This window comes from Medicago sativa, chromosome 5 (genome assembly GCF_051527215.1).
Source record: "Medicago sativa cultivar Bolivia chromosome 5, Bolivia_mono, whole genome shotgun sequence".
NCBI classification, from domain to species: domain Eukaryota; kingdom Viridiplantae; phylum Streptophyta; class Magnoliopsida; order Fabales; family Fabaceae; genus Medicago; species Medicago sativa.
In genome coordinates this window covers 29676879-29812286 of record NC_140753.1, presented here as the reverse complement: position 1 = coordinate 29812286, position 135408 = coordinate 29676879, and the positions used below count along the sequence as shown (strand labels likewise).

Below are 135408 nucleotides of genomic sequence, written 5' to 3'. Positions count from 1 at the left end.
AGGTGCAAACTTAATCAATGTTTGACACCCGAAAAACCAAGATAAAACACATGTATCTCAATTGAAGAAGTATATTCCAGATCCTTTCCAGCCAGTTGAACTAGACTCTATCGAGTTGAAATCGGATTTGACTTTTCAGCCGGAACCAGAGAGAATAGTGCACCGTGACGTCAAATCCCTCAGGAGCAAAGAGATTCCCATAGTGAAGGTAATATGGAAAGGTTCGCCAGATGGTGAAGCTACGTGGGAACTTGAATTAGAGATGATGAACCAGTACCCGCATTTGTTTTCAGGTATATTCTAAATTTTGAGGACGAAATTCTTTTAAGGGGGTAGGGTGTAATATTCCGCTCGTCATTTTTGGAATATTACCAGTCTAGCGAGACACAGGACTAAAGTTTATAGAAACATGTATGATGGAGATGTTTATCAAATGATATTAGTCAAGCTCGAGATAATTTTAAGTGTCGGAACAAACACGTTTAGGACAAGAGACAAATTGGTTAATAGCCACGAGGGCTATTTAGTGCCGTAACATATCATTTTCCTTTCATTTTTTCATGTTCTTTCTCTCTCTTGAAACAAAAATAAAGTTTTGCTCTTCCTTCTCTCTAAGGAAATGTGGCTCACTCTTCCTCTCTTCAATCAACTTCCAAAACTTCTTTCCTTCATGAATTGAGCTTAGGTTTTGGCACCCACATGAACTAAGATTAAGAAGGAGCTTGATTTCCAACTCTAGATTATCATAGAAAGAATCAAGAAGCTAGGTTTTGGTACTTGCTGTTACAAAATTGTTAGGTGAGTTCTTAGATAGCTAAATCTCCCTTTGGATCGAGTAGTCCTAGTGAGAAAATTGTGAATTATGCTAAGATTGTTAGTTATATTTTTTAGTACCCAAAGTCAACTCTTGATGATTATATGCTAAAATTGCCATGAAATATGTTTATTATTGTTTCTATATGTTGTTGGATGTTTTGGTGCATTGCAGGATCAATTTGGACGAGTTTTGGGTCAAAAATTGAAAATCTGCACCACAAACATGAAGAAACTCGATATTAGCGAAATAATTTCGCTAATAGCGAAATTCAACAGAACGATGCCCAGAAAAAGTCGTTATTAGTGAACTTCTCTGCTTAGCCAACTTGCTTTTGGCTTGTTGGCTCAACGTAGGGTCGGTGGTGCATTTCGAAGCATTTCTTTCATCGTTTTACAACTTTATAACCACAAAACAACATCTAGGCAATGCACATAACATCAAATGATTCTTGAAATGAAAATCATGGCAATCTTAGCTTAACTAACAAGAATGGCTTATGAGAGAATTATGCGAAATGTAAAGGGGTAGAAGTCAATTTAAGAAAAAGGGAATGAAACTAGAGCCTCGATATAGTTTATCGAGAACTAGAACGTTTATCATGAATTATATGTATGCTAAGATGAGAAGCGACTAGTTAATCTTTTTCTAAGAATAATAAGTAAGACGTAGGTGTTGTGTCTCTTGCGATCCACGTTAGGTTGGGATCTCAAGGGGTTCCCGCCAGGGGAATGAGATAAGCTTGTAAGGGGGCCCACTCGTTGCGGAGGGAGTCTAATATTCCTAATTTTTGGTTTCATCGGTTACGTATGGGATTGTGTTCGGGATTACTCCACCCGGGGCTTTCCGTAAAATGAATCTTGATAATATTGTTGTTCAACGCTAACTCTAATATAATGAATGTATATGATTTTATATGATACGCTGTTAGACATGAATGGATTATGCATAGAGCAAGCTATGAAATTATACTGGTGACGAACTAGGTTTCTCCAATCGTCCGGTTTAAGATCATGTCATGAATATTATATTATATGCTTCAGCCTCGGTGCGTTTAACGTATCTTGGTAATGCGGTCTTAGGTTCCCTTGATCGCCATGACATGTAGAAATCAATAAGACCTTTAACAAAATATACGAACCTATGACGGATTTAGTTTGCACTACCATCTAGGCAAGCATGTCCACACACGTATAATCAACCGCCAGGTTGTATTGTAGACACGTGGTAACCGTAGGTTTCCCCGAGGTTACCTATATCCTAGGATTAGGTACAACTCACTGAGACATTATGTCTCATCCCACTCCTTTTTGTTCAGGTTCACAGGTTTCTCGTGGAAAAGGTAAGGAGAAAGCTTTGGATTGATTGTGCTTTATTGGAACCAACCTTGTGTCTCACTTATGGATGCATATGTTATATTATGAGATATGTTGTAATGAATTTTGTAATCAAGTTTCGTTCGACTATCTTCACGAAAAAAATAATGTAACATAAGACTCAAGTTGGCTTTGTATCTGAATTCTCGACTGATGTCGTGTTTGTATTGTATAATTAATGTGTCCAATATCAGTATTTAACGTACTTATTGAAAATTCTAGACACTTTCAATTTGGGCGTTACATTGATATGGCAGTGGAATGATATGAAAACAATGTATCCATATTACCATTAGTCATTACAGAGAGATGAACAGTAAAGTAGAGTGTGGGTTGACAAATGAGAGATGTCAAAACATAAATATGAATTTATAGAAGAAGGGACGGATGCGTAATTCGTATACTTGGGAGGGAAAAAGTTAATTTTGAATCCAAATTTCATATCTAATTGAATCTCTTGTTATAAAAGTAATAAATTTCATTTATGTCAAAACTAATTATGACACGTTGTTAGATGTCACTTAATAGAAAGCAAAAATAAGGACAAATTTGGAACCTTAATAAGGACAAATTTGGAACCTTTGAGTTTAGACTGTGAATCTTTGAGTGGATATAATTCCGAATTTTTGTTATTTTATATTTTGTCTTTATTTTAGTGAAACCGTAACAGAGAACCCTAGTTATCTAGTTACCTCATCTTAGTTGAATAGTGGTAACTTATCACGCTGCTTGTAAAAAACAGCAAAAAGATATATAACTCTCAAACAAAAAACCCTACTACACGAACAAAACCATTGAATTGATTTTTTATGTTTTTTAGGAAACAATAACAATGCAAACCAAATTGAATGATATTTAATTCTTGTAACCGTTACACACGGATCCACAGAAACCTCATGTCACATACATCATCGGTTATAAAAAGATAACTAATGTAGTTTTTCTTTAACATATGGCGTGTAAATGTTCATCTTAAGAGTTTGATTTTAAATTTAGTAGTATTTAATATCATATTGGTGTACATAATGCATAAGTGAGATTAGAATCCCCATAATATAATAATAGTACTAATGAGAGAAAGAACTATTTACAAATTTGTTACTAATATTTCCACAAACAATGCAATATTGCAAATTGTTTTAATATTAATATTATTTTCTCAAGTCACGTATTCTTCGAATTGGAGGAGGTGTTTTCCGATTGGGGATACTTTATATAAATTTACCTATGAAAACCGTTTACCTTATGCCATTATACTTGATTGCACTCAAGATTATATTTTTAAACATTATCGTCCAGAAGAAGGCGTAAAGATCGAGAGATATTCAGTTAGGCGTAGCGAATTATGTGGTACATGGTTTGGGACAGAACCAGAGACTTGCAAAGTCACTATGATAAATCGAAATTGTAAGAGCGGCTACGAGCAAAAATACTTTGAGGGCTTCAATAGTGATTATGATTGTGCTAATAGTGAAGAGCATCATTGTCACTGGCAAATACATGAAGGATATCTTTCTCTTTATAATCCAAATAAAAAGAAAAATCAATATGAAAGACGTAATTATCATGTCATAAAGAATTGTCTGTCAACAAGACTTGTCTATAGGGATAACAATTGTACCTCCTTCTGGTGTAATTCATCATCAATTAATCAAAACTGGATGAACATCGACGGTAAAGATCCTCTCCATTTGGTATAATAAATGGAATATACAATTTGGAAAGAGATAGACACATAAAATAGATAGTGGGTCTTACTATTAAGTGGGTCTCACCATCATTAATTACTTTTTAGTTTTTCAATTTTTTTTTGTGTATATGTCTTTCTAAATGGATGAAATGGAGAGAATAATAAATGAAGGATCTTAACTCGAACACCGAACTGGTGTAAGTTCCCTAAAAGAAATTGAACCGGTGTAAGTAACATTTCATGATTTAAAGGATCAACTAGGGATGGATGCGGGTTGAACCGGTAATAATTAAACAAGAGGTTTTTTTTCTATACAAATTTGCATTTTTTTTTTTGACAAAAACAAAATTGCAGGGGACCAACAATATAATATTTATAAGGCATAATTTATAGAATAAAAAATAAAAATGAAAACTCACGAACATTCTAAAATAAAAAAAACTCTAATACATTCCAAGAAGCCAATCAATATTCTAGAATAATTTACAGATTTGCACTAAGAAGAAAAACTTTATTTTTAAAGGCCAAAGAGATAAATTTATTAGATAGCATAAGACATGCCATAACAAAATTACACCGCAACAATGAGAGTTCTCCAATATTAAAACACCTCCCTATACCTGAGCAAATGCAACAAGAAAAGACTACCAGCTAAACCTTAAAATAATTCCTGATCATCAAAAACTTAAAAGAAATGATCCCCTAGTAACCGAAAAGACAAGGCAAAATCCATACAAAATAAAAAATTGCTATTCTAACTAGATTTTACTCATTCACACCATAAAAATACACTAATATCCTCAACAACAATTAACTGCAGCCCATCGGCGGTTAACTGCCATTGAGTTCTGGTTTATTCCAAAACAGCTGCAACAGTTCTGTCATTCTTTCAAAAGATAATTGAAGCAAAATTTGTTGGAGCTTGTGTTTGGGGTCAACTACAATAATTTGACCAAGAAAATGATGAAGTGTGCACATAAATTCCGAAAATTGTTGTATATCTTGATTGTTGAGAAGAGGCTGCTGCACTTGAAACCTGAAAAGTTTAATAGTTATGCATGTAAACTCAAAGCGTATGGGGTTGCCATACTAACCTTTAGGTTCGATTCACCCCCACCAATAACTGTATATTGGATGCAATAAGGAATGACCGGTGAATCCCCTTCAGGATACTATGAGTTCCTTGACGTGTATTGCACAACCACACCAAGCGTATCTCCTAACAGTATTTTACAGATTTATGGTTCCAGCAATTCACTCATGCATTAGAGAATTGATGGATGATTTAGAGTAAGAGAATGATGGAGAATTATGTTGTTAATGTAACAAAATTCTGTCCAAAATTGTGTGTTGTTGTTATTGTTGTGTATCCAACTAATGCCCAAATGACAAGCATTTATAGTGCATTATATGACTCTTCACATGAGAGAAGACACCCCTTTGACTTGAATCAATGCTATGATTCATTAAGCACCCCTTTGCCAAAGGTTATGATCATATACACTTGAATCAATGTTATGGTTCATTAAGCACCCTTTTGCCAAATGTTATAACCATATACACTTGAATCAATGTCATGATTCATTATCTATCAATCAATAATAATGTTCCAATGTATATGAATGATTCCCATGGAGAGTTACAACTTTTGGTTCTAAAGTGATTACATTATTTTGGAAATCACCAACAATCCCCCACCATTTTCAAAATACTAAATCACATAAATCCGAAAATTCCATGCCTTCAGATAATGGTATCTCGCGATTTGAACCATTACTTAGTAAGTTAAGTTTTCGCTCATTCCCAAATAGTATGGTAGGCAAGCTTTGAACCAACTATTCATTAGAACAAGTGTGCATAACTTACACATAGAATCTCGGTACCATTGATAAAGAGACTTGTAAAATGACACATTAAAAAGGCCTTGTGTCATATATCCCTTTTCATGAGAATTTAAGAGTCAAACCCTTGAACTCCGTGAAGCGGCCAAACTTCATTCTCACATAGGTAGACTATATCGGGAATGCCCCATAAGTATGCATTCCAGCAAATATATGCTATATGTCCATTAAGAGTAAAACCTCATCCTACCTTTTTTCTTCTTATGGTCCAAGTACTTTTACCCCTTGGGATGTTATCTATCGTCAAGTACTTCAATCACTCTAATAGTGTACTTTCACCATTGAACCCAAGACTTGATACTACTCAAGTGTGGGTTGAGTTTCCACCATTGGTGATCAATTAGATTTGGGTTTGTACCACATCCCTAATAATGTCTTCAATGTATTCAACATCATTTTCCAAGACATCATTCCTTGTCAATCATTTCGTCAAATAATTGCAAGATTTTCTTTTAACTTTTATAAACTTTGAATATTCAATTCTTCACATAGATTTTTAATTCTCATAGCTATGTCTATGGATCAACTTATATACTCTTGATAGTATTCACCAACTATCATCCAACCATGACACTTTTGTCAATTGAGTATATTATCATAATACACAAACTTTTATGTCATTACACCTTTGCTATAAAAATATTTAACATGCATTTCAATTCCAACTTCAACTTTTCTTTTATATCTAGCCAAGATATATCATACATTAAATGCATTAAACATACATAGCAAAATAAAACTTGATCATAAAAGAATGTCATAACCAAACTTCATAAAATGGGATTAAACATGCAAGTTATATACTCCACATAAAATTAAATATAACACAAACATTTTGATTTTAGTTATCATATAACTAATACATATATCATAAATTCATTGTGTTAAATTCAAGTTTATGTTTAAATATGTTCAATACTAAATTTCAATAAACAATGACATAGAAGAATAAACAATGAACCAAAATCATTAATATTTTCTATGACTTTCTTCCTTGAACATATCAACTTACAATAATTCAAAACATACCCAAATTATTTTAATATCATGATAAACAAGAAATTAACCATTACTTTTCATATTATCATGTACATATAATATCAACACAATATTAATGATTATAATTTCTTACACAAAGTAAATAATATCATTAAAGCAACCACTTGATATTTTGACAATTTATCTACACTACTTTCATAAATAAAATAGTGTTTAAACATTCTTAACATATTACTATACTCATCAAAATTCATATACTTGAACAATTTCTAAATCATGTGTATATATATGTCACCACATGTTAAATCTAACATATTCATATTTACTTAGATACTATACACATGCATTTAGAACACTAAATATTTCATAATAGATAATCACTTATATGCACATTATCTCATGTTCAAATTCACATCAAACAGATTTCAAACGATAAATTTCATACATATCAAAATTTATCATGCATATATTATCTACAACCACATGTAAATTTAACATAAACACATCACATATGAAATATTTATCCATAAATTTCCATAACATATATTCATAAAAGGAATTTGTTTACCGTTCACCGTAGTTATGGGTGAAAATATAAGCTTTCATCTCTCCCAAAAATTGCAGCCTTTAATCACAAGTAAATCATAAATCGAACCTAAAGATTGTTGGAACTTGTGTTGGGGGTCTGCTGCAATAACTTGACCAAGAAGTTGACGAAGATGAATACGATGAAGTGTGCACATAAATTCCGAAGATTGTTGTATATCTTGATTGTTGAGAAGAGGCTGCTGCACTTGAAACCTGAAAAGTTTAATAGTTATGCATGTAAACTCAAAGCGTATGGGGTTGTCATACTAACCTTTAGGTTCGATTTGCCCCCACCAATAACTGTATATTGGATGCAATAAGGAATGACCGGCGAATCCCCTTCAGGATACTATGAGTTCCTTGACGTGTATTGCACAACCACACCAAGCGTATCTCCTAACAGTATTTTACAGATTTATGGTTCCAGCAATTCACTCATGCATTAGAGAATTCATGGATGATTTAGAGTAAGAGAATGATGGAGAATTATGTTGTCAATGTAACAAAATTCTGTCCAAAATTGTGTGTTGTTGTTATTGTTGTGTATCCAACTAATGCCCAAATGACAAGCATTTATAGTGCATTATATGACTCTTCACATGAGAGAAGACACCCCTTTGACTTGAATCAATGCTATGATTCATTAAGCACCCCTTTGCCAAAGGTTATGATCATATACACTTGAATCAATGTTATGATTCATTAAGCACCCTTTTGCCAAATGTTATAACCATATACACTTGAATCAATGTCATGATTCATTATCTATCAATCAATAATAATGTTCCAATGTATATGAATGATTCCCATGAAGAGTTACAACTTTTGGTTCTAAAGTGATTACATTATTTTGGAAATCACCAACAAACCTTAAAATAATTCCTGATCATCAAAAACTTAAAAGAAATGATCCCCTAGTAACCGAAAAGACAAGGCAAAATCCATACAAAATAGAAAATTGCTATTCTAACTAGATTTTACTCATTCACACCATAAAAATACACTAATATCCTCAACAACAATTAACTGCAGCCCACTTTTATCGGCGGTTAACTGCCATTGAGTTCTGGTTTATTCCAAAACAGCTGCAACAGTTCTGTCATTCTTTCAAAAGATAATTGAAGCAAAATTTGTTGGAGCTTGTATTTGGGGTCAACTACAATAATTTGACCAAGAAAATGATGAAGTGTGCACATAAATTCCAAAGATTATTGTATATCTTTATTGTTGGGAAGATGCTGCTTCACTTGAAACCTGAAAAGGTTAATGGTTATGCATGTAAAACTCAAAGTGCATGGAGTTGCCACACTGACCTTTAGGTTCGATTCGCCCCACCAATAACTGTATATTGGGTGCAATAGGAATGACCGGTGAATGCTCTTCAGGATACTATGAGTTCCTTGACGTGTATTGCGCAACCACACCAAGCGTATCTCCTAACAGTATTTTACAGATTTATGGTTCCAGCAATTCACTCATGCATTAGAGAATTGATGGATGATTTAGAGTAAGAGAATGATGGAGAATTGTGTTGTTAATGTAACAAAATTCTGTCCAAAATTGTGTTGTTATTGTTGTGTCCAACTAATGCCCAAATGTCAAACATTTATAGTACTTTATATGATCCTTCACATGAGAGAAAACACCCATTTAATTTGAATCAATGTTATGGTTCATTAAACACCTATTTGCCAAAGGTTATGATCATATACACTTGAATCAATGCTAAAGTTCATTAATCACCCTTTTGCCAAATGTCATGATCATATACACTTGAATCAATGCAAAAGTGCATTACCTATCAATAAATAATAATGTTCTAATGTATATGAATGGTTCCCATGAAGAGTTACAACTCTTGGTGAAGAGTTACAACTTTTGGTTCTAAAGTGACTCCATTATTTTGGAAATCACCAACAATCTCCCACCATTTTCAAAATACTAAATCTCATAAATTCGGAAATTCCATGCCTTCAGATAATGGTATCTCACGATTTGTACCATTATTTAGTAAGTTAAGTTTTCGGTCATTCCCAAATAGTTTGGTAGGCAAGCTTTGAACCAACTATTCATTAGAACAAGTGAGCATAATGCATAACTTACACATATAATCTTGGTATCATTGATAAGAGACTTGTAAAATGACACATTAAAAAGGTCTTGTGTCATATATCCCTTTTCATGATAATTTAAGAGTCAAACCCTTGAACTCTGTGAAGCGGCCAAACGTCATTCTCACGTAGGTAGATTATATCGGGAATGCCCCATAAGTATGCATTCCAGTAAATATATGCTATATGTCCATTAAGAGAAAAATCTCAACCTACCATTTTTCTTCTTATGGTCCAAGTACTTTTACCCCTTGGGATGTATCTATTGTCAAGTACTTCAATCACTCTAATAGTGTACTTTAACCATTGAACCCAAAACTTGATGCTACTCAAGTGTGGGCAGAGTTTCCACCATTGGTGATCAATTAGATTTGGGTTTGTACCACATCCTTGTCTTCACTGTATTTATCATCATTTCCAAAGACATCATATCCTTGTCAATCATTTCGTCAAATAATTGCAAATTTTTCTTTTAATTTTATCAACTTTGAATATTCAATTCTTCACATAGATTTTTTTAATTCTCATAGCTATGTCTATGGATCAACTTATATACTCTTGATAGTATTTACCAACTATCATCAAACCATGACACTTTTGTTAATTGAGTATAATGTAATAATAGACAAACTTTTATATCATTACACCTCTTCTATTAATTTATTTAACATGCATTTCAATCTGAACTTCAATTTTTCTTTTATATCTGACCAAGATATATCATACATTGAATGCATTTAACATACATAGCAAGATAAAACATGATCATAAAAGAATGTCACAATCAATTTTTACTTAATAACACATAAAATTAAACATAACACAAACATTTTGATCTTAGTTATCATGTAACTAATATATATCATAAATTCATTGTGTTAATTTCAAGTTTCATGTTTAAATATGTTCAATGCTAAATTTCAATAATCAGTCACATAGAAAAATAAACAATGAGCCAAAATCATTAATATTCTCTATAAGTTTCCTCAATGAACATATGTCAACTTACAATAATTCAAACATACCCAAATTATTTTAATAGCATGATAAACAAGAAATTAGCAATTACTTTTCATATTATCATGTATATATAATATGAGAACACCAATTAATTTCTTATACAGAAAACCAATATCTTTAAAACATGTCCATGATATTCTTATAATTATATGCTCTACTTTTATATTCAAATAAAATCATATGCATGCATATAATATATTTATTTAAACAAATTAGACATTTATCGATATAGTTTTTCCTTGACACACGTATGGTTCACCTAGTGTCATATTTATCATCCATCATTTTTAAACCATTTAAAACAGAGTCACATATTTATCCAAAATACTTATCTAATTCCGTACTTGAATTATTTCTAAATCATGCATGTATTGATCTAATACCATACGATAAATCTAACATAAAGAAATTACTTTTAGATAATACACATGCATTTAGAACACCAAATATTTCATAATACGTCATCATTTATATGCATATTATTTCATGTTCAAATTAACATCAAATAGATTTCAAACGATAAATTTCATACATATCAAAATTTACCATGCATATATTATCTAAAACCACATGCAAATATAACATAAGCATATCACATATGAATTATTTATCCATAAATTTCCATAACATATATTCATAAAAGGATTTTGTTTACCGTTCACCATGGTCATGGATAAGAATGTGAGCGTTCATCTCTCCCAAAAAATTGCAGCCAATTAATCACAAGTAAATCATAAATCGAACCTAAAGATTGTTGGAGCTTGTGTTGGGGGTCTAATGCAATAACTTAACCAAGAAGATGATGAAGATGAATATGATGAAGTGTGCACATAAATTCCAAAGATCATTGTATATTTTGATTGTTGGGGAGATGCTGCTTCACTTGAAACCTGAAAAGTTTAATGGTTATGCATGTAAAACTCAAAGTGCATGGGGTTGCCACACTAACCTTTAGGTTCGATTCTCCCCCACCAATAATTGTATATTGGATGCAATAGAAATGACCGGTGAAAAAATGATGACGTGTATGAGTTCCTTGACGTGTATTGCATAACCACACCAAGCGTATCTCCTAACAGTATTTTACAGATTTATGGTTCCAGCAACTCACTCATGCATTAGAGAATTGATGAATGCTTTAGAGTAAAAAAATGATGGAGAATTGTGTTGTTAATGTAACAAAATTTTATCCAAAATTGTATTGTTATTGTTGTGTCCAACTAATGCCCAAATGCCAAGCATTTTATAGTGCATTATATGACTCTTCACATGAGAGAAAACACCCCTTCGATTTGAATCAATGTTATGTTGGAACAAAATGTGTTTAACAATGAACCTTGAAGAGTTTTGATGATAACAATGTATTAAAAATTGTCAATTGGACAAGCTAATATTTGTTCAAGTGTACAGAACCATAGACAAAAATTTATATCTTAAATAGGTTCTGGATGAACAAAAGAGAGCTAAGAAATCAACAAAAAGAAAGCTTAAAGCATCTGAAGAGAAGTGCTCCTGGAGACAAAAGTGCTCCTGAAGACAAAGCGCTCATGAAGTGATGACGTCATCAGAAGCTGAAGTTCATTAGAAGCAAGTTCACCAGAAGCAACCTCATCAGAAGCTAAAGATCACCAGAAGCTGCAGTTCATCAGAAGATGCAAGACTTAAAGTTTCAAAAGTTGTTCAATGGATTTGAACTCGTCTAAGCATTGCAAAAGACTGGGAATATCAAGCAACGATCATTTTGAAGGGATTTTAAGGCATTGGATGCTTATCTTCAAAAACCGTTGACAAAGTACAATTGTACGAAGTGTACAACCACTACCACCACTACTCTACAGTGTCCCTACTACAAGACAAGAAAACAGCTCTGAAATACAGCTCTTCCTGCAACGATGTTCCTTCACAATGGGAATGGATTTGAAATTGATCTTTCATAGGACAACAACCATATCAGGCAAAAGATCATTGGTGATTGATCAAAGCTTCAAACGACTCTTTTGATGTGTTGGCAATTTCACAACGTCTCTTTCACACCTAGATATAAAGGAGTGAAGACTTAGAGTTTCATATTAGACTTAACAACAATTTACAAGTGCCAAAACTCTGTTGAAATTGTTCTGCATTCAAAGTTCACTTAAAATTTCTGCTTCAAAGTTCATATCTTAGAAATTCTAGAGTCTTAAGAGTCTGTATCTGATTTGTTTTGTGAACACCACTGATTGTATATCAAGTGTTCAACCTCAAACATTTTTCTTTGTAATTCTGTTTGATTAGAAGTCTCTTGCAGTTGTGCTTGATCAATAGAAGTCTCTTGGTTGTGTTCAGGAGCATAGAAAGTCTCTTACTTGTGTGCTTGAGCAGTTTGAAGTCTCTTGCTAGTTTTCGCAGTGAGCAATTGTAATCAGATATTACATTTTAGTGAACTCTCCTTGGAAGTGCAAGGGGGACATGACTACTTCCGGTTTGTGGAAGGAACCTGTATAATTGCTTTGTGTCTTCCTTCCTTCTCTCTCTCTCTCTCTCTCTCTCTCTCTCTCTCTCTCTCTCTCTCTGTTTTTATCCGCTGCATTTAGATCCTGAATACCACTTCAGAAGCAGTCTCTATTTGCTTCTGGCCAGTGTGTTTTAGTTTAGGAGAAACGAAGAAAAATCAAATACAATTCAACCCCCTTCTTGTGTTTTTCTCACCTTCAATTGGTATCAGAGCCTTGGTCTGTTATCTTAACACTTAACAGTATAACAGAAAAAGATCTGAGAAAAACATGTCTGGTGATTCCTCTAGTTCTGGTCATACGAACAACAATGTTGTTCCGTATGACTATGGTGATAAGAAATCTAACTTTGGAAAGATTCCTAAGTTCAATGGAGATCCTGAATAATTTTCTTGGTGGAAAACCAACTTCTACAACTATGTCATGGGTTTAGATGATGAACTATGGGATATACTTGAAGATGGTGTTGGTGACTTGGTCTTTGATGAAGAAGGAGCTGCTGTTGATAGAAAGAAGCATACTCCTGCTCTGAAGAAACTTTACAAGAAGCATCATATTATCAGAGGAGCACTTGTCACTGCTATACCTAAAGCAGAGTATATGAAGATGAGTGACAAATCCACTGCCAAAGCTATGTTTGCTTCTCTCTATTCTAACTATGAAGGCAACAAGAAGGTCAAAGAAGCAAAAGCTCTTATGCTTGTTCATCAGTATGAGTTGTTCAGGATGAAGGATGATGAAACTATTGAGGAAATGTACTCAAGGTTTCAAACCCTAGTCTCTGGACTACAAATACTAAAGAAGAGCTATGTTGCTTTTGATCATGTTAGCAAGATACTAAGAAGCTTGCCTGCTAGATGGAGACCTAAGGTTACTGCTATTGAGGAAGCTAAAGATTTAAACACTTTAAGTGTTGAAGATGTTGAAGATCTTGTCAGCTCTCTCAAAGTTCATGAGATTAGTCTTAATGAACATGAGCCTGCTAAGAAGAGTAAATCTATAACTCTACCATCTAAAGGGAAGTCATCAAAAGCTCTTAAAGTTATTGAATCTAAAGATGAGTCACCTGATGGAGACTCTGGTGAAGATCCTACTGAGAAGATGGTTATGCTTTCCAACAAGCTTGAGTATTTGGCAAGGAAGAACAGGAAGTTTCTAAGCAAGAGAGGCGGTTACAAGAACTCCAAGAAAGAAGATCAGAAGGGATGCTTCAACTGTATGAAGCCTGGACATTTCATTGTTGATTGCCTTGATCTTCAGAAGGAGAAGTTAAAGGATAAGTTAAAGAAATCAAGTTTCAACACAAGGAAATTCAGAAAGCAAATTAAGAAGAGTTTAATGGCAACCTGGGAAGATTTGGATAGTGAATCTAGGTCTGAAAAGGAAGAAGTTGAAGAAGATGCTAAGGAAGCTATGGGGTTAGTGGCTACTGAGACTTCAGAAGCAGATTCTGACTCAGACACTGAAGATGAAAATGATGTATATTCTAAAATTCCCAGAGAAGAACTTGTTGAGTCACTTAAAGAACTCCTTCCACATTTTGAACTGAGAACCAATGAGTTAAAAGATTTAAAAGAAAAATATGTTGATTTAATGAAACAACAAGAATCAACTCTATTGGATCTAAAAGCTTCTGAACAAGGACTTAGAGGCTTTGACTTCATTTGTAAAACTTATGAAGAGAAGCTCAAGTATCTTTGTCAGAAGCTACAAGAAAAGTGTAATGGAAAGTCTTTAAGCAAGCATGAAATTGCTCTTGAAGATTTCATTATATCTGGTATTGGTAGAAGCAAAGTTGCTTCAATAATTTACAGCATTTACAGAAACAATGACAAAGGGATTGGATTTTAAGGAGGGAAACCTAATGAAATCAGTCTCAAAGCATGTTGTGAATGCATCAAGGAAGGATTGAAAACCTTCTTTGTACCTGAAGGTGCTAAGTTGGAAACTGTTTTTCAATCAGAACCTGAAGCTTCTAGCTCTAAGGCTAAGATTACCTCAAAGCCAAAGAACTTTAAGCCAAAGAAAATGATAAACTCTGATTCTAAGACTTCAAAGATCAAGATTCTAAAGAGATCCGAACCTGTTCCTCAGAGTCTGTTGAAATCTGAATCTAAGGTCCTGAAGTCTAAGTTTCAGAAGAAGACAATTACTGCTCCTGGGAAATCAAAATGAAAGGGTGTTAAACCTAAGGTAATGGTTGACCAGAAGCTACCAAACTTATAACACAAGGTACAAGAAGTGAAGAGTAAAACTTCTAGTACTAACCTGAAAGGACCCATAAAACAATGGGTACCTAAACCTGAAAATGTCAATACTGTAGATATGTCTAAGAGCAAAGGAAAAGCAAAAATCATGGTACCTAGACAACGGTTGCTCAAGGCATATGATAGGAGAGAAGTCTATGTTCCTCACCCTCACAATGAAAGAAGGAGGAATTGTGAAGTTTGGAGGCAACCAGTCTGGCAAGATAATTGGTACGGGAACTATTGGTAACTCCTCTATCTCAATCAATAATGTGTGGTTGGTAGATGGTCTTGAACATAACCTTTTGAGCATTAGTCAATTTTGTGACAACGGTTATGATGTGATGTTTGGAAAGACCAAGTGCACTGTAATCAACAAAGAAAGCAAATCCATAGTATTCAAGGGAAAGAGAATGGAGAATGTCTACAAAATTAACTTCTCTGAACTGGTTGACCAGAAGGTAATTTGCCTTCTGTCAGTGAATGATAAGAAATGGATGTGGCATAGAAGGTTAGGGCATGCTAACTGGAGATTAATCTCTAAGCTTATTAAGTTACAACTTGTCAAAGGCCTACCAGACATTGACTATCATTCAGATGCACTTTGTGGTGCATGCCAGAAAGGGAAGATTGTGAAATCTTCTTTTAAAACAAAAGACATTGTCTCAACCTCCAGACCCTTAAAACTCTAGAGCAAGATGAAAGTTTTGCAGAGATACATGTTCTTTAAGATACTCCAGAACCTGATCAAATAGCTGAATCTGAAGACAGTCCAGAAGCTGAACCCACCTCAGAAGCACAAGATGAAGTTGCTTCGGATGAAGCTCAAGATGGCTCTCAACAAGCTGATCAATCCAAGAATACTTTCAAGTACAAGTCTTGACATCCTGAGGATCAAATCATTAGAAACAAAGAGAGTCTTAGAAGAATAAGATCATACTTCAGACAAGAAGAGTCTATGATAGGATTGTTATCAGTGATTGAACCTGCTATAGTTGATGAAGCACTTTCAGATGATGGATGGATACTAGCTATGTAGGAAGAGCTTAATCAGTTTCAAAGGAATGATGTGTGGGATCTGGTACCCAAACCTCAGCATAAGGACATTATTGGAACAAAATGGGTATTCAGAAACAAGCTGAATGAACAAGGTGAAGTAGTCAGAAACAAAGCAAGACTTGTTGCACAAGGTTACAGTCAACAAGAAGGCATTGATTATACTGAAACATTTGCTCCAGTTGCAAGATTGGAAGCAATCAGGTTACTTCTTTCCTATGCAGTTAATCATGGCATAATATTATATCAAATGGATGTCAAGAGTGCATTTCTTAATGGAGTCATTGAAGAAGAAGTGTTTGTCAAGCAACCTTCTGGTTTTGAGAATCTTAAGAATCCTGACCATGTTTATAAACTTAAGAAATCACTACATGGCTTGAAACAAGCTCCCAGAGCTTGGTATGATAGACTAAGTGATTTCTTAATCAAAAATGATTTCAAAAGAGGCCAAGTTGACACAACACTCTTCAGAAGAACTCTTGAGAAAGGTATTCTTGTTGTGCAAATATATGTTGATGATATAATATTTGGTTCTACTAATGCATCTCTTTGCAAGGAATTCTCTAAGTTAATGCAGGATGAATTTGAAATGAGTATGATGGGAGAGCTGAAGTTCTTCCTTGGAATTCAAATTAATCAAAGCAAAGATGGAGTCTATGTTCATCAAACAAAGTATACTAAGTAGCTTCTGAAGAAGTTCAAGCTAGAAGATTGTAAAGTGATGAACACTCCAATGCATCCAACCTGCACCTTAAGTAAAGAAGATACTGGATCAACAGTAGACCAGAAGCTGTACAGACGTATGATTGGTTCTCTGTTATACCTCACTGCATCTAGGCCATATATTTTATTCAGTGTATGCTTGTGTGCAAGATTCCAATCAGATCCTAGAGAATCTCATTTAACTGCTGTTAAGAGAATCTTCAGGTATCTGAAAGGAACAACTAATCTTGGACTCCTCTATAGGAAATCCTTAGATTATATGTTGGTTGGATTTTGTGATGCTGATTATGTTGGTGATAGGATTGAAAGAAAGTCAACCAGTGGCAATTGTCAATTTCTGGGTGATAATCTGATATCCTGGGCTAGCAAAAGGCAAGCAACTATTGCTATGTCTACAGCATAAGCAGAATACATTTCAGCTGCAAGCTGTTGTACACAACTACTTTGGATGAAACATCAGTTGGAAGACTATCAAATTAATGCTAACAGTATTCCCATTTATTGTGATAATACTGCTGCTATTTGTTTGTCTAAAAATCCAATTCTACATTCAAGAGCCAAGCATATTAAAATCAAACACCATTTTATCAGAGACTATGTTCAAAAAGGAATTGTAGATATACAATTCATTGATACTGAGAATCAATGGTCTGATATATTTACTAAGCCTTTAACTGTGGAAAGATTTGATTTTATAAAGAAAAATTTGAACATGCACTTTGTGTCTGATTAAAGTTTGCTTGCTCCTGAATAGGAATTTAGGTTCTGAAGTCTGTTCAGAAGCAATGATCCATCAGAAGCTCTTTATTGAGGTTCTGAGGAAAATGTGCTTCTGATGATGACGTCAGCATCTGAAGTCCAGAAGCTGGGTTTTGTGCTTCTGAATAGCAGAGTTAGTGGAAACGCTGAAAGTTATTTTTTGTGACACCTGGCTGATGAGTCTATATTTAGTCTATTTTTATGCATCATTTATTTTCGTTTTAATTAGATTTAGTTTTATTTTATTTAAATATTATTTCCTTTTTAAGCTAGTTTACTACAAATTGCATATTTTATATTTTAGGAACGAATATATGATGGAAGGTGTCTTGGAGCAAAAGAAAGGAGTCTGTAGCTGATTTGGAGCAAAAATACGAAAGATTCGGAACAAAAATATAAAGCCCCCAAGTCAGAAGCTTGGCACGGCCCGTGCCAATATGTGGCACGGTCGTGCCACCTCACAGAAGGCCTTTTGCTGCTTTTTCTTCGGGCCCAAGTTACTCTGTTGTAGTTTTACTGATTAGCCCTTATAGTTGCTTAGATTTTAAGTCAATTGTAAAGCTATAAATAGAGTAGCACTCCATCATAAACATTCATCTTTTGTTCTTGGAATAAAAGTTCACTTTTATATTATTGTTCTTTTACTTTATTGCTTTCTCTCTTCTTCCCCCATGTCTACAATGAACGTTAGTGAGTAGACCCTTCTTCGTCTTGGGATTGTTGGGGAGTCTAATGACATAATCCTAAACAAACCAAGCTTAAACCCTAGTTTCTATGTAACCCTAATTTCTAATTTAGATTCACCGTCTTAACGTCGATTAACAATTATCAAACTGTGGAAGCGAAAGCGGAGGGTTTGATAATCGTTAATCCATCATCCCAAACATCAATTCATAAAGCGAGAGCGGAGTTTTGATGTTGGAACAAGTGAATCTAGACAATAATTGCAAAACAGTGAAATAGTCTTTGCAATTATTGAGACAAGAGTAGTTTCAATCCTCTATGCATCTTCTAGTAATCAAGTCAGCGAAATAGACTTGGTTGCTAGAAGTAAACTCTCACCGGACTTTCATCGGAAAGGTGAGGGGCTAAGGGAAACCGGTCTTTAGAAATTAGTGTGTAAACCATGAAATTAGATGTTTAAGTCTTGTCTAGTGAAGGATTTGTTATTATGATGAACCGATAATCCCAAGGCTCTTTTATATTATTGTTATTTACTTTCAGCAATTAAACCCCCTTTTTATAAACTTTTCTCTCTTCTAATCATTCTCTAAAAGTTAATTGAATTCACAATTCCCTAGCGGAACGATACTCTTCTTACTACTATTACTTCGATAGGCCGTGCACTTGCGGTTTGGTCCTATCAAGTTTTTGGCGCCGTTGTCGGGAAGTTGTTGTAATTTGATTAACTTTTTAATAGTGATTAGACTAAAAAAAAAAAAAAAACTTTTTCGTTGTTTTATTTTAGTTTATTGTTTTTATATTTCTTTCTAAAAAAAAAATCTTTATTTTATTCTATTTTATTTTATTTTCGTTTTATATTTGTTTCAAAATATATATATATATATATATATATATATATATATATATATATATATATATTTATAAAAAGTAAAAAAAAAAATATCTCTCTCTCTCTCTCTCTCTCTCTTTCTCTTTTTCTATTCTATCTCTAACTGTTTTGATTTCAGGCATGGCTCAAAACCTTTATCAATGGACCTTTTCCCCCCTTTCACCACCTTGTAAAGCTTATGAAATTTTTGGTCACACTGGTGTTGAATGTCAACTAGGTAGTGTTGTTAGAAGTCCCGAGCAGGTAAACTATGGGTTTAGGAATAGTCAAATTTTTTATCAAACCCCTCAAAATCTTTTTGGACAACAAACATCACCACCCGGTTTTGCAAACAACCAAAGAGTCTCTCAAAAAACCGACTTGGAACTTTTGATAGAAAATTTTGAATTAGATAACATTAGGCATAACCAAGAGTTTAAAGTCAAAGCTGGAATTTTGAATGACTCTCTCAATAGGCTTTCCGCAAAAGTGGATTCTCTTTCTACTCACAACAAAATGCTTGAGACTCAAATCCCTCAAGTAGCCCAACAAGTAACCTCTTCCCCACAACCCTCCGGAGTCTTCCCGAGTCAAACTGAAACCATCCCCAAAAGCCTAATAAATGCTATTACACCTAGGGATGGTAAGCAATTAGAAGACCCCGTTGTGGAAACCAAGAAAATTGAGGTTGAGGTAGAGAGTGAAAAGCCACAAAGTGAGAAAGTTGTAGTAGAAAGTTGAGAGCCTCACATATCACCACCATATGATCCAAAAATTCATTTCCCACAAGGGTTTGATGAGTCCAAGTTAGATGAGCAGTTTAGGAAATCCATTGCAATCATTCAAAGCAAATTGTCATCTAAACTTAAGGATCCAGAGAGTTTTTCCATACCATATGTCATAGGATCCAAGACTATAGAAAGAACCACATGTGATTTGGGGGAGAATATTAGTTTGATGCCATTATCCCTTAGTGAGAGATTAGGTATCGGATAGAGAAACCTTTTGATCGTCAAGCTAATGACATTAAATGAGCGCTTCGTGGGAGGCAACCCACGCATTTAATTGCTTTCGTTTTGTTTGTTTTTCTTTGTTTTAAGTTGTTTTGTAGGTAATTGTCCAAGTATGATTCAAGAAAAACTGAAAATTTTGAAGCCCCCGTGACCAGAATGTTGGCACGGCCCGTGCTAAGGTTGGCACGGCCGTGCCAACCCAAAACCACCCAAAACTAAAAAACTGGCAGAATGTTGGCACTGCCTGTGCCAATGTTGGCACTGCCCGTGCCAAGCTTCTGCACCATATACCTTCAAAAAAAAATTCTTCTCCTTCCCCATTCACTCACTTCTCTCTAAAAACTCCATTAACCCCTAACCTCCAAACCTCCATAACTCCACCAAATCCAACAAATTCTTAACCAAATTATCCCAATTCATCATTCCAAACTTAACCACCAATCAAAACCAACCTTCATCCAACCAAACACCAAATTCATACTCCACTAACCCCCAACCCTTAACCAATCCTTTCCACCAAATATCTTCCCAAACCCTAAACCTTCAAAACCAATCCACACCCAAGGTCATACGGCTTCAAGAAGAAGTGGTAAGGAACCAACAAGCTCTTTCGGAGGTCCTCCCTCAAAGAAGCAAGCACAAGCAAAGAATCATGGAATCCAATTCCGAGACAACAAGCAACGGGACAGGTATAAAATTCTAATATCTAATTCCTTGCATCCTTCTCGATATCCCGATTCTCATACTTTGAATATGCTAGAGCTTAGTGCTGATGTTTATAGGCTTATAGGAAGGCTAGGTTGGACTGATTTGTTGAAACCTATGCGGGGTTATGAAAATTTCACTTATGAATTTTTAAGCTCAATTATTTTTTTTACTAAAGATAAGTTGGATTTTGATAACCCTAAGCATAGAGTTTCTTTCCGGTTAATGAATGAAAATTATGATATGTCTCTACAGCATTTTTGTGATACCTTAGGTTTTGCAAATGAGGGGTATATTCATGATTCTTGGGACCCTAGCCTAAAACCGGATAACTACCAACCAGCTGCCTTTTGGGAACGCATCACCGGTCTAACCCAATTTGTCTCTAGAGCCAACAAAGCTAGCAACATTCACAACCCCGTACTTAGGTACCTTCAAAGAGTAATGGCTTGCACTGTTTGGGGTAGAACCGAGCTTGGAAACACTAGAACCGATGAGTTGTTCATGTTATAGGCAATGCTCTACAACCACCCAGTCAACACTTGCTTTTATTTGATTGATTACCTAGACTTTCTCGGTACTAGACCGGCCGGTAAAGGAGATATAGTAGTGGGTGGCATCATTACATACATAGCTAGGCATTTTGGAATTGGTGAGGATGAGGGGATCAAACAAATTGAGGGAAACAATAGACTTAACATGGACACCCTCATTGCTATAAACTTCATCAAACCTCGTCCACCACTCCATCACCAACTCAAAGCTTAATGTGCCTATTATGCTTTTACTTCCTAACCCATCTCGGACTACCACCGAGGTGGAAGCAAATTTGTTGTATGTTGATGATGTGCAGGTTCTTAGTGAGAAAGATGATGTTGAGGGAGACGATGCTAACTTGCACTATGATGTGGGAGAAGGTGCTAACTTGCACCAAGAGGAAGAATATCATGGCCATGAAGCCGGTGAGTTTAATGAAAACCAAAGATGGGGATGGATGCATAATAGAGTAGGAAAGAGGTAGGAATGATGAGGATTAATGAGTTTTTTTATGTTGTGGACTATGCTTTATAACCATCATATTAACATTTGCTATTATTTGCTTGATTATCTTGTTTCAATTGTTAAAAAGAAACCGAATGATAAGGGTGATATAATGGTAGGTGGAATCATCACTTTTCTTGCTAGGAAGTTTGGGGTGGGTGTGAATCAAGGGATCAAGAGGATAGAGGGGAACTATTATCTAGACTTATATACTATTTTGTCCTTCCTTAGAACCCATGGCCCTACTCACAATTACCAATATGAATGGAGAATTTATTTGACTATTCTATCTAATTCGGAAATAACTAATCCGGAGGTGGTGGAAAATTTGTTTTATGTTGGTGCTAACCCACAGGTACATAATGATGGAGATGATGGTGGCAATGAAGAGGAGGTAGGTGCAAACTTGCATCATAAACAAGAAGCCGGTGGAAGCTATAATGATGAACGGCGGGCATAGATGCAAACCAAAGTTCAAAGAATAAGCACCGAGAAACAAGGACAAGGTGTTGAAAGGAACAATGTCCAAAGGAGCAATTGAATAAAAAAAATAAATAATCACATGCTCCGAAACATGACGCAACACCTTCACCCTCCAAAGTCCACCTTATGGACCTCAATGAACAAATGTGAGCTTTCCTCTTCCTCTCTTCCATTATCTCTTCTCTCTTTCTACTACTCTCTCTCTTATACTCCTTCTTCCTTCCTCTTCTTCTACTTCTTCTCTTTTAATTTCTTTTTCTTTGAATCATTGAGGACAATGCTTCCCCTAAGTGTGTGTGTGTGTGTGTGGGGGGGGGGGGGGGGCTAATAAAGTGTCTAGAGTCGTAGTGTTCCCAAACTCCCTTGAACTTTATTCTTTTGTTTTGTTTTTATAGCAAGAGGCATGATTAGTAGCTTGTTTTTAATGTAAAATATGGCATAAATTTTTTTGTTTTGTCTCTTCTTTAAAGGTTGTTTCTTGTACATGAAAGTAGTTTCTTGTGTTCTTGCTATACCCACATCTTGTTTTATTGTGAAAAATCTCCAATGAGAAAAGCACCGAGTTGCAATCTTTGAGCAAGTGTATGAATAGGTATTTTAAGGAGCACGTTCTATCTTTAGTGTTAACTTAGACCCTTTAAAGTCTTCAGAGTAAAAGTAATATAAGTTTGTGTGGGAAAATCAAATGTTCTTAATTGTTATATGCTTAATTGTTAAAGTTATAATGGGGCGGGAGAATGGCACCAACATGTGGGGGAAAGGATAATCCCTAACTTCCTAATTATGGTGGTGACTCCCTAATTTGAACTTAAAGTGAAACAAATTCATCAATGCTAGGTGGAAAGGACAATTACATCTGAGAAGACTTCCTACGCGGAGATGAAATAAATAAATAATTTTGCAGCACTGCTTAGGGTGATTTTGAATCTAGGGGGAAAGGACAATTACATCCGAGAAGACTTCCTACGAGGATAGATAGCCCCTAAGCATCTGCAGCCCCTTTGTGCTTAATTGTTAATTTAATTTAATATTAACTTAAATTCCCATCACTCTTATATGAAATGAAGAAATGACTTTTCTCGGTTACTTTAGCATTAAGGATAGAACCTGTTCCACATAATATCTGTCTTATACAGGAGCAAGAAAAGGGTTGAACTGCACACACACACTCACTTGAGACTTGATGTTGGGTTGAATAGGTTCACGAGGAATGTTTGAAATTGTGATTAGTGTACTTGAAACAAAATCTTCAAAGAGACTTGTGTTTTCAATTGCATTGCCATAATTAATCTTTTTATTGCTGCTATGTCCATTGCCTTTTGCTTGAGGACAAGCAAAGATTCAAGTGTGGGGGAGTTTGATGAGTCTATATTTAGTCTATTTTTATGCATTATTTAGTTTCGTTTTAATTAGATTTAGTTTTATTTTATTTAAATATTATTTCCTTTTTAAGCTAGTTTACTACAAATTGCATATTTTATATTTTAGGAACGAATATATGATGGAAGGTGTCTTGGAGCAAAAGAAAGGAGTCTGGAGCTGATTTGGAGCAAAAATACGAAAGATTCAGAACAAAAATATAAAGCCCCCAAGTCAGAAGCTTGGCACGGCCCGTGCCAATATGTGGCACGGTCGTGCCACCTCACAGAAGGCCTTTCGCTGCTTTTTATTCGGGCCCAAGTTACTCTGTTGTAGTTTTACTGATTAGCCCTTATAGTTGCTTAGATTTTAAGTCAATTGTAAAGCTATAAATAGAGTAGCACTCCATCATAAACATTCATCTTTTGTTCTTGGAATAAAAGTTCACTTTTATATTATTGTTCTTTTACTTTATTGCTTTCTCTCTTCTTCCCCCATGTCTACAATGAACGTTAGTGAGTAGACCCTTCTTCGTCTTGGGATTGTTGGGGAGTCTAATGACATAATCCTAAACAAACCAAGCTTAAACCCTAGTTTCTATGTAACCCTAATTTCTAATTTAGATTCACCGTCTTAACGTGGATTAACAATTATCAAACTGTGGAAGCGAAAGCGGAGGGTTTGATAATCGTTAATCCATCATCCCAAACATCAATTCATAAAGCGAGAGCGGAGTTTTGATGTTGGAACAAGTGAATCTAGACAATAATTGCAAAACAGTGAAATAGTCTTTGCAATTATTGAGACAAGAGTAGTTTCAATCCTCTATGCATCTTCTAGTAATCAAGTCAGCGAAATAGGCTTGGTTGCTAGAACTAAACTCTCACCGGACTTTCATCGGAAAGGTGAGGGGCTAAGGGAAACCGGTCTTTAGAAATTAGTGTGTAAACCATGAAATTAGATGTTTAAGTCTTGTCTAGTGAAGGATTTGTTATTATGATGAACCGATAATCCCAAGGCTCTTTTATATTATTGTTATTTACTTTCAGCAATTAAACCCCCTTTTTATAAACTTTTCTCTCTTCTAATCATTCTCTAAAAGTTAATTGAATTCACAACTCCCTAGCGGAACGATACTCTTCTTACTACTATTACTTCGATAGGCCGTGCACTTGCGGTTTGGTCCTATCACTGGCTCACTAACTTGGCAGTTACTCTAAGAACTTCTGACGTGGCTTATGTGTACGGTTGTATAACGTAAGATGGCAATGATGAATTTAGCTTTGAAAAATACTATCACGCGCCCCCTTAGTCATTAATGCTGCGTTTGTTTGTCCCCTTTCCTTGCGAAGTAAGCGCAATCTCTCAACTCAAAACCTAGAACCCTAAAACCTTCTTCAATCAACAATGGCATCTTCATCTAGTCCTATTCCATAATCATCTTCAAGCATGCAACCACAAGATATCTCAGAACCAACTATGCAAGACACTCCAGCATACGAAATTTCATGAAGAACCATGGCATTGGAAGAATGGGATTTGAACATTCAAACAGAGAATCCAGTGGATTTCGAATCTCTAGCTTTTCATGGCTGCGATATCAGAAGTTACTATGAGAAGCAGGACTTAATGGATTATTTTGATATGTTGAATGGACCAACATACACAACTCTCGTAAGGCACTTCTGGGTTAGAGCTTTAGTATACGACAAAGCTGCTTCTGAAGTTGAAGAAACACAGAAGATTCTCCTTGATCCTACTCTGGAAGGAAAAACAAGGGAGGAAATGGGTTTAGAACCTTTCAGATGTGTGGAAATGATGTCCAACATCATGGGCATCCCGATGTTTATCTCTAAAGAAGCCATTGCAGTAGTACTCATAAGAGATAACACTGGTAAGTATGCAGGAATAGAGATAGAAAACCCCAAGAAGAGTCCTTGGAAGGAAATTGTCAACAAAACTATGTTTGGCAGCAAAAAGAAGGGTAAATACAGTGAGCTAAGCATGGAGAAGAAGATGCTTCTAAAAATCCACAATGAGAACCTTCTTCCAAAAAGTGGTGGTAGTGATCAACCATCATTGGGGCACAGAGTGTTCCTTCATAATTTTATCAAGAAGGACAGAGTGAATGTGCCAAAGTACATCTTTAAGCACAATATCAAAGAACTCAAAGAGAGTCAGCAAAGCAACAGGTGCTGGGTTCCCTATGAGAGATTGATTTCAGAAATCCTGCATCAAGGAGGGACTCTGAAAGCTCTAAGCAGTGTCGACATCTTTACAGATGAGCAGTTGGGCACTGTAACATGAAAGTTCATCAATGGGAGCACACTCAAGCACATGAAGTTGATCAGTAAAGTCACTAAACTGGCTACTGACTTGACTGAATCCAGTGCAAGATCAAACTTGATGGAAGACTTCCCTCCCATATGCAAGAAAGATTCTCTTGAAGTGCAGATGAACTTCATCAAAGATCACTATGCAACATCTGGCAAAGTCATTAGACTTGAGGATGTTCCTGAGGAGATGTATGGAGGTGCTCTGCCTATAGCCAGAAGCAGGAAGTCCAAGAGGAAGGTGATCTCTAAAGAAGAGTATCTTGAAGCTGAACAACCTGCAAAAAGGGCTAAAAAGGAAAATGCTCCTAGAAAGCTGAAGATTGTTGGCTCTGTCTTGCTACCAATCCTAGAAGAAGTTCAGGGCTTGGATACAAGTGAGGTTCTGACCAAGAGAACAAGAAGTGGCAAAGCTGCTGCTTCCTCAACTCAAGTTGCTTCTGAACAGCCTCAAGTACCTAAGAAGAAGAAGAAGACTGTGATCAGGAAGATCAAGGAATCACCTTATGTCACACAAGAGGAAGTAGGTGTTGAAGCTGCTACTGGTCTGGTCACCAGAGAGATCAAGAGAAAGAAAGCTGAGGATGCTACTGCACTCCGGAAGGCTCTGGAGATTGCAAAAGAGGTTGAGATCCCTGCATCCAGCCTGGCTAGAGCTGATGTAGCTGCAGATGCTGAAGAAGTCGTGAAGACTACTGAAGATCTTTAAGAGATGGCAACTTCAGAAGCTGGTAACTTAATGATGGTTACAAGTGCTAATGAAGGTGTTCAAGAGGACAAAACTGCTGGTTCAGAAGCTGCTGCTCCAGAAGCTGTGATAGGTATTCCTGATTCTCCACACTCTAACTATGTGATAGAAATAGAATCTGAATCCAACCAATCATCATCCTCCCAATCCACCTCATCATCATCATAATCATCTACTGATTATGATGACGTACCTTTAGGGAAACTTTACCCGTCCACCCAAAAAGGCCATTCAACAACAACCAAGACCTACAAAAAGCCCTCTCAGACAATTCCTTTTGAGCCTATGGTTCCTAGTATCAATGAAAGGATAGGCGAAATGTCTGAGATGAGAAACAAAGTCTGTGAAAGACTATCTCTAAACCATCCTTTTCAACCACAAATCATTCAACCCCTCAACATGGTTGTACCTGATGAGGTAAATGTTGAACCCTCATCATCTCAACCACCCTCAACCAACCAAACACAAGACACAAATGTCCTATACAATCTGGTTAGTCACTACTCTGGTGAGCTACCATAGGTCAGACAAAGCTCAGGGAAAGCCTCTGAAGAAGTTTCTATGGATATTGCTTCAGAAATTCCCCAACAACAAGCACCCAACCGACATATAGCCTCAACAATTAGCTCTGACCATGTTACTAGCCCTGAACAAGTTTCTACAACTGTTCATAAACAAAACACACCTGAATATATTGTTCCTGAACAATATATTCCTGGACAAATCCTAACACCCTCTATTCCTGAAACCATCAGTGAACCTGACAAAATAATCACATTAGATGCTACTGATATGGAGATTGAGCAATCTGTCTCTACTGTGGTTATATAATTTGTTCCTGATCAACCCTCAACCAGTAACACTCAAACAAACACTACAAATATCCAATCATCATCCAACTTAGCCATTGCACCCATAGCTCCACCTAAACCAACAAAGATACCTTCACCACCAACCATATTCCTGGATTCTACTCTATTACAACATGTGTGTGAGGATATAGGTCAGAAGCTGGTCAAGCTCATTCAAGCTAGGAATGACTTGGTGCATAGAGAGAGCTATGAGAAACAATGGAGCAGACTGAAGGAAAGAGTTGACTATATCATGTCTGCACTCCAAACATCCTGCACAGATGCTCAGGACCTAGCTCAGCAGAAGCTCAAAGACTGGCTGAAGGGAGTAGACAGCAGTCTTCAAGAAGTCAAGATTCTGACTTCATTCCCACCTATGTGCATCCAAGGGAATTTTACTTATCATTCCTAAACAAGATCAACCTAAGAACAATTTCTCCTGATTTGGCTTTGATACAGAAGAATGCTCTTTTGAAAGAGAAGAATAAGAAGCTAGAAAAGGAACTTCTATAGCAGAAGCTACTTCTACTTGAGTATAAGACTTCAACTGAAGCTAAATTGGAAGAAGCTAGAATCAGAGAAGAGAATTTGATTAAAAGTAATGAAGACTTCAAGACTGAGATGAAGTTACAGCAAGAAGCAATGCAGAAGAAACAAGAAGAGACCAACTTAATGATCAAGCAGATGATGGATATGATGAACAAACAAGCCAACCCTTAGATGCACACATTATTTAGCTTGCTTAGTTTAAATTGTCTTGTTTAGCATCATCTTGAATATTTCTATGCTTCTGACTTCCATTGTACTTCTGTCTTCAATTATGCTTCTGATCTTATCTTGCGCTCTGATCAATATATGCTTCTGAACTTAACTGTTTTGTTTGTATCATATCTATGCTTTTATAAATTATGTATTTTATGCTATGATATATTTATCTTATGATTATGCTCTGATATATTTATCTTATGATTTTGCTCTAATATTTATTTGTTTAACACTCTATTTTTTTTCTCACTATCTTTTTACTATCTTTCTTTTTGTCTTGAGTTTTTAAACTTTTTGTTGATGACAAAAGGGGGAGTAGTATGTATAGTATTTATAGGCTCTGAGCCCCATTAATTTAAAATTCAAAATTAAATTAATAGGACCAACTTCTTATCTCTTAGTCTATTATAATGTGAGAATATTTTGAGAGTTATTACGTTTTTTAAAGATGAATTTAATTAACATGGATAGAACTCAGAGGGAGCTTACAAACCTCACCTTAAGAACTATTAGACTTAGGAGGAGCTTACAAACCTCATACCCTTATAGTCAACTTGTTAATTAGATTAACAACAATTGCACATTTTAAATACTTTTGTTTGTCATCATCAAAAAGGGAGAGATTATTGGAACAAAATGTGTTTAACAATGAACCTTGAAGAGTTTTGATGATAACAAGGTATTAAAAATTGTCAATTGGACTAGCTAATATTTGTTCAAGTGTACAGGACCATAGAGAAAAATTTATATCTTAAATAGGTTCTGGATGAACAAAAGAGAGCTAAGAAATCAACAAAAAGGAAGCTTAAACCATCTGAAGAGAAGTGCTCCTGGAGACAAAAGTGCTCCTGAAGACAAAGCGCTCTTGAAGTGATGGCGTCATCAGAAGCTGAAGTTCATCAGAAGCAAGTTCACCAGAAGCAACCTCATCAGAAGCTAAAGATCACCAGAAGCTGCAGCTCATCAAAAGATGCAAGACTTAAAGTTTCAAAAGCTGTTCAATGGATTTGAACTCGTCTAAGCATTGCAGAAGACTGGGAATATGAAGAAACGGCCATTTTGAAGGGATTGGAAGGCATTGGATGCTTATCTTCAAAAAGCGTTGACAAAGTACAATTGTACGAAGTGTACAACCACTACCTCCACTACTCTGCAGTGTCCCTGCTACAAGACAAGAAAACAACTCTGAAATACAGCTCTGCTTGCAACGATGTTCCTTCACAATGGGAATGGATTTGAAATTGATCCTTCATAGGACAACAACCATATCAGACAAAAGATCATTGGTGATTGATCAAAGGTTCAAACGACTCTTTTGATGTGCTAGTAATTTCACAACGTCTCTTTCACACCTCTATATAAAGGAGTGAAGACTTAGAGTTTCATATTAGACTTAACAACAATTTACAAGTGACAAAACTCTGTTGAAATTGTTCTGCATTCAAAGTTCACTTAGAATTTCTGCTTCAAAGTTCATATCTTAGAAATTCTAGAGTCTTACGAGTCTGTATCTGATTTGTATTGTGAACACCACTGATTGTATATCAAGTGTTCAACCTCAAACATTTTTCTTTGTAATTCTGTTTGATTAGAAGTCTCTTGCAGTTGTGCTTGAGCAATAGAATCTCTTGATTGTGTTCAGGAGCATAGGAAGTCTCTTGCTTGTGTGCTTGAGCAGTTTGAAGTCTCTTGCTAGTTTTAACATTGAGCAATTGTAATCAGATATTACATTTTAGTGAACTCTCCTTGGAAGTGCAAGGGGGACAGGACTACTTCCGGTTTGTGGAAGGAACCTGTATAATTGCTTTGTGTCTTTCTTCCTTCTTTCTCTCTCTCTCTCTCTCTCTCTCTCTCTCTCTCTCTCTCTCTCTCTCTCTCTGTTTTTATCCGCTGCATTTAGATCCTGAATACCATTTCAGAAGTAGTCTCTATTTGCTTCTGGCCAGTGTGTTTCAGTTTAGGAGAAACGAAGAAAAATCAAACACAATTCAACCCCCCCTTCTTGTGTTTTTCTCACCTTCATGTTATGGTTCGTTAAGCACCCCTTTTCCAAAGGTTATGATCATATACACTTGAATCAACGCTACGGTTCATTAATCACCCATTTTCCAAAGGTCATGATCATATACACTTGAATTAATGCAAAGGTTCAGTTATAAATAAATAATAATGTTTCAATGTATATGAATGGTTCCCATGAAGAATTACAACTCTTGGTGAAGAGTTATAACTTTTGGTTCTAGAGTGATTCCATTATTTTGGAAATCACCAATTTCTTCAACTTCAAGATAATCAAGTTCAAGTTCAACCTCAACTATAAGTAAGTGTTCATGATCCTTTTGCATTGGTCTTTTTGTTTTAAATATTAGATTTTTTTTGTGTTAGAAATTGTGAAATGTTACTTTTTTAGGGTTGATGAATTATTGTAGGCTTTTTTGGTAGTTAATGATAAAATACTTAGTGATCAGTCTGGTGACGATCGATGAATCTGAACAATTGTCCACCGTGCTACGGTGCGGCGGAGGCTGAGGCTTCCCCATGGAGGAGAAAGGTGTATGCATGCACATTAGCACTCCAAAGCTTAAGTCAGAATCTTAAAGAGGTAGTTAAGTGCTGAATGTGGTAAAAGTGAAGTGTACCTTAAGGGTGATGCAAAATCACCCTTATATAGGCGGACGAGTAACTGCCTTTGTGAGATGCAAGCGTGAATCAAGGAATCCATTGATGATGATTTGGACAGTCGAGATAGAATCAGGACGCGCGTCTATACGTGATCCACATAAGGCTTATCGTGTTCCCACATCATGTTCATTCTGGTTTTCTTGGGTGTGGGCCTTATAGACACTGCTTTTGTGGTCTTCTAGCATGTCAAGAATAGTTGCCCCCAAGTCCTTACTCTATTTATGACGTAATGGACTTATTATCCGGAGCGTGAAAAATCGATCTGTGGAAGGATGCCACCTTCGTAGGACTTTGTTTCTTGGCGTCAATATTTCAAATGTGCACAAATTAGAGACGAATTTGGGACGAAATCGAAAATCCGTCCAAAACTTTTCGACAAATTTTATTCCATCTGAAATTTCCATCCCAAAACTGAAGTAGCAATAAACGTCACAAGAAAGGGAGGTTTGAATTATGACCATTTTAAAAATTATTCCTGAAACTTAAATAAGTATATATGCTCAAGAAAATTCTTGGTTAGTGTTAAGTGAGTAATAATAAAATATTATAATATTAGGACCAGAGAACTCTGGATAATAAAATAAATTAAAGGACCAGAAAGTTATGGAATAAAAGACTGAAATAAATAAAGCAGTAAAGGACCAGAAAACTCTGGATAATTATTAAGTGGAAGGTTAATTATTTAATTTTATTTTAAGGACCAAATCAGTCGGATTACACTCTGTATTATCAACCTCAGCAGGCTTCTACGATTCTTGATCACAAAAGAAAAGTTCTATCTCAAACTATTAAGCCCAATAGACTTGAGATCTAGTTACACTTTGTTTGGTGGTGAGTGTTGGTTGAATATGGTATCTCACTTGGAGATTTTAAAAGTATCTCACATAGAGATTTCAAATGGTATCTCTCTTGGACATTTCAAAATAATATCTCAAAGAGATATTTTAAATAATATCCCAACTTGGAGATATTATCAATACAAACTTTCAGAGATATCTTAGCTACAAGAGAAGAAAGATATTTGGAGCTTGCTTTGTTGTTGTTGAAGACCTTTATGAATACTTCTTTGAATATTCACGTGAATGAGAGAATTGAATTCTTTGTGTGTAAGCTCTTGAAGAATTACCATTGAGGTAAGCTTGTATTTATAGAGGTTTGTGTCTTTGAAGCTCACTTGAAATGTACATGAACATACAGCTGTAAGCTTGTACGTAAAAAACATCTCATGTGCTCTTGCTTTGTTGCTTGATGCACAAGTGTTACAAAAAATGTGTTATTCCAAGTGAAGAATGTTCTGAAGAACATTCTCTTCTTTCTAGCCTTTTGAGACAGTCCACTTGAGGTTGTAATACAGCTGTGCTTGAGTTGTAATTGGCTGTGATTGAATGACATCATCCTTATCCATTTGTAGTTTCACCAGAATGTTCTCAAGAACATTCTTTCTTTGTAAAACAATTTTTTCTTCTTTCTTTAAGGCACGTGCTTTTCCAATTCCTTTTTAAATTGAAAGGCCTTTTTGTAATCATATGATATTCTTTCCATTTACGTCATATGTCCAAAGTATATTCTTTTGGTGGGACATAGAGAATATTTTGCTTCTTGATTTTGTACCAAAAAGTCCAATTATGTCCTTTTGCTTATTTGCTTTGATAAGGACGTTTTTAACTTGTCTTGTGAGTAAAGAACCTTCTTCTTATGTTAAGAACATTCTCATTCTCACAAAATTCATTAGTAGATAACAAGTTAAAAAACAAGTATTAAATGTTTGTAATCTTTAAAACATCAAATAAGGATTTTGTCCTCAACAAAAACATCATTTTTTTTTAGTAGTGGTCAGCTTGGAACTTTGTTGTTGATTGCCGTGTAGAAATGCTTCGCACACGAGCCTTTTGGCGGAAGATTCTTAGTGAGTGGGTTAATTGGCAATAAATGATGTAAACTGAGGGGACATCTATTCAGTTTCACTTTACACGCGTCAGCTACGTTTGAGGCACACACTGTAACTTTGCAGCCCACGCGTTCTAGCATTCGAGTATTTCTTAGGTCTCGAGTTAATTCCCAGTTGTTGGATCGTGAGTCTTAATTTTTGATTGATTTGGAACATTGGTTCGAATTTTCTGAAGTTTTTAAAAGGTGGGAAACTCTCCATTTCCACTCTTTCTATCTTCTTTGCTAAGTTTGCAGACTTAATCAACAAATTTCTCTCCCACTAACTTCTTTCTTTCCAGATTTTATCGACAAATTATGGATTTAGTGCCTTATTCTTTTTGGTTTTCTCAGATGAAATCACGGGATTCACAGTTTCTTCGTGACTCTAGATATTCAGTTGAAGTCTTGTGTTTTTCACTACATTCCTTCATCTTTCTATTCAGGTGCTATCTTCTCCCTTTAATTTCTTCTCGTCATTTTTTTTTTCTTACAACATTTCGATGGAGGGGAAAGTGACTATCCTTGATTCTGAGAGTTCCAGTGAGAGTTCATGTTATGAGGAAGTTGATGAAACATTGAGTGATAGAAATTATGTTCTAGGCGAGGAACCAAACCCAAATTTCAAAAAAATAGGGGAGTGAGTTTTTCATTCGGGTCAATTAAAGTGGAAAATCCCGTTATAATTACTGATTTTGAGAGTGATGAGAAATATCAATTCATGAGGAGGGCTTTAACATCATATCTGAATCATTCTCATTCTCACCAGGAAATTTTGTGGTGGGTTGAGGAGAGTTCCAGATGCCATATGATGGACAAATTTGGTAAGTGCGCCAAATTGTAACAAGTAATAAAGTAGTAAGTTTATCGTTCTCCACATGGATTGTCGTTCAAGTTAGTAATTAATAAAACTTATTTTAAACGGTAAAAGTTAATTAAATTTGAATAGGGTTGCAGGGTTGAACTACCATGTTGAGTGCAAGTTTAGGTCTCTGTGATTCAGATGATTAACAGTGACTAGGGAATTCTTCGAATCTCCCCTTCGCCTTTGCTTGAATTAAACCTAAAGAAATCAAACATTTATTTGTGCTACTTATGATTTAATGAAACAAGCGGATAACCTCACACAAAGCTTCGCTCACAACAACAATTTCAAGACCAACCTAAATTGAATACCACGTTGTCCAAAGAAGGGAGCAATTAACCTCACCATGTTGATATGGTGGTGGAATGATACGAAAACAATGTATCCATATTACAATTAGTCATTATGGAGAGAAGAACAACAAAGGAGAGTGGGTTGACAAATGAGATATGTCAAAAAGCTATCTGAATTTATAGAAGAATGAACAAATGCATAATTCGTAAATTTGGGAGGGAAAAAGTTAATTTTGAATTCGAATTTTATATCTCATTGAATCTCTTGTTATAAAAGCTTAATAAATTTTATTTATAAAAAAATTAATTATGATACGTTGTTAAACGACATCTAATATAAATCAACAAGGAATGACAAATTCGGAACTGACCGTGAATCTTTGAGTGGATATAATTCTGAATTTTCATATCCACTCAATTGTTATTTTATAGGAAAATGCTAGATATCAAGAATGATTTTATCAAGAAAAATTCAAGAATGACATGGCAGAATAATCACCATTAGATTTCAGTCCCACCACCCCATGATTTCCGCACCACCCCATGATTTCCGGTCAAGCTGAGATTTTATTGGCTAACATTAATTTCAGGACAATTTCTTGATAAAATCTAAGGGTGATTATTCTGCCATGTCATTCTTGAATCTTTCTTGATAAAATCTTTCTTGATATATAGCATTGCTCTATTTTATATTGTCTTTATTTAAGTGAAACCGTAACAGAGAACCCCAAAGTTATCTGGTTACCTCATCTTAGTTGAATAGTGGTAACTTATCACGCTGCTTGTAAAAAACAGCAAAAAGATATAACTCTCAAACAAAAAACCCTACAACACGAACAAAACCATTGAATTTCATGCAAACCAAATTGAATGATATTTAATTCTTGTAACTGTTCCACACAGATCCACAAAAACCTCATGTCACATACATAATCGGTTATAAAAAGATAACTAATGTAGTTTTTCTTTAACATATGGCGTGTAAATGTTCATCTTAAGAGTTTGATTTTAAATTTAGTAGTATTTAATATCATATTGGTGTACATAATGCATATTGGTGAGATTAGAATCCCCATAATATAATAATAGTACTAATGAGAGAAAGAACTATTAACAAATTTGTTGCTAATATTTCCACAAACAATGCAATATTGCAAATTGTTTTAATATTAATATTATTTTCTCAAGTCACGTTTTCTTGGGATTGGGAGTGTGTGCCGTATGGGAGTACTACTTTATATAAAAATACCTATGAAAACCGTTTACCTTATGCCATTCAACTTGATTTTAGTCCAGATTTTCAAGAAAGTTATTTTTTTAGAGATTTTACTAATGCGTGGATTAAAGCTCGTACCTTTAATCTCGATGCATATTCAAGTGTGCAAATAGAATTCTGTCCAATATATGAGAGATGGGTTTCCAAAGTCAGAATGTATAATGGAGGTTGTCGTGGCAGCGGCGTCGAGCAAAAATACTTTGAGGACTTCAATGTAGATTATGAGTGTGCTAAAAGTAAAGAGCATCATTGTCACTGGCAAATACATCAAGTATATCTTTCTCTTAATAATCCAAAGAATAATAATAAATTCGAAAGACGTGATTATTCTAAAAAGAAATGTGTACCCGGCTATATTCATCATCAAGTAATCAAAACTGGATGAACATTGAATCGATGTAAGGAAGAGTTCATGGTTTAAAGGGTCAACTAGAGTTGGATCCAGGTTGAACTTCAGATACAAGTTTGTATATGTTGAGAACTTCAAAATAGTATGATTTTAATATATTGTACCAAAAATGTAATATTTATAAGGCATAATTTATAAAATAAAAAATAAAACAAATGATATAATTAAATGATCCCAATCCCTGAGCAAATGCAACAAGAAAACACTACCAGCTAAAACTTAAAACAAATGATCCCAATCCCCCTGGTAACCGAAAAGCCAAGACAAAATCCATACAAAACAGATAATTGCTCTTCTAACTTTAGATTTTACTCATTCACACCATAAAAATACGCTAACACCCACAACAACAATTAACTGCCGCTCACTTCTATCGGCGGTTAACTGCCATTGAGTTTTGGTTTATTCCAAAACAGCGGCAATAGTTCTGTAATTCTTTCAAAAGATAATTGAAGCAAAATTCTCCCTCCAAACGCGAATTTCTTCAACTTCAAGCTAATCAAGTTCAACCTCAAGTGTTCATGATCCTTGTGCATTGGTCTTTTTGTTTTAAATACTAGATTTTTTTTTATAAAAAAAATTGTGAAATGTTACTTTTTTAGGGTTGATGAAGTTGCATGTTTTTTTTCTTAGTTAATGATAAAATACTTAGTGATCGGTCTGGTGACGAGCGATGAATCTGAACAGTTGTCCACGGTGCTTCGGTGCAGAGGAGGCTGAGTCTTCCATATGGAGGAGAAAGGTGTCTTCAGGCACGTTAGCACTCCAAAGCTCAACTCAGAATCTGAAAGAGGTAGTTAAGTGCTTAATGTGGTAAAAGTGAAGTGTACTTTGAAGGTGACAGGTAATCACCCTTATATAGGCGCGAAAATGAGTAACTGCCTTTGTGAGATGCGGCGTGAATCAAGGAAGCCATTGATGATGATTTGGACAATCGAGATGGAATCAGGATGCATGTCCAAACGTGATCCACATAAGGCTTAGTGTGTTCCCTCGTTATGTTCATTATGGTTTCCTTGGGTGTGGGCCTTATAGACATTGCTTTTGTGGGCTTCTAGCTTGTCCGGAACAGTTGCCCCAAGTCCTTACTCTCTTTATGACGTAATGGACTTATTATCCGAAGCATGAAAATTAATCGATTCGTGGAAGGATCCCGCCTTCGTGGGACTTTGTTTCTTGGCGCCAGCTTAGAACTTCGTTGCTGATTGCCATGTAGAAGTGCTTCGTGCACGAGCCTTTTGGCGGAAGATTCTTAGTGAGTGGGTTAGTTGGCGATAAATGATGTATACTGAGGGGACATCTGTTCAGTTTCACTTTATACGCGTCAGCAGTGTTTGAGGCATGCACTTTAACTTACGTAGCCCACATGTTCCAGCACTCGAGTATTTCTCAGGTCTCGAGGTTATTCCCAGTTGTTGGATCGCGAGTCTCTGTTTTTGATTGATCTAAAACGTTGGTTTGAATTTTTTGAAGTTTATAAAAGGTGGGAAACTATCTTTTTCCACTTTTTCTACCTTCTTTGCTCAGTTTGCACACTTAATCAACAAATTTCTCTCTCACTAACTTCTTCTGTCTTTCTAGATTTTATCAACAAATTCTGGATTTAGTGCCTCATCCTTTTTGGTTTGCTCGACTGATATCACTGGATTCGCAGTTTCTTCGTGACTCTACATTTGCGGTTGAAGTCTTGTGCTTTTCATTACATTCCTCCTTCTTCCTATTCAGTTACTATCTTCTCCCTTTAATTTCTCCATGTCATTTTTTTTTATTTTCTTACTGCATTGCGATGAAGGGGAAAGTGATTATCCTTGATTCTGAGAGTTCTAGTGAGAGTTCGTGTTATGAGGAAGTTGATGAAACGTTGAGTGATGGGGATTATGTTCTGGGCGAGGAACCAAACCCAAATCACCAGTGAATGTAGTTACTTTCTTGTTTATGGGTTGATGAATTTTTGTTGATTAGCTTAGGTGGTGTTGTTGTTGTTGATGATGGTGGAGGTGTAGTAATGAGATGATGATGATGAAGTTGTTGCTGGCTGTTGTCTCTTAAAAAAAAAACTTGATTTTTTTATGAATATTGATGAAGGTGATGTTGAAGATGATGAAGAAGTGGAAGGAAGAAGATGAAGAAAACAAAAAAAATAATAATAAAAGTCATTTACCCCTATGACGAGGCATAAGGTTCAACCCACGTGGAGGTGCCACATGTACAATTAACTGCCACTTCACAAGGTTTAACAGCTAAAACAAACAGAGGAGTAGTTAACTAACGTTTGACAATTTCATGAGGATTTTTGAATTTTCTTAAAAGTCATGTGGTTTTTGGCGAAAGTTACAATTTCGGAGAATTTTCTGCCTATTCACTCAAAGAATTGTATAACATGTTCATTCTACTCTTAAAATGTAAACTGAATATCTCATCACTTCTAAACATGGACCGTATGTTTAAGTACCTATTTCCAAACAAGGATGGATAACAACTAATTTCCAAACAATGATGGATAACAACTAAATATCCAAATAATTAGAACAAATACAAGATAATCTATGTATCAGACCTAAAAGGAGCAGAAATAATTCATTCCATGATCAGCCTAAATCTATAGAACATGTGTTGATTATGATTCATGAAAAGAATGACAAACCGATTCTAACACAACCGGAAAAAATGCTTGTTTTGTCCCAATCTGTATTTGTATTAGGTACACTCAATACCCAACCAACAACTAATAAAGACAAAATTTCATGCATCAAGACCAAATACAGTGGTAACTTTAACACTAAAAAAGGATCATACGTTTTAACGGCTCACATTATCTTTCTGTCATTACCTCATCCATCTTGTTCAAGGATTTTTCACTACATCAGCAAGGAATGTTGGCTGCTAGTTGATCAAAATTATGGAAAGAGCATATAGAAAAAAACAACATATGGAAAAAAAAGATCAAATCAGCATAAGGAGAAAACCAAGGAATGTTGACTGCTAGTTGATCAAAATTATGTAGAACTTGAAAGCTGTATCCAAACCTTTGAGTTGTGGACTAAATATAGCCATAGAGAAAGTGTTATATTCTCTTCTTGAGTTGTGGACTAAATATCTCATCACATCTAAACAAATTGCAGCTGCACAACATACACTTTGAGCACATGTATATTGTAGCACCTACTTCGGATCAATCAGGTAAAACAAGCCAAAAAAAAAAAAAAAATGCATCTATAGTCATGTATAAAGGATGTGCAATAAGATGACAAAATTCAACTTCATCATAACAGAATGAGAACAGTAGTAACTACAAAACATCCACAAATAATTCAAATTATTGGTCTACTCTATGACATAAGTTTAATCCTATCCTTAAAACCTCGCAGTTACATCATTAGTGAACATAATAAATTTCAAGGTTCTGTCTGAATTTTAGTTAATAAATCACTTTCAAAGCACATAAAGGCAAAGGTGAAATTTTTGAATAATTTATAGACTGTGATTTCTATATTTCCATCAGTTAAATTGATAAATATAACAGAAGTTTCTGTTTCATATAGTTCATTTAACCAAAGTACTTACTACTTAGGGAGGCAAGTGGATTTTAACCTGAAGTTTTGATCTGTATTTAGACTACGTGCCTTAGCTTCTATGCTTTGGACCATCTTAAAATTTCTCAATCTAGACTGACCATATTTATACTTCAAATGGTTCATGTGAGGGTACTTAGTGTAGGGTAGACCAAACTGACATAGACTACTTCAAATTAACACCAATATCCTCAATCACCCGCTTAGGTTGGCCTAGTGGTATTGGCTTGGGACCTGGGAGTGTGCTCCTCCTCAAGGTCTCAGGTTCGATTCTCATGCCAATTTGGGTGGGCTAATTTAGCTTCTTCAAAAAAAAAAAAAAAAACATAAGTTAGTTCTACCATTGAAAGATAGGAAAGCATTGAAATGAAATTGGTAAATCAAGACTAAATACTTGTACTTAATGGTAATACATATAATATGGGCAACTGACAAGCCGGTTCACAATAAGAAACTTCATATTGTTTAACTTGACAATGAAATATCAAATGCTAAGAACTAGATTCGGAAATCTTGAGGGTGAAAATTCCAAAGGCTACAAAACAATTTATTGTCTATAACTCCAAACTGAAGAAGGTACTTCTCCTTTAACACCAATCTCCTCAATTACTCCGCTAGTTAAATCAAAACAAGCTAGTTGATCATCTACTTATTTTAACGAGTATATTTCCCTTCTTCCATAATATGATAGGATACATAATTCAAGTCAAAGGTCCAGTATCGACAAGTCTGACCCATGATTCTTTGACACCGAGTTCACCCAAAACTGATATGTGTAAAGACCTTCCATGATTAATCATCAAAGCAACTGACCCATTTAACACATCAAGGTAAACATTATTAAAAGTAAAATTCATGTCTTCTAACGAGGGAAAAGGTGTAACAATGCACATCTCATTGCTCAAGTGAAATGACACGACAACTATAACGAAGTTATCACTGTCATGTGCTATCTCCAACCAATGACAGACCCCATTTGAGTATACATCCCTACGAGCATATATTTCACTACGAGCTGGCATATAAAAATCTAGTTTCCTCCAGGAATCACTCTTTAGACTATATATCTCCCAAAAAGACTCCCCACTCTCTGCAACTGCCACATGTTGAATGAGTTTATAGTCATCCCTTGCATGATCATAACCAAATCCATAAATCTGGCAGTCAGAAATAACCTCAGGTGGTAGAAGCTCAACAAGACTAGGAGGAATGACCTTAAATTTGTTGGTAGCAGGATTCCATAATATAGCCTTTCTAACGTGATTCTTAACACCATAGATACAAACAGTGTCTTTAACAGCACAATCAGAGCCTAAAATCTGAATAAAATCAAAATCAAGCAGTGGATTGATTAATGGAGGTTGACAACTGAATTTTTTTAGTTTCTTCTGAAACTTGTAATCCGAAAGAAAGTAAAAATTGAAACCATTAGAATATGGAGACTGGTTTAGAATGATGCAGGCATCGGAAACGAACATATTGATGAAACTAGGGTTTTCAAGCAAAAGAGACCATGACTTGCGAACGCAAGAGAAACGCTTGACAGACTTAATAGGAAGTTTGGAAAGAATAGAGATAGCAATGTCATCAACAATTTGGTTACCATTAGTAACCTCGTCTGTGTTCTTCTTCTCAATTGTTGTTGGAGCCATTGATAGAAAGTAACGGATGCTCGAATCAGAGGGTAGGGTGAATGAAGTATGAACTCGTGTGCACAGTAACAAAAACCCTAGTTTCGCAGGAGATTCTAGAGAGAGAGAGAGAGAGAGATATTTCAGGGAGAGAGAAGATTCGGAGTGTTTAGTTTGGTTTTTTTTATCTTCTTAAATCTATAGTATTCTATAGTATATATAAAGAAAATTACCTTCTTTCAAAAAAAAAAAAAAAATAATAAAGAAAATTACCTATTTCAGCACACTTTTGGGTTGAACTTTTCTTTCCAAAAATACCCTTAATTTTTAATTTTAATTTTAAATACAAATAACACATGTAACAAATAGATAATAATAAATTTAATTTAAGGAGAAAAGTGAAAACTGACACATAATTCCTTATGAGTGATTCTTACTGTAAACTAATTATAAAGTAACACGTGGATTACTAATCCATGTCATTAATCATCCCTGTTAACCCTCTTTTACATCCGTTAACCACATATCAAACTCACAAAAAACTAGCACAAAACAAAAACTCATGTTACTTTTTTATTAGCCGATTTTATGTTGTACATCTATGATGTTCCCCTCAATACAACCGACAAAGATTGCCAAGTATTTTCATATCCCTTCCACAAAAAACAGTATTTCCATATTATTTTATTACTTCCACAAAAAACAGTATTTCCATATTATTTTATTATTATATTAATATAAGTTACTCTTCCTTAGCTTTTGATCAATTGTAACAAATATGAGCAAAAAATAATGGTAAAGATTGGACTTTAAATCCTCTAAAAAAATATTAGTAACGAACGTGAGCAAAAAATAACGTTAAAGATTGAACTTTAAATCATCTAAAAAAAAATATTAGTAACAAATGTAAGCAAAAAATATTGTTAAAGATTGGACTTTAAATCCTCTAAAAAAAGATTAGTAACAAACGTGAGCAAAAAATAATAATGTTAAAGATTCGACTTTAAATACTCTAAAAAAAGATTAGTAACAAACGTGAGCAAAAAATAATAATGTTAAAGATTGAACTTTAAATACTCTAAAAAAAGATTAGTAACAAACGTGAGCAAAAAAAAATGTTAAAGATTGAACTTTAAATCTTCTGAAAAAAATATTATTAACAAACGTGAGCAAAATATAATGTTAAATATTGAACTTTAAGGCCCCGTTTGGATTGAATTATTTTGAGCTTATGTGGGCTTATCTACTCCCATAAGCCTTTTTAAAGGTGTTTGGGTAAATAAATAAAAATAGCTTATCATAGTTTCATAAGCTGCTTATGTCATATTTTAATAAGCTTAAATTTTCAGCTTACCCTCCGGCTTAACAAGGAGCTTATGAATTTATGTAACCTCCTTCGATTCTCTCTGGATCCACTTTTTCGAAACATATATTTTAATTATAATTTTAGTTATCTTTGGCGGTGCATGAGTAACAAAATTGCTATATACTTATTTTAAGTAACACAAGTAACTAAGATTTTTATTATTATTATTTTTTTAAGGAAGATTTTTATTATTTTTTGTTACATAACAAAATGAAACTGAATAAAAAAACAAACTTAACTTGTCTTTTTTTTTTGGTAACAAACTGTACACTAATATCTATATATATGGTAAGTTTATTTACACCTCTAATGTTAATTTTGTCTTATATGAATATTGATATTTTTTAAGGACGAATATTGATTATATAATTATAATTAATATATTATAATAATGTTTTTTACATCTTGATTAATTTTATAAAAAAAAATCTTGATAATTGTGGCTCGATTCTTTGATTTTTTTGTTAAATTAAAAATATTTAAAATTTCGATAATTACTTATGTAATGTCACATCCAAACACTTCAATTTATGTAAGTACTTTTTAGTGTACATATCCAAACATAAATTGCTTATCAAGTATAAGAGCTTATGATGTAAGCTCTAATGTTATAAGCCCTAATGTTATAAGCATCTATATAAGTTGTGTATCCAAACGCGACCTAAATCCTCTAAAAAAATATTAGTATCAAACGTGAGCAAAAAATAATGTTAAAGATTGGATTTTAAATCCTCTAAAATACGATTAGCACTATATTAAATATTAATTATCAATTAGTTTCCAGGAGAAGAATATAATTTGTTGTCATTTGACGAGGTTGAAGGGGATACTCATAACTTATATCAACATGAATTCCTAAACTCAATTGCTCAAGGAAGTATCCCACCACATATTTTAAAGGTAAAAAAAGGTGCACCTTTGATGTTGTTTTGAAACATAGACCCTAGATATGACCTGTGTAATTGGACACAATTGTTATGTCGAGGTTTAATTAAGAATATGTTGGATGTGGAAATCCTAACAGGAAGCAATGCTGGAAAATAACATTCTTGCACAAAATTAAATTAAAAATAAATGTGAGTTGAGGACTTCCCTTTGTGCTTAGTAGAAAACAGTTTCCCGTTAGACTAAGTTTTGCTTCTACCATAAATAAGTCACAAGGGCAGACCATTCCCAATGTCGGAATCTATCCACCGCGACATGTTTTCAGCCATGGTCAATTATATGTAGCTTTATCAAGAAGAGTTTCTCAAAATTCAACAAAATTTCTCATTAAAGAAGGGAAAATAGAAGAAGAAGATTGAGACATTACGAAAAATGTAATTTTTAAAGATATTCTTTTATCGTAATCATAAGAATGTTTCTTTTGTTTTTTTTTTGGTGGAAAAAGAGGGCTAAAAGCCCCAAGCGAAAAAAAACTACAAAGTTACATGAATATTCCTAGGCATACAAGCCCCAGAAATATCATCAAAAAGGAGACTCGAAACCTCACTAGGAGGAGTCTCCATGACATGAATGTCAAAAGAATTTAAAGAGAAGCTAAAATTAGCAAGCCAATCAGCACTTCTATTTCCTTCCCGCCAAGTATGGTTGAAATGCACCTGCCAGTTTAACTTTAAAAGCTCTTGAATACGGCACATCAAGGTGGGTGCTTTGCCATTAATTTTGACGTTCCCTTTGATCATGTCAACCAAAGTTTTTGAATCACTTTCTACTTGAAGGCGATGAAATCCTAGTCTCCAAGCAAGCTGCATTCCCAAGAACATTCCCCACATTTCAGCAGTGAGAGCATCACAAGTGCCTATTTTGCGACAGTACCCTTTAAGCCATCTACCATCTGAATTCCTTAAGAGACCACCACAACCGGCTAGACCCAAAGTATCTTTGTAGGATCCGTCACAGTTAAGTTTAATCCACCCCTCTTCAGGCCTTGTCCAACCAATGAAAATGGTGTCGTAATTGCGAAGGTTCAAAGGATGGTTGGTGTAGTTGTCTATATCTTCCACCATCTTGAAAATAGTGAAGGTAGGATTTGTCGGACGCTGAAAATCATCTTCAAAAATAGCTTTGTTCCTCCACATCCACATGTACCAACACGTGACCATAAAAATTGATGTCCACTTCTTACTTTGAGCGCCAAACAGCTTATGATTAATATTCTTGAAGATCCAGTCCCTGCAATTAAAAGAAAAAAAGTTAGTGATTTGATTTGAAGGTACTAACATATTCCATGTCTGGGTTGCAATGGGGCAATCCCGCAAAACATGAAGAATAGTTTCATTAATTGTCCCTCTGACACCCAGGGCATACAGGAGACACTCCTACACCCCATTTGCTTCTCCGAAAGTTAGTGAGCAAACGCTCATGGGCTGCCATCCACATAAAAGTTTGGATTCTGTGAGGGCCTTTCCAACTCCACAAGGCCTTCCAATCACCCTCTATTGGTTGAACTGTACTACTCTGAGCAATGTAGGCACTTTGAACTGTGAAGTCCCTAGTGTTTGTTCCTCCCCAACCAATGTTGTCTCTTCCGTCTGTGTCTTTTGGAGCAGGGATGGCAAGAACCTGAAAGACAGAGGTAGAAGGTAGATTAGAAATAAGGAAATTATAATCCCATTCTCCTGAGGGGGTTACCACATCCCTCACAGAGAGTGTCGTGTCTATATAAGATTGATTAGTGATAGAGATAAGAGAAGTTCCATTAGGAGCCCATTTATCCAACCAGAAATTGATATTATTCCCATCCCCCAACTGCCACACAACCTGCTGCTGAAATTGGTCCCAAATGCTTGTTAACGATTTCCACAATGAAGAATCATAGGGTTGAGATTTAATAGATACCCTAAGATCATTGTTCCTACCATACTTACTATAGAGCACCTTACACCAAAGGTCATTCGGATTAGTAATCAGATTCCAAAGTATTTTCATAAGAAAAGCTTCATTCATATGATGAGGTCTCTTGATGCCAAGGCCTCCATCAAATTTAGGAAGGCAACACACGTCCCATCCCACAAGATGAGGTTTGCGGGAATGGTCTGTATCCCCCCACAAAAATCTCCTTTGAATTTTTTCCATCTCATCGCAAATAGTCTTAGGGAGCTTAGCATATCATTTATACATCTTCATAAGAATGTTTCTTTTACATAACATGTCATTTATACATTTATGTTATGATGTTACTAATTACTATTAGAATAAACAATAAATGATCATTATTTTATCTTAATTTTATATGCACGCAAACTAAAATATGTTGAGTTCAAAAATAATTTTGTTATATGCCTTGACAATATTTTGTTTATAAATCAATATATCAATAATTTCCATTAATATTTTAAAATTTTAATCAAAACTATTCAAACAAATATAATAAAATAATCACATGCGTTAGTGCAGTAGAAAGAGCGGACAGACGGACGCGATAGTGCCCGTCTTTCCGCTAGTTAATAATAATAGCTATTTATAGAAAATAAAGGTTGAGAATGAAGCAGAGTTTGAAAGAAGAGAGGGAACGCACGGAACGGAATGAAGGAAACAAACACCTAATTGGATTTGATTTGACTAGGTAGGGATAAGAATAAGCCTTTTTTTTTCTACGACAAAAAAAAAAGAAGCCTTTTTTTTTCATAAATAGATAAGGTTTAGGTTTTTTTAAAAGTCTATTTAGTTTAAAAAGTTATATTACAGACTATTAAATTTTTTTATCAAGCCTATTAGATCGGAGTATTTAAATAAACACGAGTAATATTATTTATTATTATATTATATTTTATACTTTGAATTAAATTATAATTTTGTTAACTTTTACAGCAATTTAGATCGGAGTATTTAAATAAACACGAGTAATATTATTTATTATTATATTATATTATATACTTTGAATTAAATTATAATTTTGTTAGCTTTTACAACAATTTAAGTTTATTAATCTACATTAATTTTTTGCATATTTAAATGTATTATTATAAACTCTAATTGAAATGTGATATAATATATAGAAAAGTTCTATAAAAATCCATGTTAAGAGAATATTACCAGTCGATCGTGCCAGAGGATTAAATTTAAGGAAAGTAAGTATAGAGAATATTTATTACGCTATGTCAGTTTAATACGGACAAAGTATCAGTGCCGTGTCAAACACGCTTAAGGCAAGGGCAATTTGGCAATTGCGCACCAAAGAAGATATTTATTTGGATTGGCCCCAAAAGTATCTCATTTCACTCATTCTTTCTCTCTCTAGTTGTTGGCAAAGATTTTCTTCTCCCTCCCTCTCATCTCACACGCCCTATTCCTCTCTTTTCTCTACTAATCCTTTCCAAAGCTTCTTCCTTTCATGGCAAGCTTCTAGATTAGGTTCTCTCATGATCTTTTGAGTTTAAGGAAACTTGGCTCTTGTTTGATCTCTCTCTATTTATCCTCTCAAGAAAAGATTCAAAATCTAGGGTTTGGTTTTGATAAGAGGCTATGGTTATAGATTGTTGTCTTGGAGCTCATGTTGAGCATGCTTCATGGAGTTGGTGAACCAAGCAAGAAACAACAATGGATTTGAATGGAAGCTTGAATTTATTTTGGAAGAAATAGTTAGGGTTTGATTCTTGGTAAGGTCAAAGATGATTCAAGTATGGTTTCTTCATGGTTATGTGTAATATCCCGCCTGTCATTATCAGAATATTACCAGTCGATCGTGTCAGAGGATTGAATTTAAGGAAAGTAAGTATGGATAATATTTATTACGCTATGTCAGCAAAATACGGATAAAGTATCAGTGTTGCTTAAAACACGTTTATGGCGAGGGAAATTTGGTAATTGCGCGTCTATTGGATATTTAATTATGTTTGGACCCAAAATATCTCATTCCTCAATTCTCTTTCTCTCTCTAAGCTTGGCAAAAACTTTTCTCCTTCTTCTCTCTTCTTCCTCACGCCCCCATCTTTCTTTCTCACCACCAAATCTTCCAAATCTTCTTCCTTCCATGGCAAGTGAATTCATCTTGCTTCATCTTGATTCTTAAACTTCTAAAAGCTTGGATTTTTGTTAGATTCCTTTATTTCTCTTCTCATGGATGGATCCAACAAGTTAGGGTTTATGGTTTGGTGAAGTGGAAGCTTGAGTCTTGCTATGTTATGGTCTCAACATGATCAAGGAAGCAATATGAAGTTTGGGTTGAAGTGTTTTCACTACTTTTCCTCCTTGAAAGAAATTTATGAAGAATTAGGGTTATGTGGAAAGAAGCTTTGCTTTGGATTAGGGATGAGCTAGTAAGGAAGATGATGTTTTGGATTGCAAGGAAACATCAAGAGTGAGTTGGTTTGAACAAGAAAGCAAAAAGGGGCAAGAAGCTAGGGTTGGCTATGTAAAGTGAAGCTGGTGCTTGAAGCTTGTGAATCATGATAGGTGAGTTCCTTAGTTAGTTCCCACCCTTGGGATTATGTGATTTATGCTTGCAAGATAACATATAGTTAATTAAAGTTATACATAGAAAATATTACCCCAATTGTATGCCATGCTTGTTTGACTTGTGAACACTTGCTGAATTCATGTTCTAAAGATTTCTAATGATTCTAAGGGTCATATAACATTTATAGATGCTTGGGTTGAAGTTTTTGGGTCAAAAATGCCATTTTAGGGGTGCTAGATTGTCCTAACTCGCCACGGCGAGTAAATAGCTCGCTAGGCGAGCTAGAAGGCCGAACAGGGGGTTCTGCTCGCCTCCTACTCGCCATGGCGAGCAGTAGCTCGCCTCCCCAGTAAGTTCACTCGCCTAGGCGAGTAAGTAGTGCCATCTGGTGCTGCTTGCTCGTTTTAGGCAGATTCGGTGATTTTCGTTCCGGATCTTTTGTGCAGTCTTTTAATAAGATAAACCCCTCAATCCAAGTTCCTAAATGTTAATCTTTGAAAGAAAACTCCCTTATAAACGAAGCAAGTGTTTGACAAGTGTATTCAAGCATGGCACACGAGAGATGATACGATAAGAATCGGGTAGCAAGATATTCCTTAAGCAAGGGAAAAACTAGAGCCTCGACATAGTAGTCGAGAACTAGCACGTTAGCAAGAATCACTAGGGTGATTAGGAGCAAAATATGTTAACTTCGCACATGACCAAGATAGATGTAGCAAGCTTTAAGTTGTGGATAGGATAGATATTCCTCCACCATGTTTATGAATGAACAGGTATGAACACTTACCGTAAATCGGATCGATCAAGGTTCCGAGGTAAGCTTTAAGCATGATTAGGTACAACCTAAATAATGACAAGTATAAGTAGGTGGCATGTCTCTTGCTATCCACATCAGGGGGATACAAGGGGTTCTCTTTATGAGAACGATTCAAGCCGTAAGGGACCCGCATGTCACCGAAACCGCAAGACTATGTAATAACCGCATGGCGGTGTTCGTGTCTCTTGTTATCCACGTCAGGGGGATACGGGAGGTTCTCGACCTAAGGGGAATGGTTTAAGCCGCAAGGGACCCGCACGACACCGAGGGAGTCCGATGTACGTACATCGGTCATGTATGGGATTGTTCTCGGGGTTACTCCACCCGGGGCTCTCCATAAAATGAACCAAGATAATAATTTTTATTCAATGCTAACCTAATAAATGAACTTATGTACGACATGTATGTTATGAGCAGGTTTCTATGCACGGTTATGTTTATGCTCATGAAGAGCCCATGTATAATTATGTTTAAGAACAAGAACAAGAGCATGAGATGCTATTAGGCAAGAGTAAAATATGTATAGAGCAAGTAGAGAAAGCTATGTCTGTGACGACCTTAGGTTTCCCCTAAACGTCCGGTTTAGAATCATGTCATGATTATGCTATGTTTTTTTTATGTTTAGGCCTTGATACGTAAAGCGTATACTTGGCAATGCGGTCCTAGATTCCCCTTTGGCCGCCATGACATGTATAGATGAGAAACCCATAACAAGTAAGATAAGACTATGACGGTCTTAGTATGCACCACCGTCTAAGCATGCAAGTCCCCACACACGTATAATCAACCGTCAGGTTGTAAAATAGACACGTGGTGATCGTAGGTTTTTCTCAGTGGTTGCCTATAGCCTAGTATTAGGTGGAACTCACTGAGACATTATGTCTTATCCCAGTCCTATTTTGTTTCAGATAAACAGGTTGGACGTCAAGCTAGTTGCCGAATGGATGATTCTGCAAGTGTTCGTTCGTACCGGCGAAAGATGAGATGGACGTTCAAGGATGTACCTTTTATGTGTTGGACAAGTTGAGTTGTATTTTTATGTACGAACGAATTTAGTTGTATAATGTATTCATTACAAGTATTAATGTTGTAAATTTGAATGTATCCAGTACTAAATTAATGCACTTGCTAGACTTTCTAGATACGTCTAGTAAGGGTGTTACATTATGGATCAAGATGCTTAGGTTGCAAGAAAGAACAACAAGTTTGAGTGGTTTGGGCAAAGGAAACAAGAGACCAAGAGCTAGGGTTTTGGCATGCTTGAGCTTAGGACTTGGAGCTGCTATGAGAAACTAGATTAGGTGAGTTCCTTAGATAGTTTCCCACCCTTTGGGATTATGTGATTCTCTTGTAAGATTAATATGCATTCTAAGGTTTTAAAGTATAAGATTAGTTGCCCTTTTCTTACCATGCTTGCTATACTTGTGTATTCTTGTTCCATGATTGTTTTACAGGTTTCTAATGATCCTAAGGGTCGTATAGCACTTGGAGATGCTTGGTTTGAGGTTTTTAAGTCAAAAATATCAATTTTGAGGTTGCAGGACTGTCACAACTCGCCACGACGAGCAAATTGCTCGCTAGAAGGCAGAACAGGGGGTCCTGCTCGCCCCCAACTCGCCATGGCGAGTAATAGCTCGCCTCCCACACCAATTCACTCGCCTAGGCGAGCAACACAGTGGGGAAATCCATTGTTTTGTTCGCCTCAGGTCGTTTCGGCGTTTCGCGAGCGGTTTTTCTTGTGCAGTCTTTTTAAGAAAAATAAACCCCTCAACCCAAGATCCTAATTGTTAAAGTTGAAAAGGAGACTTTATTATAAATGAAACAAGTATTTGGCAAGTAGGGTAAAGCATGGTAAACGAGAGATAGTACGAAAGAATCGGGTGGCAAGATAAGCATTCGGGGAGGGAATGAAATAGAGCCTTGACATAGCTTGTCAAGAAATAGAATAGTTAGTAAAGAATAGAATGCTAGACATGAGAGGTATGCTTGATTAGTTGCGGTGTTATATAAGTATCATCTTCGCATAAGAGTTAAGTGTCATACGAGTATGGCAAGACGTGAATCGATTTCATATCCCTTCATGAAGTGAGTTATGCAAGCATATAAGTTTACCTCTAGTGGGATCGTTTAAGGATCTGAGGTATAAGAGTTACTATGTGTAGGTTTAACCTTCATACATGCATGAGACTAAGATTTTAAGAAGAGTGCCATGTCTCTTGAAATCCTTCCAAGGTTGGATTCAAGGGGTTCCCCAAGGGGAATGGTTAAGCCGAAAGGGAGCCGCATTTCACTAAGTTAAGGTGCCGTGTCTTTTGTATTCCTTCCAAGGTTGGATATAAAAGGTTCTCCAAGGGGAACGGGGTAAGCCGTAAGGGACCCGCATGTCACTAAGGGAGTCCGGTACGCCCTTGCTAGGCCTTTTACCAGTAGTAAGGGATTAACTTCTGGGGTTACTCCACCTGGGACTAATCCGTAAAATGAACTCAGATAAGTTGTTTGTTACACGCTAACATAATCAATGAAGCTGACTATGCATATTGTTCATACATTTATATGTTATGTCATAGAGCCTTGACGTAGATCGTCAACAACAAGTAGAGACTTGGCGTAGATCGTCAAGAAGTAGTAAGATAGCAAGAATCACTATTGTGATAAGAGATGATAGGTTGTTGATACAACATATTAAACAAGTAGAAGCAAGTATAGAAAGATATGCCGATGACGATCTTAGGTTTCCCCTAATCGTCCGGTTTAGAATCGTGTCATGATTATGATAAGCATAGGCCTCGATACATAGAGCGTATTCTTGGCATTGCGGTTTTAGTTTCCCCTTAACCGCCATGACACGTATAAGAAGATAAGCCTATAACAAGTTAAGAATATTATGACGGCCCTAGCAAGCACAGCCATCTAAGTAAGCAAGTCCCCACACACGTATAATCAACCGGCAGGTTGTATTGTAGACACGTGGTGACCGTAGGTTTTCCGCGTGGTTGCCTATAGCCTAGGGTTAGGTGGAACTCACTGAGACATTATGTCTCATCCCAATCCTTATTTGTTTCAGATATCAGGATGATTTAGCAAGCTATTAGCCAGATGGATGTTTCAGCAAGTGTTCGTTCGTACCAGCTGCAGCATGATATGGATGGTCAAGGATGCATTTATCATATTTTAGAAAAGTTGAGTTGTAATCTTATTGTACGAACGCATTTGTTGTATACGATATTCATTCAAAGTTTTTTTATGTTGTAAATTTTAATGTATCCAGTACTAAACTAATACACATGCTAGACTTTCTAGATACGTCTAGTATGGGTGTTACAAATCTCTTCCAAAAAAAAGAGAATTTAATCTCATTGATTTATTAGTTTTCTAGTCTATTTAACCTTAGAACACACTACTTATTTAAGAATGTGAATTTCATATTTCTACTGAATAAGACTGAGTTCACTCAGACTTAAAGAGAGACTTGTGTCCCATGTATTCTTGTTGGGAAATACGACACCACTGAAGGAATTGAAAAACTATTTCAATAAGAAAACAATAATCTCGTGGTGATATAAGCACATAATCCCCACATTTTTCATGAATTTTATTTAGAGTACAAATTTATTCATGAAACAACTGCATCTTATTATCCTTAAATGAACGGTAAAGCAGAAAAGAAAAAATTAGAATCTTTACCGAGGCAGTTGTTTAAATCATGCTTAATTTTGGTATTATATCTCATTGGTGAATGCACTTTTATTAATTGTTTGATATGTGCTAAATAGAATACTCAAGTCTAAGAACAAAATTTCTACTTATGAAGTTTTGACAAAAAGACAACTCAACTTGTCTTATTTTTTAACTTGGGATTGTCTAACACAAGTTCGGATTTTCAACCCCAAGAAAGTTAAACTCACTAGTAGAGCCTATGAATGTGTATTCATTTGGTATGTTATAATTAGTGACGCATATATGTTTTATGACCTAAATGCAAAAATGATCATAAAATTTAAAGATATATATTGATTTCTATGTAAATAATTATATATTGATATATATTTTATTATTTGGAAGTGATAAATTAAATAGTTAATTTATTCACAATTAGAAAGTTCTTGTGAGCTTAGGTAAAATGGTAAGGACAATACAATACATTATATATGCAAGGTCCGGGGTTCAAATCTCGACCACCACAAAAAAAAATCATTAATAGAAAGTGCTTTCTTAGTCCTCAAGTTTTGCTAAAATATTTTGAAACGTAATCTAGAATATTTTGGAACACAATCTGAAATATTTTGTTAGACAATCTAATATATTTTAGTGCATGATCTGAAATATATTTTGATGGTCAATAATATATTTCTGTACTGAAAAATATATTTTTGTACTTTTGTACTCAATATAATATATTTTGGCACTCAATTGAGATATTTTTATACTATATCTAATATGTGAATTACAGTTTATCTGCTTATTAGTTGTGAAATTTCTCTATAAATGGAGAACTTACATAATGCGTTTCATACACCAAAGAGTTATATTGAATTGTCGGTAACTCTTTCTCTCTTCTCCCTCCAGCTTGTGTTAATGAACTATTCTTCTCTTCATCTCCTTTTTTCCGTCTCTTCGGAATTAAGAGTGTTCTTAAGACCACGGTCCCTTTTCGGTATATTGTCCATTCGAAATTAAGAATATCTTAAGAGCATAGTCCATTTGATAATTAATGTCCCTTCAAAATAAGTAATATTTAAATTGATCATAGTCCTTTTTTTTGGTATAATAAGAATGATCTTAAACATATATATTCTTCTTCAATTCATGGAGAAGTTACAATACCATATTGGTTTCAGTATTAAAATAGTGGTCTTAGTACCATATTGAAAGTGTAATTCTCTAACGGCTTTCTACAGTGCAATAGTTAACCGCACAGTTGTAGATGAGCTTGTTTTATCTTAGAGGCGGCGTGATTGATGGTTTGCCTTGCACAATTTTCGGCAGTGTCACGAAACGTCTTAAAGAGAGCGACATGGTCGTGACTCAACCTAGTAACAACTTCGGTAGATATTCTCTATCAAAATAGAATTTGGGAAAATACAACAGTTTGGAAATCCAAAAACAACATAACATAACATGTTGTGCTTACAGTTTATGCCAAGAAGCGCCCAGTCATTTTGGTTTCATGAATCATTGTGTGTGCCACTTATATTTTAGAAAATGGGGCATCAAAAGTTAAAGATTAAAAATAGGGGGATCAAAATTATATTTAAGCTTTTTATTTTTTTGGTAGATGGATAAAAGGACAATCACCTGTGGAAACTCACACGCACAAGTGCAGGAGTCGGAGTATGAACCACAATATGTCACGCCTAACAATTTTTCGTTTTTTTTACCAATTATGTTAGGGTTTTTAGACATATATTGCAAAATTAAGGTAGCACTTAATGGTTTCAACATTGAAGTACAATAATTACTAAAGGAACATTGAAGTACTGAAAGTTAATTTTTTTTTTAATATTTGAAATTATTATACCTCAATTATAATTCAATAAAAAATAGTCTGCAAAATTAATGGACACATAAGCCAAAAAATTGTTTTGCTCCCTCCCTCCTCAATATCTTATAAAAACTTATGTATTGTATCCAAGAACCAAATACATCAACTTTTAATGACTCATATCATATGTCTTTCGCCAAAAGAATATAAGAAGATATGGTATTTAACATGTGTTTGTTTGTACGGTGAAACTATATTGAAATGGAGTGTGAATTCTCTATATTGTTATGAACAAAATAGTAAAAATTGAAACCATGGATAGCAAAAGGTGGGATGAGTTTGAATATCAAAAATCTTTATCCTGTAAGATCATGAATCGATCAATAAACGCAAATTAGAATATACAATATTACGATCAAATTTGTCTTACTATGTCCTTCAATTACACTTGACTATTATCAAATTTTACATTTTAGTTTTCAAAAACTAATCAATTAAAGAATGTTATTTTATATAGCATTGGCCATCTATTAAATGTGTCCTCTAGTGACATATTGAAATATCACATTAGTGGCTGTCTTCTTTCTCAAAATTCATAATCTAATCATGGTTCATCTTCTTTGATTCCACAACACTTGATAAGTTTATAGAAAATAATAGCATTGAATCCAAACAAAAATGGTCAAGATGAAATTAAATAATAGCATTGAATCCAAAACATAGAGTACTAGAGTAGAATCCTTTTTTGTTTTTTTACCAGTAAAAGCAAATTCATTCATAAGCAAAAGTGAAAACAATTACAACAAATGTTTTGGGTAGGACTCGTCCATTTAAAGCCTAACTAGATGTGAATAATAATACACATAGAATGACCAAAGACCAAATTAGCATGATTGAAAACGAAGATAAGAGAAACCAAAATCTTTTTATCCTACAAGTAGTCTCAAGAGTGTCAAAATTAACCCCTTAATAGAAAGAGGGTTGAAGAAATTGGTGTCACCACAAAGCGGCCATGTACACATCATGAGAAATAAATAATATCAGTACCTTTTATAAATCGGGAACAGATAGAAGATGAATATTGAATAGCAAACTATACTGAATTTTAATAATATTCTTAGAATGCAGACAGCAAATTGAAAAGGATCTCCCTAATAATATTATTATAAATACAGAATTTGCGGTCAATAAGGTAGGGATCATCAAAACACCAAACCATCCAATGTAAAGACGGATTTCAGTGCTGGTTATCTAGTTACCAAAGCGATCCCATAGGTTTTCATTGTCGCGTCTCTCTAAAATTGCAGTCATAGTAAAAACTTGGGTTTATTTAAATTTAAGGGTTAATAGTGTTTTACCCCCTGTAATACAGGTCATTTCCGATTTTCTCTTGTATTTTTTTTTTTTAATTTCATACTTGTAATTTGAAAGATTTTTTGGTTTCGGACCTTCACGGAAAATTTCACCCCCTGTAATTTGAGCAAATTTAGGTTTACCCCTCTTGTAATTTGAGCAAATTTCAATTTACCCCTTGTTAATTTGAGCAAATTTTGGTTTACCCCCTGTTAATTTGAGCAAATTTGGGTTTACCCTCTGCCATATCTTCGATTTTGTACAGTTAAAATTTATGAAGGTCCAAAACCAAAATCTTCAAATTACATGGACGAAATCCCAAAAAAATATTTTACAGGGGGTAAAATCGGAAATGACCTATATTACAGGGGGTAAAAATATTAACCCTAAATTTAATTATCAGGGACTCCCAAGCACACGAATTCTCTATAGGTACAGAATTAAGGGCTTGTTATACAACAGTATAACATGACTTATATACCGGTGTCAACCAATATCAATATCCATTGTAGCGTGTTATTCATCTAGATTAACACAAATTTGCTTTTTTTACCTCATTTCACCATTCATTAAAAAAAATGGTTTCTACAATTCTGTAGATATTACTTCGCTATGATATGTAATAGCTATATATATTTCACAATATTTACTTTATTTAAAAATTTTAAATAGGTTGCCTGGGACTCGAACCCGTAACTAGTCGGATGGAGTAGAAATTTCATTCTTTAATCAAATAAAAGAATAAAAAATCCCTCCCCAAGCCGTGCATGCATTATTCATTGCACACGGCTTTCCCTATGTATACATCTAAACCTGAGTTACTTCTCCAGAAGAGGAATCTTGAAACTCAACTCTTAACAACATGAACATTTCATAATCTTTTATATATATAAAATACAAATTTGATATCTAGAATATTTAAGTATCATAACATATCCAATCATTCATCATTGACCAGATCGTTGCTGAAAAGAATATCCAAATATCAAATCCGATTTCTATTTAACCTGTGCAAAGTAGAAGAATCTCTTGGAAAAATCAAAGAAAGAATATGTTCTTCCTATGTAAAGAATTCTTCCAAGAAGAACAACCTGATCTTTCAAAAAAGCACATACAGTACTTTTGTGTTTACAAGCATGGGTGGACCTCAACAAGGCACACTGTGGCAAGTGCCACAGTAGCCTAGGTCCATCTTTTTTTTTATTTTTTTCTATTGGTTCACAGTATAAATTTTACTCATATATATTAATACAGACACTTAATTATTTTATGTTTATACACATGTATATATATTTACTTGTATATTAATAAGAGGACCTATTTATTTATTTTTTATTTATACATGATGTGTCTATATCTTAACTTATATATTAATACGTGGACCATTTTTTTAATTTATACACATATCTATATTTTTACTCAAATTTAATACAAAAATATTTTTTTGTACCATTTGTACATATGTCTACATTTTTATTCATATATCAATACATATATCTATTTTTTTTATAATTACTATGCAATTATGACTTGCTTCCAAAAAAAAAAAAAAAAAAAAGAGCGCAACGCGCTCACCCGTCTGTATGCACGGGTATCCTACTAGAGCATTTGATTAATCTCTTGTAACCTATATCGAAATATATGTTCTTAGAACAATTAGGAATGATATAATTTTAGTTCATTTTCAACAAATGGAAAATATATTATTTTCATTGTAATTTTGATTGCTACAACTATTTTTAATATAACTTCTTATTAAATTTAGTATTATTTAATTATTTGACAAAAAATTGTGCCTCACTAATATCAAGAGTCCAGATCCGCCCCTGTTTACAAGCCAAAGTTTTAATACAAGAAAGCCGAAGTATATAACCTATGATCTTCTCTCCTCACTAGTATTCAACAAAGCCACTGTCAAGGGAGGCCTATTAATCTTCACAAGTTTACCTAATGTCAGAGCCTATGCAACAATATTAAAACAGAATCGGGGGAAATCACCTGGCAATCTAAACAGAATTGTGTTAATCCACATTTGCCGATTTAGGGGAACAAGTGAGGCTGCTATGGGTTTCTCTATAGGAAGTGTCTAAACAGAATTGTATAACATGTCCATTCTCCTCTTAAAATGTAAACTGAATGTCTCATCACTTCTAAATGAGGACTGTATATTTTAGCACCTATTTTCATTCAAAGATGGATAGAAAGCTAACAAAATAAACCTACACCGCATACAACTAAATATCCAAATAATTAGCATAAATATGAGATAATCCATGTATCAGACCTAAAAGGAGCATAAATAATTCATTCCATGTATCAGTCTTAATCTATTGAACAAGTGATGATTATGATTTATGAAAAGAATGAAAAACCGATTCTAATACATAACCATAAAAAAGCTTTGGTTTGTCACAATCTGCATTTGTTATAGGTAGAGTCAATACGCAAACAACAGCTCATAAAGACAAAGTTTCATGCATCAAGACCAAATACAGTAGTAATTTAACACAAAAAAGGAAAATGCTGTATGTCTCAACGGCTCACATATCTCTCTATCGTTACCTCATTCATCTTGTTAAAGGATTTTTCACTACTTCAGCAAGTGGTCCTCTCAGGAAGTAATCAATTTCAAAACAAAGAACTTCCTTATTGCATTTCTGTTTTCACATCAAATCCCAAGCATATGTTCATCCGAATACAAAACCTAAGCGATTAAAGTTACAAGAAATGCAACCACAAAGATAACAACATGCTGTTACACATCATACTCTTTAAACCTTCTAACAATCAATGAGAAATAACAAACACACAGCAAGCATCTTACCACAAAGCCCTATTCCTTTAAGATTAACACCTATATCAAGACAAGTTAGTACATCTTTTTTTCGTCTGAAGAATGAATTGATATTCTTACTTGATGAGTTTCAAACTGACTTTTTTCACATTAGATTACCACAAGTTTTCAAAATATCAGCTATTTATACAAATAAAATCTAGAACAGGCAATAAAATTAGAACATGCAACAAGTCAACTTGAAAATGATTTGAACTTCTGCCATATAGCTTATTCAATAACAACACATAGATGTGCAAATAATTATTTATTTCGATCAAACACAGCTAACTCAAACTTAATGAGTTTCATACAATACAAGATGTGCCAAATAATTGCTTTACAGGCCCTCAAAACATCCATCGGAAGATAACTTACGATCAGTTCTGAGAGCAAAAAAAAGCTTATGAAAAGATATGCTTCGATAGGTTGAGCAACTCGGGGGGCCTCTTCAACAATCTTCTTGGAACACTCAAGAATTCTTTGGAATCTCAAATGGATCACTGATTTTGGTTTTGTTTAGCATCGAATACCTGCACATTTGCATGAGCCTGCAAGCATTCTGTAATGCTGATTGGACCTTTAATTTTCAGTATAAGCCAAACTGGTGGGCCAAACACTTACAGTCAAGTCCAGTGCAACAGATGAATACCGGAGCCCTTGCACTTGCAGCCTCTAAAGTTTCTGGGTTAAATTCCTTCGATATGAGCAACAAATTCAAATTTCAACTCCTATTGCTTACTCTTCTGAGATAATCAAATCACATCTGCTTTGAATCACAATCTAGTCCTTGACTCTACAAAATACATGCAACCGAACATTTTCTTATTCTGAGAAAAAGTTATAAACAAGTCTCTAATTGTTGCCAATGTTCCATCTCAAGAGCAGGTGGCTGATACTCTAAGAAAACCACGAGTATGTGGGACGTATGATGAGTACAAGATATGATATGTACAAGATATGATATGTACTTTTGTATATCTCATACTTTTTTCGTAAGCTTGTTAACCTTATATTACTAAGGAGACTAAATTGTTATGATAGTTGTAGGCTAGATTTACTGTTCAGGTAGAAACAATAAGCAACTGAATTCTACCTCTGATCTGTATAAGTAAAGATCACTATATTCAGAATATGAACTTGTATTTTCTCTCTAAAATTATCTCTTTTAAACTTTACGTAAAAAAAAAAAAAAATGAATGCAATCACCCAAGGTAAACCCATAATAAACCTAGATCATATTGACTGCTATCGAAATTACGCAGAACTTCAGAGCAGTATCCAAACCTTGACAGTTGAACCAGGATCAATGCACATCTAAGATTTCACATTAGAATTGAAAGCATTTAAGAGTACAAATAAACTTAACCAACAAACATGCCAACAATATGGCCATAGAAAATGTGTTATATTCTTCACTAACACATACCGAGGCAAAGGCAAGAAAAATAGAAAAATGCCTCCATTAACTAAATATCTCACCACATCTAAACAAATTGCTGCTAACAACATACACTTTGAGCCCATGTTTACTGTTGCACCTACTTCTGATCAATCAGGTTAAACAAGCAAAAAAAAAAAAAAAATGCATCTATAGCCATGTGGAAAGGATGTGCAGTAAGATGACAAAGTTCAACTCCATGATAACAGAATGAGAACAGAAGTAATTAACAAAACATCAGCAAATAATTCATATTATTGGTCTACTCTATTGCACACGTATAAAGTGTTGATTGCGATTTGCGGTGTAATAGTCTTATTCATGACATAAGTGTACTCCTATCCTTAAAACCTCGCAGTTACATCATTAGTGAACATAATAAATTTCAATGCTCTGTGTGAATTTTAGTTAATAAATCACAACTTTCAAAGCACATAAAGGCAGAGGGGAAATCTTCACATAATTTATATAGACTGTAATTTCTAAATTTCCATTAGTAAAAGTTATATTGATAAATATGACAGAAGTTTACCTGTTTCACATAGTTCATTTAACCAAAGTTCTTACTACTTAAGGAGGGAAGTAGATTTGAACCTGATGTTTTTATCTGTATTTAGACTATGTTCTTTAGCTTCCATGCTTTGAACCATCTTAAACGTTTTTCAATCTAGCATGATTGACCATTTTTATACTTCAAATGGCTCATGTGAGGTTAAGTGTAGAGTAGGCCAAAAGGTTGTCAAAATCGGGATTTACTTTAGGTCGAAAAGGATTAGTAAAATCGTAAAATCGTAATCAAAATTGAGGATTCACGTCGTTTTTTTCTTCTGAAGAATAAATTTTGATGTTCTAATCTTATGAGCTTCAAACCACAAACATTAATTAAGTTTAAACAGATTTTTACAAAACCAAACGGAGTGCATAGATATTTCAAGCACAGTGTATTAAAGTTCAAACAGATTTTTTTTTACATTAGATCACCACAAATTTCCAAAATATTAGCTATTTCTACCCAAGAAAATAAAATATACACCATTCAATAAAGAGAATAGCTCATTCATACAATTGAAATAGAAACCAGAACAATATGCCATTGAAATATCAAATGCTAAAAACTAATATCAAATGCTAAAAACTAAAAGAGAATAATATGGGCAACTTACAAGCCGGTTCACAATAAGAAACTTCATAAAGTTCAACTTGGCAATGAAATATCAAATGCTAAACACTAGACTCGTAAACCTTGAGGGTGAAAATTCCACACAAAGGCTACAAAAACAATTTCTCCAAACAGAAGAAGGTACTTCTCCTTTAACACTAATCTCCTTAATTACTCCGGTAGTTAAATCAAAACAAGCTAGTTGATCATCTACCTATTTTAACGAGTATATTTCCCTTCTTCCATACTATGATAGGATACATAATTCAAGTCAAAGGTCCAGTATCGACAAGTCTGACCCATGATTCTTTGACACCGAGTTCACCCAAAACTGATATGTGTAAAGACCTTCCATGATTAATCATCAAAGCAACTGACCCATTTAACACATCCAGGTAAACATTATTAAAAGTAAAATTCATGTCTTCTAACGAGGGAAAAGGTGTAACAATGCACATCTCATTGCTCAAGTGAAATGACACGACAACTATATCGAAGTTATCACTGTCATGTGCTATCTCCAACCAATGACAGACCCCATTTGAGTATACATCCCTACGAGCATATATTTCACGACGAGCTGGCATATAAAAATCTAGTTTCCTCCAGGAATCACTCTTTAGACTATATATCTCCCAAAAAGACTCCCCACTCTCCGCAACTGCCACATGTTGAATGAGTTTATAGTCATCCCTTGCATGATCGTAACCAAATCCATAAATCTGGCAGTCAGAAATAACCTCAGGTGGTAGAAGCTCAACAAGACTAGGAGGAATGACCTTAAATTTGTTGGTAGCAGGATTCCATAATATAGCCTTTCTAACGTGATTCTTAACACCATAGATACAAACAGTGTCTTTAACAGCACAATCAGAGCCTAAAATCTGAATAAAATCAAAATCAAGCAGTGGATTGATTAATGGAGGTTGACAACTGAATTTCTTTAGTTTCTTCTGAAACTTGTAATCCGAAAGAAAGTAAAAATTGAAACCATTAGAATATGGAGACTGGTTTAGAATGATGCAGGCATCGGAAACGAACATATTGATGAAACTAGGGTTTTCAAGCAAAAGAGACCATGACTTGCGAACGCAAGAGAAACGCTTGACAGATTTAATAGGAAGTTTGGAAAGAATAGAGATAGCAATGTCATCAACAATTTGGTTACCATTGCTAACCTCGTCTGTGTTCTTCTTCTCAATTGTTGTTGGAGCCATTGATAGAAAGTAACGGATGCTCGAATCAGAGGGTAGGGTGAATGAAGTATGAACTCGTGTGCACAGTAACAAAAGCCCTAGTTTCGCAGGAGATTCTAGAGAGAGAGAGAGAGATATTTCAGGGAGAGAGAAGATTCGGAGTGTTTAGTTTGGTTTTTTTTATCTTCTTAAATCTATAGTATTCTATAGTATATATAAAGAAAATTACCTCTTTCAGCACACTTTTGGGTTGGACTTTTCTTTCCAAAAATACCCTTAATTTTTAATTTTAATTTTAAATACAAATAACACATGTAACAAATAGATAATAATAAATTTAATTTAAGGAGAAAAGTGAAAACTGACACATAATTCCTTATGAGTGATTCTTACTGTAAACCAATTATAAAGTAACACGTGGATTACTAATCCATGTCACTAATCATCCCTGTTAACCTTCTTTTACATCCGATAACCACATATCAAACTCACAAAAAACTAGCACAAAACAAAAACTCATGTTACTTTTTTATTAGCCGATTTTATGTTGTACATCTATGATGTTCCCCTCAATACAACCGACAAAGATTGCCAAGTATTTTCATATCCCTTCCACAAAAAACAGTATTTCCATATTATTTTATTGCTTCCACAAAAAACAGTATTTCCATATTATTTTATTATTATATTAATATAAGTTACTCTTCCTTAGCTTTTGATCAATTGTAACAAATATGAGCAAAAAATAATGGTAAAGATTGGACTTTAAATCCTCTAAAAAAATATTAGTAACGAACGTGAGCAAAAAATAACGTTAAAGATTGAACTTTAAATCATCTAAAAAAAATATTAGTAACAAATGTAAGCAAAAAATATTGTTAAAGATTGGACTTTAAATCCTCTAAAAGAAAGATTAGTAACAAACATGAGTAAAAAATAATGTTAATGATTAGACTTTAAATCCTCTAAAAAAAGATTAGTAACAAACGTGAGCAAAAAATAATAATGTTAAAGATTAAACTTTAAATACTCTAAAAAAAGATTAGTAACAAACGTGAGCAAAAAATAATGTTAAAGATTGAACTTTAAATCATCTAAAAAAAATATTAGTAACAAATGTAAGCAAAAAATATTGTTAAAGATTGGACTTTAAATCCTCTAAAAGAAAGATTAGTAACAAACATGAGTAAAAAATAATGTTAAAGATTAGACTTTAAATCCTCTAAAAAAAGATTAGTAACAAACGTGAGCAAAAAATAATAATGTTAAAGATTCGACTTTAAATACTCTAAAAAAAGATTAGTAACAAACGTGAGCAAAAAATAATAATGTTAAAGATTCGACTTTAAATTCTCTAAAAAAAGATTAGTAACAAACGTGAGCAAAAAAAAATATTGTTAAAGATTGGACTTTAAATCCTCTAAAAGAAAGATTAGTAACAAACATGAGCAAAAAATAATGTTAAAGATTTTTATTATTATTTTTTTTTAAGGAAGATTTTTATTATTTTTTTGTTACATAACAAAATGAAACTGAATAAAAAAACAAACTTAACTTGTCTTTTTTTTTTTTTTGGTAACAAACTGTACACTAATATCTATATATATGGTAAGTTTATTTACACCTCTAATGTTAATTTTGTTTTATATGAATATTGATATTTTTTAAGGACGAATATTGATTATATAATTATAATTAATATATTATAATATTGTTTTTTACATCTTGATTAATTTTATAAAAAAAATCTTGATAATTGTGGCTCGATTCTTTATTTTTTTGTTAAATTAAAAATATTTAAAATTTCGATAATTACTTATGTAATGTCACATCCAAACACTTCAATTTATGTAAGTACTTTTTAGTGTACATATCCAAACATAAATTGCTTATCAAGTATAAGAGCTTATGATGTAAGCTCTAATGTTATAAGCCCTAATGTTATAAGCATCTATATAAGTTGTGTATCCAAACGCGACCTAAATCCTCTAAAAAAATATTAGTATCAAACGTGAGCAAAAAATAATGTTAAAGATTGGACTTTAAATCCTCTAAAATACGATTAGCACTATATTAAATATTAATTATCAATTAGTTTCCAGGAGAAGAATATAATTTGTTGTCATTTGACGAGGTTGAAGGGGATACTCATAACTTATATCAACATGAATTCCTAAACTCAATTCCTCAAGGAAGTATCCCACCACATATTTTAAAGGTAAAAAAAGGTGCACCTTTGATGTTGTTTTGAAACATAGACCCGTAGATATGACCTGTGTAATTGGACACAATTGTTATGTCGAGGTTTAATTAAGAATATGTAGGATGTGGAAATCCTAACAGGAAGCAATGCTGGAAAATAACATTCTTGCCCAAAATTAAATTAAAAATAAATGTGAGTTGAGGACTTCCCTTTGTGCTTAGTAGAAAACAGTTTCCCGTTAGACTAAGTTTTGCTTCTACCATAAATAAGTCACAAGGGCAGACCATTCCCAATGTCGGAATCTATCCACCGCGACATGTTTTCAGCCATGGTCAATTATATGTAGCTTTATCAAGAAGAGTTTCTCAATGAAGATAGCTTCTTTTAATGTTAGGGGTTTAGGGGGTGGTGAGAAAAGGGCGGAGGTTCGTCTGTTTGTCTATGAAAAGCATCCTCTTGTTTTATGTGTCCAAGAAACGAAGTGGAATGTGGTTAATGACTTTATGATTAAATCTATTTGGGGAGAAGGTCCATGCAGATATTCTTATCAACCGTCAATGGGAGCATCCGGTGGTTTGGTGACGGTGTGGGATACATCCCAAATTCATGTTTTGTTCACTATGAGCTTTGGTCATGTGTTGATTATTAAGGGTCAGGTTATTTCGACTGAGGAAGATTTTATTATTTTCAATGTGTATGCACCTTGTGACCCGGTGGCTAAAAATCAGCTATGGGAACGGTTGGCTCCTATGGTTCTAAGTTACGGCGACATTAGTTTATGCTTGTGTGGGGATTTTAACTCAGTTAGAAGTATAGAGGAGCGGAAGGGAAGGAGTATGGTATTTAGGCAGCTATAAGCAGACATGTTTAATAAATTTATTGATGAAGGCATGTTGATTGATTTACCTCTGTGTGGTCGTTTATTTACTTGGTATCGAGGTGACGGTGTTTCCATGAGTCGGCTTGATCGATTCTTGTTATCAGAAAAGTGGTGTGAGGCGTGGCCAAATTCTTTTCAGGTTGCATATCAACGGGGGCTCTCAGATCATGTCCCGATAATGTTACATGTGGATGATGCAAATTGGGGTCCTCGTCCGCTCCGAATGCTTCGGTGTTGGTCGGACTATCCCGGGTATGTGGATTTTGTTCGTGAAAAGTGGTTATCTTTCGATATCACTGGATGGGGTGGATTTGTTTTGCAATGCAAGCTAAAATTGCTGAAAGCTAGCTTAAAGGAATGGCACAAGAATCACTCTCAGAATCTCGATGGGAAGCTTTCGGAAGTGAAAAATCGCATCGAACATCTTGATGCTACGGCTGAAGCGACAGTACTCCTAGAAGCTGAAATGGAGGAATTACACGACTTATCTGTGAATATGCACTCTTTGGCACACGCACAAAATAGTATCTCTTGTCAAAAATCAAGATTGCATTGGTTAATGGAAGGTGATGCAAACACTAAATTTTTCCATGGGCATTTGTTGACTCGGCGACGACATAATTCTATTAATGTGGTTTCTGTTGACGGTGTCAGTGTTGAAGGGGTGCAAAATATTCGAGCAGCAGTTTATCAGCACTTTTCTACGCATTTCAAATCCATTAGAGAGGAGAGGCCGGGGTTGGATGGCAGCCATTTTCGAAAATTATCTTACATTCAAGCAGGTAATCTAACTCGGCCTTTTTCCTTAGAAGAGGTAAAGAACGCGGTATGGGATTGTGACAGTATTAAAAGTCCGGGCCCGGATGGTATTAGTTTTGATTTCATCAATCATTTTTGGGATTTACTGAAGGATGATTTTATGATGTTTTTGGTGGAATTTCATCGGAATGGGAAATTAACTAAAGGGGTAAATTCAACTTTTATTGCTTTGATACCAAAAGTGAACAGTCCTTAGAGGTTTAATGATTTTAGGCCTATTTCTCTTGTTGGGTGTATGTATAAGATGTTGGCTAAGGTGTTGGCTAATAGGTTGCGAACTGTTATTGGAAGTGTGATTTCAGACACTCAATCGGCATTTGTTAAGCGGAAGCAGATTCTTGATGGTATTCTTATAGCCAATGAAATTATTGATGAAGCGAAACGTTTGAAAAAGGAGCTATTAATGTTTAAAGTGGATTTTGAAAAGGCGTACGACTCGGTGGATTTGAATTATCTTGATATGGTGATGGGTCATATGAATTTTCCGACTTTATGGCGCAAGTGGATCAATGAATGTGTGGGGACAGCTAAAGCTTCAGTTCTTGTGAATGGTTCTCCAACTGAAGAGTTCTCTATTGAGAGGGGCCTCCGTCAAGGGGACCCATTGTCTCCATTTTTATTTTTGTTAACGGCTGAAGGATTCAATGTTTTGATGAATGCGGTGGTGGGGGTGCATGTGTTCCATGGTTATGGTATTGGCCGAGTTCATGATGTCCGGCTAACTCATCTCCAGTTCGCAGATGACACACTGGTAATTGGTGAGAAAAGTTGGTTGAATGTGCGCTCGATGAGGGCGGTGTTACTCTTGTTTGAGGATGTGTCGGGTCTCGAGGTCAACTTCCACAAAAGCATGTTGACTGGTGTAAATGTTTCAGAGTCGTGGTTGTCGGAGGCTGCCTTGGTTTTGAATTGTCGAAAGGGGACCATTCCTTTTATTTATTTAGGGTTGCCTATCGGTGGTGATTCACGGAAGCTGAGTTTTTGGAAACCTGTTCTTGATCACATAGAGGCTCACCTGTCGTCCTGGAATAACAAATTCCTTTCTTTCGGAGGTCGTCTGGTATTACTAAAATTTGTCTTGTCCTCTCTTCCGGTTTACTTTCTTTCCTTTTTCAAAGCCCCCACAGGTATAATTTCTTCTGTTGAATCTCTTTTAAAAAAATTTTTTTTGGGGGGTGGTGAGGATAATAGGAAAATAGCTTGGATAAAATGGGACTTGATTTTTAAACCTAAGGAGTCTGGAGGTTTGGGGGTTAGGAGGGTTGGTGCTTTTAATTTTTCTTTGTTAGGAAAATGGTGTTGGAGGATGTTGACAGACAAGGATGGGTTATGGTATAGAGTCCTTAAGGCTCGTTACGGTGAGGTTGGGGGGCGGCTGCAGGAGGGTGGAAACCAAAGTTCGGTTTGGTGGCGTATGATGTGTAGGGTGCGTGAGGGGGTTGGAGAGGGAGTAGGGCATTGGTTTGATGATAATGTCCGTCGGGTGGTAGGTGATGGGAGGGGTACTCTTTTTTGGTATGATAATTGGATTGGGGAGATTCCTTTAGGTTTAAAATTTCCAAGACTTTTTGATTTATCTGTTCATAAGGAGAGTACGGTGGAGGAGATGTCGAGGTTAGGGTGGGATGAGGATAGTTTAGCGTGGGTGTGGGCCGTTTGTTGGCTTGGGAGGAGGAGAGTGTGAGGGAGTGTTCTGCTCTCTTATATAACATTGTTTTGCAGGACAACGTTCTTGATTCTTGGAGATGGCAGTTGGATCCTATCCGAGGCTATTCTGTAAAGGAATCTTACCGGTACATTACGAATTCAGACGTCATGACCGATAGGACTTTCGTGGATGATGTATGGCTGAAACAAATTCCATCAAAGGTTTCTCTTCTGGTGTGGCGCCTTCTCCATAACAGATTACCGACTAAAGACAATTTGCTCCGCCGGGGTGACATTAATGGTGATGCACTGGCATGTGTAGCGGGCTGTGATGAGTCTGAAACGGCATTGCATTTATTTTTGAATTGCGAGGTATCAAGTGGTCTTTGGGCAGATGTACGGCTTTGGTTAGGCATTTTCTCAGTTAATCCAGGTGACATCCGACATCATTTTAACCAGTTTGGTAAAATGGCAGGTATGCCTAGGAGTTCTCACATATTTTTTTCGATCATTTGGTTCGCTGTTGTTTGGGTTTTATGGAAAGAGAGGAACAATCGTATCTTCGAAAACGTGGTTGCTACCCCTTTCATGCTTTTAGAAAGAGTCAAGCTAAATTCATTCTTATGGCTGAAATCTAAACATGTTTCCTTCAGTTACAGTTACCACGACTGGTGGAAACATCCGCTTCCTTGTATGGGCATAATTATGTAGTTTAGCTTTTTGTATGGCTGGTGCTTTCTTTTTGGCACCTTGACTCTGTAAATACTTTTTGGTGTTTCTCCTTGCACACCTTGTGTGGGGAGCAACGCATCTGTTTATAATATATCTCATTTTGATTTGTTCAAAAAAAAGATTGAACTTTAAATACTCTAAAAAAAGATTAGTAACAAACGTGAGCAAAAAATAATGTTAAAGATTGAACTTTAAATCTTCTGAAAAAAATATTATTAACAAACATGAGCAAAATATAATGTTAAATATTGAACTTTAAGGCCCCGTTTGGATTGAATTATTTTGAGCTTATGTGGGCTTATCTACTCCCATAAGCCTTTTTAAAGGTGTTTGGGTAAATAAATAAAAATAGCTTATCATAGTTTCATAAGCTGCTTATGTCATATTTTAATAAGCTTAAATTTTCAGCTTACCCTCCGGCTTAACAAGGAGCTTATGAATTTATGTAACCTCCTTCGATTCTCTCTGGATCCACTTTTTCGAAACATATATTTTAATTATAATTTTAGTTATCTTTGGCGGTGCATGAGTAACAAAATTGCTATATACTTATCTTAAGTAACACACGTAACTAAGATTTTCATTATTATTTTTTTTTAAGGAAGATTTTTATTATTTTTTTGTTACATAACAAAATGAAACTGACTAAAAAAACAAACTTAACTTGTCTTTTTTTTTTTGGTAACAAACTGTACACTAATATCTATATATATGGTAAGTTCATTTACACCTCTAATGTTAATTTTGTCTTATATGAATATTGATATTTTTAAAGGACGAATATTGATTATATAATTATAATTAATATATTATAATATTGTTTTTTACATCTTGATTAATTTTATAAAAAAAAATCTTGATAATTGTGGCTCGATTCTTTGATTTTTTTGTTATATTAAAAATATTTAAAATTTCGATAATTACTTATGTAATGTCACATCCAAACACTTCAATTTATGTAAGTACTTTTTAGTGTACATATCCAAACATAAATTGCTTATCAAGTATAAGATCTTATGATGTAAGCTCTAATTTTATAAGCCCTAATGCTATAAGCATCTATATAAGTTGTTAATCCAAACGCGACCTAAATCCTTTAAAAAAATATTAGTATCAAACGTGAGCAAAAAATAATCTTAAAGATTGGTCTTTAAATCCTCTAAAATACGATTAGCACTATATTAAATATTAATTATCAATTAGTTTCCAGGAGAAGAATATAATTTGTTGTCATTTGACGAGGTTGAAGGGGATACTCATAACTTATATCAACATGAATTCCTAAACTCAATTGCTCAAGGAAGTATCCCACCACATATTTTAAAGGTAAAAAAAGGTGCACCTTTGATGTTGTTTTGAAACATAGACCCTAGATATGACCTGTGTAATTGGACACAATTGTTATGTCGAGGTTTAATTAAGAATATGTTGGATGTGGAAATCCTAACAGGAAGCAATGCTGGAAAATAACATTCTTGCCCAAAATTAAATTTAAAATAAATGTGAGTTGAGGACTTCCCTTTGTGCTTAGTAGAAAACAGTTTCCCGTTAGACTAAGTTTTGCTTCTACCATAAATAAGTCACAAGGGCAGACCATTCCCAATGTCAGAATCTATCCACCGCGACATGTTTTGAGCCATGGTCAATTATATGTAGCTTTATCAAGAAGACTTTCTCAAAATTCAACAAAAGTTCTCATTAAAGAAGGGAAAATAGAAGAAGAAGATTGAGATATTACGAAAAATGTAATTTTTAAAGATATTCTTTTATCGTAATCATAACAATGTTTCTTTTACATAACATGTCATTTATACATTTATGTTATGATGTTACTAATTACTATTAGAATAAACAATAAATGATCATTATTTTATCTTAATTTTATATGCACGCAAACTAAAATATGTTGAGTTCAAAAATAATTTTGTTATATGCCTTGACAATATTTTGTTTATAAATCAATATATCAATAATTTCCATTAATATTTTAAAATTTTAATCAAAACTATTCAAACAAATATAATAAAATAATCACATGCGTTAGTGCAGTAGAAAGAGCGGACAGACGGACACGATAGTGCCCGTCTTTCCGCTAGTTAATAATAATAGCTATTTATAGAAAATAAAGCTTGAGAATGAAGCAGAGTTTGAAAGAAGAGAGGGAACGCACGGAACGGAATGAAGGAAACAAACACCTAATTGGATTTGATTTGACTAGGTAGGGATAAGAATAAGCCTTTTGTTTTCTACGACAAAAAAAAAAAAGAAGCCTTTTTTTTTCATAAATAGATAAGGTTTAGGTTTTTTTAAAAGTCTATTTAGTTTAAAAAGTCATATTACAGACTATTAAATTTTTTTATCAATCCTATTAGATCGGAGTATTTAAATAAACACGAGTAATATTATTTATTATTATATTATATTTTATACATTGAATTAAATTATAATTTTGTTAACTTTTACAGCAATTTAGATCGGAGTATTTAAATAAACACGAGTAATATTATTTATTATTATATTATATTATATACTTTGAATTAATTTATATTTTTGTTAGCTTTTACAACAATTTAAGTTTATTAATCTACATTAATTTTTTGCATATTTAAATGTATTATTATAAACTCTAATTGAAATGTGATATAATATATAGAAAAGTTCTATAAAATCCATGTTAAGAGAATTTAATCTTGTAATATCCCGCCTGTCAGTATCGGAATATTATTAGTAGATCGTGCCAGAGGATTAAATTTAAGGAAAGTAAGTATGGAGAATAATTATTACGCTATGTCAGTTTAATACGGACAAAGTATCAGTGTCGTGTCAAACACGCTTAAGGCAAGAGCAATTTGGCAATTGCGCACCAAAGAAGATATTTATTTGGATTGGCCCCAAAAGTATCTCATTTCACTCATTCTTTCTCTCTCTAGTTGTTGGCAAAGATTTTCTTCTCCCTCCCTCTCATCTCACACGCCCTATTCCTCTCTTTTCTCTACTAATCCTTTCCAAAGCTTCTTCCTTTCATGGCAAGCTTCTAGATTAGGTTCTCTCATGATCTTTTGAGTTTAAGGAAACTTGGATCTTGTTTGATCTCTCTCTATTTATCCTCTCAAGAAAAGATTCAAAATCTAGGGTTTGGTTTTGATAAGAGGCTATGGCTATAGATTGTTGTCTTGGAGCTCATGTTGAGCATGCTTCATGGAGTTGGTGAACCAAGCAAGAAACAACAATGGATATGAATGGAAGCTTGAATTTATTTTGGAAGAAATAGTTAGGGTTTGATTCTTGGTAAGGTCAAAGATGATTCAAGTATGGTTTCTTCATGGTTATGGATCAAGACGCTTAGGTTGCAAGAAAGAACAACAAGTTTGAGTGGTTTGGGCAAAGGAAACAAGAGACCAATGTTATACCCTAATTTTGGACCTAAAAATACTTGATCAATTCTTCTTTTCTGGCATTACAAGCCATTTGAACTGTCTCTGATCAATTGCATCTTTCTCTGCATGTTATTTCAATTTTATTTGCAAATTCACATAGAAGGGCATTTTAGTCATTTCCTAGGTCAAAATTTCTCTCAGTCTTTCAAAATTTTGTTTGAAGTCCTTTCAAGGAGTTTGAATAAGTCTCTATTTCATTCTATGTCAAAATCCAGTCCAAAAACTGCATTTGAAGTCATTTTGAGTCAGTTTTGCCCCTAGGGGTATTTTGGTCTTTTCACATGTTAAAACCTTGTTTAAATCTTAAAAAATTGTCTCTGAGTCTTTTAATTTCGCTCGTATAAGCTCTTGCTTTAATTCTCTGTTAAAAATCCAATTTTAAATTGCGTCTGAGTCATTTTTAGTCGTTTTAAGCCTTAGGGGCATTTTGGTCATTTCACGCGAAATTTCGGCAGAGAGAGGTTACTTTAAAGTACCTCATTTAGGCCATTGGTTCGTTTTAGTCCGTTTTGTGTTTTTTATTGGTTTCACTTTACGTTTAGTCAAGTTTACCAATTTTATTCCAATTTTATTAATTTTCCTTTTTTAGTCCTCAAATTCTTAGTAATTGTATTTTCGTCCCTCTATCTCATTTTTATTTCTTTTTTAAGTTTTTTATTCGAATTTTAGTCCTCCAAGTCAAGTTTTTTTGTTTTAGTTTTTTTAGTCAATTGCAAATTGGTCCTTTGATGTTTAGGAATTGCAGATCAGTCCCTCAAGGCCAAAAGTCCAGGTTTCTGTCCAAACAAGTCCAGAAACACGTGGCAGCTTGCCACTGGCTCACAAGTACACATGTCAGCTATAAATACAACACATCATCATCACAGAGCCACACATTCATTGCCAACTCACCAAAAAACAGTCACCATTCATTTCCACGCGCCCCACGCGCCACCCTAACAGAACCCTAACAAACTTTTCAGCCATTGAAACCACCGTAACAAACACCAAATCACACCAATTCTTCACAAATTCGAACCAGAACCATCACAAATTCACCAATTCATTGCCAAATACATGAAAATCAATACAAGTTTCCAAGAATCAAGATCAAAAGCTTGCAATTCATCAAAAATGTTTTCGGATTCAACAAACTCTCAGTGATTACTTGCGTAATCCTCATCATCGAGCTTGTTTCCCTGCAATTCAAGCGCGGATTCATCGCTGGAGTGACGAACCATGCGATCACATGGATAAAGGAAGAGAGAAGAAGGGAAATCGAAGCAAAATCAGACCAGTTCGAAGAAGAAGAAGATCAAACACCGATTTATTTTCGGTTTCGAAGCTTACCAGAGGAATCAAAAGCTCGCAAGGATCCACTTGTTCAAATCTCCAAGTAATTCAGGTAAAAACACAAAGAAACCTTCTCATATTCATCATCGAAGCTTTGTATTGAAAGATGAACGGTGAATCCAATTGAAAAGCTTGAAAAATTCGAACAAGTTGAAAACTGAAACCCTAAAACACAAAATCATGAAGATTCGCCGCTTACCTTTCAATTCAGAATGCAAATTCATCATTAACAAATCAAATTAGGGTTTCTGTTCCAAAAAGCTTCAGAAATCCGAAACGTTTCGAATTTGTGAGAGTTTGAGATTAAATCCGTTCGAATCAAGTGCAGTTCGAATCATTTCGAACGATTTTCCATCAAGAACAACAAGTTCAAATCATTTCGAACAATTTTCCGTCAAAAATATCAAAATCGAAGCAGTTCGAACAGTTTCTTTCAAGAAACATCAAGATCGAAGTGTTCCGAACATTTTTCTTCAAAAAAGATCAGAATCGAAACGTTTCAAGCATCTTTTTGCGAAAAAATCACAAGTTCGAAAAGGTTTGAACAACATCCTTCAAAAATCACAAGATCGAAACGTTCTGTGTCCGATCTATGCTAGTTTGTGGTTTAGTTCATAGTTTACAATTCTAAAATCATGAGGATGAATGAAAACGATGAGAGGGAACGAGAGAGTATGAGAGAGTCTGAGAAGTGAGAGAGAAAACTAGGGTTAGAATGATTCTGAACCGGTCTTCCTGATTTTATACTGGAGTGAACCGGATTGGTTCAGTCAGACCGGTCTGGTTCACTCCTAAAACCTGAGTGTCCACCGTTTGATCTAGGATTGGGGCCCTGGGTCAATCTGACGGTCTGTGTTGCTCCCTGTGACCCAGGGTCCATCAGTGAGTGGGTTTGGGCTTTTGGTACACTGGATTTCGTTGCCTTTCTTTTTTTTTCCTTGCTACCTGAACACTACTTGTTGATGTTTGCACCCCTTATCTTGCCTAAAAGTCTTTTAAAAATTCCAAATAAATTCCCATGAGGTGCTTGATAACGTCCTTGTCTTTTTATGATATTTTTGCTTAGTAAAATTTGATGAAAAACACGTGTATTAGTTCTTGTTACTTGATCACTCTTTTTGTTATTTTTTTGAAGAATTTTGTCATGATTTTGTGTATGATACATTGGTATATGATGTGGATACTTAGCATGTGATTTTGTGATAGATAGGCCCCTGAATTTGTGTTTGTTCTACTGTCTTGTGAAATGGTTTATGGTTCTCTTGTGCTACAAGTTATGTAGTTACTTTAGTGTATGAATAAAGTGCCAAATATGCCTAAGACCAATCATAATCCATGACTTGAGTGTGCACTTCTAGATCCTCATATTATGTGGTGTGATAAACTCTTTAGGAAAATTAACATGATGTGAGGGTCATAGATCATACTTTTGTCTTAACATTATGATGAGTTCTTAGGAACATTTTGGCCATTTCTAGGCTAGAAATTTCATTACTTTAGTCTAATTTTTAGTATTTTTGTGCTTATGATTACAATCCCTATCCTTCCCTATGCTACTAACATTTTCATTTCATGTTTCATCATGTTTCATTCAATCATGAGCATTACATACTTCATCTCCTCCTTCACTCTTATTTCTTACCTTTTAAGTTTCACCAAAATTAGAATGTACAATTTAGGAATTTTGTAATATGTTGCTTCATGTTTTTAATTTCTTGCAAGACCATAGAATGTACCCTAGGCCAATGATGTAAAGGACAATGGACTCTCATAATGTACACCGACACAAGCACCGACACATGCACACACACCACTTTAGGTATATAGTTAGAATATGCATGTTTAGATGTATGTTTAGGATTGTATGTTTAGATGAATGTTTAGGCTTTACACTTAGAAAAATCTTCTTTCCAAAAAAATGTGAACAACATCACTCAAACCATTTTCTTAATAAACCTTGGGATCCAAAATCCCATTGTAATTTTCCCTTTTATTTTCTTAATCAAATTTCAATGAAAAATAATCATACTTGACTTCCTTTTGCAAAATGACTAATCAAACCTCACTCTTTTCATAAATTCTCATGCCTTTAAGGCCTCTCAATCTCCATTCTTTAAACTCCAATTTTCAAACTTAAAATCAACCAACAAAAAACAAAAACATTTTTGGAAGAGAACTACGGTGGATTTGATCCCTTAAACGGGTACGTAGGCAAGGAATCAAAATTCCTTCAATTCAACTAAAATAAAAATCCAAAAACATTCTTCTCCCTCCAATTCTTCACTTAGAAACTCTTAGGTTTAAATAAATACTTTCAAATAGCATTTAAAAATAAAGCGCGCGCGTAGAAATTAAAGACGGTTCCTATAGGTTACTATAGTCGTTATGGGTGCCTAACACCTTCCCGTAGAGAAAACAACTCCCGGACCTCGATTCTCAAGGGTTTTGCTTATTTTTCCCTTCCCAAGAAAAAATGAGATATCACCGGTTAAAAAGGTTCAAACGTAATCAATGTTTGACACCCAAAAAACCAAGATAAAATAGCTGGCGACTTCACTGGGGAGATTCGAGAGTTACGCCTATTCTTTATTTCCACGCTTGCGCTTCGTTTTTACTTGTTTCTTTTACTTGCTTTCCTATGTGAATAAATGTTTAAATTCTTGCAAACGTGTGGGGTGAGAATATCAAAAGTCCTACACCCGGGCTGAGTGAACTTAGGATTTAGGAGGGATATAATCGACAATTCATTCCGGGGGTTGCCTCGTGTTTTGGATTATGCGATCAATCCCACATAGCTAAGGCATTTTGGGGGTGATGTTGTCGGCGCGTGTTGTCGCGTTTAGGCACTTTACTTCTAATTGTTCTATGACGCTATGAACCGTAGATAACCAAACCCATCCATGGCCATTTTCTAGGATGTAGTGCGGAGGCTAAACCGAGTGTTGTCTCGAGTTTTAGTCGTCACGCGATACTACACTCAAGTTTGACCTTCCACGCATAATCATGGAACGAGTGTTGTCTCGTGGCACCATGATATACGTCGGAGAGGTTGCAACTTGGGAACCTTTTAGAACCCGGTTACTATTTCCTAAAGCCCTAGATTCACCGGACACCGTGTCCACCCATGACTCCTCGACTTTGAACTTCAACCCACCATGTTTTCTCCGAACTTGAACATAATCATGCATTCATGCATGCATGCATACATGCATAAACTTTTTCCATGCATTATTATCGAAGGGCTTAGACAAGTTGAATTTGTAAACATTATAGGAATGAAGAGGACTAATTCCTACAAGTTCAAGGAAGTGGATTTGGCAAGTTTGAGAGATTTGGCACTCAAGATCGAGGATCCGACTGGTTTCCGACGTCGTTACGGGGCTTTACTTTCTATTCTCCAGACTAATGTGGATGAGAAGCTTGTGCACACTCTAGTGCAATTCTATGATCGGGACTATCGGTGCTTCACCTTTCCGGACTTTCAGCTGGTGCCTACTCTAGAGGCTTATTCTTCCTTGATAGATCTGTCTATTGCTAAGGGGATACCTTTCTCGGGACCTGAAAATCCTCCCACTCCATTGGTTATTGCTAAGGATCTCTATCTCAAGACCACCGATGTCTCCAAGAATCTTGTCACTAAAGCACGCATCCGAGGGTTCACTTCAGAGTATCTTCTTGGGAAAGCCAACCTCAAGACCACTTGTCAGGACACTCTCGAGGCTATTCTTGCGCTTCTCATCTATGGGCTTATTCTTTTTCCGAATCTTGATGGCTTCGTGGACATGAATGCTATTATGATCTTCCACTCCAAGAATCCGGTCCCTACTTTGCTAGCTGACACATACCATGCTATTCATGATCGTTCCGGCAAGGGTCGTGGATATATTCTTTGTTGTGTGCCTCTCCTCTATAGGTGGTTTATTTCACACCTTCCGGAGTCTTTCCACGCCAATCCGGAGAATTGGTCTATTTCACAGAGGATTATGGCTCTCACACCTAATGAAGTGGTTTGGCTTACTCCCGCTTCAAGGGTTAAGGAAATCATCTTTGGTGGTGGGAAATTTCTTAATGTACCTCTTCTTGGTACCCGGGGTGGAATCAACTATAACCCGGAGCTTGCTTTGCGACAATTCGGTTTTCCGATGAAAAATAAGCCCATCAATCTTGCTACAGCTCCTTACTTCTTTCACTACTCCAATGCTCCCACAGGAATAAGAGAGGATTTCATAGGAGCTTGGTCTAAACTTCGGAAGAAAGAGGTGAAGCACATGGGTGTAAGGTCCGGCGTTGCTCATAAGGCCTATACACAGTGGGTAATAAACCAAGCTGAGGAGATTGGTATGCCTTACCCCTCTATGAGATATGTGTCTGCCTCTATTCCTACCATGCCTTTGCCTCTACTCCCACCTACCCAGGAGATGTATCAGGAGCATCTAGCTATGGAGAGTCGGGAGAAGCATCAGTTGAGGGCTAGATACTATGAGGCTGAGAACTTGATCATGACCTTGGATGGAAAGGGTGAGCAGCAGACTCATGAGGTCTTGACACTAAAGAAAGAGTTAGCTAAGGCTAAGAGAGAGATTGAAGAGAAGGATATGTTGCTTATGAGAGACTCTAAGAGGGCTAGGGGTGCCCGTGACTTCTATGCACGATACTGCAGCTATGAGTCTGAGTCTGAGGATGACGCTTCCACTTCCTGTGCATGAGGATCTCCATTTCCAGTTGTTATTTCCATTGTTTATGTTGAAATTGTCTTGTAAAACTATATGTTGGTTGTTTGTTTCCCGTTCATGTTAATTGTTGTTTAGTAATGTTTACAAGTTTATAATTTGTCTAAAAACCATTCGATAACACAAAAAGAGTCTTTTTTGCATACGCATTAACACATTTCATGCATCATATGCATTCATCGGTCACAAAAAACTTCTCTCGTGCTCATTGCCTCCTGGTTTTGTCCGCCGCAGTCTGAAAAGTGGCTCGTGTTCGCAAAGTCTACCAACCAGAAAGAATTCATCAAACAAGATTTCACAAGAGAAGGATTATGGCTAACTTTCAAGAAGAAAATGCTCAGCTCCGTGCCGAATTGGCTGCTATGAAAGAAGACTTGGCTAAAGCTCATGACGCTATGTCCGTATGATGGCTGCACAGGAACAACCAGCCACATCTGTCCCAGTTTCTACTGAGGCAATTCCCTCTATCCCACTGTCTACTGCGGCTACCGATGCTCGGTTTGTTATGCCCAACGGCCGTCCTTATGGTCTCTCGGCTTACTATTCTCCTAATACTGCTGCTGGTGTCTCTGGTTTTGCTGGTCAAGGACAGATTCCTGTGTCCACTGCTATGCCTCAGGTAACTACTGTTGTTACCGACCCTATTGTACACACTGTGCAACAGGTGATTGATGTTGACACTCCGCGTGGACAAGATCCCGCAATGGAAGCTATGAAAAGACAGTTGAGGGAGTTGGCTGGAGAACTCCGTGAGGTCAAGGCTAGCCGGGGAAACATTGGTGCTCCTGCTAAAGCTCGTGATCTATGCTTGGTATCCCGATTTGAGGTTCCTAAGAAATTCAAAGAGCCAGAATTCGACAAATACAATGGAACTTCTTGCCCACACAACCATGTTATCCGGTACGTCCGAAAGATGGCTAACTACGCAGATAATGATGCACTGATGATCCATTGCTTCCAGAGTAGCTTGACAGACGATGCAGCAGATTGGTACACTAGTTTGAGCAAAGACAACATCCATACTTTTGAGGAACTCGCTGCTGCTTTTGAAGGTCAATATGAGTTCAATACCCGTCTGAAGCCAAACAGGGACTCTCTTAAGGCTCTGTCTCAGAAGTCAGATGAAACATTCCGTGAGTATGCCCAGAGGTGGAGAGGGGCAGCTGCCCGGGTTTCCCCTCGACTTGATGAGGAAGAATTAACACAGACATTCCTGAAGACTTTGAAGAAGGAATATAAGGAGAGAATGATAGTCTCTGCCCCGAACAACTTCTCTGATATGGTTACAATGGGAACTCGTCTAGAGGAGGTTGTCCGAGAGGGTATTATTGTCCTTGAGATGGGTGAATCTTCAGCCAGTGCACCAAAGAAGTACGGTAATAGTCACCATAAGAGGAAAGAATCCGAAGTAGGGATGGTATCTGGTAACCCATCTGCAGCTGCTACACAATCACCTCTGCCCTATCACTACATGCAGTACTCTCAACATCCTTTCTTCCCACCATTCTACCAGCAATATCCTCTGCCACCGGGTCAACCACCAGTGCCCGTTAATGCCATTGCTCAACAAGTACGACAACAGCCTCCTGCTCAACAGCCCCAGCAGCAGCAACAACAGGGTCCCCGACCCAAACCTTCTTTTCCACCAATACCAATGCGGTATGGTGAGTTGCTCCCAACTCTACTGGCTAAGGGACACTGTGTCACCAGACCAGGCAAGCCTCCGCCTAACCCATTGCCTCCCAGGTTCCGTCAGGACCTAACATGTGAATTCCATCAAGGTGCTCAAGGTCATGATGTTGAAGGTTGCTTTGCTCTGAAATATATTGTGAAGGACCTGATAGAAAAAGGACGGTTGACTTTTGAAAACAGTGTTCCTCATGTTCTTGACAATCCACTCCCAAACCATGCTGCTGTTAACATGATCGAGGCTTTCGAAAGAGTTCCCGTTCCTCAAGATGATCCCATGCTGGATGTCCGCAATGTCGTTACTCCCTTGGTACCGCTACATGTCAAACTTTGCCAGGCTTCTTTGTTCAATCATGATCATGCTTCTTGTTCGGAATGTCTCCAAAATCCTATGGGCTGTTGTGTGGTGAAAGATGATATCCAGAGTCTGATGGATGACAAGCACTTGATTGCCAGTGATGTATGTGTGATTGTGCCAGTGCTTCAGGATTCTCCGGTTCAAGCAGGGCAAGCTGCTGGCTGGGGCAAGGTAATTCAGATTTTGGAAAACAAGCGTAAAGAGGGCCTTGGATTCTCCCCGACCTCTGGTGTTTCAAAAGGAACTTTCTACAGTGCTGGGTTCATCAATGCTATTGCTGAAGATACTGCTGGAAGTAGTTACGTGCCTACATATGTTATACCAGGAGGCACTGTGAGAAATTGGGAGGCCATTGATGTTCCTTTAGTCATGCATGCTTCCATGTAATGTGTCTTGTTGCTCATGTTTTTCTTTGTTTTCAAAATAACAATCCTTTCGCTCTGCCCAAGGTGAAAGTGATATCATTGTAAGGGCATGTTTGTTTCGGCATTGCCGTTATCAATAAAAGTTGTCGTTTTTCTCACGACTCCTTGTTTTTTACTTTTTAGTGCCTTTTTCTTGGAAATAATGGTAATGCCAGAAAAAACCAAAACATCTGTATTTTCTTATTAATTTCAAAAATCTGCATGAAAAAAACATTTTTCTAAAAATCATCCCAATCATATTATGCAGATTGAACCACAATAAACCCGTTGAACACAGTGACCCTATGGTTCCTCCAAATTTTGAATTCCCTGTATATAAAGCTGAAGATGAGGATGATGATGAAGAGATACCGTATGAGATCACTCGACTGCTTGAGCAAGAAAGAAAAGCCATTCAGCCTCACCAGGAAGAAATTGAACTTATCAACCTGGGTACTGAAGAGAACAAGCGAGAGATCAAGATTGGTGCTGCACTTGAGCCAGAAGTGAAAAGGAAGATCATTCAGCTTCTCCATGATTATCCAGATGTCTTTGCATGGTCCTATGAAGATATGCCGGGTCTAGATCCCAAGATTGTGGAGCATCGGATACCGACAAGACCTGAATGTCCTCCTGTCAAGCAGAAATTGAGAAGGTCTCGTCCAGACATGGCTCTTAAGATCAAGGCTGAAGTGCAGAAGCAAATTGATGCGGGTTTCCTCATGACAGCTGAATACCCTGAGTGGATTGCCAACATTGTACCTGTACCGAAGAAAGATGGGAAAGTTCGAATGTGTGTTGATTACAGAGATCTGAATAAAGCCAGTCCAAAAGATAACTTCCGATTGCCTCATATCGATGTTCTTGTTGACAGTACTGCTCAGTCTAAAGTGTTCTCCATCATGGATGGTTTCTCTGGCTATAACCAGATACGGATGTCACCTGAAGATAGAGAAAAGACGTCCTTCATCACTCCGTGGGGAACGTTCTGCTATAAAGTGATGCCATTCGGCTTGATAAATGCTGGTGCTACCTATCAAAGGGGTATGACCACTCTATTTCATGATATGATTCACAAAGAGATTGAAGTATATGTTGATGATATGATTGTAAAGTCAAGTGATGAAGAGCAGCATGTTGTGTATTTGAAAAAGATGTTTGAAAGACTGAGAAAGTACAAGCTGCGATTGAACCCTAACAAGTGCACATTTGGTGTAAGATCTGGAAAGTTGATAGGCTTCATTGTCAGTCAAAGAGGCATTGAAGTTGATCCTGACAAAGTCCGAGCCATCAGAGAGATGCCGGCCCCTCAAACTGAAAAGCAAGTCAGAGGTTTCCTCGGACGTCTGAATTATATTTCAAGATTCATATCTCAAATGACTGCTACCTGCGGACCAATTTTCAAATTGCTCAGAAAGAATCAGCCTGTTGTATGGAATGATGAATGCCAGGAAGCTTTTGATAGCATTAAAGAATACCTGTTGGAACCACCTATCCTTGTCCCACCAGTGGAAGGAAGGCCTTTGATTATGTATCTGTCAGTGTTAGATGATTCAGTGGGTTGTGTTCTCGGTCAACAAGATGAGACTGGTAAGAAAGAGCATGCCATCTACTATCTGAGCAAGAAGTTCACCGATTGTGAGACTCGGTATACAATGCTTGAAAAGACTTGTTGTGCTTTAGCTTGGGCTGCCAAACGCCTGCGTCATTATATGGTGAATCATACAACTTGGTTGATATCCCGAATGGATCCAATCAAGTACATCTTTGAAAAGCCTGCTGTTACTGGAAAGATTGCACGCTGGCAAATGTTGTTGTCTGAATATGATATCGTGTACAAAGCTCAGAAAGCAATCAAAGGGAGTGTCCTTGCTGAGCATCTTGCTTGTCAACCTCTTGATGATTACCAGCCAATTAAGTTTGAATTCCCTGATGAAGAGATCATGTATTTGAAAGCAAAAGACTGTGAAGAGCCACTGATCAATGAAGGGCCGAATCCCAATAGCAAATGGGGATTGGTGTTTGATGGTGCTGTTAATGCTTATGGTAAAGGAATTGGGGCCATCATTGTAACTCCGCAGGGGCACCACATTCCTTTCACCGCTCGAATAACTTTTGAATGCACAAACAACATAGCTGAATATGAAGCATGCATCTTGGGCATTGAAGAAGCCCTTGACCTGAGAATCAAACACCTTGACATCTATGGAGATTCTGCACTTGTCATTAACCAGATAAAGGGTGAATGGGAGACTCATCATGAGAAGCTGATCCCATACCGTGACTATGCAAGACGTCTGTTGACATATTTTACCAAGGTTGAGCTGCACCACATCCCTCGGGATGAGAATCAGATGGCTGATGCTCTTGCTACCTTGTCTTCCATGTTTCGTGTCAATCACTGGAATGATGTGCCTGTGATCAAGGTGCAGCGTCTTGATAGACCCGCTCATGTGTTCACTATTGAAAATATGCCAGATCAAGGTGATAGAGATGTGAATGATAAAAAGCCTTGGTATCACAACATCAAACAATTCTTGCAGAATCGTGAATATCCACCTGGTGCTTCCAACAGGGATAAAAAGACTTTGAGACGATGGGCTAGCAAGTTCCTTCTGGACGGAGAAATCCTATACAAGAGGAACTATGACATGGTCTTGTTGAGGTGTGTTGACAAACAAGAGGCTGAGAAATTGATGCATGAGGTACATGATGGCACTTTCGGGACCCATGCTTCGGGCCACACTATGACAAGGAAACTGTTAAGAGCCGGCTATTACTGGATAACAATGGAACGTGACTGCCACAAACATGCTAAAAGATGCCACAAATGTCAAATTTATGCTGACAAGATTCATGTGCCTCCGCATGCTCTCAATGTTATCTCTTCCCCATGGCCCTTCTCTATGTGGGGCATTGACATGATCGGAAGAATTGAACCAAAAGCTTCCAATGGACATCGTTTCATTCTAGTGGCAATTGACTACTTCACCAAGTGGGTCGAAGCTGCCTCCTTTGCAAATGTGACCAAGCAAGTGGTTGTCAAGTTTATCAAGAATAACATCATCTGTCGATATGGTGTTCCCAACAAGATCATCACTGACAATGGCTCTAATCTGAACAATAGCATGATGCAAGCTTTATGTGAAGAATTCAAAATTGAACATCACAACTCTTCTCCTTATAGACCTCAGATGAATGGTGCAGTTGAGGCTGCTAACAAGAACATCAAGAAGATTGTTCAGAAGATGGTCACTACTTACAAAGACTGGCATGAAATGTTACCTTTTGCCCTGCATGGTTACCGTACTACAGTGCGTAGTTCAACCGGGGCAACCCCTTTCTCTCTTGTGTATGGCATGGAAGCAGTTCTCCCTCTGGAAGTGGAGATTCCATCTCTTCGAGTAATCATGGAAGCAAAATTAACCGAGGCTGAATGGTGTCAAAGTCGGTATGATCAATTGAATCTGATTGAGGAGAAGCGTATGGATGCTATGGCTCATGGACAGTTGTATCAAGTGCGAATGAAGAATGCTTTTGACAAGAAAGTCCGACCTCGAGAATTCAAGGAAGGCGAACTTGTATTGAAAAGAAGGATAAGTCAACAACCCGACCCAAGGGGCAAATGGACACCTAACTATGAAGGTCCTTATGTCGTCAAGAAGGCTTTCTCTGGTGGTACTTTGATTCTTACACACATGGATGGTGTTGAGCTCCCAAATCCTATTAATGCCGATATAGTCAAGAAATACTTTGTCTAGAAAGAAAAGAACAGCGTGGTAGGTCGAAAACCCGAAAGGGCGGCCTAGGCAAAAATGCGCTTCCCGGTGGATCGAAAACCCGAAAGGGCGATCCAGGCAAAAGTTAGGGACAAAAAAAATGAATATGAAAAGCTCGCTGAGATTGTACGCAACTCAGGCAAGAATGAGCGCCTCGATGAACCGAAAACCCGAAAGGGCGGTTCATGCAAAAATGAGGTTAACAGTAAAAGACAAGTAACTATATCTGGCAAATCACCATCACCCCTTGGGGCATCTGCAACTGTCAATGATCGTCTTCATCAGAAGCTTCCGTACTTGTGAATTCAAAATTTCTATGAAATGTAGCGGTCATCGTGTTCAATGTATCACCAACCAATAAAATTACCATTTTCCAAGCTTTGTAAATCCGTGGAGTCATGCCCTTGGCTGACTCTCACTCTTCTACATCAATTTGAGCCTGTGCTATTGTTTGAAACTCTATTTTTCTTTCTACTTTCAATGCTATATACAAAATATTTTCTTTCCATTTTGATGATGTCAATGTCTGAAACAAACATCTTTGAAAATCGAAAAATCTTTTTCTGTCTATTTTGAAAGCAAACCTGAGCAACAGGGTACATTTCAATGAAACATGCATGAATAAATGAATGTCAATGTCTATTTCAATACAAGTTACAAGCAGGTTACTCCCCAGGATGATCTGTGGTCAATGGCAAGAATGAAAAAACAGAATGAAACTGAAAAAATGAAAGATGGAAATGAAAAGCTCGCTAAGTTGAAAACCCGAAAGGGCAACTTAGGCAAAAATGAGCACCCCGCTGATTGACAACCTATGAAGGCAATTCAGGCAAAAATGGGGCAATGAAAAGAATCTTACTCCCCGGTGAATCGAAAACCCGAAAGGGCGGTTCAGGCAAAAATGGGGTTTGAAAATGAAAAATGAAAGAATGAAATATTGAAAAGCATTGACCACAGGCGCGAATATCCAATGTTTACCCAGCACTGACACGCCTAACAACGGCGACCTGTATCCAAGAAATTTCCAAGGACCTCTCCTTTACAAGTTTTATTGCCCTCAGCCATGGTTTCGATGCGTCTCTCAACGACGGTCTCTCCAAAGAGGTTTTCCCCTGTGAATATGTTGCAGCACGAGCCACCACGTGCCCAATCTTCCAATGTCTTGTCTACCTCTGTGAAATTCCTCTGTCAAACTACAAGCCAATCATGCATTTCAAGCATTCATACATGCATAATCATGCATTTTATGTGCTCATACATTCAATGATCTTGCTATACCATACATACATGTTGCATATCCAACTCTCAACTGTCAATTCCAATCCAAATTTCAACTGTCAAATTCAATTTCAATTTCAATTTCAATTCCAACTGTCAAATTCAAATTCAACTGTCAAATTCGATGCAATCTCCAATCTCAAATCCAAATCAATTTCAACTGTCAAATTCGATGCAATATCAACTCTCCAGTGTCAAAATTCAAATCAATTCAATGTCAATTCGAAGCAATTTCCAATCTCAATTTCAATTTCAACTATCAAATTCGAAGCAATCTCAATTTCAATTTCAATGTCAATATCAATTTCAATATCCAATGACAATGTCAATGTCAATCTCCAATTTCAATCCAATCTCAATATCCAATCCAATCTCAATGTCAATTGCAACTCTCCAATCCAATGTCAATGTCTATGTATCAATCCAATTTCAATTTCCAATGTCTCTTTCAATTTCAACTCTCAATCCAATGTCTATGTCTATGTCTCTGCTCAATCTCAACTTTCAAACTCTATTTCAATGTCAACTTTCAATTCAAATCAATGCTAATCCACTCTCAATTTACTCTTGGGCCAGCCAAAATGGTCATGTCTATTTTTCAAGTCAATGACAAGTTACCCTCAATTGGTATCTTGTCAAAACAGACTTCCAACATATCTTGTTACTGGTCAAGTGCCAGGTTCGATCCAAAAAGAACCACTTGTACCTGCTTATATACCTATACTTCCGGACAAACGACAAGTTCGATCTGAAGAACAGTTTGTACCCAGCTTATGCTTTGTTATCGGTCAAACGGCAAGTTCGATCTAAAAGAACAGTTTGCACCTTCCCACATGACGTGGTGATAATCCAACAAGCAAGTTCGATCCAAAGAACAGCTTGTATCAACCCTTTTGTCTATGTCTCCAGCCAAACAGCCAATTCAATCCAAAGAACAGTTTGTGTCTGCCTATCTGTTTGTGTTTTCAATCAAGTGTCAAGTTCGATCCGAAGAACAGCTTGTATCTGCCTATATGTTTATGTTTCCGGTCAAGTGCCAAGTTCGATCCCAAGAACAGCTTGCACCTATCTCTTGTTTTGTATTCCTTGGTCAAGTGGCTAGTTCAATCCAAAGAACAACTTGTACCTATTTCTCTATCCCCTGGTTTGTCTACCCTGTCAATGTCCACCTGAATCCCTAGTGACATGACAGATTCCATAGACTCCAGTTGTCTGTCTTGCATTCATAATCAACATATTGCATGACATTCATGTTTTTCAACTCTGAAAACGTATTTTTATGTCCAAAAGCAGTGCAAATGTTAATATTTAAGTATCTTCGTCCCGTCAAATCAAAGACTTCGTCTCTTGACTCTCCGGACAAAGAAACTTAAATAGGGGCAGCTGTTATACCCTAATTTTGGACCTAAAAATACTTGATCAATTCTTCTTTTCTGGCATTACAAGCCATTTGAACTGTCTCTGATCAATTGCATCTTTCTCTGCATGTTATTTCAATTTTATTTGCAAATTCACATAGAAGGGCATTTTAGTCATTTCCTAGGTCAAAATTTCTCTCAGTCTTTCAAAATTTTGTTTGAAGTCCTTTCAAGGAGTTTGAATAAGTCTCTATTTCATTCTATGTCAAAATCCAGTCCAAAAACTGCATTTGAAGTCATTTTGAGTCAGTTTTGCCCCTAGGGGCATTTTGGTCTTTTCACATGTTAAAACCTTGTTTAAATCTTAAAAAATTGTCTCTGAGTCTTTCAATTTCACTCGTATAAGCTCTTGCTTTAATTCTTTGTTAAAAATCCAATTTTAAATTGCGTCTGAGTCATTTTTAGTCGTTTTAAGCCCTAGGGGCATTTTGGTCATTTCACGCGAAATTTCGGCAGAGAGAGGTTACTTTAAAGTACCTCATTTAGGCCATTGGTTCGTTTTAGTCCGTTTTGTGTTTTTTATTGGTTTCACTTTACGTTTAGTCAAGTTTACCAATTTTATTCCAATTTTATTAATTTTCCTTTTTTAGTCCTCAAATTCTTAGTAATTGTATTTTCGTCCCTCTATCTCATTTTTATTTCTTTTTTAAGTTTTTTATTCGAATTTTAGTCCTCCAAGTCAAGTTTTTTTGTTTTAGTTTTTTTAGTCAATTGCAAATTGGTCCTTTGATGTTTAGGAATTGCAGATCAGTCCCTCAAGGCCAAAAGTCCAGGTTTCAGTCCAAACAAGTCCAGAAACACGTGGCAGCTTGCCACTGGCTCACAAGTACACATGTCAGCTATAAATACAACACATCATCATCACAGAGCCACACATTCATTGCCAACTCACCAAAAAACAGTCACCATTCATTTCCACGCGCCCCACGCGCCACCCTAACAGAACCCTAACAAACTTTTCAGCCATTGAAACCACCGTAACAAACACCAAATCACACCAATTCTTCACAAATTCGAACCAGAACCATCACAAATTCACCAATTCATTGCCAAATACATGAAAATCAATACAAGTTTCCAAGAATCAAGATCAAAAGCTTGCAATTCATCAAAAATGTTTTCGGATTCAACAAACTCTCAGTGATTACTTGCGTAATCCTCATCATCGAGCTTGTTTCCCTGCAATTCAAGCCCGGATTCATCGCTGGAGTGACGAACCATGCGATCACAGGGATAAAGGAAGAGAGAAGAAGGGAAATCGAAGCAAAATCAGACCAGTTCGAAGAAGAAGAAGATCAAACACCGATTTATTTTCGGTTTCGAAGCTTACCAGAGGAATCAGAAGCTCGCAAGGATCCACTTGTTCAAATCTCCAAGTAATTCAGGTAAAAACACAAAGAAACCTTCTCATATTCATCATCGAAGCTTTGTATTGAAAGATGAACGGTGAATCCAATTGAAAAGCTTGAAAAATTCGAACAAGTTGAAAACTGAAACCCTAAAACACAAAATCATGAAGATTCGCCGTTTACCTTTCAATTCAGAATGCAAATTCATCATTAACAAATCAAATTAGGGTTTCAGTTCCAAAAAGCTTCAGAAATCCGAAACGTTTCGAATTTGTGAGAGTTTGAGATTAAATCCGTTCGAATCAAGTGCAGTTTGAATCATTTCGAACGATTTTCCATCAAGAACAACAAGTTCAAATCAGTTCGAACAATTTTCCGTCAAAAATATCAAAATCGAAGCAGTTCGAACAGTTTCTTTCAAGAAACATCAAGATCGAAGTGTTCCGAACATTTTTCTTCAAAAAAGATCAGAATCGAAACGTTTCAAGCATCTTTTTGCGAAAAAATCACAAGTTCGAAACGGTTTGAACAACATCCTTCAAAAATCACAAGATCGAAACGTTCTGTGTCCGATCTATGCTAGTTTGTGGTTTAGTTCATAGTTTACAATTCTAAAATCATGAGGATGAATGAAAACGATGAGAGGGAACGAGAGAGTATGAGAGAGTCTGAGAAGTGAGAGAGAAAACTAGGGTTAGAATGATTCTGAACCGGTCTTCCTGATTTTATACTGGAGTGAACCGGATTGGTTCAGTCAGACCGGTCTGGTTCACTCCTAAAACCTGAGTGTCCACCGTTTGATCTAGGATTGGGGCCCTGGGTCAATCTGACGGTCTGTGTTGCTCCCTGTGACCCAGGGTCCATCAGTGAGTGGGTTTGGGCTTTTGGTACACTGGATTTCGTTGCCTTTCTTTTTTTTCCTTGCTACCTGAACACTACTTGTTGATGTTTGCACCCCTTATCTTGCCTAAAAGTCTTTTAAAAATTCCAAATAAATTCCCATGAGGTGCTTGATAACGTCCTTGTCTTTTTATGATATTTTTGCTTAGTAAAATTTGATGAAAAACACGTGTATTAGTTCTTGTTACTTGATCACTCTTTTTGTTATTTTTTTGAAGAATTTTGTCATGATTTTGTGTATGATACATTGGTATATGATGTGGATACTTAGCATGTGATTTTGTGATAGATAGGCCCCTGAATTTGTGTTTGTTCTACTGTCTTGTGAAATGGTTTATGGTTCTCTTGTGCTACAAGTTATGTAGTTACTTTAGTGTATGAATAAAGTGCCAAATATGCCTAAGACCTATCATAATCCATGACTTGAGTGTGCACTTCTAGATCCTCATATTATGTGGTGTGATAAACTCTTTAGGAAAATTAACATGATGTGAAGGTCATAGATCATACTTTTGTCTTAACATTATGATGAGTTCTTAGGAACATTTTGGCCATTTCTAGGCTAGAAATTTCATTACTTTAGTCTAATTTTTAGTATTTTTGTGCTTATGATTACAATCCCTATCCTTCCCTATGCTACTAACATTTTCATTTCATGTTTCATCATGTTTCATTCAATCATGAGCATTACATACTTCATCTCCTCCTTCACTCTTATTTCTTACCTTTTAAGTTTCACCAAAATTAGAATGTACAATTTAGGAATTTTGTAATATGTTGCTTCATGTTTTTAATTTCTTGCAAGACCATAGAATGTACCCTAGGCCAATGATGTAAAGGACAATGGACTCTCATAATGTACACCGACACAAGCACCGACACATGCACACACACCACTTTAGGTATATAGTTAGAATATGCATGTTTAGATGTATGTTTAGGATTGTATGTTTAGATGAATGTTTAGGCTTTACACTTAGAAAAATCTTCTTTCCAAAAAAATGTGAACAACATCACTCAAACCATTTTCTTAATAAACCTTGGGATCCAAAATCCCATTGTAATTTTCCCTTTTATTTTCTTAATCAAATTTCAATGAAAAATAATCATACTTGACTTCCTTTTGCAAAATGACTAATCAAACCTCACTCTTTTCATAAATTCTCATGCCTTTAAGGCCTCTCAATCTCCATTCTTTAAACTCCAATTTTCAAACTTAAAATCAACCTACAAAAAACAAAAACATTTTTGGAAGAGAACTACGGTGGATTTGATCCCTTAAACGGGTACGTAGGCAAGGAATCAAAATTCCTTCAATTCAACTAAAATAAAAATCCAAAAACATTCTTCTCCCTCCAATTCTTCACTTAGAAACTCTTAGGTTTAAATAAATACTTTCAAATAGCATTTAAAAATAAAGCACGCGCGTAGAAATTAAAGACGGTTCCTATAGGTTACTATAGTCGTTATGGGTGCCTAACACCTTCCCGTAGCGAAAACAACTCCCGGACCTCGATTCTCAAGGGTTTTGCTTATTTTTCCCTTCCCAAGAAAAAATGAGATATCACCGGTTAAAAAGGTTCAAACGTAATCAATGTTTGACACCCAAAAAACCAAGATAAAACAACCAAGAGCTAGGGTTTTGGCATGCTTGAGCTTAGGACTTGGAGATGCTATGAGAAACTTGATTAGGTGAGTTCCTTAGATAGTTTCCCACCCTTTGGGATTATGTGATTCTCTTGTAAGATTAATATGCATTCTAAGGTTTTGAAGTATAAGATTAGTTGCCCTTTTCTTACCATGCTTGCTATACTTGTGTATACTTGTTCCATGATTGTTTTACAGGTTTCTAAGGATCCTAAGGGTCATATAGCACTTGGAGATGCTTGGTTTGAGGTTTTTAAGTCAAAAATATCAATTTTGAGGTTGTAGGACTGTCACAACTCGCCCCCAACTCGCCATGGCGAGTAAGAGCTCGCCTCCCACACCAATTCACTCGCCTAGGCGAGCAACACAGTGGGGAAACCCATTGTTTTGTTCGCCTCAGGTCGTTTTGGCGTTTCGAAGCGGTTTTTCTTGTGCAGTCTTTTTAAGAAAAATAAACCCCTCAACCCAAGATCCTAATTGATAAAGTTGAAAAGGAGACTTTCTTATAAATGAAACAAGTATTTGGCAAGTAGGGTAAAGCATGGTAAACGAGAGATAGTACGAAAGAATCGGGTAGCAAGATAAGCATTCAGGGAGGGAATGAAGTAGAGCCTTGACATAGCTTGTCAAGAAATAGAATAGTTAGTAAAGAATAGAATGCTAGACATGAGAGGTATGCTTGATTAGTTGTGGTGTTATATAAGTATCATCTTCGCATAAGAGTTAAGTGTCATACGAGTATGGCAAGACGTGAATCGATTTCATATCCCTTCACGAAGTGAGTTATGCAAGCATATAAGTTTACCTCTAGTGGGATCGTTTAAGGATCTGAGGTATAAGAGATAGTATGTGTAGGTTTAACCTTCATACATGCATGAGACTAAGATTTTAAGAAGAGTGCCATGTCTCTTGAAATCCTTCCAAGGTTGGATTCAAGGGGTTCCCCAAGGGGAATGGTTAAGCCGAAAGGGAGCTGCATTTCACTAAGTTAAGGTGCCGTGTCTTTTGTATTCCTTCCAAGGTTGGATATAAAAGGTTCTCCAAGGGGAACGGGGTAAGCCGTAAGGGACCCGCACGTCACTAAGGGAGTCTGGTACGCCCTTGCTAGGCCTTTTACCAGTAGTAAGGGATTAACTTCTGGCGTTACTCCACCAGGGACTAATCCGTAAAATGAACTCAGATAAGTTGTTTGTTACACGCTAACATAATCAATGAAGCTGACTATGCATATTGTTCATACATTTATATGTTATGTCATAGAGCCTTGACGTAGATCGTCAACAACAAGTAGAGACTTGGCGTAGATCGTCAAGAAGTAGTAAGATAGCAAGAATCACTATTGTGATAAGAGATGATAGGTTGTAGATACAACATATTAAACAAGTAGAAGCAAGTATAGAAAGATATGTCGATGACGATCTTAGGTTTCCCCTAATCGTCCAGTTTAGAATCGTGTCATGATTATGATAAGCATAGGCCTCGATACATAGAGCGTATTCTTGCCATTGCGGTTTTAGTTTCCCCTTAACCGCCATGACACGTATAAGAAGAGAAGCCTATAACAAGTTAAGAATATTATGACAGCCCTAGCAAGCACAACCATCTAAGTAAGCAAGTCCCCACACACGTATAATCAACCGACAGGTTGTATTGTAGACACGTGGTGACCGTAGGTTTTCCCCGTGGTTGCCTATAGCCTAGGGTTAGGTGGAACTCACTGAGACATTATGTCTCATCCCAATCCTTATTTGTTTCAGATATCAGGATGGTTTAATAAGCTATTAGCCGGATGGATATTTCGGCAAGTGTTCGTTTGTACCAGCTGCAGCATGATATGGATGGTCAAGGATGCATTTATCATATTTTAGAAAAGTTGAGTTGTAATCTTATTGTACGAACGCATTTGTTGTATACGATATTCATTCGAAGTTTTTTTATGTTGTAAATTTTAATGTATCCAGTACTAAACTAATACACATGCTAGACTTTCTAGATACGTCTAGTATGGGTGTTACAAATCTCTTCCAAAAAAAAAGAGAATTTAATCTCATTGATTTATTAGTTTTCTAGTCTATTTAACCTTAGAACACACTACTTATTTAAGAATGTGAATTTCATATTTCTACTGAATAAGACTGAGTTCACTCAGACTTAAAGAGAGACTTGTGTCCCATGTATTCTTGTTGGGAAATATGACACCACTGAAGGAATTGGAAAACTATTTCAATAAGAAAACAATAATCTCGTGGTGATATAAGCACATAATCCCCACATTTTCCATGAGTTTTATTTAGAGTACAAATTTATTCATGAAACAACTGCATCTTATTATCCTTAAATGAACGGTAAAGCAGAAAAGAAAAAATTAGAATCTTTACCGAGGCAGTTGTTTAAATCATGCTTAATTTTGGTATTATATATCATTGGTGAGTGCACTTTTATTAATTGTTTGATATGTGCTAAATAGAATACTCACGTCTAAGAACAAAATTTTTACTTATGAAGTTTTGACAAAAAGACAACTCAACTTGTCTTATTTTTTAACTTGGGATTGTCTAACACAAGTTCGGATTTTGAACCCCAAGAAAGTTAAACTCACTAGTAGAGCCTATGAATGTGTATTCATTTGGTATGTTATAATTAGTGACGCATATAGGTTTTATGACCTAAATGCAAAAGTGATCATAAAATTTAAAGATATTGATTTCTATGTAAATAATTATATATTGATATATATTTTATTATTTGGAAGTGATAAATTAAATAGTTAATTTATTCACAATTAGAAAGTTCTTGTGAGCTTAGGTCAAATGGTAAGGACAATACAATACATTATATATGCAAGGTCCGGGGTTCAAATCCCGACCACCACAAAAAAAAAAAAAATCATTAATAGAAAGTGCTTTCTTAGTCCTCAAGTTTTGCTAAAATATTTTGAAACGTAATCTATAATATTTTGGAACACAATCTGAAATATTTTGTTAGACAATCTAATATATTTTAGTGCATGATCTGAAATATATTTTGATGGTCAATAATATATTTCTGTACTGAAAAATATATTTTTGTACTCAATATAATATATTTTGGCACTCAATTGAGATATTTTTATACTATATCTAATATGTGAATTACAGTTTATCTGCTTATTAGTTGTGAAATTTCTCTATAAATGGAGAACTTACATAATGCATTTCATACACCAAAGAGTTATATTGAATTGTCGGTAACTCTTTCTCTCTTCTCCCTCCAGCTTGTGTTAATGAACTATTCTTCTCTTCATCTCCTTTTTTCTGTCTCTTCGGAATTAAGAGTGTTCTTAAGACCACGGTTCCTTTTCGGTATATTGTCCATTCGAAATTAAGAATATCTTAAGAGCATAGTCCATTTGATAATTAATGTCCCTTCAAAATAAGTAATATTTAAATTGATCATAGTCCTTTTTTTTTTTTTTGGTATAATAAGAATGATCTTAAACATATATATTCTTCTTCAATTCATGGAGAAGTTACAGTACCATATTGGTTTCAGTATTAAAATAGTGGTCCTAGTACCATATTGAAAGTGTAATTCTCGAACGGCTTTCTACAGTGCAGTAGTTAACCGCACAGTTGTAGATGAGCTTGTTTTATCTTAGAGGCGGCGTGATTGATGGTTTGCCTTGCACAATTTTAGGCAGTGTCACGAAACGTCTTAAAGAGAGCGACATGGTCGTGACTCAACCTAGTAACAACTTCGGTAGATATTCTCTATCAAAATAGAATTTGGGAAAATACAACAGTTTGGAAATCCAAAAACAACATAACATAGCATGTTGTGCTTACAGTTTATGCCAAGAAGCGCTCAGTCATTTTGGTTTCATGAATCATTGTGTGTGCCACTTATATTTTAGAAAATGGGGCATCAAAAGTTAAAGATTAAAAATAGGGGGATCAAAATTATATTTAAGCTTTTTATTTTTTTGGTAGATGGATAAAAGGACAATCACCTGTGGAAACTCACACGCACAAGTGCAGGAGTCGGAGTATGAACCACAATATGTCACGCCTAACAATTTTTCGTATTTTTACCAATTATGTTAGGGTTTTTAGACATATATTGCAAAATTAAGGTAGCACTTAATGGTTTCAACATTGAAGTACAATAATTACTAAAGGAACATTGAAGTACTGAAAGTTAATTTTTTTTTTTAAATATTTGAAATTATTATACCTCAATTATAATTCAATAAAAAATAGTCTGCAAAATTAATGGACACATAAGCCAAAAAATTGTTTTGCTCCCTCCCTCCTCAATATCTTATAAAAACTTATGTATTGTATCCAAGAACCAAATACATCAACATTTAATGACTCATATCATATGTCTTTTGTCAAAAGAATATAAGAAGATATGGTATTTAACATGTGTTTGTTTGTACGGTGAAACTATATTGAAATGGAGTGTGAATCCTCTATATTGTTATGAACAAAATAGTAAAAATTGAAACCATGGATAGCAAAAGGTGGGATGAGTTTGAATATCAAAAATCTTTATCCCGTAAGATCATGAATCGATCAATAAACGCAAATTAGAATATACAATATTACGATCAAATTTGTCTTACTATGTCCTTCAATTACACTTGACTATTATCAAATTTTACATTTTAGTTTTGAAAAACTAATCAATTAAAGAATGTTATTTTATATAGCATTGGCCATCTATTAAATGTGTCCTCTAGTGACATATTGAAATATCACATTAGTGGCTATCTTGTTTCTCAAAATTCATAATCTAATCATGGTTCATCTTCTTTGATTCCACAACACTTGATAAGTTTATAGAAAATAATAGCATTGAATCCAAATAAAAATGGTCAAGATGAAATTAAATAATAGCATTGAATCCAAAACATAGAGTACTAGAGTAGAATCCTTTTTTGTTTTTTTACCAGTAAAAGCAAATTCATTCATAAGCAAAAGTGAAAACAATTACAACAAATGTTTTGGGTAGGACTCGTCCATTTAAAGCCTAACTAGATGTGAATAATAATACACATAGAATGACCAAAGACCAAATTAGCATGATTGAAAACGAAGATAAGAGAAACCAAAATCTTTTTATCCTACAAGTAGTCTCAAGAGTGTCAAAATTAACCCCTTAATAGAAAGAGGGTTGAAGAAATTGGTGTCACCACAAAGCGGCCATGTACACATCATGAGAAATAAATAATATCAGTACCTTTTATAAATCGGGAACAGATAGAAGATGAATATTGAATAGCAAACTATACTGAATTTTAATAATATTATTAGAATGCAGACAGCAAATTGAAAAGGATCTCCCTAATAATATTATTATAAATACAGAAGTTGCGGACAATAAGGTAGGGATCATCAAAACACCAAACCATCCAATGTAAAGACGGATTTCAGTGCTGGTTATCTAGTTACCGAAGCGATCCCATAGGTTTTCATTGTCGCGTCTCTCTAAAATTGCAGTCATAGTAAAAACTTGGGTTTATTTAAATTTAAGGGTTAATAGTGTTTTACCCCCTGTAATACAGGTCATTTCCGATTTTCTCTTGTATTTTTTTTTTTAATTTCATACTTGTAATTTGAAAGATTTTTTGGTTTCGGACCTTCACGGAAAATTTCACCCCCTGTAATTTGAGCAAATTTAGGTTTACCCCTCTTGTAATTTGAGCAAATTTCAATTTACCCCATGTTAATTTGAGCAAATTTTGGTTTACCCCCTGTTAATTTGAGCAAATTTGGGTTTACCCCCTGCCATATCTTCGATTTTGTACAGTTAAAATTCATGAAGGTCCAAAACCAAAAATCTTCAAATTACATGGACGAAATCCCAAAAAAATATTTTACAGGGGGTAAAACTGGAAATGACCTATATTACAGGGGGTAAAAATATTAACCCTAAATTTAATTATCAGGGACTCCCAAGCACACGAATTCTCTATAAGTACAGAATTAAGGGCTTGTTATTCAACAGTATAACATGACTTATATACCGGTGTCAACCAATATCAATATCCATTGTAGCGTGTTATTCATCTAGATTAACACAAATTTGCTTTTTTACCTCATTTCACCATTCATTAAAAAAAAAAAATGGTTTCTACAATTCTGTAGATATTACTTCGCTATGATATGTAATAGCTATATATTTCACAATATTTACTTTATTTAAAAATTTTAAATAGGTTGCCTGGGACTCGAACCCGTAACTAGTCGGATGGAGTAGAAATTTCATTCTTTAATCAAATAAAAGAATAAAAAATCCCTCCCCAAGCCGTATGCATTAGTCATTGCACACGGCTTTCCCTATGTATACATCTAAACCTGAGTTACTTCTCCAGAAGAGGAATCTTGAAACTCAACTCTTAACTACATGAACATTTCATAATCATAACATAACAAATCATTCATCATTGACCAGATCGCTGCTGAAAAGAATATCCAAATACCAAATCCGATTTCTATTTAACCTGTGCAAAGTAGAAGAATTTCTTGGAAAAATCAAAGAAAGAATATGGTCTTCCTCTGTAAAGAATTCTTCCAAGAAGAACAACCTGATCTTTTCAAAAAAGCACATACAGTACTTTTGTGTTTACAAGCCAAAGTTTTAATACTAGAAAGCCGAAGTATATAACCTATGATCTTCTCTCCTCACTAGTATTCAACAAAGACTGTCAAGGGAGGCCTATTAATCTTCACAAGTTTACCTAATGTCAGACCCCTATGCAACATTATTAAAACAGAATTGTGTTAATCCACATTTGCCGATTTAGGGGAACAAGTGAGGCTGCTATGCGTTTCTCTATAGGAAGTGTCTAAACAGAATTGTATAACATGTTCATTCTACTCTTAAAATGTAAACTGAATGTCTCATCACTTCTAAATGAGGACTGTATATTTTAGTACCTATTTTCATTCAAAGATGGATAGAAAGCTAACAAAATAAACCTACACCGCATACAACTAAATATCCAAATAATTAGCATAAATATGAGATAATCCATGTATCAGACCTAAAAGGAGCATAAATAATTCATTCCATGTATCAGTCGTAATCTATTGAACATGTGTTGATTATGATTTATGAAAAGAATGAAAAACCGATTCTAATACATAATCATAAAAAAAGCTTTGGTTTGTCACAATCTGCATTTGTTATAGGTAGAGTCAATACGCAAACAACAGCTCATAAAGACAAAGTTTCATGCATCAAGACCAAATACAGTAGTAATTTAACACAAAAAAGGAAAATGCTGTATGTCTCAACGGCTCACATATCTCTCTATCGTTACCTCATTCATCTTGTTAAAGGATTTTTCACTACTTCAGCAAGTGGTCCTCTCAGGAAGTAATCAATTTCAAAACAAAGAACTTCCTTATCGCATTTCTGTTTTCACATCAAATCCCAAGCATATGTTCATCCGAATACAAAACCTAAGCGATTAAAGTTACAAGAAATGCAACCACAAAGATAACAACATGCTGTTACACATCATACTCTTTAAACCTTCTAACAATCAATGAGAAATAACAAACACACATCAAGCATCTTACCACAAAGCCCTATTCCTTTAAGATTAACACCTATATCAAGACAAGTTAGTACATCATCTTTTTTTCGTCTGAAGAATGAATTGATATTCTTACTTGATGAATTTCAAACTGACTTTTTTCACATTAGATCACCACAAGTTTTCAAAATATCAGCTATTTATACAAATAAAATCTAGAACAGGCAATAAAATTAGAACATGCAACTAGACAGGTCAACTTGAAAATGATTTGAACTTCTGCCATATAGCTTATTCAATAACAACACATAGATGTGCAAATAATTATTTATTTCGATCAAACACGGCTAACTCAAACTTAATGAGTTTCATACAATACAAGATGTGCCAAATAATTGCTTTACAGGCCCTCAAAACATCCATCGGAAGATAACTTACGATCAGTTCTGAGAGCAAAAAAAAAGCTTATGAAAAGATATGCTTGGATAGGTTGAGCAACTCGGGGGGCCTCTTCAACAATCTTCTTGGAACACTCAAGAATTCTTTGGAATCTCAAATGGATCACTGATTTTGGTTTTGTTTAGCATCGAATACCTGCCATTTGCATGAGCCTGCAAGCATTCTGTAATGCTGATTGGACCTTTAATATTCATAATAAGCCAAACGAGTGGTCCAAACACTTACAACCAAGTCCGGTGCAAAGGATGAATACCGGAGCCCTTGCACCTGCAGCCTCTAAAGTTTCTGGGTTCAGTTCCTTCTATATGAGCTACAAATTCAAATTTCTACTCCTATTGCTTACTCTTCTGAGATAATCAAATCACATCTGCTTTGAATCACAATCTAGTCCTTGACTCTACAAAATACATGCAACCGAACATTTTCTTATTCTGAGAAAAAGTTATAAACAAGTCTCTAATTGTTGCCAATGTTCCATCTCAAGAGCAGGTGGCTGATACTCTAAGAAAACCACGAGTATGTGGGACGTATGATGAGTACAAGATATGATATGTACTTTTGTATATCTCATACTTTTTTCGTAAGCTTGTTAACCTGATATTACTAAGGAGACTAAATTGTTATGATAGTTGTAGGCTAGATTTACTGTTCAGGTAGAAACAATAAGCAACTGAATTCTACCTCTGATCTGTATAAGTAAAGATCACTATATTCAGAATATGAACTTGTATTTTCTCTCTAAAATTATCTCTTTTAAACTTTACATAAAAAAAAAATGAATGCAATCACCCAAGCTAAACCCATAATAAACCTAGATCATATTGACTGCTATCCAAATTACACAGAACTTTCAAAGCACATAAAGGCAGAGGGGAAATGATCTTCACATAATTTATAGACTGTAATTTCTAAATTTCCATTAGTTAAAGTTAAATTGATAAATATGACATAAGTTTACTTGTTTCACATATAGTTCATTTAACCAAAGTACTTACTACCTAAGGAGGGAAGTAGATTTGAACCTGATGTTTTTATCTGTATTTAGACTATGTTCTTTAGCTTCCAAGCTTTGAACCATCTTAATAACATTTTTCAATCTAGCATGATTGACCATTTTTATACTTCAAATGGCTCATGTGAGGTTAAGTGTAGAGTAGGCCAAAAGGTTGTCAAAATCAGAATTTTACCTCAGGTCGTAAAATCACAATCAAAATTGAGGATTCTACCAAAACAAAAAGAATGCTAAATATATGTTATAAATTGCATCATATCATGTAGAGTCATTTATGACTATATGCAAATCGTAAAATCGCAATCAAAATTGAGGATTCACGTCTTTGTTTTCTTCTGAAGAATAAATTGATGTTCTAATCTTATGAGCTTCAAACCACAAACAGATTAATTAAGTTTAAACAGATTTTTACAAAAGCAAACGGAGTGCATAGATATTTCAAGCACAACGTATTAAACCTCAACAGATTTTTTTTTTTACATTAGATCACCACAAATTTCAAAAATATTAGCTATTTCTACCCAAAAAAAATAAAATATACACCACTCAATAAAGAGAATAGCTCATTCATACAATTGAAATAGAAACCAGAACAATATACCATTGAAATATCAAATGCTAAAAACTAATATCAAATGCTAAAAACTAATAAAGAGAATAATATGGGCAACTAACAAGCCGGTTCACAATAAGAAACTTCATAAAGTTCAACTTGGCAATGAAATATCAAATGCTAAAGACTAGACTCGTAAACCTTGAGGGTGAAAATTCCACACAAAGGCTACAAAAACAATTTCTCCAAACAGAAGAAGGTACTTCTCCTTTAACACCAATCTCCTCAATCACTCCGGTAGTTAAATCAAAACAAGCTAGTTGATCATCTACTTATTTTAACGAGTATATTTCCCTTCTTCCATACTATGATAGGATACATAATTCAAGTCAAAGGTCCAGTATCGACAAGTCTGACCCATGATTCTTTGACACCGAGTTCACCCAAAACTGATATGTGTAAAGACCTTCCATGATTAATCATCAAAGCAACTGACCCATTTAACACATCCATGTAAACATTATTAAAAGTAAAATTCATGTCTTCTAACGAGGGAAAAGGTGTAACAATGCACATCTCATTGCTCAAATGAAATGACACGACAACTATATCGAAGTAATCACTGTCATGTGCTATCTCCAACCAATGACAGACCCCATTTGAGTATACATCCCTACGAGCATATATTTCACTACGAGCTGGCATATAAAAATCTAGTTTCCTCCAGGAATCACTCTTTAGACTATATATCTCCCAAAAAGACTCCCCACTCTCCGCAACTGCCACATGTTGAATGAGTTTATAGTCATCCCTTGCTTGATCATAACCAAATCCATAAATCTGGCAGTCAGAAATAACCTCAGGTGGTAGAAGCTCAACAAGACTAGGAGGAATGACCTTAAATTTGTTGGTAGCAGGATTCCATAATATAGCCTTTCTAACGTGATTCTTAACACCATAGATACAAACAGTGTCTTTAACAGCACAATCAGAGCCTAAAATCTGAATAAAATCAAAATCAAGCAGTGGATTGATTAATGGAGGTTGACAACTGAATTGTTTTAGTTTCTTCTGAAACTTGTAATCCGAAAGAAAGTAAAAATTGAAACCATTAGAATATGGAGACTGGTTTAGAATGATGCAGGCATCGGAAACGAACATATTGATGAAACTAGGGTTTTCAAGCAAAAGAGACCATGACTTGCGAACGCAAGAGAAACGCTTGACAGATTTAATAGGAAGTTTGGAAAGAATAGAGATAGCAATGTCATCAACAATTTGGTTACCATTACTAACCTCGTCTGTGTTCTTCTTCTCAATTGTTGTTGGAGCCATTGATAGAAAGTAACGGATGCTCGAATCAGAGGGTAGGGTGAATGAAGTATGAACTCGTGTGCACAGTAACAAAAACCCTAGTTTCGCAGGAGATTCTAGAGAGAGAGAGACATATTTCAGGGAGAGAGAAGATTCGGAGTGTTTAGTTTGGTTTTTTTTATCTTCTTAAATCTATAGTATTCTATAGTATATATAAAAAAAATTACCTCTTTCAGCACACTTTTGGTTGGACTTTTCTTTCCAAAAATACCCTTAATTTTTAATTTTAATTTTAAATACAAATAACACATGTAACAAATAGATAATAATAAATTTAATTTAAGGAGAAAAGTGAAAACTGACACACAATTCCTTATGAGTGATTCTTACTGTAAACCAATTATAAAGTAACACGTGGATTACTAATCCATGTCACTAATCATCCCTGTTAACCCTCTTTTACATCCGTTAACCACATATCAAACTCACAAAAAACTAGCACAACAAAAACTCATATTACTTTTTTATTAGCCGATTTTATGTTGTACATCTATGATGTTCCCCTCAATACAACCGACAAAGATTGCCAAGTATTTTCATATCCCTTCCACAAAAAACAGTATTTCCATATTATTTTATTACTTCCACAAAAAACAGTATTTCTATATTATTTTATTATTATATTAATATAAGTTACTCTTCCTTAGCTTTTGATCAATTGTAACAAATATGAGCAAAAAATAATGGTAAAGATTGGACTTTAAATCCTCTAAAAAAATATTAGTAACGAACGTGAGCAAAAAATAACGTTAAAGATTGGACTTTAAATCATCTAAAAAAAATATTAGTAACAAATGTAAGCAAAAAATATTGTTAAAGATTGGACTTTAAATCCTCTAAAAGAAAGATTAGTAACAAACATGAGTAAAAAATAATGTTAAAGATTAGACTTTAAATCCTCTAAAAAAAGATTAGTAACAAACGTGAGCAAAAAATAATAATGTTAAAGATTCGACTTTAAATACTCTAAAAAAAGATTAGTAACAAACGTGAGCAAAAAATAATAATGTTAAAGATTGAACTTTAAATACTCTAAAAGAAGATTAGTAACAAACGTGAGCAAAAAATAATGTTAAAGATTGAACTTTAAATCTTCTGAAAAAAATATTATTAACAAACGTGGGCAAAATATAATGTTAAATATTGAACTTTAAGGCCCATTGAATTATTTTGAGCTTATGTGGGCTTATCTACTCCCATAAGCCTTTTTAAAGGTGTTTGGGTAAATAAATAAAAATAGCTTATCATAGTTTCATAAGCTGCTTATGTCATATTTTAATAAGCTTAAATTTTCAGCTTACCCTCCGGCTTAACAAGGAGCTAATGAATTTATGTAACCTCCTTCGATTCTCTCTGGATCCACTTTTTCGAAACATATATTTTAATTATAATTTTAGTTATCTTTGGCGGTCCATGAGTAACAAAATTGCTATATACTTATCTTAAGTAACACACGTAACTAAGATTTTTATTATTATTTTTTTTATGGAAGATTTTTATTATTTTTTTGTTACATAACAAAATGAAACTGAATAAAAAAACAAACTTAACTTGTCTTTTTTTTTTTTTGGTAACAAACTGTACACTGATATCTATATATATGGTAAGTTTATTTACACCTCTAATGTTAATTTTGTCTTATATGAATATTGATATTTTTTAAGGACGAATATTGATTATATAATTATAATTAATATATTATAATATTGTTTTTTACATCTTGATTAATTTTATTAAAAAAAATCTTGATAATTGTGGCTCGATTCTTTGATTTTTTTGTTAAATTAAAAATATTTAAAATTTCGATAATTACTTATGTAATGTCACATCCAAACACTTCAATTTATGTAAGTACTTTTTAGTGTACATATCCAAACATAAATTGCTTATCAAGTATAAGAGCTTATGATGTAAGCTCTAATGTTATAAGCCCTAATGCTATAAGCATCTATATAAGTTGTTTATCCAAACGCGACCTAAATCCTCTAAAAAAATATTAGTATCAAACGTGAGCAAAAAATAATGTTAAAGATTGGACTTTAAATCCTCTAAAATATGATTAGCACTATATTAAATATTAATTATCAATTAGTTTCCAGGAGAAGAATATAATTTGTTGTCATTTGACGAGGTTGAAGGGGATACTCATAACTTATATCAACATGAATTCCTAAACTCAATTGCTCAAGGAAGTATTGATAGGGCCAAACCGCAAGTGCACGGCCTATCGAAGTAATAGTAGTAAGTAGAGTTATCGTTCCGCTAGGGAGTTGGTCAATCCAATTAGCTTTTAGAAATTGATTAGAAGAGAAAGAAATAAGAAGTTGGAGAGTGCAGTTTTTGAAGGTAAATAACAATAATATTAAAAAGCCTTGGGATCATTGGTTCATCGTAATAACGAATCTTTTCACAAGCAAGCCTTAAACTTATAATTAAACGTTAATCCTAATTACTAAGGACAAGTTTCTCTTTAGCATATCACAGCTCCTCTCGAAGTCAGTGAGTGTATCCCTCCAACAACCCCACCTATTCTCATGGGTGATTGCCTTTGGGACCCTTGAAGATCGAAACTTTATGTGTCCCAAGGTTTGCTAGACTATTCTCATGTTTCGCAAACCTTGTCTAAATTCACTTGTTCGGATATCAAAGCTCCGCGTTCGCTTTATGAATTGATATCTGTGATGATGAATTAACCATTATCAAACCCTCCGCGTTCGCTTCCACAGTTTGATAATAATTAATTCATGTTAAAACGGTGAATTTAGATTAGGAATTAGGGTAACAATTAATTAGGGTTTAAGACTTGGCTTGATCCGGATTATGTCATTAGACTTATCCAACGATCCCAAGACAAAGAAGTCTACTCACTCATGTTCATCGTAGACATGGGGGAAGAAGAGAGAATGCGATAAAAGTAAATTGCGAAAGAAGAAAGTAAAACGAAATAAAGACTTTTATTGAAATAGCAATTGAAATAAACAAAGTAAAAGATGATTGTTTATGGTGGAGAGCTACTCTATTTATAGCTTTACAATTGACTTAGAAACTAAGCAACTAAAAGGATAAAACGGTAAAGCCGCAACAGGGTAACTTGGCCTTGAAGAAAAAGCAGCAAAAGTGGTTTCTGGGACGGGCACGGCCGTGCCACATGTTGGCACGGGCCGTGCCAAGCTTCTGGTAAGGGGAAATGTATTTTTGCCCCGTATCTTCGTATTCTTGCGCTGTATTTTGCTCCAGTCCTCTTTCTTTTGCTCCAAGGCACCTTCCACCATATATTTATTCCTAAAATAAAATAAAAGACAATTTGAAGTAAAATATTCTAAACTAAAATAAAATGCAATAAAATAAAATCAAATCTAAAATAAAACTAAACTAAATAAGGCAATAAATAATACTATCTATGACTCATCAAACTCCCCCACACTTGAATCTTTGCTTGTCCTCAAGCAAAAGGCAACAAACATAGTAGCAACAAAAGATTGATTATGGCAATATTAAGAACAATGTGTCTCTAGAGAAAGACTTTGTCTCAAGTACACTAATTACAATTTCAAATACTTCTCATGAACCTATTCTACCCAACATCAAGTCTCAAGTGAGTGTGTGTGTGTGTGCAGTCCAACCCTTTTCTTGCTCCTGTATAAGACAGATATTATGAGGAACAGGTTTTATCCTTAGTGCTAAAGTAACCGAGAAAAGTCCTTTCTTCATTTCATATAAGAGTGATGGGAATTCGAGTTTAAAAATTAAATTAGATATAACAATTAAGCACAAGGGGCTGCAGATGCTTAGGGGCTATCTATCCTCGTAGGAAGTCTTCTCGGATGTAATTGTCCTTTCCCCCTAGATTCAAAATCACCCTAAGCAGTGCTGCAGATTTATTATTTGTTTCATCTCCGCGTAGGAAGTCTTTTTGGATGTAATTGTCCTTTCCCCCTAGCATTGATGAATTAGTTTCGCTTTAAGTTCAAATTAAGGAGTCACCACCACAATTAGGAAGTTAGGATGTAATTGTCCTTTCCCCCTCATGTTGGTGCCATCCTCCCGCCCCATTTAACATTAACAAATTAAAGAGAATATAACAATTAAGAACAATTTGGTTAATTTTCCCACACAAACTTATACTAATTTTACTCTTAAGACTTTAAAGGGTCTAAGTTAACACTAAAGCTAGAACGTGTTCCTTAAAATACCTATTCATACATTTACTCAAGGATTGCAACCGGGTGCTTTTCTCATTGGAGAATTTCACAATAAAACATGATATGGGTATAGCAAGAACATAAGAAACACAAGAAACTATTTTCGTGTACAAGAAGCAACCTAAGTAAGAGACAAAACAAAAATTTTCATGCCATATTTACATTAAAAACAAGCTACTTAGTTATGCCTCTTGCTATAAAAACAAAACAAAAGAATAAAGTTCAAGGGAGTTTGGGAACACTACGACTCTAGACACTTTATTAGGCCCCCCCCCACACTTAGGGGAAGCATTGTCCTCAATGATTCAAAGAAAAAGAAATTAAAAGAGAAGAAGTAGAAGAAGAAGAAAGAAGGAGTAAAAGAAGAGTAGTAGAGAGAGAGAGAAGAAGGGAAGAGAGGAAGAGGAAAGCTCACAATTTATTGAGGTCCATATGGAGGACCTTGAAGTTGGAGGTGTTGCATCATCCGACGAAGCATCTCATTATTTTCATCATTGACACGGTTGCCCCTTTGAACTTCATTGCGAAGGCCGGAGATTTCAACACCTTGCCTTTGTTGCTCGGTGCTCATCCTCTCGATCTCATTATGGATCCATGTCCATCTTTGATTTTCATTAAGCTCACCGGCTGCATGGCCATGGTGCCCCTCTTGGTGCAAGTTAGCACCTTCTCCTTCATCATGGTGCAAGTTAGCACCCTCTGAAGGTACCTAAGTACGGGGTTGTGAATGTTGCTAGCTTTGTTGGCTCTAGGGACATAGTTATCAAGGCCGGTGATACGGTTCCAAAAGGCAGCTGGGTCATAGTTATCCGGTTTTAGACTCCCATTGATCATGAATATACCCCTCATTGACAAAACCTAAGGCTTCACAAAAGTGCTGAAGAGACATGTTATAATCAATGTTCAATAACCGGAAAACAACTCTATGATTAGGGTTATCAAAATTCAACTTATCTTTGGTAAAAACAAGTGAGCTTAAAAATTCATAAGTAAAATTCTCATAACCCCTCATAGGTGTTAGCATATCAGTCCAACCTAGCCTACCCATCAACCTAAAAACATCATCTCTAAGCCCTAGCACTTGCAAATCATAGGAATCAGGATATCTAGAGGGATGTAAGGTTTTAGAAGTAAGAATTTTGTACCTGTCCCTTTGTTTGTTGTCTTTGAACTGAATTCCATGATTCTTGACCTGTGTTTGCTTCTTTGGGGGAGGACCGGAAGAACTTGCTGGTTCCTTTCCACTTCTTCTTCTTGAAGCCATTTGACCTTGGTTGTGGTTGGTATGAAAGTTTGGGGTTTGGGAAGATTTTTGGTGGAAAGGATTGGTTTAGGATTGGGGTTGATGTTTAAGGAAGGTTTGTTGGTTTGGATGTGGAGATTGGTTAAGGTTTTGTGGTTTTTGGGTTAGGTTTTGAAAGATTAGGGTTTTGGTGAATTATGGGTTTGAATGGGTGAAGGGTGTTTTTGATTGGTGGTTTTTGTTTTGGATGAAGTTTGTGGTTGATTGGTGAAAGAATTGAGTGATTTGGTTAAGAATTGAGGGAGATATGAAGGTTTGAAGGTTTGAAGGTTATGGAGGTTTAGAGAGAAGTTTGAAAGATGAAAGAGGGTTGTGGTTTGTGAATGAGGAAGAAGGAAGAAAAATTTGATGTTATAGGGTGTGCAGAGATCGGGCACGGCCGTGCCACCCTTGGCACGGGCCGTGCCAACTTTCTGTGGCTCATGTCCCTTTTTTTGTTCACAAACCTGGCACGGCCGTGCCAGCTTCAGCACGGGCCGTGCCAACCTTCTGGTAAGGAGGGCTTCAAAAAATTTCAATTTCTTGATTTTTTTCGAATCACACTTGGACAATTACCTACAAAACAACTTAAAACAAAACAAAAGCAGTAAAATGCGTGGGTTGCCTCCCACGAAGCGCTCTTTTAATGTCATTAGCTTGACGGTTAGAAAGAGTCCTTAGAATGGATCAAAGATATCATATTGTGTAGATGACGCTATAAAACGTTCTTTCACAACATGATCGTTAAGCATGCAACAAGAGTAAAGAGCGGGACCTTTCATAACGTTTTCCAACTCAAATCCTACCATCTTATCACTCACTTGAAAGACTATCCTACCAAGTTTAACATCAATGAGAGCTCCCGCAGTTGCAAGGAAAGGTCTACCTAGGATTATAGGGACGTCATCGTCCTCTTCAATGTCAACGACTACAAAATCAGTGGGGATGTATATCCCCTCTATCTTAACAGGTATGTCCTCGACAAATCCTACAAGTTTCATGGTAGAACGATCAGCAATTTTTAATTCCATCTCGGTAGGTTTTAACTCTCCTATCCCTATCCTTTTAAGAAGAGACAAAGGCAGCAAACTAACACTAGCTCCTAAGTCACATAAGGCTTTGTTTATGGTTTCATTCCCAATTTCACATGGTATGGCAAAGCTACCTGGATCTCTAAGCTTAGGGGGTGCTTCTTGGATGATTGCACTAGTTTCCTTAGCCAAGGCTATCGTCTCATTATGCTCTATAGCCCTTTTCTTTGAAAAAATTTCCTTTAAAAACTTGGCATATAGAGGCATCCTACACAAAGCTTCAGCAAAGGGAAGTTTAATGCAAATCTTCCTAAGTATGTTAACAAATTTTTCAAACTTACCCTCTAGTTTAAGCTTATCAGGATTTAAGGGGGATGGAGTTTTGTTTTCTTCAAGTGGTTTTGCTTCTTCTATCACGACTTTATCACCTAAGGGCTTGACATTCTCTTTCCCAATGTTTTTAACCTTAGCAAAAGTTTCGCCTAACTTACTACCCCTAAAAGATATGACATTAACTTGGGCTTTGGGGTTGGCTTCGGTTTGACCAGGAAAGACTCCCGGTGTTTGGGAAGATGTAGCCACTTGTTGGGCTATTTGGGCGATTTGTGTTTCAAGCATTTTAGAGTGAGTAGCAATAGAATCAACCTTGGTATTGAGCTTGGAAAGAGAATCATTCAGAAATCCAGTTTGGTTTTTGAGTTCTTGAAGTTGTTTGTTTTGGTTGGCAATAGAGTTTTCCAACAAAATTTCCAAATTGGATTTTTGAGTGAATCTTTGGTTGTTTGCGTAACCGGGTGGTGCTACTTGTCCATAGGGATTTTGGTTTTTATAAAAATTTTGATTTTGTCGCATCCCTTGGTTGTATTGAGCATAATTCATTTGCTCAACACCATTAATAGCACTACCTAGTTGGCAATCAACACCAGCATGACCAGCTATACCACATATTTCACAAGAAGGAGTAGATGCAGAATTGATAGCACTAACATTGAATTTTTCAAGTTTTTCAGTTAGTGTATCAATTTTAGAAGCAAGGTGATCATAGTTAGAGACTTCGTGTATACCTGCCTCCTTTTTGGAGGGTGAAGAACTAGAGATGGCTCTCTCGTCGGTCCATTTGTAATGATTCTGAGCCATGTCTTCAATTAGGGCATACGCTTCCGTGTAGTTCTTGTTCATAAGTGCCCCACCTGCAGCTGCATCAACAGACATCTTAGTGGTATAAGACAAGCCATTATAAAAAGTGTGGACTATAAGCCACTTCTCTAGGCCATGGTGGGGACAAAGTCTTAGCATTTCTTTGAAACGCTCCCACGCCTCATAGAGAGATTCCCCATCTTTTTGGTTGAACCGCGTGATTTGGTCTCTAAGTTTAGCGGTTTTAGATGGTGGAAAGAAACGGGCAAGGAATGCTTGCCTCATCTGATCCCATGAAGTAATGGAACCGACTTCGAGGGAATGGAACCAAGCGCTAGCTCTATCCCTTAAGGAGAAGGGAAAGAGATGAAGTCTTACGGCCTCTTGGTTCTCCTTCATGGTTCCACTAATTCGTAGGAAAACAGAGATGTGAAGATTGGGATCCTCAGTGGGGGATCCCGAGAATTGGTTTTGCTGCACCAAGTTAAGTAGGGCAGGCTTTATTTCGAAATTGTCATCCTCAACCGTTGGGTACACAATAACAGCTTGTGGCTCAGCCGTAGACGGCGTTGCGTACTCTTTGAGAGTGCGATTGGCCATTGCGGTGTTATTTTGTGCGTCTCTCCTTCGTCTATGCAAATACCTTTCGATCTCGTTGATTATTACAACTCGATTTCTGGTTTTTCGCATAAGAATTTGAGAACCCAAGAAGTTAGTGATAACAGAAAAATAAAAATAAAAATAAAAACAGAAAAAGAAAGCGAAGAAGAGAGAATTCTAATCACTAAGAAAAAGCTAATTAAATTAGTTAACTCCCCGGCAACGGCGCCAAAAACTTGATAGGGCCAAACCGCAAGTGCACGGCCTATCGAAGTAATAGTAGTAAGTAGAGTTATCGTTCCGCTAGGGAGTTGGTCAATCCAATTAGCTTTTAGAAATTGATTAGAAGAGAAAGAAATAAGAAGTTGGAGAGTGCAGTTTTTGAAGGTAAATAACAATAATATTAAAAAGCCTTGGGATCATTGGTTCATCGTAATAACGAATCTTTTCACAAGCAAGCCTTAAACTTATAATTAAACGTTAATCCTAATTACTAAGGACAAGTTTCTCTTTAGCATATCACAGCTCCTCTCGAAGTCAGTGAGTGTATCCCTCCAACAACCACACCTATTCTCATGGGTGATTGCCTTTGGGACCCTTGAAGATCGAAACTTTATGTGTCCCAAGGTTTGCTAGACTATTCTCATGTTTCGCAAACCTTGTCTAAATTCACTTGTTCGGATATCAAAGCTCCGCGTTCGCTTTATGAATTGATATCTGTGATGATGAATTAACCATTATCAAACCCTCCGCGTTCGCTTCCACAGTTTGATAATAATTAATTCATGTTAAAACGGTGAATTTAGATTAGGAATTAGGGTAACAATTAATTAGGGTTTAAGACTTGGCTTGATCCGTATTACGTCATTAGACTTATCCAACGATCCCAAGACAAAGAAGTCTACTCACTCATGTTCATCGTAGACATGGGGGAAGAAGAGAGAATGCGATAAAAGTAAATTGCGAAAGAAGAAAGTAAAACGAAATAAAGACTTTTATTGAAATAGCAATTGAAATAAACAAAGTAAAAGATGATTGTTTATGGTGGAGAGCTACTCTATTTATAGCTTTACAATTGACTTAGAAACTAAGCAACTAAAAGGATAAAACGGTAAAGCCGCAACAGGGTAACTTGGCCTTGAAGAAAAAGCAGCAAAAGTGGTTTCTGGGACGGGCACGGCCGTGCCACATGTTGGCACGGGCCGTGCCAAGCTTCTGGTAAGGGGAAATGTATTTTTGCCCCGTATCTTCGTATTCTTGCGCTGTATTTTGCTCCAGTCCTCTTTCTTTTGCTCCAAGGCACCTTCCACCATATATTTATTCCTAAAATAAAATAAAAGACAATTTGAAGTAAAATATTCTAAACTAAAATAAAATGCAATAAAATAAAATCAAATCTAAAATAAAACTAAACTAAATAAGGCAATAAATAATACTATCTATAACTCATCAAGTATCCCACCACATATTTTAAAGGTAAAAAAAGGTGCACATTTGATGTTGTTTTGAAACATAGACACTAGATATGACCTGTGTAATTGGACACAATTGTTATGTCGAGGTTTAATTAAGAATATGTTGGATGTGGAAATCCTAACAGAAAGCAATGCTGGAAAATAACATTCTTGCCCAAAATTAAATTAAAAATAAATGTGAGTTGAGGACTTCCCTTTGTGCTTAGTAGAAAACAGTTTCCCGTTAGACTATGTTTTGCTTCTACCATAAATAAGTCACAAGGGCAGACCATTCCCAATGTCGGAATCTATCCACCGCGACATGTTTTCAGCCATGGTCAATTATATGTAGCTTTATCAAGAAGAGTTTCTCAAAATTCAACAAAAGTTCTCATTAAAGAAGGGAAAATAGAAGAAGAAGATTGAGACGAAAAATGTAATTTTTAAAGATATTCTTTTATCGTAATCATAACAATGTTTCTTTTACATAACATGTCATTTATACATTTATGTTATGATGTTACTAATTACTATTAAAATAAACAATAAATGATCATTATTTTATCTTAATTTTATATGCACGCAAACTAAAATATGTTGAGTTCAAAAATAATTTTGTTATATGTCTTGACAATATTTTGTTTATAAATCAATATATCAATAATTTCCATTAGTATTTTAAAATTTTAATCAAAACTATTCAAACAAATATAATAAAATAATCATATACGTTAGTGCAGTAGAAAGAGCGGACAGACGGACACGATAGTGTCCGTCTTTCCGCTAGTTAATAATAATAGCTATTTATAGAAAATAAAGCTTGAGAATGAAGCAGAGTTTGAAAGAAGAGAGGGAACGCACGGAACGGAATGAAGGAAACAAACACCTAATTGGATTTGATTTGACTAGGTAGGGATAAGAATAAGCCTTTTTTTTCTACGACAAAAAAAAAAGAAGCCTTTTTTTTCATAAATAGATAAGGTTTAGGTTTTTTTAAAAGTCTATTTAGTTTAAAAAGTCATATTATAGACTATTAAATTATTTTATCAAGCCTATTAGATCGGAGTATTTAAATAAACACGAGTAATATTATTTATTATTATATTATATTTTATACTTTGAATTAAATTATAATTTTGTTAACTTTTACAGCAATTTAGATCGGAGTATTTAAATAAACACGAGTAATATTATTTATTATTATATTATATTATATACTTTGAATTAAATTATAATTTTGTTAGCTTTTACAACAATTTAAGTTTATTAATCTACATTAATTTTTTGCATATTTAAATGTATTATTATAAACTCTAATTGAAATGTGATATAATATATAGAAAAGTTCTATAAAAATCCATGTTAAGAGAATTTAATCTTGTAATATCCTGCCTGTCAGTATCGGAATATTACCAGTCGATCGTGCCAGAGGATTAAATTTAAGGAAAGTAAGTATGGAGAATATTTATTACGCTATGTCAGTTTAATACGGACAAAGTATCAGTGCCGTGTCAAACACGCTTAAGGCAAGGGCAATTTGGCAATTGCGCACCAAAGAAGATATTTATTTGGATTGGCCCCAAAAGTATCTCATTTCACTCATTCTTTCTCTCTCTAGTTGTTGGCAAAGATTTTCTTCTCCCTCCCTCTCATCTCACACGCCCTATTCCTCTCTTTTCTCTACTAATCCTTTCCAAAGCTTCTTCCTTTCATGGCAAGCTTCTAGATTAGGTTCTCTCATGATCTTTTGAGTTTAAGGAAACTTGGATCTTGTTTGATCTCTCTCTCTATTTATCCTCTCAAGAAAAGATTCAAAATCTAGGGTTTGGTTTTGATAAGAGGCTATGGCTATAGATTGTTGTCTTGGAGCTCATGTTGAGCATGCTTCATGGAGTTGGTGAACCAAGCAAGAAACAACAATGGATTTGAATGGAGGCTTGAATTTATTTTGGAAGAAATAGTTAGGGTTTGATTCTTGGTAAGGTCAAAGATGATTCAAGTATGGTTTCTTCATGGTTATGGATCAAGATGCTTAGGTTGCAAGAAAGAACAACAAGTTTGAGTGGTTTGGGCAAAGGAAACAAGAGACCAAGAGCTAGGGTTTTGGCATGCTTGAGCTTAGGACTTGGAGCTTCTATGAGAAACTTGATTAGGTGAGTTCCTTAGATAGTTTCCCACCCTTTGGGATTATGTGATTCTCTTGTAATATTAATATGCATTCTAAGGTTTTAAAGTATAAGATTAGTTGCCCTTTTCTTACCATGCTTGCTATACTTGTGTATACTTGTTCCATGATTGTTTTACAGGTTTCTAATGATCCTAAGGGTCATATAGCACTTGAAGATGCTTGGTTTGAGGTTTTTAAGTCAAAAATATCAATTTTGAGGTTGCAGGACTGTCACAACTCGCCACGGCGAGCAAATTGCTCGCTAGGCGAGCTAGAAGGCAGAACAGGGGGTCCTGCTCGCCCCCAACTCGCCATGGCGAGTAAGATCTCGCCTCCCACACCAATTCACTCACCTAGGCGAGCAACACAGTGGGGAAACCCATTGTTTTGTTCGCCTCAGGTCGTTTCGGCGTTTCGCGAGCGGTTTTTCTTGTGCAGTCTTTTTAAGAAAAATAAACCCCTCAACCCAAGATCCTAATTGTTAAAGTTGAAAAGGAGACTTTCTTATAAATGAAACAAGTATTTGGCAAGTAGGGTAAATCATGGTAAATGAGAGATAGTACGAAAGAATCGGGTAGCAAGATAAGCATTCGGGGAGGGAATGAAGTAGAGCCTTGACATAGCTTGTCAAGAAATAGAATAGTTAGTAAAGAATAGAATGCTAGACATGAGAGGTATGCTTGATTAGTTGCGGTGTTATATAAGTATCATCTTCGCATAAGAGTTAAGTGTCATACGAGTATGGCAAGACGTGAATCGATTTCATATCCCTTCACGAAGTGAGTTATGCAAGCATATAAGTTTACCTCTAGTGGGATCGTTTAAGGATCTGAGGTATAAGAGTTAGTATGTGTAGGTTTAACCTTCATACATGCATGAGACTAAGATTTTAAGGTGTCGTGTCTTTGGTATTCCTTCCAAGGTTGGATATAAAAGGTTCTCCAAGGGGAACGGGGTAAGCCGTAAGGGACCCGCACGTCACTAAGGGAGTCCGGTACGCCCTTGTTAGGCCTTTTACCAGTAGTAAGGGATTAACTTCTGGGGTTACTCCACCCGGGACTAATCCGTAAAATGAACTCAGATAAGTTGTTTGTTACACGCTAACATAATCAATGAAGCTGACTATGCATATTGTTCATACATTCATATGGTATGTCATAGAGCCTTGACGTAGATTGTCAAGAACAAGTAGAGACTTGGCGTACATCGTCAAGAAGTAGTAAGATAGCAAGAATCACTATTGTGATAAGAGATGATAGGTTGTAGATACAACATATTAAACAAGTAGAAGCAAGTATAGAAAGATATGCCGATGACGATCTTAGGTTTCCCCTAATCGTCCGGTTTAGAATCGTGTCATGATTATGATAAGCATAGGCCTCGATACATAGAGCGTATTCTTGGCATTGCGGTTTTAGTTTCCCCTTAACCGCCATGACATGTATAAGAAGAGAAGCCTATAACAAGTTAAGAATATTATGACGGCCCTAGCAAGCACAGCCATCTAAGTAAGCAAGTCCCCACACACGTATAATCAACCGGCAGGTTGTATTGTAGACACGTGGTGACCGTAGGTTTTCCCCATGGTTGCCTATAGCCTAGGGTTAGGTGGAACTCACTGAGACATTATGTCTCATCCCAATCCTTATTTGTTTCAGATATCAGGATGGTTTAGCAAGCTATTAGCCGGATGGATGTTTCAGCAAGTGTTCGTTTGTACCAGCTGCAGCATGATATGGATGGTCAAGGATGCATTTATCATATTTTAGAAAAGTTGAGTTGTAATCTTATTGTACGAACGCATTTGTTGTATATGATGACATACTGTCATTATGTAATTTTTAGGACTTATTGTGACATTTTGATAGAGTTCTCATGCAATTTATACTGTTCTGGAGTGCAAAAAGCTGAAATATTGAAGTCTGTTTGAAGCAAATCGCGCCACGCCAATTTCAAGTTGTGCTGCGATTTTGGAAGCAAAATTTCATCTTCCCTGTTTTAATGAAATCGCGGCACGCCAATATATAGGCGCGGCGCGATTTTGACGGGTCAGGCCCATGACTTCTATAAATACTGCACTCAATCTGAAGAACAAGGGTTACGACTTTGGAGAGCAAAGTGCGATTTTGAGACATCAGAGACGGCTAGAAGGGCGATTTCTTCAACCTTTTACCAATTCATGTATGTTTTAATTATTTCATTGATTATGCTATTTGTAAACTCGATTATGAGTAGCTAAATCTCTTAGAGATTAGATCCGAGATGAATCTTTGTGACCCTGATTGACACATGTTGCTGTGAAACTCTATTTTGTTTATGAATTCAATTCTAGTTTATTCAATTCAATTGTTCTTAATGCTTTTTATATCTTGATCACATATAACTTGATTTTGTGAGAACGAATGACCACTGACCATGGCTTTCGACTTAGACCTAATTGAATTGTTCTAATAAACAGGGTTAGTCTAGGAATAGATAATCGTTTGTTAGTGATAATAGGTTAACATTCGGTAAAACCTTCAAGAATTATTAGACCACCTAAGGAATTAGGGGCTGTAGTTTAAGAAGAGGTCCTAACTCAAGGGATTGATTAGGGCTATTTTGTTAATCATTGTAAATTAGAAGAGGATTCATAACAAATAGGTGCAGTAGACCAATTAGGGGAACTTAGAGGATTCGAAGGATCTGATCTCATCTCTCTCATATTTTCTTAATCAAATCTTTATTTTCTGTTACTTTGATTTAATTAAAATCAAACCAAATCTACCGCCTAGTGGCAAATCAAAATAAACTTTTATACATCCTATTCTTATAACGCGATTGAATTATTGAAGTTAAAAACAGTCCTCGTGGGATTGATATTTTTACTACTTCGATAGTATTTGGTGCACTTGCCAAACGTCTATCAAGTTTTTGGCGCCGCTGCCGGGGACTGTTGATTTATTTCAACAAGGCAATTACGTTATAATTTAGGATTTCTGCAATTTAATTTTCTGTTTTTAATTTTTATTTTTCTGTTTTAGTATTCATTTGATTACTTTGCGTTGTGCAGTGCTACTAAGGTATTTTGCTGTTTATGCGAGGTAAGGTGAGCTCCGACGATCTCGAATTCAATCCAGAAATTGAAAGGACTGCTAGAGCACTCCGGAAAACTGTCCGGTCGCAAAGGTTGGCTCGTTCTATTCCACCGGGTGTTCGAGAACAAATACCGGAGCCACTCTCAACTGAATCTGAAACTATGGGAGACCCTGCACCAAGACCAAAGCTAGGAGATTATGGGTTAGCAACTCATCGCGGTCAACTGACCCACACTTTTCAACCAGCTAACCCCGTTGCTTTCGACATCAAGACAACTGTCCTCAACGGTTTGAGGGACAAGCAATTCGATGGGACTGAAGCTATGAGTCCTCATGAACACTTGAGCCGCTTTGCTGAAACTTGCGAGTTTTGTGTGCAACCAGCCACCGTGACTGAAGCACAAAAGAAACTAAGGCTATTTCCTTTCACCTTGACGGGAAGAGCAAAAGATTGGTTGCTAACAATACCAAACGGGACTGTCCAAACATGGGAAGAGTTAGAGCTGAAGTTCCTTTGAGAAATATTTCCTTATGTCTAAATATTGGGAAAAGAAGATGGAGATCTCTAACTTCAAGCAAGGAGAAGGTGAATCATTGTATGATGCTTGGGAGCGATTCAATTTGCTTCTTAAGAGATGCCCTAATCATGAGTTCACCGAGAAACAATACCTCCAAATCTTCACTGAGGGGATAACACCAAACACTAGGATGTTCTTAGATGCTTCCACGGGAGGTAGTCTTAAGAGAAAAACTGATCATGAAGTCCAAGCTTTAATAGAAAACATGGCTGGAAATGAGTATCGTGCTGAAGCTAAAAAGAAGGAAAGAGGAGTGTTTGGGGTGAGTGAACAAACTGCTATCCTTGCTAACCAAGCAGCTATGAACAAACAAATCGAGGCTCTAACTAAGGAGTTTCAAGGCTTCACTTTGGCTCACAAGCAACAACAAGTAGCTGCAATTAAGTGTGACTTATGTGGTGAAGAAGATCCCAATGGTGAATGTGTACCAGAAGGGTCTAGTGAAGAAGCTAACTACATGGGAGGATATCAAAGGCAAAATCAATACTACACTCCAGGAATCAACAAGCATCCCAATCTAAGCTACTCAAATAACAACGCTTTGAATTATCAAATGCTTGCTCCTCCACAACAACAACAAAGAAAGCCATCAGCTCTTGAGGAAACTATGATGAAATTCATGAAGATGACTCAAGGCAACTTTGAAGAGATGAAGAAGAGTCAAGAAGCTGAAAGAAAGAACAATGAAGCTTCCAGGAAGATGCTTGAAACTCAGTTGGGGCAATTAGCTAAGCAATTGGCTGAACAAAACAAAGGCGGATTCTCAGGTAACACTAAAGACAACCATAAGAATGAGTCTTGTAATGTTATTGAATTGAGGAGAAAAAAGGTTTTGACACCTTTAGTTCCAAAAGCTCCAAAAAAAGGTGGATGATGTAGTAGTTGAGGAGGAAGAAGATGATGTAGTAGTTGAAAAGAGTAATGAGGGTGTAGTTGAAAATGAAAATGATCGTGGAGTAGTTGAAAATGAAAGGAAGAAAAAAATAGAGGGAGAAAAAAGTGAGAAGTTAATTGATGAGGATTCAATCTTGAGGAAGTCGAAGAGTCAAATCTTGAAAGATGGAGATAAACCACAAGTTGTTCCATCATATGTGAAACTTCCATACCCTCACCTTTCAAAGAAGAAAGAAAAGGATGAAGGTCAATTCAAGAAGTTCATGCAACTTTTCTCACAACTTCAGGTGAATATTCCTTTCGGTGAAGCTCTCGATCAAATGCCATTGTATGCTAAGTTCATGAAAGACTTGTTAACTAAAAGAAGAAAGCCTAAGGATGATGAGAACATAGCACTTTCTGAGAATTGAAGTGCTATTCTTCAAAAGAAGCTGCCACCTAAGCTGAAGGATCCTGGAGCTTTCACTATCCCTTGTTCCATTGGACCAGTAGACATTGGTAGAGCTTTATGTGACTTGGGAGCAAGTATAAATTTGATGCCTCTTTCAATGATGAAGAAGCTTAAGTGTGGGGAACCAAAACCAACAAGAATGACCATTACTTTAGCTGATCGGTCAATCTCCTATCCTTTCAGTGTGCTTGAAGATGTGCTAGTCAATGTTAATGACTTGGTGTTTCCAGCAGATTTTGTGATCTTAGACATGGCTGAAGATGAAGAAATGCCACTCATTCTAGGAAGACCTTTCCTTGCAACTGGTCGTGCTTTGATTGATGTTGAACGTGGAGAGCTAATGTTGAGATTCCATAAGGAGCATGTAGTTTTCAATATCTTTGAGGCAATGAAGCACCAAGATGAGAATCCCAAGTGTTACCAGATTGACGTTGTCGAAGATAACTCTCTTGAATCTCAACCTATTCAACCTATGGAAGGAGAAATTGTTAAGTCAAAAAAAGTGGTTGAAGATGTTGGGGTGAAAGAGTGTGTTAAGCAACTTGGAGTAGGCACAGATCAAATGCATCAACAATCATCAGAAGACATCATTGACAATAAGTATGGGGGATTGGGAACTTGGAACAACATGCCTAAGACTACTTTCACTAATCCTTGTGGTGTGTTTGCTTATAAGAAGATCCCCTTTGGAATGCGTAATGGGCCGGCTACTTTTCAATGGTGTATGATTTCAATTCTCTCTGATACGATAGAAAGAGTTAGGAGGTACTGTGACAAAGAGTTGGCAAGGAACGAACCTTTTGATAAAACTGTGGATCTAAGGAAAGCTGGTGCACAAGGAACTTTCAAGGGTGAGGAACAAAAGCTGAAACTGCACCGAGAAGGTGGACTCCCAAACAATGAAGAGGGAGAGACGTCAAATGATCCTTAGGGATCGTCATCAGTCAAGCTAGTGACGGTAAAGAAGCGCTGAGTGGGAGGCAACCCACTAGATTTAAATTGTTTTCGATTCATGTTGTTTTTATTTTCCCTTCAATGTCAAAAGTCCGTAAACAACTTATTTCCCTATTGTAATTGCTCCTGCACTTGTTTAATTAATGAATTTGTTTTGTTTCATGTGACCTATTCCAGTTTAGTAACAGTTGTTTGATGAAACGGTATTCCAAAAGTTCTAAAGGAGGGGTGACTTGATTCAAAGGCGAAGTGTATGGCGTTGCTAGGTAGTCACATACTCCCAGAAATCTCAGCCAGAAGGTTCATTGCCAAATTTTGTTTTTCAATTTACTTATATTTAGATTAGTTTTCCATGCAACTACATTTCTAGAACTTGCATTGTTTCTCTATTATTGATTGGTTTTTGTTAATTACACACTGAGGCAAAAGTGCTTGGTCCTGTGAGCCTTTTTGAAGCCTACCCTGTTTTAATTTGTTGAATTTATCCTTTCTTAACCAATTGTGAGCCGGTAGGATTATAACTTTTTGTTCGGTGACAAACTACATTACAAGCCTAGAGACTTTTAGGACTTGTCCCTTAATGTATTTTCTGAGTTAAGGCATTGTAGAATGTTGCTAAAGATTAAGTTTGGGGTTGCTATTAGAATTTGCAACCAACTAAGTTTGGGGTGGGGGTACTAGAGAATAAGAGAACAAAAATGAAAGAAATATGAAATTGTCATGCAAAATATACACAAAAATGGTGTATGAAAAAAAAAATGAAAATGAATGCTGAAAAAGGGACAAAACATTGAAAATCCGAGTAACTTCAAACTCGATTGTCCCTAAATGTTAAAAATATTCTCTAGTACCTTTGCATTGATTGTTATTCCACAAGGTGAATGATTGAAAGATTGAATTTTGTGTTTTAACTTCCGTAGGAATGCCTAACTCAAATTTTGTGTAGCCTACTTATCCAAATATATCCCACCTTTCACCTAAGCCCCGTTATAACCCTAAAGACCTCAAAAGTGTGTAATGATATTGACTTTGATTGATGTTTAGAAACTTTTCAAGCGTATGGTAATATGTAGACCTGCATGTCGACTGGTAGAACCCTATTTCAATTTGATTCGAGGAGTTGTGAATTGGTGGATGCGAACAAGTCAAACTAGCTCATCTTTAGCTAGAAGGAGAATGAACTTTTGGGTACTATCATTTTGTCAGGTAACTGTTATTTTACTGTCGTTTGTCACTGTTGCAAGCAAATTCCTTGAGGACAAGGAATGGTTTAAGTTTGGGGTTGTGATGACATATTGTCATTACGTAATTTTTAGGACTTATTGTGACATTTTGATAGAGTTCTCATGCAATTTATACTGTTCTGGAGTGCAAAAAGCTGAAATATTGAAGTCTGTTTGAAGCAAATCGCGCCACACCAATTTCAAGTTGTGCTGCGATTTTGGAAGCAAAATTTCATCTTCCTTGTTTTAATGAAATCGCGGCACGCCAATATATAGGCGCGGCGCGATTTTGACGGGCCAGGCCCATGACTTCTATAAATACTGCACTCAATCTGAAGAACAAGGGTTACGACTTTGGAGAGCAAAGTGCGATTTTGAGACATCAGAGACGGCTAGAAGGGCGATTTCTTCAACCTTTTACCAATTCATGTATGTTTTAATTATTTCATTGATTATGCTATTTGTAAACTCGATTATGAGTAGCTAAATCTCTTAGAGATTAGATCCGAGATGAATCTTTGTGACCCTAATTGACACATGTTGCTGTGAAACTTTATTTTGTTTATGAATTCAATTCTAGTTTATTCAATTCAATTGTTCTTAATGCTTTTTATATCTTGATCACATATAACTTGATTTTGTGAGAACGAATGACCACGGACCATGGCTTTCGACTTAGACCTAATTGAATTGTTCTAATAAACAGGGTTAGTCTAGGAATAGATAATCGTTTGTTAGTGATAATAGGTTAACGTTCGGTAAAACCTTCAAGAATTATTAGACCACCTAAGGAATTAGGGGTTGTAGTTTAAGAAGAGGGTCCTAACTCAAGGGATTGATTAGGGCTATTTTGTTAATCATCGTAAATTAGAAGAGGATTCATAACAAATAGTTGCAGTAGACCAATTAGGGGAACTTAGAGGATTCGAAGGATCTGATCTCATCTCTCTCATATTTTCTTAATCAAATCTTTATTTTCTGTTACTTGATTTAATTAAAATCAAACCAAATCTACCGCCTAGTGGCAAATGAAAATAAACTTTTATACATCCAATTCTTATAACGCGATTGAATTATTGAAGTTAAAAACAGTCCTCGTGGGATCGATATTTTTACTACTTCGATAGTATTTGGTGCACTTGCCAAACGTCTATCAGTATACGATATTCATTCGAAGTTTTTTTATGTTGTAAATTTTAATGTATCCAGTACTAAACTAAAACACATGCTAGACTTTCTAGATACGTCTAGTATGGGTGTTACAAATCTCTTCCAAAAAAAAAGAGAATTTAATCTCATTGATTTATTAGTTTTCTAGTCTATTTAACCTTAGAACACACTACTTATTTAAGAATGTGAATTTCATATTTCTACTGAATAAGACTGAGTTCACTCAGATTTAAAGAGAGACTTGTGTCCCATGTATTCTTGTTGGGAAATACGACACCACTGAAGGAATTGAAAAACTATTTCAATAAGAAAACAATAATCTCGTGGTGATATAAGCACATAATCCCCAGACTTTCCATGAGTTTTATTTAGAGTACAAATTTATTCATGAAACAACTGCATCTTATTATCCTTAAATGAACGGTAAAGCAGAAAAGAAAAAATTAGAATCTTTACCGAGGCAGTTGTTTAAATCATGCTTAATTTTGGTATTATATCTCATTGGTGAATGCACTTTTATTAATTGTTTGATATGTGCTAAATAGAATACTCAAGTCTAAGAACAAAATTTCTACTTATGAAGTTTTGACAAAAAGACAACTCAACTTGTCTTATTTTTTAACTTGGGATTGTCTAACACAAGTTCGGATTTTGAACCCCAAGAAAGTTAAACTCACTAGTAGAGCCTATGAATGTGTATTCATTTGGTATGTTATAATTAGTGACGCATATAGGTTTTATGACCTAAATGCAAAAGTGATCACAAAATTTAAAGATATTGATTTCTATGTAAATAATTATATATTGATATATATTTTATTATTTGTAAGTGATAAATTAAATAGTTAATTTATTCACAATTAGAAAGTTCTTGTGAGCTTAGGTCAAATGGTGACAATACAATACATTATATATGCAAGGTCCGGGGTTCAAATCCCGACCACCACAAAAAAAAAATCATTAATAGAAAGTGCTTTCTTAGTCCTCAAGTTTTGCTAGTCCTCAAGTTTTGCTAAAATATTTTGAAACGTAATCTAGAATATTTTGGAACACAATCTGAAATATTTTGTTAGACAATCTAATATATTTTAGTGCATGATCTGAAATATATTTTGATGGTCAATAATATATTTCTGTACTGAAAAATATATTTTTGTACTCAATATAATATATTTTGGCACTCAATTGAGATATTTTTATACTATATCTAATATGTGAATTACAGTTTATCTGCTTATTAGTTGTGAAATTTCTCTATAAATGGAGAACTTACATAATGCATTCCATACACCAAAGAGTTATATTGAATTGCCGGTAACTCTTTCTCTCTTCTCCCTCCAGCTTGTGTTAATGAACTATTCTTCTCTTCATCTCCTTTTTTCCGTCTCTTCGGAATTAAGAGTGTTCTTAAGACCACGGTCCCTTTTCGGTATTTTGTCCATTCGAAATTAAGAATATCTTAAGAGCATAGTCCATTTGATAATTAATGTCCCTTCAAAATAAGTAATATTTAAATTGATCATAGTCCTTTTTTTTTTGGTATAATAAGAATGATCTTAAACATATATATTCTTCTTCAATTCATGGAGAAGTTACAGTACCATATTGGTTTCAGTATTAAAATAGTGGTCTTAGTACCATATTGAAAGTGTAATTCTCGAACGGCTTTCTACAGTGCAGTAGTTAACCGCACAGTTGTAGATGAGCTTGTTTTATCTTAGAGGCGGCGTGATTGATGGTTTGCCTTGCACAATTTTCGGCAGTGTCACGAAACGTCTTAAAGAGAGCGACATGGTCGTGACTCAACCTAGTAACAACTTCGGTAGATATTCTCTATCAAAATAGAATTTGGGAAAATACAACAGTTTGGAAATCCAAAAACAACATAACATAACATGTTGTGCTTACAGTTTATGCCAAGAAGCGCTCAGTCATTTTGGTTTCATGAATCATTGTGTGTGCCACTTATATTTTAGAAAATGGGGCATCAAAAGTTAAAGATTAAAAATAGGGGGATCAAAATTATATTTAAGGTTTTTATTTTTTTGGTCGATGGATAAAAGGACAATCACCTATGGAAACTCACACGCACAAGTGCAGGAGTCGGAGTATGAACCACAATATGTCACGCCTAACAATTTTTCGTATTTTTACCAATTATGTTAGGGTTTTTAGACATATATTGCAAAATTAAGGTAGCACTTAATGGTTTCAACATTGAAGTACAATAATTACTAAAGGAACATTGAAGTACTGAAAGTTAATTTTTTTTTTAAATATTTGAAATTATTATACCTCAATTATAATTCAATAAAAAATAGTCTGCAAAATTAATGGACACATAAGCCAAAAAATTGTTTTGCTCCCTCCCTCCTCAATATCTTATAAAAACTTATGTATTGTATCCAGGAACCAAATACATCAACTTTTAATGACTCATATGATATGTCTTTTGTCAAAAGAATATAAGAAGATATGGTATTTAACATGTGTTTGTTTGTACGGTGAAACTATATTGAAATGGAGTGTGAATTCTCTATATTGTTATGAACAAAATAGTAAAAATTGAAACCATGGATAGCAAAAGGTGGGATGAGTTTGAATATCAAAAATCTTTATCCCGTAAGATCATGAATCGATCAATAAACGCAAATTAGAATATACAATATTACGATCAAATTTGTCTTACTATGTCCTTCAATTACACTTGACTATTATCAAATTTTACATTTTAGTTTTGAAAAACTAATCAATTTAAGAATGTTATTTTATATAGCATTGGCCATCTATTAAATGTGTCCTCTAGTGACATATTGAAATATCACATTAGTGGCTATCTTCTTTCTCAAAATTCATAATCTAATCATGGTTCATCTTCTTTGATTCCACAACACTTGATAAGTTTATAGAAAATAATAGCATTGAATCCAAATAAAAATGGTCAAGATGAAATTAAATAATAGCATTGAATCCAAAACATAGAGTACTAGAGTAGAATTCTTTTTTGTTTTTTTACCAGTAAAAGCAAATTCATTCATAAGCAAAAGTGAAAACAATTACAACAAATGTTTTGGGTAGGACTCGTCCATTTAAAGCCTAACTAGATGTGAATAATAATACACATAGAATGACCAAAGACCAAATTAGCATGATTGAAAACGAAGATAAGAGAAACCAAAATCTTTTTATCCTACAAGTAGTCTCAAGAGTGTCAAAATTAACCCCTTAATAGAAAGAGGGTTGAAGAAATTGGTGTCACCACAAAGCGGCCATGTACACATCATGAGAAATAAATAATATCAGTACCTTTTATAAATCGGGAACAGATAGAAGATGAATATTGAATAGCAAACTATACTAAATTTTAATAATATTATTAGAATGCAGACAGCAAATTGAAAAGGATCTCCCTAATAATATTATTATAAATACAGAAGTTGCGGTCAATAAGGTAGGGATCATCAAAACACCAAACCATCCAATGTAAAGACGGATTTCAGTGCTAGTTATCTAGTTACCGAAGCGATCCCATAGGTTTTCATTGTCGCGTCTCTCTAAAATTGCAGTCATAGTAAAAACTTGGGTTTATTTAAATTTAAGGGTTAATAGTGTTTTACCCCTGTAATACAGGTCATTTCCGATTTTCTCTTGTATTTTTTTTTTAATTTCATACTTGTAATTTGAAAGATTTTTTGGTTTCGGACCTTCACGGAAAATTTCACCCCCTGTAATTTGAGCAAATTTAGGTTTACCCCTCTTGTAATTTGAGCAAATTTCAATTTACCCCTTGTTAATTTGAGCAAATTTTTTTTTACCCCCTGTTAATTTGAGCAAATTTGGGTTTACCCCCTGCCATATCTTCGATTTTGTACAGTTAAAATTTATGAAGGTCCAAAACCAAAAATCTTCAAATTACATGGACGAAATCCCAAAAAAATATTTTACAGGGGGTAAAATCGGAAATGACCTATATTACAGGGGGTAAAAATATTAACCCTAAATTTAATTATCAGGGACTCCCAAGCACACGAATTCTCTATAAGTACAGAATTAAGGGCTTGTTATTCAACAGTATAACATGACTTATATACCGGTGTCAACCAATATCAATATCCATTGTAGCGTGTTATTCATCTAGATTAACACAAATTTGCTTTTTTACCTCATTTCACCATTCATTAAAAAAAATGGTTTCTACAATTCTATAGATATTACTTCGCTATGATATGTAATAGCTATATATATTTCACAATATTTACTTTATTTAAAAAATTTAAATAGGTTGCCTGGGACTCGAACCCGTAACTAGTCGGATGGAGTTGAAATTTCATTCTTTAATCAAATAAAAGAATAAAAAATCCCTCCCCAAGCCGTGCATGCATTATTCATTGCACACGGCTTTCCCTATGTATACATCTAAACCTGAGTTACTTCTCAAGAAGAGGAATCTTGAAACTCAACTCTTAACTACATGAACATTTCATAATCTTTTATATATATAAAATACAAATTTGATATCTAGAATATTTAAGTATCATAACATATCCAATCATTCATCATTGACCAGATCGTTGCTGAAAAGAATATCCAAATATCAAATCCGATTTCTATTTAACCTGTGCAAAGTAGAAGAATCTCTTGGAAAAATCAAAGAAAGAATATGTTCAGAGCCTAATGTCACAAGTTTACCTAATGTCAGAGCATATGCAACAATATTAAAACAGAATCGGGGGAAATCACCTGGCAATCTAAACAGAATTGTGTTAATCCACATTTGCCGATTTAGGGGAACAAGTGAGGCTGCTATGGGTTTCTCTATAGGAAGTGTCTAAACAGAATTGTATAACATGTCCATTCTCCTCTTAAAATGTAAACTGAATGTCTCATCACTTCTAAATGAGGACTGTATATTTTAGCACCTATTTTCATTCAAAGATGGATAGAAAGCTAACAAAATAAACCTACACCGCATACAACTAAATATCCAAATAATTAGCATAAATATGAGATAATCCATGTATCAGACCTAAAAGGAGCATAAATAATTCATTCCATGTATCAGTCTTAATCTATTGAACAAGTGATGATTATGATTTATGAAAAGAATGAAAAACCGATTCTAATACATAACCATAAAAAAGCTTTGGTTTGTCACAATCTGCATTTGTTATAGGTAGAGTCAATACGCAAACAACAGCTCATAAAGACAAAGTTTCATGCATCAAGACCAAATACAGTAGTAATTTAACACAAAAAAGGAAAATGCTGTATGTCTCAAAGGCTCACATATCTCTCTATCGTTACCTCATTCATCTTGTTAAAGGATTTTTCACTACTTCAGCAAGTGGTCCTCTCAGGAAGTAATCAATTTCAAAACAAAGAACTTCCTTATCGCATTTCTGTTTTCACATCAAATCCCAAGCATATGTTCATCCGAATACAAAACCTAAGCGATTAAAGTTACAAGAAATGCAACCACAAAGATAACAACATGCTGTTACACATCATACTCTTTAAACCTTCTAACAATCAATGAGAAATAACAAACACACAGCAAGCATCTTACCACAAAGCCCTATTCCTTTAAGATTAACACCTATATCAAGAGAAGTTAGTACATCATCTTTTTTCGTCTGAAGAATGAATTGATATTCTTACTTGATGAGTTTCAAACTGACTTTTTTCACATTAGATCACCACAAGTTTTCAAAATATCAGCTATTTATACAAATAAAATCTAGAACAGGCAATAAAATTAGAACATGCAACTAGACAAGTCAACTTGAAAATGATTTGAACTTCTGCCATATAGCTTATTCAATAACAACACATAGATGTGCAAATAATTATTTATTTCGATCAAACACAGCTAACTCAAACTTAATGAGTTTCATACAATACAAGATGTGCCAAATAATTGCTTTACAGGCCCTCAAAACATCCATCGGAAGATAACTTACGATCAGTTCTGAGAGCAAAAAAAAAGCTTATGAAAAGATATGCTTCGATAGGTTGAGCAACTCGGGGGGCCTCTTCAACAATCTTCTTGGAACACTCAAGAATTCTTTGGAATCGAATACCTGCCATTTGCATGAGCCTGCAAGCATTCTGTAATGCTGATTGGACCTTTAATATGCATAATAAGCCAAACGAGTGGTCCAAACACTTACAACCAAGTCCGGTGCAAAGGATGAATACCGGAGCCCTTGCACCTGCAGCCTCTAAAGTTTCTGGGTTCAGTTCCTTCTATATGAGCTACAAATTCAAATTTCTACTCCTTGCATCTGCTTTGAATCACAATCTAGTCCTTGACTCTACAATATACATGCAACTGAACATTTTCTTATTCTGAGAAAAAGTTATAAACAAGTCTCTAATTGTTGCCAATGTTCCATCTCAAGAGCAGGTGGCTGATACTCTAAGAAAACCACGAGTATGTGGGACGTATGATGAGTACAAGATATGATATGTACTTTTGTATATGCATGCATTATATCTCAGACTTTTTTCGTAAGCTTGTTAACCTTATATTACTAAGGAGACTAAATTGCTATGATAGTTGTAGGCTAGATTTACTGTTCAGGTAGAAACAATAAGCAACTGAATTCTACCTCTGATCTGTATAAGTAAAGATCACTATATTCAGAATATGAACTTGTATTTTCTCTCTAAAATTATCTCCTTTAAACTTTACATAAAAAAAAAAATGAATGCAATCACCCAAGGTAAACCCATAATAAACCTAGATCATATTGACTGCTATCCAAATTACACAGAACTTGAGAGCAGTATCCAAACCTTGACAGTTGAACCAGGATCAATGCACATCTAAGATTTCACATTAGGATTGAAAGCATTATTTAAGAGTACAAATAAACTTAACCAACAAACATGCCAACAATATGGCCATAGAAAATGTGTTAAATTCTTCACTAACACATACCGAGGCAAAGGCAAGAAAAATAAAAAAATGCCTCCATTCTTTTCTTGAGTTGTGGACTAAATATCTCATCACATCTAAACAAATTGCTGCTAACAACATACACTTTGAGCCCATGTTTACTGTTGCACCTACTTCTGATCGATCAGGTTAAATAAGCAAAAAACAAAAATGCATCTATAGCCATGTGGAAAGGATGTGCCGTAAGATGACAAAGTTCAACTCCATGATAACAGAATGAGAACAGAAGTAATTAACAAAACATCAAGCAAATAATTCATATTATTGGTCTACTCTATTGCACACGTATAAAGTGTTGATTGCGATTTGCGGTGTAATAGTCTTATTCATGACATAAGTGTACTCCTACCCTTAAAACCTCGCAGTTACATCATTAGTGAACATAATAAATTTCAATGTTCTGTGTGAATTTTAGTTAATGAATCACAACTTTCAAAGCACATAAAGGCAGAGGGGAAATCTTCACATAATTTATAGACTGTAATTTCTAAATTTGCATTAGTTAAAGTTAAATTGATAAATATGACAGAAGCTTACCTGTTTCACATAGTTCATTAACCAAAGTACTTGCTACTTAAGGAGGCAAGTAGATTTGAACCTGATGTTTTTATCTGTATTTAGATTATGTTCGTTAGCTTCCATGCTTTGAACCATCTTAAACATTTTTCAATCTAGCATGGTTGACCATTTTTATACTTCAAATGGCTCATGTGAGGGTAAGTGTAGAGTAGGCCAAAAGGTTGTCAAAATCGGGATTTTACTTCAGCTTGTAAAGGATTAGTAAAATCGTAAAATCGCAATCAAAATTGAGGATTCTACCAAAACAAAAAGAATGCTAAATATATGTTATAAATTGCATCATATCATGTAGAGTCATTTATGACTATATGCAAATCGTAAAATCGCAATCAAAATTGAGGATTCACGTCTTTCTTTTCTCTTCTGAAGAATAAATTGATGTTCTAATCTTATGAGCTTCAAACCACAAACAGATTAATTAAGTTTAAACAGATTTTTACAAAAGTAAATGGAGTGCATAGATATTTCAAGCACAACGTATTAAAGTTCAAACGGATTTTCTTTTACATTAGATCACCACAAATTTCAAAAATATTAACTATTTCTACCCAAAAAAATAAAATATACACCGTTCAATAAAGAGAATAGCTCATTCATACAATTGAAATAGAAACCAGAACAATATGCCATTGAAATATCAAATGCTAAAAACTAATATCAAATGCTAAAAACTAATAAAGAGAATAATATGGGCAACTAACAAGCCGGTTCACAATAAGAAACTTCATAAAGTTCAACTTGGCAATGAAATATCAAATGCTAAACACTAGACTCGTAAACCTTGAGGGTGAAAATTCCACACAAAGGCTACAAAATCAATTTCTCCAAACAGAAGAAGGTACTTCTCCTTTAACACTAATCTCCTTAATTACTCCGGTAGTTAAATCAAAACAAGCTAGTTGATCATCTACTTATTTTAACGAGTATATTTCCCTTCTTCCATACTATGATAGGATACATAATTCAAGTCAAAGGTCCAGTATCGACAAGTCTGACCCATGATTCTTTGACACCGAGTTCACCCAAAACTGATATGTGTAAAGACCTTCCATGATTAATCATCAAAGCAACTGACCCATTTAACACATCCAGGTAAACATTATTAAAAGTAAAATTCATGTCTTCTAACGAGGGAAAAGGTGTAACAATGCACATCTCATTGCTCAAGTGAAATGACACGACAACTATATCGAAGTTATCACTGTCATGTGCTATCTCCAACCAATGACAGACCCCATTTGAGTATACATCCCTACGAGCATATATTTCACTACGAGCTGGCATATAAAAATCTAGTTTCCTCCAGGAATCACTCTTTAGACTATATATCTCCCAAAAAGACTCCCCACTCTCCGCAACTGCCACATGTTGAATGAGTTTATAGTCATCCCTTGCATGATCATAACCAAATCCATAAATCTGGCAGTCAGAAATAACCTCAGGTGGTAGAAGCTCAACAAGACTAGGAGGAATGACCTTAAATTTGTTGGTAGCAGGATTCCATAATATAGCCTTTCTAACGTGATTTTTAACACCATAGATACAAACAGTGTCATTAACAGCACAATCAGAGCCTAAAATCTGAATAAAATCAAAATCAAGCAGTGGATTGATTAATGGAGGTTGACAACTGAATTGTTTTAGTTTCTTCTGAAACTTGTAATCCGAAAGAAAGTAAAAATTGAAACCATTAGAATATGGAGACTGGTTTAGAATGATGCAGGCATCGGAAACGAACATATTGATGAAACTAGGGTTTTCAAGCAAAAGAGACCATGACTTGCGAACGCAAGAGAAACGCTTGACAGATTTAATAGGAAGTTTGGAAAGAATAGAGATAGCAATGTCATCAACAATTTGGTTACCATTACTAACCTCGTCTGTGTTCTTTTTCTCAATTGTTGTTGGAGCCATTGATAGAAAGTAACGGATGCTCTAATCAGAGGGTAGGGTGAATGAAGTATGAACTCGTGTGCACAGTAACAAAAACCCTAGTTTCGCAGGAGATTCTAGAGAGAGAGAGAGATATTTCAGGGAGAGAGAAGATTCGGAGTGTTTAGTTTGGTTTTTTTTATCTTCTTAAATCTATAGTATTCTATAGTATATATAAAGAAAATTACCTCTTTCAGCACACTTTTGGGTTGGACTTTTCTTTCCAAAAATATCCTTAATTTTTAATTTTAATTTTAAATACAAATAACACATGTAACAAATAGATAATAATAAATTTAATTTAAGGAGAAAAGTGAAAACTGACATATAATTCCTTATGAGTGATTCTTACTGTAAACCAATTATAAAGTAACACGTGGATTACTAATCCATGTCACTAATCATCCCTGTTAACCCTCTTTTACATACGTTAACCACATATCAAACTCACAAAAAACTAGCACAAAACAAAAACTCATGTTACTTTTTTATTAGCCGATTTTATGTTGTACATCTATGATGTTCCCCTCAATACAACCGACAAAGATTGCCAAGTATTTTCATATCCCTTCCACAAAAAACAGTATTTCCATATTATTTTATTACTTCCACAAAAAATAGTATTTCCATATTATTTTATTATTATATTAATATAAGTTACTCTTCCTTAGCTTTTGATCAATTGTAACAAATATGAGCAAAAAATAATGGTAAAGATTGGACTTTAAATCCTCTAAAAAAATATTAGTAACGAACGTGAGCAAAAAATAACGTTAAAGATTGAACTTTAAATCATCTAAAAAAAATATTAGTAACAAATGTAAGCAAAAAATATTGTAAAAGATTGGACTTTAAATCCTCTAAAAGAAAGATTAGTAACAAACATGAGTAAAAAATAATGTTAAAGATTAGACTTTAAATCCTCTAAAAAAAGATTAGTAACAAACGTGAGCAAAAAAAAATAATGTTAAAGATTCGACTTTAAATACTCTAAAAAAAGATTAGTAACAAACGTGAGCAAAAAATAATAATGTTAAAGATTGAACTTTAAATACTCTAAAAAAAGATTAGTAACAAACGTGAGCAAAAAATAATGTCAAAGATTGAACTTTAAATCTTCTGAAAAAAATATTATTAACAAACGTGAGCAAAATATAATGTTAAATATTGAACTTTAAGGCCCCATTTGGATTGAATTATTTTGAGCTTATGTGGGCTTATCTACTCCCATAAGCCTTTTTAAAGGTGTTTGGGTAAATAAATAAAAATAGCTTATCATAGTTTTCATAAGCTGCTTATGTCATATTTTAATAAGCTTAAATTTTCAGCTTACCCTCCGGCTTAACAAGGAGTTTATGAATTTATGTAACCTCCTTCGATTCTCTCTGGATCCACTTTTTCGAAACATATATTTTAATTATAATTTTAGTTATCTTTGGCGGTGCATGAGTAACAAAATTGCTATATACTTATCTTAAGTAACACACGTAACTAAGATTTTTATTTTTATTTTTTTAAGGAAGATTTTTATTATTTTTTTGTTACATAACAAAATGAAACTGAATAAAAAAACAAACTTAACTTGTCTTTTATTTTTTTGGTAACAAACTGTACACTAATATCTATATATATGGTAAGTTTATTTACACCTCTAATGTTAATTTTGTCTTATATGAATATTGATATTTTTTAAGGACGAATATTGATTATATAATTATAATTAATATATTATAATATTGTTTTTTACATCTTGATTAATTTTATAAAAAAAAAAAATCTTGATAATTGTGGCTCGATTCTTTGATTTTTTTGTTAAATTAAAAATATTTAAAATTTCGATAATTACTTATGTAATGTCACATACAAACACTTCAATTTATGTAAGTACTTTTTAGTGTACATATCCAAACATAAATTGCTTATCAAGTATAAGAGCTTATGATGTAAGCTCTAATGTTATAAGCCCAAATGTTATAAGCATCTATATAAGTTGTGTATCCAAACGCGACCTAAATCCTCTAAAAAAATATTAGTATCAAACGTGAGCAAATAATAATGTTAAAGATTGGACTCTAAATCCTCTGAAATACGATTAGCACTATATTAAATATTAATTATCAATTAGTTTCCAGGAGAAGAATATAATTTGTTGTCATTTGACGAGGTTGAAGGGGATACTCATAACTTATATCAACATGAATTCCTAAACTCAATTGCTCAAGGAAATATCCCACCACACATATTTTAAAGGTAAAAAAAGGTGCACCTTTGATGTTGTTTTGAAACATAGACCCTAGATATGACCTGTGTAATTGGACACAATTGTTATGTCGAGGTTTAATTAAGAATATGTTGGATGTGGAAATCCTAACAGGAAGCAATGCTGGAAAATAACATTCTTGCCCAAAATTAAATTAAAAATAAATGTGAGTTGAGGACTTACCTTTGTGCTTAGTAGAAAACAGTTTCCCGTTAGACTAAGTTTCGCTTCTACCATAAATAAGTCACAAGGGCAGACCATTCCCAATGTCGGAATCTATCCACCGCGACATGTTTTCAGCCATGGTCAATTATATGTAGCTTTATCAAGAAGAGTTTCTCAAAATTCAACAAAATTTCTCATTAAAGAAGGGAAAATAGAAGAAGAAGATTGAGACATTACGAAAAATGTAATTTTTAAAGATATTCTTTTATCGTAATCGTAACAATGTTTCTTTTACATAACATGTCATTTATACATTTATGTTATGATGTTACTAATTACTATTAGAATAAACAATAAATGATCATTATTTTATCTTAATTTTATATGCACGCAAACTAAAATATGTTGAGTTCAAAAATAATTTTGTTATATGCCTTGACAATATTTTGTTTATAAATCAATATATCAATAATTTCCATTAATATTTTAAAATTTTAAAATTTTAATCAAAACTATTCAAACAAATATAATAAAATAATCACATGCGTTAGTGCAGTAGAAAGAGCGGACAAACGGACGCGATAGTGCCCGTCTTTCCGCTAGTTAATAATAATAGCTATTTATAGAAAATAAAGCTTGAGAATGAAGCAGAGTTTGAAAGAAGAGAGGGGATACACGGAACGGAATGAAGGAAACAAACACCTAATTGGATTTGATTTGACTAGGTAGGGATAAGAATAAGCCTTTTTTTTTCTACGACAAAAAAAAAAGAAGCCTTTTTTTTTCATAAATAGATAAGGTTTAGGTTTTTTTAAAAGTCTATTTAGTTTAAAAAGTCATATTACAGACTATTAAATTTTTTTATCAAGCCTATTAGATCGGAGTATTTAAATAAACACGAGTAACATTATTTATTATTATATTATATTTTATACTTTGAATTAAATTATAATTTTGTTAACTTTTACAGCAATTTAGATCGGAGTATTTAAATAAACACGAGTAATATTATTTATTATTATATTATATTATATACTTTGAATTAAATTATAATTTTGTTAGCTTTTACAACAATTTAAGTTTATTAATCTACATTAATTTTTTGCATATTTAAATGTATTATTATAAACTCTAATTGAAATGTGATATAATATATAGAAAAGTTCTATAAAAATCCATGTTAAGAGAATATTACCAGTCGATCGTGCCAGAGGATTAAATTTAAGGAAAGTAAGTATAGAGAATATTTATTACGCTATGTCAGTTTAATACGGACAAAGTATCAGTGCCGTGTCAAACACGCTTAAGGCAAGGGCAATTTGGCAATTGCGCACCAAAGAAGATATTTATTTGGATTGGCCCCAAAAGTATCTCATTTCACTCATTCTTTCTCTCTCTAGTTGTTGGCAAAGATTTTCTTCTCCCTCCCTCTCATC

At 35.1% G+C, this 135408-nt stretch overlaps 6 protein-coding genes, 2 non-coding genes and 1 pseudogene across 8 annotated transcripts; 4 read left to right on the top strand and 5 right to left on the bottom strand.

Annotated features, from left to right (window-relative positions):
* Positions 1-17002: 17002 nt before the first annotated feature.
* On the top strand, positions 17003-17749 carry LOC146921638 (secreted RxLR effector protein 161-like; annotated as a pseudogene).
* Positions 17750-25446: 7697 nt separating this feature from the next.
* On the top strand, positions 25447-26235 carry LOC146921637 (uncharacterized). The gene has a single exon (XM_085711354.1). It carries the CDS (start codon positions 25447-25449, stop codon positions 26233-26235), a length of 789 nt encoding a protein of 262 aa, XP_085567480.1.
* A 14114-nt stretch (positions 26236-40349) lies between these two features.
* On the bottom strand, positions 40350-41300 carry LOC146921636 (F-box/kelch-repeat protein At3g06240-like). Its single transcript, XM_085711353.1, has one exon. It carries the CDS (start codon positions 41298-41300, stop codon positions 40350-40352), a length of 951 nt encoding a protein of 316 aa, XP_085567479.1.
* A 20097-nt stretch (positions 41301-61397) lies between these two features.
* LOC146921635 (F-box/kelch-repeat protein At3g06240-like) lies at positions 61398-62348 on the bottom strand. Its single transcript, XM_085711352.1, has one exon. The coding sequence runs from the start codon at positions 62346-62348 to the stop codon at positions 61398-61400; it is 951 nt and encodes a 316-aa protein (XP_085567478.1).
* Positions 62349-66473: 4125 nt separating this feature from the next.
* Positions 66474-68579, top strand: LOC146921634 (uncharacterized). Its single transcript, XM_085711351.1, has 4 exons — positions 66474-67289; positions 67464-67874; positions 67952-68351; positions 68530-68579. The coding sequence occupies exons 1-4, from the start codon at positions 66474-66476 to the stop codon at positions 68577-68579; spliced, it is 1677 nt and encodes a 558-aa protein (XP_085567477.1).
* A 32286-nt stretch (positions 68580-100865) lies between these two features.
* Positions 100866-101816, bottom strand: LOC146921633 (F-box/kelch-repeat protein At3g06240-like). The gene has a single exon (XM_085711350.1). It carries the CDS (start codon positions 101814-101816, stop codon positions 100866-100868), a length of 951 nt encoding a protein of 316 aa, XP_085567476.1.
* Positions 101817-109637: 7821 nt separating this feature from the next.
* Positions 109638-109744, top strand: LOC146921632 (small nucleolar RNA R71). The gene has a single exon (XR_015012947.1). It is a non-coding gene; the product is annotated as a small nucleolar RNA R71 (small nucleolar RNA).
* Positions 109745-117352: 7608 nt separating this feature from the next.
* LOC146921631 (small nucleolar RNA R71) lies at positions 117353-117458 on the bottom strand. The gene has a single exon (XR_015013060.1). It is a non-coding gene; the product is annotated as a small nucleolar RNA R71 (small nucleolar RNA).
* A 13120-nt stretch (positions 117459-130578) lies between these two features.
* LOC146921630 (F-box/kelch-repeat protein At3g06240-like) lies at positions 130579-131529 on the bottom strand. The gene has a single exon (XM_085711349.1). It carries the CDS (start codon positions 131527-131529, stop codon positions 130579-130581), a length of 951 nt encoding a protein of 316 aa, XP_085567475.1.
* Between the last annotated feature and the right edge of the window lie 3879 nt (positions 131530-135408).

Excerpts from the sequence above, each read along its gene's own strand:
- LOC146921637 (XM_085711354.1), top strand. The coding sequence starts at position 25,447 with ATGGCATTGGAAGAATGGGATTTGAACATTCAAACAGAGAATCCAGTG.
- LOC146921634 (XM_085711351.1), top strand. The coding sequence starts at position 66,474 with ATGTTGGCTAAGGTGTTGGCTAATAGGTTGCGAACTGTTATTGGAAGT. Across the intron at positions 67,290-67,463 it reads TTTCTTTCGGAGGTCGTCTG|GAGTCTGGAGGTTTGGGGGT; the intron begins GTATTACTAAAA and ends TTTAAACCTAAG. Across the intron at positions 68,352-68,529 it reads CCAGTTTGGTAAAATGGCAG|TTACAGTTACCACGACTGGT; the intron begins GTATGCCTAGGA and ends TGTTTCCTTCAG.
- LOC146921635 (XM_085711352.1), bottom strand. The coding sequence starts at position 62,348 with ATGGCTCCAACAACAATTGAGAAGAAGAACACAGACGAGGTTAGCAAT.
- LOC146921633 (XM_085711350.1), bottom strand. The coding sequence starts at position 101,816 with ATGGCTCCAACAACAATTGAGAAGAAGAACACAGACGAGGTTAGTAAT.
- LOC146921636 (XM_085711353.1), bottom strand. The coding sequence starts at position 41,300 with ATGGCTCCAACAACAATTGAGAAGAAGAACACAGACGAGGTTACTAAT.
- LOC146921630 (XM_085711349.1), bottom strand. The coding sequence starts at position 131,529 with ATGGCTCCAACAACAATTGAGAAAAAGAACACAGACGAGGTTAGTAAT.